The 121,896-nt window shown below is 37.4% G+C and overlaps 1 protein-coding gene across 3 annotated transcripts; it reads right to left on the reverse strand.

Moving 5' to 3' along the window:
* Positions 1 to 24,539: 24,539 nt before the first annotated feature.
* SNX13 (sorting nexin 13) lies at positions 24,540 to 116,580 on the reverse strand. Of its 3 annotated transcripts, none has more exons than XM_084897177.1 (26): positions 115,032 to 116,580; positions 97,847 to 97,959; positions 94,758 to 94,860; positions 92,011 to 92,100; positions 90,320 to 90,441; positions 75,905 to 76,026; positions 75,713 to 75,814; positions 74,440 to 74,528; positions 73,648 to 73,731; positions 71,823 to 71,961; positions 70,574 to 70,662; positions 66,443 to 66,542; positions 65,398 to 65,591; positions 61,709 to 61,813; positions 59,686 to 59,818; positions 54,258 to 54,295; positions 50,401 to 50,470; positions 45,203 to 45,342; positions 40,687 to 40,794; positions 39,739 to 39,849; positions 36,667 to 36,828; positions 35,448 to 35,519; positions 32,580 to 32,725; positions 32,265 to 32,333; positions 30,428 to 30,540; positions 24,540 to 28,017 (listed from the first exon to the last, which is right to left on the reverse strand). In XM_084897177.1, the coding sequence occupies exons 1-26, from the start codon at positions 115,683 to 115,685 to the stop codon at positions 27,770 to 27,772; spliced, it is 3,516 nt and encodes a 1,171-aa protein (XP_084753303.1). In that variant the 5' UTR covers positions 115,686 to 116,580; the 3' UTR covers positions 24,540 to 27,769. The 3 variants fall into 3 exon arrangements, with proteins under 3 accessions (XP_084753303.1, XP_084753302.1, XP_084753304.1); XM_084897176.1 differs by having other exon boundaries at positions 45,203 to 45,375; XM_084897178.1 differs by lacking the exons at positions 90,320 to 90,441; positions 92,011 to 92,100; positions 94,758 to 94,860; positions 97,847 to 97,959; positions 115,032 to 116,580 and adding an exon at positions 81,304 to 81,426.
* Between the last annotated feature and the right edge of the window lie 5,316 nt (positions 116,581 to 121,896).

Here is a 121,896-nt window from a genome sequence, read left to right on the forward strand (position 1 = left end):
CCCGGGACCTATAGAGTTAATATCCCGTGAAGAGTTAACATCCTGTGGGGTACATCTTTGACCCATGGGAAGTGGGGGTTGTCAGATAAATTCTTCTCCTTTCTCTGTCGGAAAAACTTTCCTAAAATGCAATCGTCCTTTTGGCCTCTCAGAAGATGGCTCTGGAAGGCGGAGGGGGAGATGGTCCTTCACTCTTACTACCCAATGTGGCCAGTCCTGTAATGTGCTTCCTTGTACTTGCCCTCCCTCCTCTGCTTCGTTTTCTATTTCCATCCTTCCTGCGATTGTGGATTGCAATTCCTAGTAATGTATCAGAATGCAAGCTTTTTCTACAGAATCAGGGCTAAAATACGCCCCCCCCCCCCCCGCCCCCGAAACTCCAATATTTAAAAATAGATCCCTTATTTCCAATCATCCTCTTAAATTTCAGCCTTTGGCTCCTAACTTGGAAAGAACTTTACTATTTATAAAACTTCTTTTCCAGTTATGCACACACATGTACTTTGACTAATTTATCTCAGGATTCTTGATGGCCTTCCCCTCGTCCCCCACTCCAGAGAGAGTCTCTGACCTTTGCAGTTACTGTATATTAGCCTTTGGAAACCCATCTTGACCATCTTATCTTTACTTATTATTAGTCTGAAATGAGCTGACAGTGGCAGATGTCATCACCAGAAGACACTGTGTCTGAGCTTCTTCATCTCTTCTAATAAGTCAGATAGCAAATCTGCACATAAGTGTACCAACTACCATGTCCTCTCCTAACTAACATCTATTTTTGTTGATAAATAAAGTGACTCAAAGTTGTTATTGCTTGTTTTTTGATATAGGCCCCTCCTGTCAAAGGAGAGGTAAGGTGAGAGTTAAGGTAAAAAGTTGTCTATGGTTAAAAAAAAAAAAAAAGTTTCCATACCTGAAGCATCCCAGTTAACGTGGGCAAGGCTACCCTGCCGAAACTTCTCCTACGGAAGCTCTAACAGGCCTTCTGCAGCTTCATAGTTATTTTTTTTTCTTTTAAACATATTTTTATTGATTTCAGACAGGAAAAGAGAGGGTTAGAGACACAGGAACATCAGTAATGAGAGTAAATCATTGATTGGTTGCCTCCTGCACGCCCCACACTGGGGATCAAGCTCACAACCCAGGTATGTGCCCTTACAGGGAATTGAACCGTGACCTCCTAGTTCAGGGGTCTTCAAACTACGGCCCGCGGGCCACATGCAGCCCCCAGGGGAGTCTGATCCTGCCCGCCAGGTTTTTTGGGCAGTGAGCGCAGCCAAGGTGTTACAGTAGGGATTAGTAGTTCATATAGTCCGGCCCTCCAGCTCTCTGAGGGACCGTGATCTGGCCCCCACTTTAAAAAGTTTGAGGACCCCTGTGACCTAGTTCATAGGTCATGCTCTACTCAGTGTGCCTGGCCAGGCTTCACTTGACGAAAGTGTAAATAACACTCTTTTTGCCGTATCCCACACCTTTCCTGAATCCAAATATCACCATCAATGATGCAGCAACTGATCTGAATTTAGGAGAAGAACCAACATTTCATTTCCAAATGATGGGGATTAACAAAGACATTGTTTTCCCCAACAAAGATTTGCACTAAACGGTTCATTCTATCCACTATGTTGATGCTCCAAGTTTCTGCTAGAAAACATTTATCTCTAAATAACAATTTCAGCCTATTTACAGAAATAATCGGAAACAGAGTTTAATCACTCCTATGTGTAAACAAAACTCTGGTAATCAGCCCATGAATTCAAGGACTAGTAGGACAAAATGCCAAAAAACAAAACAAAACAAAAAAAAACCCCAAGCCCAAAAACAAAACAAAAAAACATGGTTGGGCCAAAACTGGTTCGGCTCAGTGGATGGAGCATCCATCTATGGACTGGAGGGTCCCAGGTTCAATTCCGGTCAAGGGCTCGTTCCTTGGTTGCAGGCACTTCCCCGGTGGGGGGTGTGCAAGAGGCAGCTGATCGATGATTCTCTCTCATCGGTGTTTCTGGCTCTCATCCCTCTCCCTTCCTCTCTGTAAAAAAATAAAAATAAATTAAAAAAAAAACATGGTTGGCTCAAGTTAATAGCTCAATTTTGAAAATAGAGAGGGACTTTTATAAAATAGAAGCTGCACATAAAATTAAGGTCCCAGGAGACAATGGGACAGAAAAAACACCAGGATGACGTTAGCTGTGCCCTCAGTCATTCACATGATATATCCTCTGGGTCTGAGCAAAGTGGTAGCCTTCAACACCAGCCCCAGAGCCCTGTCCTCAGAGAGCCCATGGGCTTGGCCACCAGCCATCGGGCTAAGCGCACACAGCAGGCAGCTATCCTGGGAACACACCTTTCGTCTGAAGTGGGTAGCAACACCTACCCAGATTAGGAAGTTTGGAGGGTTTTAAATAAAATGTAAAGCCGTCAAACAATGATCATAGAGCTGGCACAATGCGATTCTTCAATAAATTATCATTATTTTCTTAACCTTGCTGTAGCAAAATCACATGTGCTCACAATGTGTTTAGTTCAGATAATGTCCTTATTTTAAGTACTCTCCCCTGAACCTCACTATGGAGTTTAGCCTCATGTTGCCTCGCCTTCCCTGTTTATATGGAAATCAGACATTATTGTGTCCTGCTTTTTAAAAGAGAGCAACTGAAGCTACCGTAAGTGTTTTTACTCACATCATCTGGCGGGGCCAACGCAGAAGATAAACTAGCATTTAATAAGATATGCTAATCCAGTGTCCCTCAAGGACAGTATTTCCCTTCACGGAAAATTCTGGAAACTAGTAGGCACATATTTAGTTGTGCTGATATCTGATGAATTCTATTGGTATTTAAGGTAGAGCAATAGAAGCTAGACAGTCCAGAATTCCTAAAAAAATAATAATAATAAAAAAATAACCCACATTCCTTTGAATGTTCAGATATTTCTCCGGACATTCATATGAATCATAAAAACATATGTTATACCTGCTCACAAATATCTGAGCCAAGACCCAATTGTTTCATACAGGAAGACAGAATACATATGAACACACTGCTTTAAAAACTCAGAGATCCAGAACAGAAATTACTTTCCAACTGGAATGGGAATATTTCATTATTTTAACAACTAATATATCGTTATTGGAACAAACCATCCATCAGCCCTGCAAATTGTACCTGTGTACTTTCTTTTTTAAATTGAGTCTACAATGAATCACCAAGATCCACTGAACATTCTATAAAAAGCACGTTAATGGAATTGTCGAAAAAGAATGATCATCCTTGTAGGAGTCAGAAGGGATGTGTGAAAGCTATTAATACTGCATTGGAAGATTTAAACAATCTTTTAATCAGAAAGATCATCAAATAGCACTAATGATAACAGATGGGGTAATACACCCAATTTTAGAGAAAGTGTTCTTACCAGGTGTATGAAGGGGTTTAGGGACAAGGTGGAGAAGAGGAATCTAACCAAAATAATGCATTGCCCTCCATTGAAGAGTGATACTATTTTACGAATAACCAATAAGATGGTGAAAGATGGCAAAATTCAGCTGTGTGATAATTAGCAGTCAGGTGGACATGTATTCTGCAAATAATGAGGCTTTTTACTTATGTAACAGTTTTAAGGAGAAAAAAAATTTTTTTTAAAATTACAGACAATGTATACAAAGAGTTGCCAATGTTTGATTTGTTATTTATACAAAAGGTAAAGTTGCAACTATAATTGGTTAGAATATAGTATAAAAGGTAAAATGAGGGGCAATGAGGGGGGATAAGGGCACATGTGTTATGCCTTAATAAAGAAAAAAAAAGGTAAAGTGAGGCATGTTAAAAATGTTTATTTGAGGAAAAAGTGGTCAGAATTCAATGGTAAAAGTGGTCAGAATTCAATGGAAAAAGTGGTCAGAATTCAATGGAAAAAGTGGTCAGAATTCAATGGAAAAAGTGGTCAGAATTCAATGATAAAAAGGAGCTCCAAGAAGTTGCACAAAATGAGAGATGTTTACAGGCAGAAGGGAGCAGGGACACGTTATATTGGTGGAAAAAACATACACCCTGGGTTGGTTACTGCAAGGCTGCTTTCCTCCAAGGCAGCGGGTTCCCATCAGTGTGCCCCCGAGGGCTGGTGTGCCACATGGACATTTAACACCCACAGTACCTGACTGCTTAGTCTGGGGCACTGATCTCTTTTCCCTTAGATCGCTGGTTCTCAACCCTTCTAATGCCTCGAACCAAAGGTTAAGGGTCGCCTAAGACCAGTGGAAAACACAGAAATTTACATTATGATTCATAACCCCAGCAAAATGACAGTTATGAAGTAGCAACGAAAATAATTCTATGGTTGGGGGTCACCACAACATGAGGAACTGTGTTAAAGGGCAGTGGCATTAGGAAGGTTGAGAGCCACTGCCTTAGATTGTCAAATATAAAAATGACAACAGCCAGCACAATTGCCATCCATTGTGAATGAATCAAAATTATACCTTTTTTTTTTTTTTTTTTTTGTCAGAATATATTTTTTGGTCAGAATAGAATTTTAGTAATTAGACTTTGAGCCATGAGGTGACAAAGACTGACAAACACTGCTTTAGGGGGTGGTAGGATCTGTCAAACAGATTTCTTACTGGTGTTTAGCTGGAGTCTCCTCATTGGTTGGTTTAGGATTCCATTGCTGGGAAAACCGAAAATGTAACTCCTGTTTTGGTGACATGTGACTCTATTTTGATCCCATGTCTTTTTTTTTTTTTTTTTAACAATAGATTTATAGTTTTTAAGAAATAGCACCAAATATTTTAAGAATTCATGATGTTATTTCTTGACAATTGATTACTAAGAATTGTACTGAGAGACTCAGCAAATCAATAGTTGCTACTAGCTCAATTTATAACATAAGATTAACCCCTTAGAGGATAGATTATTTTATAAAATGCTCAGTGATAGAAAGAAGAGTTTGTATATCTTATCCTACAAAAGTAAATAAATTGACCTTTCAAAGGAAATCATTTGAGTGTTTTGGTTTAATATTTGATACTATTGTTGAATACTATTATTGATTTTTATTTTACCAGATGAAAAATTAAGTAATAAAACTAAAATATTATGAAATTACATTAACCCTTTTAAAATAGATTTAAAAGCTTAAATGAAATCCTTCTTAAGCCAGAAGGAAATGAGATTAAAGAAAAAGAAAAAACACCTAATAAGAGTTAATAGACAATTTTACATAATTTTAAAGTAAGCTTGCCCCCCAGAATATCCAGAGCTTCTGTTTTTACAGTAATGAGAAAATGGTCGGCTTAAACTATTGATTTGAAAATATACTACTCCCAATTGAAAGCTGTTAAAAAGACTTGATAATGACATTTAAAGATTTATATGATCTTTACAATAGCATTTTCTGGGATTTATTCATTTTAAAAATGAAATGGAACGTGTTAGCCAGCATTTCAGAAAGACTTAACTGAGCTAAAAATTGACTTTGAGAATAAAGCATAATTTAACTAGGGCAACTACAAAAGAATTGGATCTATTACGGCTTTTATACTTCTTGGGGAAGATCTCAATGATTTATTTATAGCATTTCCAATTACATCTGTGGTTGAAAATGGCTTCACTGAAAAGTGAAGATGTTGCAAAATATCCAAGTAGCATTGCATTAGAACAGAAGAGAGAGGTTCTGTGTTTGTACAGATTTTCTACAAAATCTTATTAAATTACCAGATAGACATGAAATGCTCAGGCTTAGTTCTAAGATTGTTTTTTAATATATTTCATTGCAGTTTTACAGAGAGGAAGGGAGCGGGATAGAGAGTTAGAAACATCGATGAAAGAGAAACATCAGCTGCCTCCTGCACACCTCCTACTGGGGATGCGCCCGCAACCAACGTACATGCCCTTGACCGGAATTGAACCTGGGACCCTTCAGTTCGCAGGCCAACGCTCTACCCACAGAGCCAAACCGGTCAGGGCACTAAGACTGTTTTTAAGATATTTCATATAATGGCCAGTCTTAAAATATTTTGACTCATAATGCCAAGCAACCTCAGCGATGAAAATTCTATTTTGAAATTCTTTGTCCTCATGTTGTCTACTCAGGGGTCTTCAAACTACGGCCCGCGGGCCACATGCGGCCCGCAGAGGAGTCTGATCCTGCCCGCCAGGTTTTTTGGGCAGTGAGCGCAGCCAAGGTGTTACAGTAGGGATTAGTAGTTCATATAGTCTGGCCCTCCAGCTCTCTGAGGGACCGTGATCTGGCCCCCACTTTAAAAAGTTTGAGGACCCCTGGTCACTCTACTGTTTCCCACTCTCCCTCTAGTCCAGTGTTTCCCAACCTTCTCTCATGATGAGAATCACCTGGTGGAGTTGTTAAAACACAGATTCCTGAATCCCAACTAAGAAGTGCTAAACTAGAATTTTTGAGAACATATAGGTAAAATTGCATACCTAACTTAGTGCTCTGTATATAAAATCTGTCTTAGAGCACTAGTTAAGTATACAATTTTACCTATATGTTCCCAAAAATTCTAGTTTAGCACTTCTTAGTTGGGATTCAGGAATCTGTGTTTTAACAACTCCACCAGGTGATTCTCATCATGAGAGAAGGTTGGGAAACACTGCTCTAGTCCTTTGGCCACAAGCCCAGACCCTGCTGCCCTCCGGGGCTTGTGCTTCTATTTCTCCTCTCGTCCACCCTCTCTGCCCCGTTCCTCAGTGAAGGGTATGGTGCCGGGGGCCTTTTCCCGTTTCTACTTGTCAACCCTCGAGTGTGTTTCTCTAACCAATAAGCATATTTTAAAAATAAATAACAAATACCCCCTTATCACACCTCACACTGTGACCGTATGTTACTTGATACTTTTGTTATCCAAGTGTTCTGTGATTCGTTGGGTGTGTTTTTCTGTTCCTCCGAGTTACCCTGACTCCTGGGGAACAGCCCCTTCTGACAGCCTCCCTGAAGTTTGGGTGTTTCCAGTGCTCCTACTTTGGGGGAGCCTGAAATCCATGTGTGTATGGGGTGGGGGGAGTTTCTCTCTCCCCCTTGTGCGACAGCACCAAGCTCTCCGCAGATCCCTAGCTTCTAAGCAGCAGCTGTTGGACTTCTAAGCTTCCTGGTTCGGTGTCACTTACAACTCCACTCAGGTTTTGCTGGGGAAGGTCCACCCTTCAGGGCCCTTCTCTGCTCTTTGGGGTCGCGGTGCCTGGGTCTCTAATTGCCCTGGTGATAATCTAATTTCTTTTTTTCTTTTTTTAATATATTTTATTGATTTTTGTACAGAGAGGAAGGGAGAGGAGATAGAGAGTTAGAAACATCGATGAGAGAGAGTCATCGATCAGCTGCCTCTTGCACACCTCCTACTGGGGATATGCCCGCAACCAAGGTACATGCCCTTGACCGGAATCGAACCCAGGACCCTTCAGTCCCCAAGCCGACGCTCTAACCATTGAGCCAAACCGGTTTCAGCGATAATCTAATGTCTTAAAGCCAATGCTTGTTTCCTCTGCCCAGCCTTTCTAGATGTATTCAGTGCGCGTGTCAGACACTCATTAAGGTCTCTGTTAATCTCCAGAAGCCCAGGTCCTGCTGTGTGAGCAGGAGCAATTCAGAAGGACTCCTCCCTTCTCTCCCGTATCTACCACCACTGCCCACCAGGACCCAGGCGAGTGCTTCCTGCACAGCCCCTCCCCTCAGCCTGCTTCCCTCGCTGCACCAAAGCCGCATGTTGACCCTGGTTCTCTGGACTGGGGTTCAAGCAGCCTCGCTGGCTGGCGATGGCATGTTCCCCTTTAGGGCCTAATTCAAGATCCCATCTTGGCCTTTGATATGAAGACTTAGTAATAAATGATGCTGTTAACATCTCTCCGGAGGCCTGAAGGCTATCAAAGATTCTACTCGCCCTGGTTCACAGAGCTATCACAACTTCAAAGACAACGATTTCTCTGTAATTTGACATCGAATTGTCAGCTCTTTTTACATTGGTTTCCCGTGGGGTAAATGAGACACAAAGACATTCTATCTCCTGGTGGTTCAAGGGCTAGTTAGTAGGAGGTAGGACTGCAATCTATTTATGTTAATACGTAGGCTGTTTTCCACAACACCCACTATGTTTTTTAACTGAAATGCAATATGTGAGGTGGCACTGAAAGACCTTCCAGCGATGGGGAGCATCCCTGCATAGGGGCCTAGTGGTTCTCCAACTTCAGCCTCTGTCCCTGTGATCCCACTGCTCTGATCTTATGAACACTCCATCTCATAGAAGTGGGGTGGTGAATCCCACTCACCTCACTCATCTCTCAGCACTACCTTCCAAGGTTTTCTGATTCCCTCCGGAGTGCCCACACTTCCCTCAGCGACCCACTGCCTTTGGCCATATGTCCACATGGGGCAATCTGAACCTGCCTTTTGAGTGCAGGTCAGTGTCCTCTGCAAACACATCTGCCTCACTTTGAGGATCAGATAGCCTTAGCCTGACATTTTCCTTAAAAAAAAACAACACACATATACACAACACCCCCCCCCCTCCCCCAGAATCTCTAAATAAGTGGCAACCATAAAGACCAAACACCATGTCTGGGCTTCCAATGCAGTTATGCCAGCATTCACATCTGCCAGAGGGGCGACCTAGCTGCTCATTCTCACCCCAGGGTTGGTGTTTGCTGGCTCAGGGGTGCGCCATTCACAGGAAAAACCTCCAGATCCTTTCTGCATGTGCAGGAGTTTCCATCCCATGGGGGTGTCTACTAATACATGTGTGCCCATCTGAAAAAGCCCTCTTCGGTTTCCTCTGACACTGTTTTCTGGAAGGGAAATAGGGCAAGCCCAGCACTAGTCATGCCAATCGACACTTGTATTTTTCAAAGTTTTCTTTCTTTGCTTTCTTTGCTCTGTCACCTACTTACGAGTGATAATTGGTGGGTCAGTAAATAAGACTGCTAAAAACATACGATCAAATATATAGCTGAACTCCTTACATTAACAGTTCAAAAACTAGGAACGGCCATGAACCCCACCCTCCCCCTCTCTGCCAGCATTGCCATCGGGTTCAGGAAAAAATACTATTTTATGCTGTGAACTAGCAGACTTTGTGACGCAGCATGGTCCCCTGAGGCACATAGAAAAGGTTTTAATGGGCGATTGGCATCTTTATGTTTTTTTGAGAATTTTTCATTTTCACTTTTATCAAACTGTCAATTTACGAGGATGGAGGTGGTTACAAGCAGAGAAGTTACAGTATGTGCAAAAACCCTTGAAATTAAAAAAAAAAAAATTTGGCTTATTTATGGGTATCCCAAGACAATTTTAACATTTTCTTGAGAGAAGAATACACTTCTAAAAAAGGAATGAGGATTTATACCAACAGAGTGAAAAGGCAGTTATATGTGAAGGGGGGGAAAAGTGGCACATTTCTTTATATTTAAATGTGATATCATTTAGTGCAAGAGATTTCTGTCGGTTTGTTCCAGATGTTTCCTTAATTCCTGCTAGTAGTCCCTTTCACCATGAATAAAGAAGACTTGCTTCTTTCTCATTATTTCTGAGGATCAGGTTGAGCATTTCTCTTGAGAAACAACTAATGTCTTTAGGTCCCGTACTCGTGTCATGGAAAATAAAAAAAATAAAAAAATAATAAAAAAAAAAATGTTTCAAAACAGGATTTCTTCACCTAATCTCTTTCTTAGATTAATTTACCTCTTGCTCTCAGTCTCTAGCATTTCAGTTTCATGTAGATATTCCCTGGTGCAAAAGCAGAAAATAGTCTGTTGAACTCCCCAATTATAAGAAAAACGATTATCCAGGCGTAAAGGTGTGTTTTTTTTTTGGAAAATTCTTGAATTTCTGACAGCAAACATTGATTGGGACCTTCTCCGTGCATGTTTACTACACAATACAATGATGTTTATGAAATAGCTTGTGAGTTGATTCTTGCCCCAATAGAATTACAGAACTGCAAAGAAACTCAGAGCAACAAAAACATAATCATCTGTCCTGCATGTGAAAAATTACACATTTTTAAATAATTTATAAACTTAAAATTTATAAACTTTCAAACACCACAGTCTTGATTCTAGGTGCACATTTGTGAGCAAGCATTCATGAAATTTTTTGACAACCGTAATATTCCCGCTGCTGAAAATTGATGGTAGAAATAAACTGTTTCAATCTATTTTTTATTAGCTTTGCAATACACGAAGGAAAAAAGGGCAATGACATAAACGTAAGTGAAAATTCTGTGATCTCTTGATTTGGGATCTGTACTTTAAAATGAGGATTGTTTTTGTGCTTCATGTAAAATAGCGACCACTATGAAACCGAGAGACTAAAACACAAACTAGGTGTTTTTGTTTGTTTCATTAAAACTAAAGCATTTTCTCCCTAAAACATGGGGGTCCCAGAGAGCATGAAAGCAAGTTTACAAGATGTGTTCGCACACTTATGTGGAAGTGTAGGTCTGTCTCTGCTTGTACATGGGCTCGAGTCCTATCACATCTGGGATTGTGTTCATCAAAGTATAAAACAATGCTTTGCTCTGGTGGAAAGATGTGGAATAAATGCTAGTCAAAACTTCATTTTGTTCTTGATGGTTTGAGTCGTTTTCTAAGAAACACAAATTCCTTTTTATTAATACGGTCACAGCAAGGGCTGCATCTTCCAAAATGAAAATGTTGCTTCTTGGGCCACCATGGTGGTTCCAACTGGCAGCAAGGCCTCCGGAGGCCTCAGACACCGCCTCGGGCTCAGCGTCCTGCGGGAACAGCCCGCTGCTCCGAAGAGCACCCCCAGGGCAGGAACTGGAATAACATCCCACAGAGCTTTTTCATTCCAATGTCTATTTGCAGGAACCTGTCCGTTACCACCAGTCCCTGCCCTTATCCCATCAGCTGGTAGCACGCAGCAAGCAGCAGCGCTCCCCTTTGGATTCAGTTTACCTGGGGTGGAGCCTGGATGTTTGCATGGCGAACAAGATTTGCAGGTGATGAGACACACCCAAGTTTCAGAGCATCAGGACTCGATACATCCCCGGGAATATTCTAGGCCAGTGTTTTCCAAACTTCTCTCATGATGAGAATCACCTGGTGGAGTTGTTAAAACACAGATTCCTGAATCCCAACTAAGAAGTGCTAAACTAGAATTTTTGAGAACATATAGGTAAAATTGCATACCTAACTTAGTGCTCTGTATATAACATCTGTGTTAGAGCACTAGTTAGGTATACAATTTTACCTATATGTTCCCAAAAATTCTAGTTTAGCACTTCTTAGTTGGGATTCAGGAATCTGTGTTTTAACAACTCCACCAGGTGATTCTCATCATGAGAGAAGTTTGGGAAACACTGTTCTAGGCAATCCTGTGCCCTACCTATTAGTCTGTCTTCAACAACCAGTCAATAAATCCAGCATCCTGAGATGACTCCTCAATGAGGTGAGGAGCCAGACCATGTCAGAACTATGTGCCACAGAAACATAACTGATACTTTAAATGATAAAGAAGTTAAATAAATAAATACAATCTACAAAATAAATACATTTAATTAAATTTTAAAAAGAAACCAGGCTGGACCATAGGTTCCTGTAAAAGTTACTCCAAGCTTACACTCTACCTCAGGAAAGTCTAACAACAGTAGAACATTCTGATAAAAAAATTCAGGTTTTGGAGTTGGCATACCTGAAGAATATAATTCAGTGTTCTTTAGAATATTCAGGGTTGTGCTACCATCACCACTAATTTCAGAACATTTTCATCAGCCCCAAAAGAACTCCATACCCATGAACAGCCATTGTATTTCTCTCCGTCAGCTCCCTCTCTCTCTAGATTTCCCCATTTGGAATATCCTATATAATAAAAGGGTAATATGCAGATAGACTGAATGGCAGAACAACCAAACAACCAATCAAAGCTTAATATTCTAATGACATGCTAAGGCTGCTCAACACTCACTATGACATGCACTGACCACCAGGGGGCAGACTGTCAACTGGTCGGCCAGTTGCTATGATGTGCACTGACCACCAGGGGGAAGATACTCTGACTGGTAGGTTAGCTTGCTGCTGGGGTCCAGCCCATTGGGACTGAGATGGGCCGGACATGCCCTGGAGCCCTCCCTGGCCAGATTGTGCAATGGTGGGGTCTCTAAGCCTGGCTTATGCCATTTTGCAATCCAGGATCCCTCGGGGGATGTTGGAGACCTGGTTTCAGCCCGAACTCACAGGCCCTTGGGAGGGCACCGTATGCAGGGCTCTCCCAACTGGGACTGATTGGGTACAAGCCCATGGCAAGCATAGTGGGGCTGGGATGAGATTGAGTGGCAGGCAGGAGCTGCAGGCGGCATTGGATTTTGGGTTTCAGCCCAAACCCTGCAGGCCACCCAGAAGGACCCCACCTATGCACAAATTTGTGCCCTGGGCCTCTAGTTTTATATAAATGGAATCATGCAGTATGTGGCCCTTTGTGACTACTTCCTTTCATTTAGTTTGTTTCCAAGGTTCATACACTTACCAGTATTTACTCCTTGTTATCACCAACTGATATCACATGGTATAAATATGCCACATGTTGTTTATCCATTCATCAGCTGATGGATATTGGTGTTGTTTCCAACTTTGGGCTCTGTATTATGAGTAGTGCCACTATAAGCATTGAGTATAAGTTTTTGTGTGGATGCACATTTTCCTTAAGTTCTCTTAGGTGTACGTGTAAGAGTGGAATTGCAGATCATATAGTTGAACAGAACTACCAGACGATTTCCCAAAGCAGTTGTACCATTTTACATTCCCACCAGCAGTGTATGAGAGTTCTTACTTCTTCACATCCCCATTGTCCGAACTTTTTTTTATTTCTTATTTAAAGCTATTCTAATGAAGATGCAGTGGTATCTCCTTGTGGTTTTGATTTGCATTTCCCTAGTGATGTTGAGCATCTTTTCACATACTGTTGGCTACCTGTATGTCTTCTTTGGATGAATGTTAAGATCCTATGCCCAATTTTTAATTGAGTAATTTGCCTTTTTATTAGTGAGTTGTAAGAGTTCTTTATATATTCTGGATACAAGTCTCTTATCAGATATATGATTTGCAAATATTTTCCCTCTGTGTGTTGTCTTCTCACTATCTTGATAGTGCTTTTGGAAACAAAACACTTGTCATTTTGATAAAGCCCAACTTCTTTCTTTCTTTCTTTGGTTTCTTATGTTTTGGCTACTCCAAGATCTTGAAGATTTACTTCTATGTCCTATAGAATTGTGGTGAAAAGTAACTGAGATAATTCATGTAAATCCTGGGCATGTAAATAAGAGCAGAAAGTATGGTCATCATTATCATTAGAAAAATTCGGGGTTCTGTCTTCCACCCTTAGCTGGTTTCTCTGGTTTCTACCCCAGTGCCTCTTTCCTGGATTTTTTTTCGTGGTCGGACTGCCTATCTGGCTTTGATTCAGACTCTTCTTGATGCTCTGCCTCAGGAAACTACAGGACCTTCAGCATGAAGCATGTGAGCGGACCCTTGCTGAATCCAGGCTCTGGACTGTCCAGGAGGGGGCATCAGATAACCAGAAGAGAAGCCCCTGGAAAAATGAGCTTCAGCCAAAGATCCACCATTCACAGAGCACCCGCTGTGTGACATCCTGTCTGAATTATCTCCAGTCATTGGGATAACTGTGGGCACAAGTATTATCATCCTGATATTACAAATGAGCCAACTGAGTTCAGGGAAGTATAGTAACTTTTTCAATGTTTCTCGGTTTTGAGTCATTGAAGAACTGAGGTTTCACTGACTCTGAGGCCTGTGGTCTTTCCTTTATGGCAAGTCTCGGTCTTTCCTTTATGGCAGCAAGTCTCAGTCTTTCAGGGCAACAAGAAATCTCACAGCAGCTCCAGAGCTTTCTTCTTTCTCGAACAGCTCTGCCCAGTATTAAAATATTAACAAAGAGTGAGCTAAGAGCATGTGTACTGGACTTGGAGAACATTGACCAACCTGGAAATCCAGTGCACTGGCCACAAGGATTTGCAATAGAAATAAGGATGCAACATGCAAACAAGCAGCAGACCCCGGAAGCGGGTATGAAGTAATAATGCCTCAATCAAGTCAACCTCTTCTCGCCTGGACCGGGTTATGATATTTATTGGTAGTAAACCCTGGCTTCACTTTTAAGAAACTTGAACCTGACCAATTTCTCTAAGTCACTATGCTTGCAATTGGAACATCCAGCCAGGGCACAGTTAGCAGTGCTCTCTCAGACCGCTGTCCGGGATCACCTGCAGCAGAACCCCTGGTGTGCTTGTCACCATGCAGATTGTAGGGCTGCCCCCACACTTCCTGGCTCCAGGCCTGGGCCTGCCCTGCTGCATGTCTAAGCAGCTCTTCACTAAAAAGCAAGAAACGGCAAGTAACAGTTTTTTCCTCATCACTGGATCCCGCATTGTGCCTTTAGGACATATCACCCACTTCCTGAAGGCCCCTCTCTCTTTCTCATTGTAAGTCCTAATCATTATTTTTAAAAAGTTTATAAAGCCAGTAACATTTATATTGTTGCTCTAGCTGGTTAGGCTCAGTGGATAGAGCATCGGCCTGTGGACTTAAAGATGCTGGGTTCAACTCCAGTCAAGGGCACATGTTGTTTCTATCATCATTGATGTTTCTATCTCTCTCTCCCAGTCCCTTCCTCTCTGAAATCAATAAAAATGTTGTTTTTTTTTAAAAGATATAGATTATTTATCACCTAGTGATAATAATGACAACTAACATTCCATAGCAATTATCATGGGCCAGGTATTCTAAGCTCTTTACCAACATATTAACACATTGAAGACTCACAACAATCTCATGTTGCTGAGACTGTTGACTTCAAACCCATTACACAGATGAAGAAACAGAGGCCCGAGGTCAAGGTCATGTAGCTTGAAATTAATACTAGCCAAAATCTGAATCCACAGGCAACTGGATTTCATAAACTCTTGAACATTATAATTCTCCCCTTCAAAACATGTTTTAAAGCAAGAGGTTGAAAAAAAACAAAAACAAAAAAAACAAAACAAGCCTGTGTGTCTACCAATAGGGATCTTGGTAAGGAAATTATGTTTTTTCCCAAACAATGAAACACAGCAGTAAGAAGGCATGAAGAAGTTATCACTAAGCTGAAACGCAAGAAGCAGAATGTGTATAATAACATGCTGCCTTTATGTCTTAAAACATCTCTGTTTTCAAATTGATTTTTGTTAGGCCTTTTATGTATTGGAAGTTTAACCTTTGGCCTTACAATTTTTTGCAGTTTGTCATTTGATTTTTTTCATGCTCATGGCATAATTTGCCATGCAACAGTTATTTTTACTTATGTACTTGAATTAACCTTTCACTTCATGGCTTTCAGGGTTTGAACCATCTAAACAGGAAGACCTTCCCCACTTCAAGGAGACAAAGGAATCCTCCCCATGTTTTCTTCGGGTGCTTTTAGAGTTTCTTTTTTAAATATGGGATTTTTCAACGTACTGTAAGTTTATTATGATATGCGGGTGATGTACAAATGAGCTCACCGGTCTCAGAATACCCACTATTAAATTGCCCTTTGCCCTCCTGCTAAGAGATGCCCTCTTTATCACAAAGTGAATTCTCCAGTATATACGGGTTATAGCTGGACTTGCTGTGTCCCTTGGGGACCATGGTTTTTTGATTTACGAGGCAGCCAGAGGCCTTTGCCTTTGTACTAAAATATTACTTCAGTCCTGGAGTTAAATTTATGGCCTGTTTAATGTACCATGTTATTGCCAGCATCCCTCATTATCCTGGGGACATTCTGGGAGTAGGAACAGTGGTTTTACAGTGGTGGCTTTAGAAGCCAGCAGTTCGACAGGAGCCTGTCCCTGTTGATCAAGAGAGTGGGCCCTCACTTGAGGATATCTTTAAAGTCATATCATTCTGTCCACTCAACTCCACTGGTCCCCTTTGGAAAACCACAGCCAGGAAAATTGCTTCAATTCTCATTGTCTGCACCCAGAAGAGAAAGTGTACTACCTCCAGCCACGCACCTCCCCCTTGACATTGTGTGAAAGCACAAAATCAAAATCAAACGTTCCAACTTGCCAGACTCCCAACCGGGCCTGTTGTCTGCTGTTGGCTCCTAAGACCTGCCCATACCCCCCTGAAACCACAACAAAACAGCAGCTTCACTGGGGAGTAGGGTGAGAGGGCCACACTGTTCATACCACAAAGCTCCCACGTGGGCCCCTCTGATGCAAACTCCCCTGAGGCCCCTAGGAAGGCCTGTTGGAATGGGGTGCACTTTCTGACAGCTTTTGCACTATTCATGGACTCAAAGGTTCAATACTGAGATGTCAATTCTCATGAAGCTGACTTATAGATTAAATGCAATTTGACTGGCTTCAAATCTAAGGGTTCCCACAACTATCTCCTCAGGTTCAGTAATTCATTAAAACTACTCACAGAATTCAGAGAAGCATTATAATTATTACTAGAGGCCCGATGTATGAAATTCATGCACTGGGGGAGGGAGATCCCTCAGCCCACCCTGCCCCCTCTCACAGTCCAGGAGCTCTCAAGGGATGTCCTACAGATGGCTTAGGCCTGCTCCCTGAGGGCCCAAGCCGTCAGTAGGTCTCCCTCTGCAGGAGGCAATATGGCTGATCAGGGGAAGGTACTGCCCCCATCACCCTGCTGCTGCTGCCACTGCTAGCCACCACAGCTGCCAAGGTGTTTTCATCAACACGGACTCCAGTCCCTTCACCAGGAAAAAATGACAACTTTTTAAAGGCATTTTCAAGATGTCTCTTTCATAGGATATGACATTTCTTTCTTTTTTTTTATATCCCCATCTGAGGATATTTTTTCATTGATTTTTAGAGAGCATAGAAGAAAGATGGAAAGACAGAAACATCAATGTGAGAGGGACACTTCGATTGGTTGCCTCCTGCATGAGCCCTGACCTGGGCCCCGGCCAGGGAGTAGCCTGCAACCTAGGTACATGCCCTTGATCAGAATCAAACTTGGACCCTGCAGTCGGCAGGCCAAGGCTCTATCCACTGAGCCAAACCAGCTAGGGCAGGATATGACATTTCTTAGACCCTCCAGCAGCAGACCTTCATTTTTTTCCTTCAGGAATGAGGTGGGAAAACCCTAAATCACCTCCTTGGATTCTTGTTACCCAAGTTACCAAGAACACTGCGAGTAGCATTCGAGGAGCTTAGCCAATGAGCGGTCAGAAAAGGTGTTTCCTCTCCTCCCTCTCCCTCTGGTCCACTCTCGCTCAACCTACTGAGGTTTCATTACAGAAAGACAAGATTGACTGAATCATTGGCCATGTGCTTGACTCAATCTCCAGTTCTCCTCCCCTTCCTAGAGGTTGGCTGGCTCAAAGTCCCAAACCTTTAATCACATGGTTGATCTGCTGACCAGCTGTTACCCTAAGTCAACTCACCTCATTAACATAAAATTGGATGCTTATAAATAGTAAAGATATTCCAATTACTCAGGAAAGACAATAGATTTAGAGTTTACCTTCCAGAAACTAGAATAGAGGCCACATTCCTTATTATACAATTAAAGATTCACAATTACCCAAACCCTAACAAAACCAAAAGTCCTTCAACTGTTGAGCAGTTGGAACAATTGGATATGTCCATACAATGGAATATTATTAGCAAGAAAAAGGATGAGTTATTGATATGCAACAATATAGATGAATTTCAAAAAATATGACAATTTCTTTGCATAGGTATTATAAATGCAATAAGGAATTATATAGCATCATCTTATGATTTGTAATAGCAGAGGAATCAATCCTTTTAATAAAGCCATAATAATTTCATTAAGTCTAGGATTTTGCAACCTCGGTGCTGACATTTTGGCCAGACAGTTCCTTATTGTGGGGGCTGAAGGATGTTTAGCTGCATTCCCGGCCTCTACTTGTTTAAGATGCGTGTAGCAACCTTTCCCATCTTGGCAATCAAAAATGCCCAGTATCCCTAAATGATCCATGAGGGTTTAATTCACCCCAAGTTGAAAAATACTAATTTAGTCAAACCCAATTTTACATTTTTATAATTTTAAATGTTTTGTGGAGATAAGGATAACTTACTTGGCCCATTAAATAGTATAGGAAATGTATGGCTTCCCAGGGGGACTTTCCATAGGAAAACATATCCCTGTTTTGTTGAATAAAAACTTTAAATGTGATTCTTCCCTGGAGCCAATCGGCGCAGGTGAGCCACCTGACAGCCCAGTGGATGGAGTCGATGGGAAAGTCACCAATGTGTTGTATAAATTGGAAACTTTAATGTTACTTCTCACACTATGGCAAAGACATCTAGTGGTTTTAAACCAAAACTGTTAAAACTGCCTAATTTGTCCAAGTATTCACTTTGTTCAATCATATTATCTATTTTCTATATTTGCAAATCTAATTACATACCTAACAAGGTCTTAGCATTTTCTTCTTGTTTACTGATAACACATATATGCCTTTGTCTCTTATTTTGTAGCCTCACAATGATTGCTAATTTTTCCCACCAGCTCCCTTAATTTGTTAGTGGGAATGTAAAATGCTACAACCACTATGGAAAGTAATGTGACAGCTTCTACTAAAATTAAATATATACTTATCATCTAAGCAAGCATTTGAGTTTTCTAAAAGAGCTAGCAAATTTGCCCATTGGATTTTTTTTCCTCTCTAGAAATTATTTGATTCTTTTATTTTAAATTAGTCTATTTATTCCACCAAAATAGGAGCCCATTAAATTTGAGATTTTATAACCCAATTTATTAAAAGTTAGGAGATAATCAGAGACATAAAACATGTCTATCAACAAACACATTTATAAAACATTTAATGGTTATGCAATAAATTAACTTTGTCCAACTCCTGAGCAAGCTAGGGTACAATGGAGGAATTCAGGGCTGGATTTCTTCCTATCGTATGCGTGTATTTGGTTTTGTTTGTTTTTAACACAAAGCTCTTTTCCATATTCTCACCTGCTTCATTGTGGCATTTCATTGTTTTAAACGAAACGACTAAAACATTCAGCTGCTCAGCATCCTTCAGGTTGCACAGGGGGCCCTGAAGCGCCTCGTAAGTTGGAACCATCTTCCCCATTCGATCTGCAGCCCACACCACACATACACTTGTTGACTATAAGTTTATATGCTCAGTTAATTTCCCAAAGTTGAGGGACACGATAAAGTGAATGCCAGCCACACACACAGTATTACAGTCATAAACGGACCATTTGTAAAAGGCTAATTACTTTTCTTTTACAAGAAGAGATAGGTTCTCTGTTTTTCTATTAAAACAGAGAACTTCATCCATGAACCAAAAGTAAAGAACAAAACTCACCAGTGTGTTGCAGCAGCGCTGGGAGGAGGGAGGTCAGACACGGGATTGCAGGGAGCTGCTTTCTTTCCAGCAGGCACGAAACATTTTTTCTTTAAAATTTTTTTGAGCGTGTAGTACTGTGTAAATCAGACAGCACAGAACATTCTGCCTGTGGCAGAAGAAACACCATCCGGGTATAGGCTGCAACGTGACTGCCTTCAAAACCCCACAGGTGCAACCAATGCCGGCCTAAGCTTGTGTCTGAAATGCCAGGAGATAACAAGAGTCCTTAAGACAGGCAAACAAAAAAGACAAATGGCGGTTTGGTGGAGAATCAGAGGTTCAGAAAGCAAAAATCAGCTTCTCAACATTGCTCCACCAGTGGATTTATACAGCAGCTGTGCACTAATCAAAAGCAGAACCAGATTTGCCCAAGACCCAGAAAAAGAACCGGGAGGTGGTGGGAGTAAAGGGTCAGCGAGGATAACGGCTCTGATAGCTGGATATCAGCTCCAATGGCGCCTCATCCCTGGAGGCCATCAGCGCAGGGGAGCCACCTGGGCAGCCCAGTGGGTGGTGTCCATGGGAAACTCAGCAACAAGAGCATTTGGGAAAGGTGTTCCCTTGCGAAGAAGACTGAAAGGGAATTTTCAAGCTTTGAAAAGACTGGCTCACAAAATAACGATTTGAAAGGAAAAGATCCCATACGTATCCATGATGCCAAGTTCGTAGCATGGGCATGAGAGTAAGACAGCCATGTTTTATTTAATCATTTATCTCACATCTCCCGAGGGGGGGGGGGGGGGGGAAACACACCTGTTTGTCTTATCTCAGGTTGCACAGTCCTTCTCTTCCATCACCACTACCGCTGCCTCAGCTATGAGATGCTCACTTAACAAAGACAAGTTAAAATATTTGGTTTGGCAGCCGCTGGCTAAAGCAGACTCAGGCATCCTGCTTATATTCTCTCTACAAGGCAAGCCACAAAGCCGTCAGGTGTTTGCTCAAAAAGACACAGATGTCCATAATTAGTCTTCAGTCCCTGCTTGATCTTGCTTTTGTTTTCGCTGTTTTTTGTTTTTGATCCTCACCCAAGGATATTTTTCCATTGATTTTTAGTGTGTGGAACAGAGAAACATCGTGAGAAACACATCGATTGGTTGGCTTCCTCACAAGCCCAGACCAGGGCCCGGGTTGGGGAGAAACCTGCAACTGGTTTGATTGTAATCGAACCTCGGGACCCTTTGATCTGCAGGCCGACGCTCTACCCAGTGAGCCAAACCAGCTAGGGCTTGATTTTGCTTTTGTGACTGAGAACAGAGATCAGTGGTTCTCAACTAGTGCCAATCTTGTCCCAGACACTTGGCCATGTCTGAAAACATCACAACCGGGGGTGGGGGTGAGGGTGAGGGGTGCTACTGGCATTATCTAGTAAATAGAGCTTGGGATGCTTTCCCATCCATAAACTAAAGAGAAATGTATCTACACTCAAAAAAGTTGTGATTAATAAGTGCTATAGAACTGTTGGCTATGGGAATCTTTCTTGGAAACACAAGAATCTGTTCTTCCAGTTTTTTATGTATGCATATGAATATCACTTTATCTCTTTTCCTTTTAAAGTCTACATCTAAATTTTTTTCTGCCGTGTTTCTACTTCTAGGCATGGGGGCTTCTACACAGGGATATACCTTTTTGAGCTTCAGCAGCTCAAAGCTTTCTATCAGCCATTTCTTTGCATCGAGATATATATAATAGTTGTGCAGAAGAGTTAACACAGCAGGTGACTGCTGTTCTTTGAAAGGTTTGCTTACAAGGTTGGCCCCTTGATTTCAGAAGTATTTCTACAATTCCTCAAAATTATAAAAGTGCCTCACTATGCTTAAACTTGTTTGTACAAAATATATACATATATGGTAGTTTATGCAGAACGCATGCTTACCTTCTGAGAGTGGGGAATTTTGGTATATGCCAGGCAGAAGGTGCCTACATGAACTGCTCCCTATAAAAATCATAGATAGTCTTGTCCCAACCAGGTGGATCAGATGATTGGAGTATTGTCCTGTACACCAAAAGGCAGTGGGTTTGATTCCTGGTTAGGGCACATACAGGAGGCAACTGATTGATGTTTCTCACATCAATGTTTCTCTCCCCCTTCCTCTCTCTCTAAAACAATACAAAACAAAAAAAACCTCAGGTGAAGATTAAAATAAAATGTTGAAGTCATAGGCAGTCCTTTTTTTTTTCCCTTTATTAAGGTACTACATATTATCCTTACCCCCCATTGCCCCCGCCCCCCACTCATGCCTTCACCTCCCTGGTCTCTGTGTCCATTGGTTAGGCCAATAGTCAGCAAACTGCGCCTAGCGAGCCCCTTGAGTGTGGCTCTTACACAAATACCATGGCCTGGGAAAGTCTATTTTGAAGAAGTGGTGAGAGAAGAAGTTTAAAAACTTTGGCTCTCAAAAGAAATTTCAATCTTTGTACTGTTATTTGGCTCTGTTACTAATGAGTTTGCTGACCACTGGGTTAGGCTTATATGCATGCATACAAGTCCTTTGGTTGATCTCTCCACCTTACCCTCTCTTGCCTTCCCTCTGATGTTTGATGATATGACCCATGCTTCTCTGTCTCCGGATCTGTTTTTGTTCATCCATTCATGTTGTTCATTATATTCCATAAATGAGTGAGATCGTGTGATATTTCTCTTCTTCTGACTGGCTTATTTCACTTAGCATAATACTCTCCAGTTCCATCCATGCGGTTGCAACTGGTAACAATACCTTTTTTACTGCAGCATAGTATTCCATTGTATAGATCTGCTGATGGGCACTTAGGCTGTTTCTAAATCCTAGCTATGGTTAATTGTGCTGCTATGAACATAGGGGTGCATATATCCTTTCTGATTGCTATTTCTAGTTTCTTGGAATATATTCCTAGAAGTGGGATCACTGGGTCAAATGGAAGTTCCATTTTTAGTTTTTTGAGGAAACTACATACTGTTTTCCACAGTGGCTGCACCAGTCTGCATTCCCACCAGCAGTGCATGAGGGATCCTTTTTCTCCACATCCTCTCCAGCACTTGTCATTTGTTGATTTGTTGATGATAGCCATTCTGACAGTTGTGAGATGGTACATCATTGTTCTTTTGATTTGCGTCTCTCCGATGATTAGTGACTTTGAGCATGTTTTCATGTCCCTTGGTCTTTCTTATGTCCTCTTTTAAAAAGTATCCATTTAGGTCCATTGCCCATTTTTTGATTGGGTTATCTTCCTTTTGTTAAGTTGTATGAGTTCCCTGTAAATGTTGGAGATTAAACCCTTATTGGTAATAACATTGTTCTCCCATGCAGTGGGCTTTCTTGTTTTGTTGTTGATTTCTTTTGCTGTACAAAGTTTTTTATTTTGATATAGTCCCATTTGTTTTTCTCTTTAGTTTCCATTGTCCTAAGGAGCTGTATTGGTGAAGATACTGCTTCAGCATATGTCTGAGATTATGCTGCCTGTGGATTCCTCTAATATTTTTATGGCTTCCCATCTTATGTTTAAGTCCTTTCTCTACTTTTCTATTTTTTGTGTATGGTGTAAGTTGGTCTAGTTTCATTTTTTTTTGCATGTACGTGTTCATAGGCAGTCTTGAATGAGCTTCCTGATCGGCAACATTTCACGTCACAATTCATTGCTGGATGGGGAACTATATCCTTCAAGACTCTAGAAGAATCTTGGAAGGTCAGGCTTGGATTTTTTTACTTTGCCCCACCAACCCTTTCCCTTCGATCTTGTTCTACCTTTTTGCTGTAACAGATATTAGCTGTATGACTCTAAGTTGAATCCTATGTATGAGCCCTCTTAGTAAAGCCATAGGGGATGGTCTTAGAGACTTTCAACATATAGTAGTCCTCTATTGATTTATTCTACTCCATGATACGTACAAGGTCGTTTGCCAATTTAAAATATCACATTTCACATATATTTCAATACATGTGCCCTGGTTGATGACATGAGTTGGTTCTAATTTTCAATCTATTAATTTTTTACTTGTGAAACGCTAGGTTCGCAGCTGCTGCAATTTTTCCCAGGTCCAACACAGTGCCCACCATTACATATGGGCAACGTCTGGCACACATTTTAAAAAATGACTGGACAATTTTATATTTCTCTCTCCCTCCTGCATTTCCTAGTTACTTCTCTTTTGATCTCATTTTCAAAGTCCTTAGCAAGTATCTTTCCCACTTTATTTCCCCTCACTGAGTTCATTATTCGGATACTTAGGGCAAAATCCAATTCTAACATCTACCAATCAGCCATTAACTTTTCATCTTCTTTTTATTCCAAAAACTGAACTTTCCATTGAATGATAGGCAAAAATATAAAATCTTGTGTCCCTAATCCACTGCTTTTTCCGTTTAGAGTTAACATTCCCTAATTATAGTATTTTCCTCCTATGACTGTTTTTCAAAACATGTTCTTTAGGTTTTAATATTAGGAATGTTATCCTCAAGCTATTAATAGTTGATTATGACAAAAGATTCTATGGATAACTAAGTTTGGGAAGTTAGGTAAACAAAGTTAAACAGGTTTACTTATTACAAAACTTTGCAAAACATTTGATATAATTGCTTGAATTGTGAACATTTTAGGATTTTGGCTAGCATGTAAATCTTAGTAAGTTATATAAAAGTACAAAATTATTTTCCCAAGGACATCATAGAGGGACAAATATTTTACAGTATGTATTTTGAGAAATATTGTGCCTGTCCCTGGTAAGGTGGCAGTATTCACATATGACATCTGGGAAGTCGTGGATACAGATCCAGGGAGGCTGCAAATATGACCAACCAGATATAGCTACATTGCTGAGTAATGAAACAACTACTGTTAGAACTGAAATGTCTAAAACATTAGGCAAACTATAAATTAAAAACGAGAAAAAGTAAAAATTGTTAATAGATTATTTTAGATCTTTGGGATCATAATTCTGAATGACAGGGAAGTATGAAGTTTCTTTAACAAAGTGGTAGTTAAGTTACTTACCCATAAAAGGAAAATTAAATTCAGTTAGTTATAAGTCAATCACTCAATAGCTTATTTATTATAATAGCAACCTGTATCTTGTATTGTTTAATTTCAAAATGAAAAGGAAAAACAAATACACAGAGATACTAAAAACAAGGCCATTGAGCAAGCATTTTTTTAAAGTAATAAAAATGCATTAAATACCAAATAAATTCAACAAAAAAGTTTGTTAATACTTTATTAGTATTTTCTAATGGACAGAACAAAACACAAACCAAATAAAATTTTTACTTTTCTTTTTTAGTTCCATAAAAATAACTGACATTCTGATTGTTGTTTCTTCTTTGTTAAAGAAGGAAAGTATTGATAGAATAGTTAGGCACACAGTTGACACTTACTGTACAATGATATGCACAAGTTATCTTTTAACAATTATAATCCTAAGATGTGCTCTTTATATTTTTCCCTTGTAATACAGGAGCCATGCTCCTATAAGCAAAATTTACTATTAATAAAAGAATTTTACAAGAGTGACAAAGAGACTTTTAAAACAAGTCTTTAAATAAAAGGATGCAGCAACAACGGAATGTAAGTTGTTGGATTAAGAAGACATTAGTTTAAACTAGATCTCAAAACATTAAAAATTCATTTATTTTACAATTATTCAAATACACATGCATTAAATGAAAATATTGCACAAAATTAAAATTTTAGATTGTGAAATTTATATTGTTCTTAGTATTTTAAAAATCGGTACACTTTCTGGTAGCACTTAACTGTTTGATTTTTTCCCCCCAAACACCAGTAACACAACTTAAAATGAGCAAACTGAAATAGAAAAAAAAAAAAAAAATAATGTTTAAAAAAAATTAAGGCTAATCAAGTGCATCCATTGGTCAATGGCACAATTGTTTTCAGCAACTATTCAGTACACCCATATTATAGGAAATGCCAATCTAACTGCTATATTTAAATCATACAATCAAAATTTTTAGGTGAATAAACTATTGAAAGTTAATAATGATGCTTTCTAAAGAATCTGTTACCTGAAAAATCAGAAAACCCAAAGAATGATTAATTTTTATGTTTTTTGCCTATAGGCACCACTGACTTAATAAACATTCAAAAATCAAATATCAGAAGACATAAAGCCTCTTCATGTATATTTATATATGCAATAAATGCATTAAATGTAATAACTTCATTTAACATAGTACACTGTACTTATGGGTTAAATATTTTATACACAGCTTGGCCAAGTCATTTAAAGAATATCTCTAATTTTAGGGTGACCACGGCTCTCTCTAATGTAAAACATAGATGTGCATGGAGAAGATGCACAACCGTTTACATAGACTACCATTTGACATTCCTGCTTTTGAAATATAAACTCTCTTAACAAAAATTATTTTAAAAACCCATTTACTCAAATATTTTTTTGGTATAATGCAGTTATCTTGCAGGGCTCTGTTATGAAAAATGTGCAGTCTTACACGACATCTCTTTCCCTGGTTGATGGCCAGCACTCTTCCCATTATCTAGAAATGTTTTTTTCACATGTACACAGTAGACTCTTACATGAATTCTTCTGTTTACCCTTAGATTTATTTATGTCAAAAATATCCTTGAACTGGGCAGGGGTATATTTGAAAATCATTGCACTTGTGGCCATGCTGATGCTTTTGACAGACATGTTTCAAACGGCCTCATTTTTAAAGCCTGGGGCATGAGGAGGGACCAAGGCAGGGAGATACACTGAGAAGAAAGATTATTTCTTCCACCAGAGTTAATAAGGATCTTTTCTCTTTTGTTAAGTTGCAATGAAAGGGATTTCATTTATGTAATTCTGAAGATATGCAACACACGATGAATAGTTGCATACAAGTATGCACACCAGCATCATTAATATAAATACGATTATTATTATAAAGCTTTAAAGGAAGGCTTTACTCTGCTATTAGGCTTCACTCTTTAAGTAGGACCTCAGTGAAAACAAGACGATAATATCTCGTTCCATTCTCAAAGCTCCCAAATAACTGGGATACCAATACTCTGTCCCTCTATCTTAAGCACCCAGGTGTTCTTTTAATACCAGGATCTTGGCTCAGTGGCCCAATAAGTAGCTTCACTATTTTAAGGTTTTAGTGTTAAATATTTTTAAAACAAAAAATGCTAACACACTCAAACTCTCAGTCAGTGGAAGTGTTTAAAACTATGCAGAGATCCTGCATACAAAGGATAGAAAGACTTCCAAGATGGACACAAGAAGGCAAAACTAAGGGAAATGCAAAACAGGAAAAGGTCTTTTGTTGTTGGTATAAAATTACTGAGGGGTTTTGCCAACTTGCTTTACTTAGTAGAATTTTACATTATGCAAAATATAAATAAAAGCATATTTTAAAAAATATTATAGTTCTGTTTTTCATTATTTTCATATATGTACACTATAATAGAATTAGGGATTTGTATGTTTACATATGATTAATAAACTCATTTAATCCTTTTATTTGCTATTTTTAAAATCACCTAAGGTATGTCTAGATCACACAATTTAAAATTATCAAATGGTAACTTTCAATAGAGTGCTGTTTCCTTTCACATTTTCATTATGTCTAGAAGGACAGAATTTTTTTGGCTGTCTTTCAAAAAATTATACCCTTATTTTATTCTTAAAGGTAAAGAAAACTGCAATAATTTTGAAACTTAAGTGAGAGCCACCAGATGCTTCTTTTTTTGCACACAGATACCAAAGGAGAACGTGTACTGAGAACTGTAAGCTTAGAGGAGCGCCCTTACAGCACGTTAGAATCAGTTAACGCCGGTTTTATCCAGTGAACAAACCCAATCATCCTGTTTCTGATTGGCTTTATTTTATGTCTCAGAGCTATGAATTTGGTTATAAGGTTAATTCATACCTTAAGGGCATTCTGTCACTTTCCCCAGACCCAAAATAGATGTTCTAAAGAACATTTATCTGGATTACCTACAATATATCAAAATTCCAAGAGACTTATAAAATCATTATGCAAAACAAATCCTTCCAAATCACACATTGCACAGTCTCCCACGTTAGACAAATTAGCTCATGTATCTGTGAACCGTTGCTTTGTGCTTTCCTTGGCTCTCATACATAAACTCTGGCACTGTGTCATTGCTGCAGAACGCTGATTAGTTTAAAACCAAAGAGACAGACGTCGTTCTTGCTTGAGATGGGGGCAGTATCCTCTCAGTGTTGCAAAAATATGCACCAAATAATTTAAGACACGGCAACTCTCTTGGTAGTGATGGATTACAGACAAGGATGAAAAAAACCACAGTTTTGTAGATGTATTAATAATCTATTTGAGACATTAAGAGACTGGTGCAGGCACAACAGTATATGAATTAAGCCCCAGAAGGTCTGTTCACACTTCAGTTCTGGAAAAAAGGAACACCAGCTTCACAGATTGGAGTGTCACCTTTTCTGCAAAGAAGGCGCTTGAGATGTCTGAAGTTTCTGTTTATATTTCTGCATCTGCATTGATCGTGAATGCAGTTTGTTGAAAAGTTCACGGAATTTATACTGTGGAAATAAGGTTTCCAAAAAGCCTTCCAAGAAGACATAAACCATTCTCCTATTTAACTGGTTGTGCTGAAACATTTCAAAAACACGAAGAATACCTTTCCGTGTTGTCTCAGCCCCAATAATGTGCTTCAGTTCATCTACAAAGGGGGAAAAAGAAACACAGTTCATTACTCAAATAAAGGAAGCACTAGGCCTACTAGTAAACTATGCTCTACATTAAACCAAGTACGCAAAGAACACAGCAGAGTAACTAAAAAGTACTAGGTGTTCAGTTAATGCATTTCAGTCCTGTATTGTAACTGAGATTTAAAATTTATACATGTGCATGAATGCCTCCAATCACTAATGCAATAGATACTGGGAGACATGACAGCATATGAGAAAGAAATAGGACCCAGCTTAGGAACCCCAATGAGAATTACAGTCCTGTCCCTTAACACATATACTTATATGATACTCACCTACCCTGAGTTTGTTTCTTTATCTGTAAAATGGGGATTTATAACAACCAATATCCTTATAACTCTAAGGATTTATAAGGCTTTATTAAATAATGTGAAAAGTGACCTTTAAACTCAAAAACATATTCCTACTATGTGTAATGCACAATGAGATATACGCTATAAGGAAATTAATTATGTGTGAAAGCTGACATATGATCTCAAAAAAACCTATGAAACAGTAACTGTGCTATTAAAATATAAAAAATATAAAAATGCATATGGAGGGTAGAATTCTACATGAGAATATAAGGCAAGGTCTGTTCCAGGAAGTAACAAATGAAGTGGACGTTGCTACCTGGGCAGGAATCTGACAGATACAACCAGATGAAGGATTCGCTTTGGTGGAGAAACATCAGTGAGTGAGCCAAAAGGGCACAAAACCAGGCAGATACCAGGAGTGGGGGTGGTGCCATCGGCTGAATCTAGGGTTTCCCTTGAGAAAGTGGACAAGAGAATGGGACTGACAGTGCTGTGATGAGTAAGTTTGTAGTTTACTCACAGGCAACATGAGGCCACTAGAGATCTCGGAGTATGGGGACAACACGTACAATTATTCTTAGTTATTCATAACCAGGACCCCAATAGATAGTAGTACTAGTAAATATTACTCTGGTGCTTGTGAAAGAAACACGCAACTTCAAAAGGTATGTTTCTAACTGGCTTTCATATCATTTAAAACAAGTCAGGGATTATGCACATACATTTTTCTATCTACCTTCACTTCCTGCAAGTCTTCACACAGTGTCATCTTCTCAGGGCCTTCTATGTCTGCAACTTAGCTGACACCTCCTTTGTCCTGCACTCTCTCTCTAGTCTCAGCACTTTCCACTATGGAACATACTGGGCTATTATTTATTGTTTTGTCTGTTTTCTGTGTCCCTTCACTAGAGTGTTAGCTCCAAGTATGCAAAGGTTAGTGTAAAGAATAGTGTATGGCACTTGATATGCTCTCAAAAATCACTTACTGAATAAATGCATTAAGAATTCTTTCAGCTGCATAGTTGAGTCAGTCTATTGCAAGACCTAATGTATTCTAGTGGTTTATTACATAATATTTTAAGTTATTGTGTCTTTATTTTTCTGAAATGTTATTTCTATAATTTGCTTTTTATATCCAAATGCAACAATATAGTTTATAGGGGAGAATTAACAGCCATGTGGCAAGTTTCCAACTTAACTGACAGAAGAAAAAGTTGATTATTAAAATCTATGATGAAAATTTAGTTTTAAATTACATAAGAATAGGTATTCTATGATATTAAAGAACTTAATAAATCTATCTTTTAGATTCTCTATATCCATAATTTAAATGTGGAGAGAAGATACCTAGGTATATCAAAGATATTCATAACCAAAGAAGGGACCATATAACCATGCAGCCACACAAACTGCCTATCATATTACAAACTTCTCTAAGAGAGAAGACAAAAGGGACAAAGTGAATTTAACTTAGTGACTAGCAGTGTTGTAACTCAAATTAGACCACAGGATGTCATTATGTGTATTTTCTTTGCGATCATGTTTTAATAAAGACTAATATTGGATCAGTCAGTTGTTCCTATGTAAAGGGATTCTTTGAAAAAAGAACAAATATTCTTCCTAAAACTTCAGATTCTTTATTAGCCCTTAAGTCTGTTACATATTTTATTTATCACCAAGTTATCTCATAATATTTCAAGGCAGCAAAGTGAAGTGGTTGAAAGCACCGTTTGTTTGTTTTTTCAAGTGGTTGAAAGAACTGGCTTTCATATCATTCAGAGCTGAGTCTGAATCCCAACACGTGCTTCTTAGCTATAAACTCTGAGTACCTTACTTAATCTCTCTGAGCTTCTGTTTCCTCACATATAAAGTTGCAACATTAACAGTGCCTCACTTCATAATATTGTCATGAGGACTGGTTAAGAAAAAAATGAGGACTGCAGAACAGTGCCTCGTATATGGTAAGTAATGAAATGTAGTTGTTTTAATCAAACTAGAATGCTCAATGCCAAAAATTCAGAAGAACTACAAATTAGTGAGTTTTTTACCCAACATGTTCACTCACCTGGCATAATTGAAAGTAGTTTAGTTTTTCCTGCAATTCTTGTTCTCATTCGGATAGCTTTATCTCTGCATGGAACAGCTTCTGCTAAAATGCCATTTGGCCAAAAGGCATCTCTATTTAAAAAGATTAAATTTTATAACTATTTTATTTTCTAATAATACAAGCTGGTTCAATTATTCCAATTTTCTACAGAAAACACAAATGTAAACAGAAAGAGGAAATATTTCTGAAATTTTATAAAAGTAAGATATTCAACAAATAGAAACTAAGTACAAGGTTCAATTTTAGGTATAAAAGGATACACACAAGAAAGATACAGATGAATTCTGCCCTGATATAACTTATAAACACTAACAAATGATAAAGACAGCAAAAATGGAATACATAAACAACTATATCACAGCATTTAACTTCAAAGTAGGCCTCTCCTCTCATTGAGATTGAACATCTCATCTAAATAACAACCCACAACATCCTGAATCTGGGTAGAGTTAATCTCCCTCAGGTCCTTTATCACTAACCAACATAAAACAAACTCTGCACCCACACCTTACAGCTGGATTGAGTACAATGTCCCTTTCACACATATAATCCGTTCTCCTTCACTTTCACAGCATGTTTAATTCTTGTTCCTTATTTATGAGGCCAAAAGCAGGAATTCAAGCACAATAACTAAGCTTCCGTTAGGGAATCTGGCCCAAGGGAGAGAGAATCCCCAGAGTGGTCGTTCTTAACTTTACACATTAGAAACACCTGGGAGCTTTAAAACTCTTAATGGGCAGGCCTTCCAACAGATTAATTAAATCAGGCTCTGGAGAGAGGCCCACGCACCAGCACTTTGTAAAGCTTTCCAAGGGATTTCACTGCGCAGCCAAGGCTGAGAATCACTGCTCCCGAGGACCACCACTTACCTACCCTGAAACAGAATCAATGTGCCAGGGCAATGGTCCAACTTTTGGAAACAGTACGGTACAGAGGAAAATGTAGCTTCAGATTAGAGAAACCAAGTTCCCTGTTTCCAGCACACAAGCTTTTGGGCAACCTTCCTAACTTGTCTAATCCTCAATTTCCTCCTAACAAAATGGAGACAAAAATGCCTATCTCGTGAAACATGATAAAACCAGTAAGTGTATATAAAGTAGTTGGAATAGTACCAAGCAGATAGTGCTTAATACTGATAGCTCCCTTCTTGCTTCTATCATTTTAAAATACATGATACCATGAATATTGATGTCTTTGCTTATCTTTCACTCCTAGAAAAGAGGTCCATTTCTCTGCTACACCAGGCTTTTATTGAAGGAACTGCATCAGAGTCCCTGGTGACTGGGAAAGTGCTAGGCATAAAGGAGGGGCTCAAAATATTTTTATAGATTGAACACATAAACTGGACTATAACTGCTCTTAATGTGTATTCTTTTCAGAGGTTCAAATAGTTAAAAAATTAGACTATGGCCAGAGACATACATACTTTTTAAATTTTTCATTTAAAATCAAGGTTAGCATACAAGCGAGAAAAAGAAATCCCCAACACTAAGTATTGGATTATATGGCCATGCCTTGTCCACACTGTTATTTTAATTATTCAAAAGCCACTTTACAATGCCTAACATCTTAAGAATTTTCTTTTATGCTTTTTTCTATTCTGGTTTTAAAGAAAACAAAGATCAATATGCCCATGTAAAAAATGTTTATTACAATTCTTACAAGTCTTTTGGATCATCGGTGATAATTAAAAACAACTTTATGGCCAGGAAGAAAAGAAAAGCAATTAGTTAATTAGTGATAACAATGCTAAACTCTGTACTACCTGAAAGAAGTGACTGTGTCTTAGATATACCTGAAACGTTTCACTAAGTCCGCTACTTGCTCAGGTGAGGTCATCCAATCAACATGGTCAACTATTTTTCTGAAAGTAAAAAAATTTATATACAGTCAAAATTTAGGTGAATAAAATAAACACTACTTTCATGAAGTCATAAGCACCTTAATTTGCATATAAATAATCTCCGAGAGAAATAGACTCCTTTAGTAATGTCCTTAAAGGGCCCAGAGAAGGACATTCTCCTAAGAAGGTTGAACAATTTACTTTCAGAAGTAAAAGTTTAAAAGCTAAGTAATAAATGAAGGAAGAAGAATAAAAAAAATGTGGTACCTATTAATAGTATCACCATATGTGGCTCTAATAAGCTGTTGAAGTAGGTTTTTGATATTTCTTCGCAACCACTGATTTCTCTCTTTTAAGTCGAACACTTCATCCATGAGAAGCAGCATTACCCTAAGCGGAATATTGTCATCCACCTGACAATGTATGAGAAGAAATAAGCATGTTTAATTGAGTTACCTAACTACCATAAATGGACACTTCACAAAATTATTGCTACCATTTCACAGGTCAGAGAACAAGTTATATTATAGCTTGCATAACCTGATATTTCATTCTAACTTAGAAAAGACATTTTAAAAAGTCATTTTGACAGAATACAGAATTTTACAGCCCTTTAATGATGAGTAAATTCCATGACTATAATAATGGTCTTGGGGAAAGATTACTGGCTCTTTTACTTTTAGCAGAGTCTGTATTAGTTGGATAAGGCAAATACTAGCCCCTTTGCCTATTTCCTGGGGCATCTTTTTCAAAAGAACAAAATAGTCTCAACATTCCTCCTTATCCTATATAATAAAAGCCTAATATGCTAATGATATGCCAAAGCTGCTCAACCACTCGCTATGATATGGACTGACCAACGGGGTGGGACAGTTGACCACTCAACCAGTTGCTATGGCATGCACTGTCCACCAAGGGGCAGACGCTCTGTCAAGTAGATTAGCTTACTGCTGGGGTCTGGCTGATCAGGACTGAGCAAGATAGGTCGGACATGCCCAGGAGCCCTCCTGTGGTCCCCTCCCTGCTGGCCAATCTCCTGTGTCCCTCCCTGGCCCTGATCATGCACCGGTTGGGTCCCTCGAGTTGGCCTGCGCAATCTGGGATCCCTCCAGGGATGTTGGAGTGCTGGTTTCGGCCCAATTCTGGCCAGGCCAAGGAACCCCAGTGTGCATGAAATTCAAGCACCAGGCCTCTAGTTTAATATAACAAAACACAATCTACACAAAATGTGTTTTGCTTGGTAGTGAGTTTTATGTATTTAGGTATTTTCAGGGAAAAGAATTTAATAAAATCTAGTAAACAGCTAGCAGTACTAAGACATATTTCTTTAAACTATAAGAATTTTAACATTTAACCAGTAAAAATGTGAACACTTTGTAATGGGAATACTTGATTAACAATGTAAAAAGTAAAGGAAGACAACTAGAACACTTTGATGCAAAAAATATATATATACAAAGCCAAAACAGGAGCAGATTTAGAAATGAGACAGAATTGCATATAACTGCCAGTTAAGCTTATAACTCTTTCATCACTAAGATACTCTAATGATTTCCTCATCAGTGCTGTAATTTAAACAATGAGAAAACAGTATGAATTATACATTTTTCACTGTAAACATTTTCTTAGTGTACCTTCCCTTTCACAACATACTGAAAGCTAAGAGTTTAAGCAAGGGGAGGGAAACATGATAGTAGGGGAGGTGAGGAGAGATACATTTCTTTATAGAGGCAAAATAAAAACTGTTCTCTGATCAAGTACATTCGAATTTGGTGACACATGTCAATTCTAATAAAAGGTAATATTATAAAACCCTTAACAACAGTTATGATGTATGGATACTATACCATAATATAAATTATTCTGAAATAGTCTTAAAAACAGATTAAAATATTGTATTTTTAAAGATAGATTATCATAAAGAAGTTTAATGAGAAAATGAAGGGAAATAATAACTGTAAAATAAATTTGCCTAATACAATAGAATAAACATATACAATAATCTGATTTGTGACAAAGCAGAAGGACAAAAACTGGGTAAAAGAAGGCCTTCTCAGTAACTGGTACTTGGGTCTACTAGACCCCTACCTTATCCATACACAAAAATCAACCTTAGATGAATGCCAAATGTAAGTTTCTGCGTGGTAAAACAAACAGAAATATTAAAAGAAAACCACATATATCTGTGACCTAGCAACAGGTATGATTATATATACAGTTAACAAAAGCACACAAAGTAATACACAATCTTACAAAGAATTAATATTTAGATCATATAAAGCATTTTTACTAACCAAAAGACAAAAACAGCCAAGCCAACAGAAAAATAAGGAAAAGCACTGGACACAAAAGAAGAGACACCCAAAAGGCCGATAAACATATAAAATGGAGTTCAACATTTCAGTCATAAGAGAAATGAAAATCCACATGAGATACAAAAACCAGAACAGCTAAAGATAAAAAGACACACTGGCAGGCTTGGACCACTGGAATTCTCATGCATTGTGGGTGGCAGTGAAAGTAGAAAAAACACTTTGGGAAACTAAGGGACAGTATCCATTAAAACTGAACCTTGGCATACCCTCTAACCAAGCAATTCCACTCCTAGGCATAGCCCCAACAGAAACATGTTTATTTTTTAATCAAAAGACATGTACCAGACATTCATTGGAATACTATTCATAATATAACAAATAAATTGTACTATATTTACAAAATGGGATACTGTAAAGCCACAAGAATAAAGAAATTACAATCACACAAAACAACATGAACAAATATCACAATGTTGAGGGGGGAAAAAAACCAGACTTAAAGGAGTACGTACCTTATAGTTTCATTTACATAAAGTATAAAAGCAGGGTGGAAGTCAGGATAGTGATTACCCTTGGTGGGGGAGAGCATAGTGACAGGAGAGAGCATTAGGGGCTTTCTGGGGTACTGACAACATCTGTTTCTTCTTTAGAGTGCTGATTACATAGGCATGTTCAGCTTGTAAAAATTCATCAAACTCAACACAATAAATGTACATTAACGGTAGCTATATGTTAGGATAAGTACTATACTTCATTAAAAAGATCTGTCAAGTATGATTTGAATCATCACTGAATACTACCCAAAATAAAATTAACTCACAGTATCATCAAGTTGAGCTGAGACTCGACAATGTTCAGGATCTGAATCAGTCTTTGGAATTAAAGGAGGCATCTAACATTTAAAAAAAAAAAAAAAAAGAAAGAAAAAAGAAAAAAATAGACCCACAGTCAGTGAAAGAACAAAATGTAATAATAAAACAAAATAATCATCAAACATAATAAATGGCATTTGATTTGATATATAGTATTTAAAAACTATTCACAATCTAATATTAGAAACCAAGTGTGATTATTTCATTACTGAAAGATTTTTTTTTTTTTAATGCTTAACTTTTTAGTTGGAAGGGGAGATTACTTAGTCAAAGTCCCATACCTTTTTGAAGAATTTAAAACTAAGAAAGGTTAAATGATTCAAAGACCAAAAGTTAGAAACACAGACAGGGAATAAAACTCCAATCTTCTTTCTTTTACCACAGAGAACTTGATAGTATGTTAACAGGATAAAAAACTAACCCTGTTGGACAAATTGTGGTAAAAAAAAAAAAAAAAAAAAAAAAAGGACAGAAAGAACAGTACTAGCTGATAATCATTTATCAACACAGGAAGAACCATCAGGATCACCTATTATAACCCTTTCATGTTACTGATGTGGAAAAAGAAGCCTGGGAAAGTTCACTGACTTTGTATGAAGTCACAGAAGTGACACTGGAAATCCTCCTTTCAGTGAGTGTACTTCCCATGAATAGAAATGAAGGTGAAGCATCAGAGAAAGTATGAGAATTAATGGAGAAGTAGGACTGACACACACTATTTTAGGAATTGTCTCTTACAGTAAAAAAATTCTGTTTCTGTATATTTCCTCTTCATTCAAACTGATCTAATGAAAACTGTAATAGCTATATGTTTTCATCCACAACCTTAATTATGACAAACAACTAGATCAAAATTTGAAGGTACAAATATTAAACAACAAACTACTTGGTCCACTACCTGTACTTTACCAATTTAAAATATTTGTTTCACATAGATTTTAAAATTATACCATAGTGGAGACTGAGAAGTGACTGGATTTTATAGTATACATTTCTGGTAAGAATGTATTCTCTTTAGTTATTTTGTTTGTTTTTTAATTCTTTATGAGACTGTATATTAGAGGGCTTTGTACTTCTGAAAGAAATAGGTAAATCCAAGCAGGGACTCAATAAATTTTAGTTGACTTAAAAATAATTTGCTTTAGACATTAATGCAAATTATCTTACCTTGAAAAATGATTGCTTTATGTCTTGACCTAGTCTTTCTGACATTCTGCCCATGTTGTCTGACATTTTAGTCATTCCCTCTGCCAAGCTATCAGGAAGGGATTTAACTGCATTGGAAACATTCCTCATAGAATTTCGAAGTGGATTCACAAAAGTGTCCATCTAAAGAGGAAAAGATATTATACCAAGACTTTATTGTATTAGATCTGTTATTCAACTGAGAAGTCTAGGAAAACACAGAGTGTAACATATGAAAGATGCAATAATTTTCCAGTCTATAATAGCTCATTTCATTTAAAAAGTATGTAACTGTACCTTTGATGTGTCTTAAAATGTATTTTCACACACAAAAGTATAACTAAAAAATTTGAGTGATAATGTTATTGATAGAAAATAAATATAAACTGTGGCTGCCTTATTTAATAAATTCTGAAAATAAAATTTTTCTAAACAAAAACTGATGCAAGTGGAATTAGCTATAACATCCTTCTGCCACAATTCAAGGCAATGATGACATATTTTGAGGAGATACTGAAAAGTAAACTAGCTGATAAGAAATTGAAAGCTGAAATAACTAGCAAGTGACTATTTAAAATCAATATTTAAAAATAATTTTTAGGGTACATACATTCTATGTTGGGAATTTGAAATCCATTATGAAGGAAAAAAAAAAAAAAAGAAGTTGTAAACCAGATATGTAAATTATATTTGTATAAGGAGAACATAAAAACTATAAAAGAAAATATGATCAGAGATATAAAATGGAATAACCTCAGAGGATTTGGAGCAGTAAAATAGAAATGTGGCTGTACAAATGTTCGATAATTTCAATGAAGAAAGGAAACATCTAAAGAACCAAAGCAGCTAAATACAGAACTATCTGAGGTTAAAAAAAAAAATAGGGACACACACACACACACACACACGCACACGCACACAAAACCAGTCATACCAAACTACAAGAATATTTTCCAGAAAATGCTGAGTCTCATAAAAACTACCACAAAAACAAATTATGTGCCATGCAAAAATAAAAAAGCAAATGGTAGAAAAACTGAACCCCACTGTTTAAGGAACATGGCATAATGTTAATACATGATATAAAGAAGACAAAATTACTTTAATATGCTTTTATAGTTTCCATCAAGAAAAGTACTTTATTTTTAGAATAAGACAGCAATAACAACAACAAAAAACTGAATTTCAAAAATAACTGTAAAAGAGATAGTTTTGGTTACTCCCCAGCTTCAGTTGAGCGAATAGAGCTATAAAAACGCTTGATAGAATATACAACCTACAGGGGACATTGTCAAAGAACAACAATTTAGAAACAAAGGACAGAAATGAGCATGAAGAAAGGGTTTGAACAACACTACCACTGGTGAAAAGAAAAATGGAAATAAAAAGGATAAAAAGATGAAGCGTGTGTCTGTCTATAATTCTAATTCTATACACAGTAATTTTTGGTTAACCATGAGAGTACTCAAATCAATCAGAACATTTTTTCCAACACTGACATTATTGCCAGGAGTTTCTGTTTAACTGGAATGACATTACAAATGAACTATTATAAGAGCACAAGCAGAATTGAGAGAGATAAACATGAAACTACGACATTTAAAATGTATAGCTTGAGGGAAAATTATCACCTGTCTACTAAGTTATAATGTACACAGAAAAGGTGGAATTTCAGAAGCATAAAAAGCATGAATTTCACTTTAATCCACAACCTACATTAAAAACTATTTGATGAATCTATCTTCCCACCCCCAGAATCATCAGTCTGTTGCATACTTCCATATCTCTAGATATATTTTGTCAGTTTATTTTGCTCATCAGATTCCACAAGGAATGCAGTGAAGGCCTGGGAAGGGGGAGAAGTGAAGAGGAGAGGTAATGGAGGGGAAAAAGGGGACACCTGTAATACTTTCAACAATAAAGATTTTAAAAAATATTGTCAAGGAACAAACTGATGGTTACCAGAGGGGGACTTGGGAGGCTGTTTGGAAAAGGTGAAGGGATTAAGAAGTGCAAATTAGCCACAGCTGGTTTTGCTCTCTGGTTAGATCGTTGGCCCATGGATTTGCACTAAAGAGTTTCAGGTTCAATTCCCATCAAGGGCAAGTATCTGTTTCAGGGCAGGGCCCAGGGAGCATGCAAGAGGCAATCAATTGATGTATCTCTCTCACACTGATGTTTCTCTCTAACCCATCCTCTTCCTTTCCTCTCTCTAAAAATCAATGGGGAAAAAATATCCTCAGGTGAGGATTAACAACAACAAAAAAGTACAAATCAGCAGTTACAAAATAGTTATGGGGATGTAAAGTACAACACTGGGAATATAGTTAATAATCTATAATAATAAAAGCATAATATGCTAATTAGACCAGACAGTCAAATGACCTTCTAGATGTCTTTCCGGACAAAGCTGCTGTGGTTGGGGCCAAGGCAGAGGTGGTTAGGCAGGCAGGTGAGCAGTTAGGGGTAATCAGGCAGGCAGCCAGCAAATGGAAGAGTAGGGATTTGAACCAAGGGCTATCTGATCCCAGTTTGTATTCTCACCCACAAAGCTAATCTTGCCCAATTTTAGCACTTAATTATTTATTGTTTTAACCTAGTATCTTATTCCAAATATAGGTCTTACATCCAAAAATAAATTTTAAATAAGGCTTTTACTTAAGCATGAAAAACATATCCTATTTAACACTTTTCTTATTCTTACTCTAAGTTAAGACATTTCCTCTTAGTAAGAAAGTTCCTTCTGAAGCTAATGAAAAGCTTGTGACTTGTTTTAGGCAAACCTTCATCAATGCATCATTTCTAAGTCCCCCCCCCTCCCCCCCCTTCTGTGAAGGTACTAGTACTGGTGGATTTAATCCACATGTAAAGATAGGACTTTATGCTTATTAGGTCCACCTATTGAAGGCTTAGTAAAGCACAGAAGATAAATATGCTATGACACATTTAATAAAATTTGTTTTAAAGCATACATAAGTATAAATTTACTTCCTTATATTGAAAACAAAGTATGACAACAGATTGGTAAGAAAATCAATGCAATGGTCTGCTTACCTTGCGAGCAAAATCCCCTTTCCCTTTACTGTAGGCTTTGTTCTCAAGGAAATCATACACATAGTGAGCCAAAATTGGGGATGCTTTCATCATTTCAGGAGTTAACAGTAACTAACAGGAAAATAGAGTAAAAATTTCAATTTTACATTAAAAAAAATAATTATGCAGTTAAAGTCATCAATAATTCTATGACTTTTAACCTTAGGATATATACTATTCTCCCCATCTGTTCTTTTGACTTTCAGTGTATCCTATCTAATAAAGAGGGAATATGCTAATTGACTGCCACACCCTCAAAGATGGTGGCACTAGGTCCCCTCAGCCCCACCAGGGCAGCAGGCGCGTGGCATGGCCGGGTCCATCCCAGGAGGTCTGGCCACTCTGCATGCCTGCCTCCAGTCCCCCAATCTCCTCAATCCCCCAGTCCGTCAGGGCAGCCCGAAGATCAGGTAACCAGGGCTGGCCACGGCTTACACTGCTGGCAGTGGCAGCAGCAGCAGAGGTGTGATGGGGGTTTCGCCTTCCTGATCGCCAGGTAAACTCCCTCCCACGAAGGCTCCCAGACTGTGGGAGGGGCAGGCTGGGGTGAGGGACCCCCTCTCCAATGCATGAATTTTCATGCATTGGGCCTCTAGTTTAATATGAAAGTTGTCCAAATATATTTACTATTCCATTTTCGGATTTTACAGCTAATCCTAAAATCCACATTAGTAAATTATTGTTATTCACATACTAATGTCAAATTTAACAATAGAAAGTACATTTAAAAATCCAGGCAAACACTTTTAAATGTTGCCAAAAAAAAAATAAAAATAGTTTTCACCAAAAATATTTCATGATATAACCTAACACTAACTTAATTCCTTCAATGAAACACATTTTTGACATACTGAGTTCTTTAGCTATATTAAAATGAAAATCTATGGGAAAAAATAAACATAAACTTACCTGCAAATATGCATTAAGATCCTTTTTTCTCTTTTCTAAAAAATCCCTATCCATATTATTAAAAGTTTTTTTTCCAGGAAGCTTCAATATACTTGACAGATTTTCAAACTAGAAGATAAAATACATTCAACAATCTTAATTTTTTAATAAAAGAGAAAAGTATTTCCCTAGTTATAATCTATCTATATATTTAAACCATCTTGAAACAGATCATTTTGTAATACATTTTACTAAGTAAAAATCAGAAAATAGAAAATTATTTTCTAAATATGTCCAAATCAGTTCTTTTAAAAAAATTTTATTTTAGCCCTAACCAGTTTGGCTCAGTGGATAGAGCGTCGGCCTATTGTCTCAAGGGTCCCAGGTTCGATTCCAGTCAAGGGCATGTTACCTTGGTTGCGGGCACATACCCAGTGGGTGGTGTGCAGGAGGCAGCTGATCGATGTTTCTCTCTAATCAATGTTTCTGACTCTCTATCCCTCTCCCTTCCTCTCTGTAAAAAAAAATAAATAAATATAAAAAATATATATACTTTAAAAAATTTGTTTTCTCATTACCATTTATCTCCTCTATGCCTTCTTCCACCTTGACCTAACCCCTTCTTCCCCCACAATCATCACACTGTTGTTGTCCATGAATTCTCTTTTTTTTTCTTCTTTTTTGCTCAATCCCTCCACTCTCCCATCCCACCCCCTCAGAACTGTCTCTCTCAGAACTGTCTGCGTGGTCTCTAGTACAAGTCTGTCCCCATTTTGCTTGGAAATTTCTTAAATTCCACATATGAGTGAAATCATAGGTAGCTATCTTTCCCTGACTGGCTTATTTCACTTAGCATAAAGTTCTCTGGGTCCATCCATGCTGTTGCAAAGGCAAACCAGAGTTCTAATGTTATATGTTATAAAGTAATTTCAATAAAGAATAACAAACATGAACAGCTGATGAAGATGGATGATATTTACATGGGGTTTCATTTTAATACTTTCTCCAATTTTGAGATTGTTCAAATTTGTTATAATAAAAAGTTTTAAAAATATTGTCTATAACAATCCTTTGACTTGTAAATAAAGTATTAGCAAATAAGTTTTTTAATGATCAAAGTTATGTGTTTCTGGCTTGTTAAAAAAAATCTTATAAAGAATTATTTTTATATTGATGACTTCAAATAAATTAATTCTTGTAATGGCTAATTATTAAAAGTAGAAAAGGAAATTATTAGATATAGCTTACAACTGTATTTCAATTCTGTATATACACAGCTGGAGTACTACACTGATACTTTCCCTGCAGCCACATGAAAAATAAAGCGCTAGATTACTTAACACTTGGGTGCACCTTCAAAGCTCCAGCTAAACAGTAATCTGCTGTGCCTCACTGAAGCACAGTTTTAACCACACTAGCTACTAACAAACATTTTAAGATGAAAGTCATTTAGCTAGTGATTGTGCCTGGCCAACAGCCTTGCATCTGAAACTTCAAGCAGCCTCATTGCTTTTCCCATGATACATATTCTGAAGTGAAACAACTTTCTAAAACCATTGTATGTTTAAAAACACATTCATTCCTGGAGCAGAGATTAAAGAGAAGAGGAATGAAAAGGTCTAGAATAATTTTCATTCCAAAACTGGAAGATTCTGATAAATTAAATGGAATGGCAAATCAGACGGTTGCTTGGAGCTTTAATGTGAACAAGTTCATTGTGTTACACATGAAAGATAAAAGCTCCAGGCAGGGTAGGGGGGAAAGTAGAGAGGCAATTTATAGGAGAGAAGTTATGAAGAAGCAATATTCATAAATTTGGCGATTCACTAAACTATTAGAATATGTCCTCCTTGAATAGCAAATGTCAAATGGATTAAATTTTTTAATCACACCTAATAGACATAAATTAGTTTTCAAGGAGTCCTAAAATATTTAATTTCCTGGAATATTATAAACATTATCTTAAACTATGGACTTGATTTTACAGAACACACAGTTTACTCTGGCATTACCAATATGGTATGGACTGTAGTTTCCCAATATGAAGACCTAACCTCCCGTGTGCCAGAATGTGACTGTGTGAAGAAAGAGCCTTTAGGGAGGTGATAAAATTAAAACAAGTTTTTAGGGCAAACCAGAGTTCTAATGTTATATGTTATTATCTTCTATAATCTAATCAGGTTATTGTACTTATAAGAGGATGAAATCTGGACATACAAACACCACCAGGAATGAGAGCCCACAAAGAGGCCATGTGAGGACACAATGAGAAGGACAGTCACTAAAAGCCAAAAAGAGGCGCTCAGGGATAGTAAGCCCAAAACTGAGACCTGGACTTCCAGCCTCCAAAAAATAAATATGAGAAAATAAATGTTGTTTAAGCCACCCATTCTATAGTATTTTGTTAGGATGAAGTACACTATGGGAATATAACAGTATCCAACAAAACAATTTATTTCAGAAACTTTAAAATATTAAGCATTATTAATAAAATGAAAAAATAAATGTTACAATAAGTTATTTTCTTAAAGTCTAAATTATCAAACTCCTTTTAAAATTATCTGTCTGGAACAGAGGTATTGATGATTAATAGTTTTCTAAAGTATTGTTATTATAAAAGGAAAAAATGAGAAATGTTATACTTCATATTGACATTATAAACTTGGTATTTGAAAGATTGTTTATAAGTACAAAGTATCCATTCCTGAAAAATAATATAATTCTATGCCAATAATTCATAAAAATGTTTTTAAAGGCATGTAAAAGAAATTGGAAATTTACCTAAAGAACTCACAAGAATAAAATAAAATAAAAAGAGTATTACAATGCTCACAAAAAACTCAAATACTATATGTAAATCATAACATTCCAAAATCGAAGATTTTATTTTTCTACATCAAATATGTCAGGTTTAGATTCCAGACACAGTACTGGAAAATTTAAAAAACATTCTTGAATTTTTTTATCAGAAGGATTTAAAATGTGTTCATATCCAGGCGCAAAAATACATTTACTCAGTTTCATCAATGCATACTTAACCCTTTGCACTCCGCTGTCCCCTCTCAGGGGACATCGGAATTCTAGCATATCACTCGGATGTCCCCTCTCAGGAGACATTGCAGTTTATTAGTGATTACGGGGAATTGAGTTTCTGCCGCAAAGTAGCATCGAGTAGCTGGTAGCCAATGTCCAGAATGGTTCGGAGTGCAAAGGGTTAATATCTTTTAAATTACTACTTGTACTTATACTCAGTTACAAATCACCCAATGAAAAAGACACACACAGCATCTACTGAAATATAAACTCCTAGAGGCCTGTCTTGTTCATGATTATATTTGCAGCACTGAGAACTGCCAGGCATATGGGAAAAGCTCAATAAATATTTGTTAAATAAATGAATGGGGAGTTCAGCCCATTTCTAAAATAATATGACATTTAACATTTTAATTAGTTCCTTTTATTTTTAAATATCTTTATTCATAAAGACTTACTCAAAATGAACAGGAAAAGCAAACATGTCCAAAATTATTAATTTCCTTCTAAATATAGTTCAAAAATAGTCTTTTTAATATGGGCTTCTGGAGTCAACACTAACCTGTTTTTAATCATTCTTAAAGTTATTAGTAGTTTATCTATCATTAAACAAACATTTTAATGAGATTACCAATGCCAACCATTTTCCCTCTATTCTCTTAAATGAAAAAGGCACTTTCTGATTACTACACTAGTACAATGTCATTTCAAAGCTTTAGTCCACCCAATCAAATGTCACCATTAATTAGTATAATTTGTATTGGCTTAATACCAGTTGTATATTTATAAGCCTTGAATGAAATCAAAGACTCCTGAGTTAAAATAAATTTCACAGATCACCTACTCCATTCACCTGGTGATAATTTATTTCCTTCTAAATTAATGATAAGAAAACGTATTTAATAAAAAGTAGAACAGAAATAATTTATGTTTGTTATTTTTAAGAGTCCTTATATTTCTATAAAACAAGAGGGTTGTATTTATTACAAATTAAAAACATTTGGTTAATGTTAAATTTAATATAGGTTATGGTTCTTAAAATAATGTAATGGATCAAAGATTTAACTGTTACGCTATTAAATAAGGATGTCATCTAAAATGACTATAGCTCTGAATTATACTGCTGAAAACCAAAAAATATTCTACAGTGATCACCTTCCTTACTTTAATCCAAACCCAAATATCTCTAATAAACACGCACGCGTGAAGACACACACACACACACACACACACACACACACGACTCAAAATGAGAAATATACACTCATATTAATTTCCCAAGGTATACCATTGATATTTTGTCTAGTCCACAGTGGTTATGATTAGTTAAAGTCTGATTTATTGGTTAAATGTTCAAAATCATTCCAATGTTTATACTGATTTTACACAAATTCTTCGTTTTCTTTCATTGGCTTTGGTTAATACCTTAACATCCTCAGAACTATTAAGAATTAAACATTGAATCAGGAAACAATTTAAAGCACACACTTAAAAACCTCATTACCTGTTCAGTGATTCTCATGTGGAAGTCATGGAAGTCACTGTAACGACGATAGGTTTTCCACATCTCCTCACTGTTTAGATTGCGTCGGTGCACAGTGATGGCATACAATGCATATGTCTTGCCATGATCATTACAAACTCCTGCCACAGCATATGGGTCATAGTCAGCATATACTAGTCATTTAAAACAAAATGAAGAGGAACAAAAGACACAAAAAAAGGAGGAAGATGAAGAACAAAAACAAAAAGGACAACATGAAATGAAGAATTTGAAATGACAGACTGAGACAAAAGGATGTCACCAGGGGATAAAATAGAATCCCATCCTCTCTACTTGCACCCCTAAGGCATTATATACGACTAGAGGCCCGGTGCACAACATTCGTGCACGGGTGGGGTCCTCAGGCCTGGTTGGTGATCAGGGCCTATTAGGGCTGTCTCTCCCAGTCCAGATTGGGGCCGGGCCAGCCAGGGCCTGCTGGCTGCTGGACAGGGCCTGGGGGCCTGCCGGCTGCCAGACGGGGCCTGGAGGCCTGCTGGACAGGGCCTGCCAGACAGGACCAGCCAGATGGGGGGAGGAACCGGGGGAGGTTGACTACGGGAACACACTGACCACCAGGGGGCACCTCCTGTATTGTCTGTCTGTCCTCTGGTGGTCAGTGCATGTCAATGCAACTGGCCAACTGATCATTCTGGTCATAATGGTTGTTAGACTTTTATATATATTGATGGCTACATTGCAAAACAAGCTACAAGTTTATGATGACCAACAACCAACACATACCAACCACATAGTAATGTCTACTTTGAACAATCTTCCCAAGGACTTTTACCTATATTATAAGTTATGATACCACAATACAACTTCACAGCACAGCATTGGAGCCTGAAATTTAATAGAGGAAAAATAACAGAAACAAAGTAATAACCTTTTGTACTAGCCTTCACTATTTAGTTACATTTCAATTAAAATATCCACAGCTAAACAGAAAGAAAAAGCAATGGAATAATGTTTATCTGCTATTTTGGCAATTCATTTCTAATCAACAATTCACAAGTGTAGTTATTTTGGAGATTTTTTACAGGCATTTTCCTAATTTTCCACAAATTATCAAAATCCACTAGTCTTTAAAATCAAAACCTATTCACGTTTTGTACTATTCTTTTTTAAAAAAAAATATTATTTTATTGACTTTTTACAGAGAAGGGAGAGGGATAAAGTTAGAAACATCGATGAGAGAGAAACAATGATCAGCTGCCTCTTGCACGCCCCCTACTGGGGATGTGCCCTCAATCAAGATACATGTCCTTGACCAGAATCCAACCTGGAACCTTTCAGTCTGCAGGCTGACCCTGTATCCACTGAGCCAAACCAATTTCGGCTTCATTTTTACTACTCTTATGGAAGAGATGCCCTTTCAATCCTTCCTTTGTATTTTCTAGTTTCCGCTTTCTTATTTTTCAGCATTGTATTCTCTTCTAGATCATTTCTTCAGGTCTCCTAAAAGTTTACTGAGTCTCTACTCATCAGTATTTAGTCTTATTCCATCCACTGACCTTAATTCCAATCACTATATTTTAATTTCTGTAATTTTACTTGGTTCTTATTTCATGTTGCATTCTTTATGAATATTTTATACATACTCTCAGGCTAGGACAGTGGTCTGCAAACTCATTATTCAACAGAGCCAAATATCAACAGTACAAGTGAAATTTCTTTTGAGAGCCATTTTTTTAAAACTTAACCTATATATTATAGGTAGGTACGTTGTTATTAACTTAATTAGGGTACTCCTAAGCTGGCCTTTGCTAAAAACTCAAGGGGCCAAAGAGCTGCATGTGGCTCACGAGCCACAGTTTGCCAACCACTGGGCTAGGAGATGCTGTGTCACATAATCACTTGAGGATAGAATGAATCTAGACATACCTATGTTGGGATATCCTATACAATAAAAATGTAATATGCAAATTGATCATCACGTCCTCGCACAAGATAGCCACCACCATGTGGTCACAAGATGGCCTGCAGGGGAGGGCAGTTTTGGGTGATCATTCCAACAGAGGAAAGCAGTTAGGGGCAACCAGGTCAGCAGAGGAGAGTAGTTGGGGGCGACCAGGCCTGCAGGGGAGGGCAGTTGGGGACAACCAGGCCTGCAGGGGAGGGCAACCAAGCCGGCAGGGGAGGGCAGTTGGGATGACTGGGCCAGCAAGGGAGGGCAGTTGGGGGCAATCGGCCAGCAGGGAAGGGCAATTGGTGGCAATTAGGCTGACAGGGGAGCAGTTTGGCATCTATCAGTCTGGCAGAGGAGTGGTTAGGGGGTAATCAGGCTGGCAGGCAGAAGTGGTTAGGGCAAATCTGACAGGCAGGCAACCGAGTGGTTGGGAGTCAGCAGTCCTGGATCAGGCCTAAACCGGCAGTTGGACATCCCTCAAGGGGTTTCAGATTGGAGAGTGTGCAGGCTGAGCTGAGGGACCTCCCCCGACCCAAAGCACAAATTTCGTACACCAGGCCTCTAGTAATATATAATTTGACAAAATATAAAACTGGAGAAAGGCTGGTTATGTTGCTCTCAGGAGCTTAAACTGTAGATAATACTATATTTCACTTCTTTCCTCTTCCAATCACCCTTCTCTCAAAGACCTATGCATAACAAAGTGCAATACACTTTTTCATCATGTTAGAGAACCACCATCATTGAAGAGAGTTAGCATGTAAACAAGGGAATGGCTTTATCTGTTGTGTTTAAGATAGTTTTGGGAAAGGAAAATAGAAAACAGAAGTCAATTAGGCAGCAAACCGTAACCATTTAGGAATTAATAAAAGCAAGGAATAGAAAAAGAAAGAGAAATGTAAGAAAGCATTCTAAAAAGAAATAATCAGATTTGTCACAAATTAATAGGCACAAAGATCATGACCTAGATATGTTGCACCATAGGAAAAATAATGAGGTTATTATAAAAGAAGCACAGAAGACAAAAGGTAATTTGGTTTTAAAGAAGATAAACGAGGTTACATATACTGATTTTGAGATGATGCTGAGATATTACAGTGGAAATAGGTTTTGTTTTCATTAGGACTATGTTACTCATAGCAGGTGATGTGCAAACTATCTGTTATTAATCTATAGCCAGTTAAAAAAAAATAGGACCAGAATATAAATCAATCTCATCACTAAACATAGTGCTTAATTTAGCCAATATTTTTTAAAGCAAGACTTCTCAATGAAGGAAGCACTTGTCTATGGACCACTCTTTGAGTAGCACTACACTAGACTATCAGTTCTTCCTATAATAAAGATGTTAAGAGTGTGACGATCTAGACTCAAGAGAGAATCAGGAGACCAATCTATATATTTATATAAAAGCCCAGTGACCTGAACAGCAGAACAACCAGAAAGACCAGTGGCTATGACATGCACTGTGGCAGCTAACCAGCCTGATTCGAGCCCCTATCGGCCAATACCCCCCACCCCCCGGCTGGCCTTGCCCCCAATCTTCCCCCAACACCCCAATCAGAAGCAGGGCCAGCTGCCAACTGCCCCCAGCCCCTCCCACCAGACACCCACCCCACCCCCCACCAGCCTAACCCAATGGGCCCCTATTAGGGCAGGCCGGCCGGACCACACCCATGCACAAATCTGTGCACCAGGCCTCTAGTTGATAGAATAAACATTTATTGAACAAGCAGTAATAAAATCCCCATCATGTTATTACTATTGTAATAAGTTAACTAGTCCTACAATAACCCTATGAGGTAAGTATTACTAATTATTAGTATTATTATCCCATTTTACATATAAGGAAATTGAAGTATAGAAGTTAAAGAACTTACCCAATTTCACCCAAGTATTAAGTAGCAAAGCTCGGGTTTCAACCCAAGCAATCTGGACAAAAAGTTGTGCTCCTAACCACTATGTATGCTGCTTCTTTAGTATTTAAATGTTTGTCTGACAGAAATAACAATTTATTAAAAATGCTTAACATCGTGCTTCCTACAAGAAGTTAATAAATCTTTGCTGAATAAATGGATAACAGAGCTGGAAAATCAGAACTCTTAGAGAAGAGAAAGATCCACAAAAGAAATATGGACATGAGCATCTTCCTCTAGACATGAAAGCTTAAGGTCTTCAAGAAAGAAGTAAAAGCACAAATACTAAATGTTTGCACTTTAACAAAGCCTTTCATATTTGGAAGACAAGCCAACAAAGAAAATAGAGGTTTATAAAAGAATTTAAAATTGTAATGAAGGAAAAGGTGGGACAACTCTAGCAAAAGCTAGAAAGAAAAGCAATCTGGTTTTATTACAAGGTTTTTATCTAAGACATTTAAGAGTAGAGTAATGTGTACACCAATGACTTATAAAAGAAAAAGAAACTGAGACAGAAATTATAGATAAGTTATTACAAAAATTTAACAGAGAACAGAATGCAAAATGAGATTTCAGCTCTAGTAAGAAACAAAAGAAAACAGATTTTAAAAAATAATGCCAATTATCTTAAACTGCACTTATACTGTAAATTTTATTTCAGTATCTAAAATGTAAGCATTAAATTGAACTGAGATCTATATCTCAGTATATCTATACTTTAATATGTAATCTAACACAATACTCCTATATTCTAGGACCAGGGAGAGGCCACATAAGAAAAATGTCATTATCTACTACTTGCTGACTTTATCTAATAACCTACTGGCAAGGATGAATAGTGATTTTTTTCTCAGTTCACTAACCATATTGCTCATTGAGACACAAAATCTTAGAGGTTTCTCACCTAATCCAAGCATGTCTTGAACTTCTGTAAACTCCTATACCCAAAAGCTTCATTTATTCAGTTATCTAATTGGTTTTGCATTCATCAAAATAAATTCTGAACTAAAATCTGTCTCCCAAATGATTTAATGAGAATTATGCAGACAAATATCAGCTAGATGCAAACAAGAAGAGAGAAAGATTGGTTCAAGTTTATTAGCAATGACAAAATACTTAAGAATTTGAGCTTTTTAAAATGTTAAAACAGTGACAACCTTACAGAAAGAAAATACCTATATCCACAAGTAAATAAATATCATAGAATTTAATGAGGAACGTGCTGCAGGGGGAAAAATTAACTTAAAAATATGACTACAGAAGAATGGTTTATAAAAATAAATGTGGAAAATAATATAAGGTAATAATAATCAAATTTTTAAGGCTCTTACCTGTGTCTGAAATATAAGCATGAAGTTGTATTAAATCATCAGAAGATACACTTGAAAGGTCATCTAAAGACTTGGGGGAAAGGAGGAATGAAGAAAAAAATTTTTTGATTTTATAGGAAAAAAGTGTTAAAGAATTCCACATCAAATATGCATTACTCACCTTTGCCCCATATAATCTTTATATTATTTGTATACTCCCCCACCCTCAACAATAATCTTCACCTTTACACCAATAGGAAAAAGAAAAGCCAAGATTAAGAAACTATAAAATAAAGTAATTTAGAAATAACCTTAATCAATCAGATTATTTCTTCCTGCACTGCTTATCCATATGCTAAAATTTGCTACCTCTCAGTTATATTCCATATATGGCAAGACAAAATGTAGATAAAAATAAGTGAACATATTTTAACTTAATGTTTCAATTTTTTAAAATGTTGAGATATACTATAGCTAACTCTGTATTATTTAAATGCACTTTTGTTAATTTAAAAATAATTTTAGTTAATTTAGATTCTTTATAAAATAAAAATAAAGGTACCTACATCACAGGATTATTGAGGATTAAATGAGAAGACATGTAAAACATTTAGAAGACTGCCTAAACCCAAAATTGTCTATTATTATGATAACATATTAAGTGAGCTGAATTCATAGCCCAAGACGGATTTTAAATAATTAATTTTCAAAATTAATTTTACAAACAAAAATTATTACTAATTGTTCAAGATCTTTTGAAACTATGGCTTTTGGGTCTAAATTTAAAATTTTTGCTATACATATATTATATAGTTATATGTAATATTATATATTATATAATTAATAATTTTTGTTTGTATACACACACACACATGCACACACACACACAGTCTCCACACATACATAGAAAATAAAATAATCACATAATAAAGACAGACTGTACAGAAAAGAGTTAACAGAGCAAGCTTGAAACTGTGTGAGACTGCTTGCAATCTTGGCCCTTGGATGGCATCTGGGAATTCGATTTAGGGAAGGTTCCTGCCATTCCCTACCTGCTAAGAGTGGTTCACACTGCCTGAGTTGTTTATACAAGGATGTGGTTTATCCTGAACACCTGCTTTCCTTCTGGAAATCTGGAATTTTGGCATATGCTAGTCAGAGTGTGGTTATATGACCTGCCTCCAATATAAACCCTAGGCACTTAGTTTGGTAGCTTTCCTAGTGGCAGCATTTCACCTGTGCTGTCACATTCATTATTCATCATAGGGGAATTAAATTTGTCCCATGGGATTTCCATGGGAGAGGATACTTGGAAATTTGTGCTGGGTTTACTCTGGGCTTTACTCCATGCAACTTTTCCCTTTGCCGATTTTGCTTTATTTCCTTTCGCTATAATAAATCCTAGCCATAAGTATGACTATGTCATGGTCTGTGACACCTTTTAGTAAATCACTGATCAGAGGAGTGGTGTTGGAGACCTCTGACACACAAAAATTATATGATTCTGACATATTTTACACTTTAATAACCATATTAACTGAATGAACTTTGAAGTTCTAATGTGATATTAGCAATTATTACTAAAAGAGTCATCTAAACGATTAGAATGCAGCCATACTGATGACAAAAAACCATTTAAATTAAGGCAATTGCACTCTAAGCCAAAAAAATGTATCTACTAAAGACTGATCATTAAAAGAAGCAAATGTGATAAATCCATACAGATATCACTACACTCCTCTGGTCAAGTCAAGTGGGAGGATCATCAAATTAAATCAGCTCTAGTTCAACTTCACCACTGATACCATAAGAGACTTTAGCCATCTCTCCTGAATCTAGTTTTCTCAATAATACATTGCCAACTCTAAACTCTGTCAAGATAGAATATGAATGAAAATATTTTTTAAAGAAACAGAATTTATTTTTAAGTGCTCATATGACCTGTAATAAAATATTGCAGTAGAAATAGTACAATTTTTGCTTTAATATTACCCTTTCATGAAAGAGAGAAGATGCAGAGGAAACTAAGTATTCTACAAAATTTATATTATCTACTCTGATTTTCAAATTACAAACCAGCACAGGGAACATAAAACAACCAAGTTTTCATCCTGGCTGGAGTGGCTCAGGGAATAGAGTGTTGGCCTGCACACCTAAGGGTCCCAGTTTGATTCCTGGTCAAAGGCACATTTCTGGGTTGCAGGTTCCATCCCCAACTGGTCCTCTCATGGGCAGAGGGCAACCAATCCATGTGTCTCTCTCACATCGATGCTTCTCCCTCCCTCCCTCCCTCCCATTCCTACCTTCCACTCTCTTTAAAACCAACCAAAGGTTTTGTTACATTGGAAAGTTATTCTAATCTAGAGACCCAGTGCATGAAATTCGTGCACGGGGAGAGGGGAACAGGAGTGTCCCTCAGCACAGCCTGCACCCTCTCCAATCTGGGACCCCTAACAGGCAATCAGACATTCCTCTCACAATCCAGGACTGCTGGCTCTCAACCACTCACCTGCCTGCCTGCCTGAATGCCCCTAACTGCTTCTGCCTGCCAGCCTAATCACCCCCTAATTACTCCCCTGCCAACCTGATTGCCCCTAACTGCCCTCCCTTGCCAGACCGGTCACCCCTAACTGCCCTCCTCTACAAGCCTGGTCGCCTCTAACTGTCCTCCCTGCAGGCCTGGTCACCCCTAACTGCCCTCCCCTGCAGGCCTGGTCTCCCCCAACTTCCCTCCTCTGCTGGATTGGTCACCCACAACTGCCCTCCTCTACAGCCATCTTGTGGTGGCCATCTTGTGTCCACATGGGGACAGCCATCTTTGGCCACATGGGGGTGGCCATCTTGTGCCTTGGAGTGATGGCCAATTTGCATATTACTCTTTTATTAGAGAGGATAATGAAAATTATTCTAACATTTTCTTACTGCTCTAGGAGCTATTTCTTTTTGTTTTAAGGGTATAGAATATAACAAATAAATGATGATACTAAATGATTTAGGAAAACATTTTAAATGTTACAAAATATCTGACATAACACTAAATGATTTGCTGTAATATTTTGTTAAAGGTTATACTTTGTATGGTAATAGAGCAGTTATTCAGTGAGGTTATTTTAGAAATATGTGTATGGAATAGACAACATAAGATAATGGACCTGTAAACCACTTAGCTATTGCAAAAAGTCTGAGAGAAAGTTATGTAGATGAAAGGAAAAACCAAGCAAACAATCTCGTGGGACACCCTGCAAGCTCTGGACTAAAACTTCAGAGAACACTAATATTTTATATTAGTATTTTACGAAATAAGTTATTCAATGGAAATACTAAAAAGGAACTGAAATGTTCATTACTTCACAGCTCACCTTATATAACATGAAACATCAATGACATCTTATATGCTAAAAACCTGTCATTCTTAAACCTATAATCAGAGTAGTTGCCTAATTCACTATAAAACTCTATACAATTAAAAAAAATCACAACCACCTGAATTTGTTATAGTATAGATATTAAGAAATATCTAGAAGTTTTCAGGTATCCCAACTAGTTTTATATTTCTTTTCTAAATACAAAAGAAGAAAAACTAATTCCAATGTAAATTATTTATATGTCACAAATTTACTATCATTGTACTAAGCACAGTAATTTAAAAATACTAAATGAAAATAAGTTTTATTTTAAAATTCTAATTCACAGATATCTTATAGCCATGTTTAACATTTCTTTAAAAAGAACAACTTCTTATAACACTAACGGATGATTTGGGGCTTCTAAATATATTATTCATTTGGGGCTTCTAAATATATTATTCATTTTCATAGCTTAAAGCTCATATTATTTTCAAGCCACCTTAATAATTAAGTACCCATAACAATACATACCAAATTTATGCTTCCTGTAGGAGACCCATTAAAAGATTCTGTGGGAAAGAAAATTCAGCTTAGAATACAGTAGAAGACTTTGAAACTGTTGCTTTATCTAAGGTTCAAACACCAAGAATGAAAGTCAGCCAAGCCAAGACATAACAGAAGAAAGAAAACTGTCATACACTATTCCCCAAACACTTGTTACCTTAAGGCCCAGGATTTCCCCAGCCAGGAATTTCAGTGGGGGGGGGGGGGGAATATATATATATATACACACACACACACACACGTATACATATATATGTGTATACATATGTATACATATATATGTATATATATGTATATATGTTGGTGGGGCAATAATAGGTTTATAATTGTTCATATTGAAGATAATACAATAATAATAATGTAAAAATAAACTTTTGTTTTGTGTATTCACAACTATAAACCTACTTCTGCCCCACTCTGTATGTACCTAAGTTGCCTACACACACAAAGGCATTTATGTATAGAGAGAACAACTATTAAATTATTTATCCTCATAGTGTATCAAGTTGTCTAATACAATATAAACATGAGGAAAATACAGCAGACAGTGTTCAATATGTGAGAAGTATTTTGTTATTTCTGTTTCTTAATCTGTTTCACTGGAGTAAGAAATGTTACAAATAAAATTATTCTTTAGTGTGAAAAACAGATTGATTTTTAACATATCTTTAACTATACTTTTTCTTGGTAGATTTGGTTCAAAAACATTGTAAGTCTAGATTTTTAAATCACTGTAAGTAATAAAACAAATATATGTAAAATGCCATATGCAATGCTACTTATTTAAAAAGCAACTAAAATTACTTTTTAAAATGTTAGAAAATAAGTCAGTTACCGTATACTCTATGAAAATTAACCCTTTGCACACCATAAGCGTCATCTATACTCATAAGCAGCAAACCTTCCCCCAACTCACCACGCTCACTTATAGCTACAAACCTCACGTAACAACTCTGGTCGCCCAATTTTAAAACCAGACTTGTTAGTGACATCTCTAGGTTTGTAAAGAAAATTATGGTAACTTAAATCTGTAAACATTCCAGCGCATATGGAAGAAATTCCAATATTGATATATACAGTATATGTATACTCAGACACATGAGAGATAAATACTGTGACACTTGCGATTTCTTTTGTTCATTTTAACACTTGAAATTTGTGCTATCATGAATTTCACCCTAAAATGGTAAACAGGGTGTGCATTCTTCATTATTATTATTATTATTATTATTATTTTATTTTTTTTTTTTTTACAGATTTCAACTTTGGAGCATCAACAAAATTTAGTGTTTTTGAGGCTTTTTGTGTCGATTTATTTTTATTTTGTTGATATTTCCATAGAACTGAAAATTATTATTTTGTTATTGACTTTATCACTGTAATATATCATATTGTGCAAGTAAAATTCAATCCCCATAAATGGCATCAGATAAAGAAATAATCGTACCAAGCACCTCGCAAGAAGAAAATGCCATCCTTTATTCAACTCCAGAGTCAGATGGTGTTTTTTAATTAAATTCAAAATATTGTGGTGTGTGGGGATGGTTTCCGTTTTGGATGTGTGGCAGCTAACTAGTTAATGTCTTTTGCCTCAGGCTTTATCTACATCGTAGCAAATTAAGTCACCAAATAAACATATGGTAAAAAAATATTCATTTGCAGTTTAAAGTTAATATGTATGGCTTCTAGCACTTAAAGAGATTATGAATTTGGATCTCTAAAGAGATCTTAAAAGCAAATTTCTATTAATTTGAGAACAGTAGCTAAAAATTCAGAATGTATAATATACACCAAGTGTGAGTACACTTGAATTTAAAAATCAGGAAATAAATTTGAAACAAAAAATTTGGGGAAGGCCTATTTTTTATTAAATAATCTTATAAAGACAATAAAATATAAGCATTATTATTAGAAAAAGTTGTAATTGCCTAAAATCTAAACACTGACAAGGACAATACACCTAACAGCTAACTATTATTTTATTTTATTTTATTCATTCATTCATTTATTCTTTTCTTTTCTTTTTTTAAATATATTTTTTATTGATTTTTGTACAGAGAGGAAGGGAGAGAGACAGAGAGCTAGAAACATCAATGAGAGAGAGTCATCGATCAGCTGCCTCTTGCACACCCCCTACTGGGGATATGCCTGCAATGATCAGCTGCCTCTTGCACACCCCCTACTGGGGATATGCCTGCAATCAAGGTACATGCCCTTGACCGAAATCGAACCTGGGACCCTTCAGTCCCCAAGCGGACGCTCTATCCATTGAGCCAAACTGGTCCCGGCTCACTTATTCTTTTAAATCCCCACCCCAGGATATGTTTATTTTAGAGAGGATGAAAGGAGAAAGAAAAGAAACATTAAAATGAGAAACATCAATCAGTTATCCCACTGTGTACAAGTCTAGACCAGGATGGAACCCAAAATCTGGGTATGTGTCCTAACCGGGAATTGAACCTGCAACCAACTGAGCCACACCAGCCAGGGTCTGACAGCTATTTTTAATAATATTTTATATTATACACACTATTTCACACGCTTTTTTCAAATGATTTCAAAAGAAAAGGGAGTGTGAATTTCTTTGTGATAAAATATATAAAAACTCATTAATTAGGGCACAGAATGTTAAAAGCAATGTCTAGAAAAACAAAAGATACATATGTATACAATTCCAACTACAATCAATGATTCCAATGCAAGGGATTACTCAATAACTGATGTATAAGAGAAGTACACTTACTTCAGATCAAAACCAGTTGCAGAAAACTTTTTAAAAATATACTTTATGTCTTAAGTAAATATAAGGTTTGAAAAAGTTTGAAATGGCTTATAAATATTTTGTTTCTGTTAGCTGCATAAAAGAAGATACACTGGCTTAAAAAAAAAAAAAAAAAAAAAAAGACCTATATGGAAGAGTTCTATGGAAGAGTCCAAGATGACTTTGGAAGAGTTCTTACACTACAGCACTGAAAACTACTCCCATAGGATACTATCATCACTTTAAATGATAGAATTATGAGACAAGTGATCTCCCTTTATTCTGAGTAATATAACAAATGCATGTCACAATGGTAAGAAATTTCTAAAGCACATAAAATACTTATAGAAATCCTCTCTGGAAGCAGAGTTGTTACTGCACATTTCACAGTGGCTCTATAAAAGATTTTCCCAACATACACTAAATACAAATATATCCCCTAATAAACCTGAGGTAAACTGAATTTTACTATTCAGCTCCCATCGAAGTACTCCTTAAAAAAATAAAATAAAGTAAAAAAGCCTTTCTGGCTGGGGCCAGCGCAGTTCCGTGGTTAGAGTGGCAGCTGCTCTGGGAGGGTCGTGGGTTTGATTCCTGGTCAAGGGTGCATACCTGGGTTGTAGGTTTGATACTCGTCCCCGGTCAGAGAATGTGTGGGAGGCAACCAATCGATGTGTCTCTCTCATATCAATGTTTCTCTCTCTCTTCCCCCTAAACCCCATTTACTCTGTCTAGTTAAAAAAAATAAAAAATAATAATTAAAAAAAATCAAAGAAAATATCCTCATTCCTTGGGTGAGGATTCAAAAAAAAAAAAAAAGAAAACTTCCTTAACTATGCAATCAAATTCAGTTAAATATTATTCTAATTTTACAAATAAGACAAGAGTAGCAAATTAAAAACCCCAGATATCAGATCAATAATTAAGACAAAAGATATTAAAACTCAAATGCAAACATCTATAAATAGATTTCTTAGATTACTTGAAAAGTAAAATCTCACTAATATAGGACATCATATGGTCCTATTCATAAACCTATTATTAAGTAAAGGGTTATAATTAAAGTACTCACTTAAACTATTACTTAGTCAAATCTTTCCCATTTACTTTTTATTTACATTATTTATTTGCTTAGAACATACCAGAAAGTTTATCAAACCCTCGATATTTAACCATAGTTTAGCAAGAACTTCTGAATTGGATCACAGTGAAATAGACACTGCAGCCTAAGAATCTGGAACCTTGTGCTCTAAGGGCTGCCTCTCCCACTATTAGTAAATAACTGACTGTTTACTACCAATAAAAATTGACATGTATTTTAATTTATAAATAATTTTATATGCATAATTCCATTTAAATCTGATGATGTCAGATGTAAGGTAATTATTTTGAGAAGACTATTAATCCAGACTCACAATTGAGAAAAATTAGGCTTAAAGAAATTGTTTAGCCAAGATCACACAGATAATAAGTAGCAGTACAGGATTAAATATAAATACTCTGACTCTTAAAATCTGCTTTTCTAATGGTACCAAGCTGATAGTAACCTAATTTGAAAAAACTATAAGAACACAATAAATGACTGCTATAGCTTTTCTAGCTTGTACTATACACAATTTGGAAAAACAGTATAATTAAAGAGAAAAAAACTATTTTTTAAAATAAAGTTTTATAGTTTATGGTATACTCTAGAATCATTACTTCTATTTCTCATTTAATCTTCTCACTAATCCTGTTACATCTTAGTCATAAATATTATTTATCATAAAAGTATTTGCATGAAAGAACTAAAAAAAAAAAAAATTATTTAAGAATTCAAGGCTAGCCCTAACCAGTTTGGCTCAGTGGATAGAGCATCAGCCTGAGAGCTCAAGGGTCCCAGGTTCCATTCCGGTCAAGGGCATGTACCTTGGTTGCGGGCACATACCCAATAGGGAGTGTGCAAGAGACAGCTGATCAATATTTCTCTCTCATCAATGTTTCTAACTCTCTATCCCTTTCCCTTCAAAATAAATATATATATTTATATGTAAATATATATATTATATATATATATTATATATTAAAATGTGTACCTAGAAGCCTTGAATTCTTTTATATATAATATATATATTATAAATATATATATATATATTATATATAAAAGAATTCAAGGCTTCTAGGTACACATTTTAATCTTTTGTTATATTTTCAACAATTTAATTTAGTATGGTAACTAAACATTGTCACTCATTTGTAGTTTTTTAAATATATTACAATTTATATTGGGACTTAAAGAAAATTTATATTGTCTGAAAGGTCATTTATAATATTTAGTAGAATATATAGGAATACAATCCTAACCAGTTTGGCTCAGTGGATAGAGCATCAGCTAGTGAACTGAAGGGTCCAGGTTTTGGTTCCAGTCAAGAGCATGTACCCCAGTTGCATGCTCGATCACTGGTCCTGGTCGGGGAGCATGCAGGAGGCAATCAATGTGTCGCTCTCACATCAATGTTTCCCTCTCTATATCACTCCCCATCCCTCCCATTATCTCTAAAAGTCAATGGAAACGTATCCTCGGGTAAAGATTAACAACAACAACGAATATATAGAAATACATACACATATAAATGTACAATGTGTGCCACATACCTCCATCACCATCATCTGATCCTCTGAAACTAGGATCTTTTAACATGTCCAGTTCAGCTAACATGCGCACATAAAGTGCATTCTGTCTGAAGGAAGGATAAAATCTTTCATCTCGTAGCATCAGTTCATACACCTATTGAATAAATGAAGATATTCAATCATTAACAAAGAAGATGGTCTTGCTGTAATGAATCATAGGCTCCATATTTATAAGAAGTTGTCACAACTAATGATTCATCTGTTCTATCAGGACTGAAATTGCATTGAAAAGGGTCTCACTATAACATATGTCATATGACAGATTATACATAACTAGAGGTCCAATGCTCAAAATTTGTGCAAGGGGCTCTACCCTTGCAGCCCCAGCTTTATCCGGAAGGCTGTCTGGAGAGATATCTGGTCTAATTAGCATATTACACATTTATGATTATAGAAGACTAGAGGCCAGGTGCACGAAAATTTGTGCACTCAGGGGGGTCCCTCAGCCCAGCCTGTACCCTCTCACAATCTGGGACCTCTCAGGTAGGGTCCCTAGGCCTACCCTAAGATCAGGGCCTATCAGGGCTTTCCTTCCCTGGGCTGCAGGCAGCTGGCTCCAATCCCACCACTGCAACTGCTAGCCTTCTGTGAAGCAATGTCCCCATCCCCAGCCACCAGTAGCCTCCATCTGCAGGTGACAGGCTGGGATGCAATGGGCTTGGCTATCTTGGACCTCCCTTTTTCTTTGATGGGATGCAGGGCCAGCCCTGCAAGTGGCCATCTGCCTACCTGATTTCGCCTAACCACTCTGCCTGCCTGCCTTATTACTTATTATCCCTAACTGCTTGCTTGGGGGCAGGGCCAGCCCAGCGAGGGGCAATCTGCCTACCTGATCACCCCTGACCGCTGGCCTGCCTACCTGATCTCCCCTAACCACTCTGCCTGCCTGCCTGCCTGATTGCCCCTAATTGCTTTCTTGGGGAGGGGAACAGGGGGAACCATCCCAGTGAGGGGCCGTCTGCCTATCTGATCTTCCCTAACAGCTTGACTGCCTACCTGATCACCCCTGACCGTTGGTCTGCCTGCCTGATCACCCCTAACCCCTCTACCTGCCTGCCTGATTGCCCCTTACCGCTTGCTTGGGGGAGAGGCCAGCGCTGCCTTCCAGTTGGTCAGCCTCCGTTAGTTACGACCCAAGGTTTTTATATATTAGGACTAGAGGCCCAGTGCATGAAAACTCATGCATTGGATGGAGCTGGGGGGCTGAAAGGACTGGGGGACTCTGGAAGCAGGCCCCTAGTGGGGCTGAGGGGACTGCGCGCTGCCATCTTGTGGCTGCGGGTGCCGCCATCTTTGAGGAAGTGACAGTCAATTAGCCTATTCCCTCCTTATTGGCTGTGGGCTCTGCCATCTTTGTGAGGGTGTGACAGTCAATTAGCACATTCCCTCTTTATTAGATAGTATGTTCTCGGAAGTGGTATTCTCTAAGAAATAAGTCCACCCTAAGACTCAAACACATTCAAATCAATTTGAGTGATGTTATTTATTTATATCATCAATTCATGAAATTCTAAGATTGTATATCTGGCTCTACAGTCAGACTGATATAAAACAGCCTAAAATAAGCATTTCCCTCACTTGTTAAATATATAAACTAGCAAAGTGGCTCACCTTTTTTGTAATTGAGAAATATTATTACTGTAACTCATTAGTTTCCTTTCTCTTTTTTTTTTTTAAATCCTGAGGACACACTTAGAGAGAGGAAGGGAGAGACAGAAAGAGAAACATTGATGTGAAAAAGAAAACATGGGTTGACTGCCTTCAGTGAATGCCCTGACCCCAGACTGAACCTACAAGTCAGGTACATGCCCAGACCAGGACCAAACAGGCAACTTAGGAACCTGGGATGATGCTCCAATCAACTGAGCCACTCCAGCCAAGCAATTTTTTACAATTTTCAAACGTTTTTTAAAAACAAATTATATGCATGTGGAAATATACATATTTTTCAAAAAGATCTAATAATGAATGTTGTATGTAATACCTTTCTTTGAATGTCATCAAAGATTTCAGGAGTTGGATCTTCATGATTCAAAGTATCTGCTAATTTTGCTACCAAATAATCATCAACAGTAACCCGTGGAGATGCCTAACAAACAGAAAAATTACAGTAATAATTATCTTTGGAATTCTTAAATACAATTTAAACCTTAATATTATTGAAAGTAACTGCAGAAAATGCTTAGTTTATAAATGATACCTTGATGTTTAAGAAGTCTGATATAAGAGCTAGAATTTCCTTGTCATCATGTAATATAGTAGCCTGGTAGACAAACATTTACTCAGTCTGCAAAATGGAAATACTACTACATTAAGTTGTTATAAGGATTAAAAGAAATTTATGTAAACTATACAAATACAATACTGGCACATAGGAAATACTTTCATTAGGAGTTGGTTTTGAACATTCAGTAGTCCTGGGTGTGTATTTATTACAACTGCCAAAACAATAATTTGTTACCACTTAACAATAGAAACAATCCTTTTGAATGCCCTTTAAAAGAGACTACCTTTATCCTAAAGTTGGTTTTTTAACACTGCAGCAAAATTCCACTGTGATATGAGAGAAAATTTAGCTGAAAAGTTAATGTTCCAACAACTTCCAAAATCTGATGTTCAATGTGAAAAATTACTTTACTGAAAGAAACAAATTCTGAAATCTAGGAATATGGTCATTTTTATTATGTCAACTTTGAAGTTTTAGTTCTGAAGGCTCCTGAAATCAAGTGATCAGGATGTTAACTCTTAGAAAACTAGCAAAATAATACATTGGTTAAATAATTTCTCCATGCTATCCAATAAAGTATCCAAGGCATAGAATGAATAAATCAAGAAAAGGGATAAAAGAAAAAGTATACAGCAGGATATAAATGTGTAGAAAAAGGATTTATAAAAGGACTTATAGAACTTAAAATGCTCCCTTGTTGATTCAAAATTATGTTAGTAAATCCAAGCAGGTTATATGGTGGTTTTCATTTTTTGGGGGGAGAAAGGTGCTAATCTGTTGTTTGTGTATAGGAGGGTGTGGTGTAGTGTGTGTGTATATGTTTTCCCCTGAAACAGGAATAGGAGAGCTAAACAACTTGGAGTATGTGACAAAGATTAGAGAAGAACATGTTAGTTGGTTCTGTCCTTTCATTTATCCTCTAAGCTCACTAAACTCAGTTTCTAGAAAATAGAGGCAAATTTAAAAATAACATTTTATATTTATTTAATTTTTCCTATCAATTCTGGTACACAGTAAGGCTCCCTGGTATAGGGTGACCAACACTTCTGGAGAGCTATCATAGGTCACAACTTACCAGACTGCCCGACTCAGAAAAGTAATACAAAAGAAATAAGTTTACACATTTATTATTGCCTTAATAATACAAAAGTGATTGTTTTCCAAAATTATCTATTAATCTGTATTCTTTACTTTTTTATTACACAAATGTGGTTATTTAAACAAAATAAAGGGATTAGTAAACAATGGCAATTAGTAACTAATAGGACTAATACAAATATTATTAAAAATATATAATAATGTATTTGTTTCTGTCCTCTGATACAGCAATCAATTTTAACTTTTTAAGCATTAGATATTTAAATATTACAGGCTCATTATTGTATAGTCTTAATATACATAAATGTGATTTTAAAAGATTATACGTATAATAGGCTATTATCTATATTTAATTTAAAAAGTTATTTTTCATGGGGGCTGAGGACAAATATGTGATACCTTAATCAATAAAGAAATTTTTTTTAAAAAGTTACTTTTCTTTTTATTCCATGAACCCATAGGATATTTTTACTTTGTGTGTTTCTCTTTTTAGTAAGACTTCTCTGATTTGCCTGCAGCCTTTAAAAAATCCTTTTCTTTTACATAGTGGTAAAAAAGCACAGCACAATCAAAGGTAAAATTCATTTTGACTTTCAGCTCTAATCTTAAGCATACATCACACTTATTTTTCTTACCAATTTAACAATTCTATCCTATTGTTCTATCAATTAATGAGACTGGATACTGAAGTCTTAAACTATTATTGCTAAATTATCTATTTCTCTCTTCAATTCTGTTAGGTTTGTTTTGTGGTGGTTTTTTTTTTTTTTTCCATGAATGTGGGGGTTTTTATGTTTCTGATTGTTTTATCACCCTGATCAATTAACCCTTTTATTATAAAACTAGTGATCCAGGGCACAATGAAAGGAAATTAATTAAAAGGTGGCAGAAGGGCAGGACTGAGCTAGACAGGCCAGACACACCCTGGAGCCAACCTTCCTCAATCCCTCCCCAGCCAGCCACACCTGGGGTGGTGCTGTGGCTGGAAGGGCGTCTGTGGAGTGAGCGAGTTCCCTCCGGCAGATGGGGTCCCTCAGCCTGACCTGTGAGGACTGGGCCGAAACTGACGCTCCAACATCCCCCCCCAAGAGGTCCCAGAGTGCAAGAGGGCATTCTACAAAGTTGCTGTTTGCAAATTCAAGTGTGCAGTAAACCAGATTTGGGACCCACAGCCAAAGGTAGAACTGCACAACCCTGCGAGGAACTGGGCTCCCTCCTCTCACCCAAGAACCGCTGCTGCCAAGTCACTGCAGCTCAGCAGCTCCTGCGTTGAGAGTCTGCCCTCTGATGTGCAGTGCACATCATAGCTACCAGTCAGACAGACACTTTTTATATTAGCCTTTAATATTTACACACACACATACACACACACACACACACACACACACACACATATTAGAGGCCCTGGGGTCCTTGGCCTGGCCTGTGAGAAGAGGCTGAAACTGGCTCTCTGACATCCCCCACGATGGGTTCAGGATTGAGAGTGGGAGCAGGCCAGGCTGAGGGACCCCAGCAATGCACTATTGGGGCCAGGGAGGAACCAAAGGAGGGCTCCAGGGCATGTCTGGCCTGTTTTACCCAGTCCCAATCAGCCAGACGCCAGCAGCAAGCTAACCTACCAGTCAAGCGTCTCCCCCGTGATGGTCAGTGTGCATTACAGTGACTTGTCGAACCAATTGTAGGACACTTAACATACTCAGCTTTTATTATATAGGATGTCCCTCTTTTCTCATTAACAACTTTTGTCAAAAAAGTCTATTGTACACACTAAAATCTATTAGCATAGTCATTCCTGCTCTGTTTTAGTTACTGTTTGCATAATTTACCTTTTTCATTCTTTACTTTCAACTATTGTCTTTGAATCTAAAGTGTGTGAAGCTTTATCATTTGTATTTTCATGACATTAGCCAAATTAATTCAATTTCCTAAACATTAGTTTCTTCCCTTCAAAATGATGATAATATACACAATAAGACTGTGATCAGGATTAAATGAGACAATATTAGTGAAAAAGTTGTGCCTAGTATAAGTAATGGATATTTATAAGTACTATAAAAATTACTATTATTATTTTTAAATATTTTTTTATTGATTTCAGGGAGGAAGGGAAGAGGGAGATAAAACATCAATGATGACAGGGAATCATTGATTGGTTGCCTCTTGCACGTCTCCCACTAGGGATTAAGCACAAACCCGGGCATGTGCCTTTAACCAGAATTAAACCCGGGACCCTTCAGTCTGCAGGCCAACGCTCCATCTACTGAGCCAACCCAGCTAAGGCTATAAAAATTATTATTAATGATACTGCCAAAGAAGATAAGAACACATTAACCAAAATACATCCTCACCTTTTCTGATAAATACTGTTCATAAATTCCAACAGCAGCTGCTCTTAAAAGACCTTTGGTTTGGTTGGTTTGATGTTTTCCATCTTTCTGACGGCTTAATAAAACTTCTAGTTGTTGTTGGGCTGTAACCCGGTACCCTTCCACTGTCATCCAGAAGAAGAGATGTGCTTGACCTCCAGTTTGCTGCATGTAATCTGCCAAATAAAATCCATACATAGATATTAGTGTCACACATTTCTGGGTGCATGTAGCTGTATCATAAGATAAGAAGAATTAAAGTTTCAAATACTTAAAACTGGGCATTTTAAAAGGTATAAAAAGTGTTTGAGGTGAAAATATAGTTATATCATGAATTAGTTAAGCTAAAAAAGACCAGTTATGTAGGAAACATAAATAAAAGCACATTTTTTAAAAAAATCTATTTTTCATAATAAAATCTCTAGTGGATAAAATAGCTACACAAAGTTTCATCAGAAATAAACCATTTTGCTAGCATTCAGCTTTTGTTCTCAATAAACATTATTATCATAATATGTATTAATGTTTATGTAAATATTAAAGGTAAAAATTAAACTTTTCAACAAATCATGTATCTATAATTTTTATCATGAAAATTAAGAATCAGGAAGTTGTGCTAAAAATGTTCTCCAAATAAAAGGAATTATGATATAATTGTAATAAAATTCCCACCCCATTCACACACAAAAATGATACAAACAAGTTATATACGCCATGTATGTATATACTCCTCATAAAATACTCTTCTTCAAATAATTTAAATTCATAGTAGACTTTTCCAAGGTTTATTTTAAAAGCATTTTAGCAAATGCACATCAGAATTATAATAAGCATTTGTTTCTTCAAAACAAAATAAATCTCTGCCTCTATATTTTCCAGTGGAAAAAAAAATGAACATTTCAGAGAATAAGAGGAAGAGGTGAGACAGATTTGGCATGCTTAATACTGAGTACTTAAAATTTAATAATAGTTACAATTATTAAAAATGTCAAGGGTTATATTATTTTCATAAAATAGATTTACCTACCCATAAAAAATTGTAGTGCAACATTGTCTACAAGGATGCTGGCCAGAGGGACTGTGCAAAGTTTCCCAAAGTTTGCTGCCAGTTTCACAGTATTTATTTCCTACAGATAAAAGGGGATGCAGGTTAATATTTCATTTATTCATTCAATGGGTTAAAGATCTTTATATAAGAGTAAAAAATCGAATTATAAATTAAAATGGAATAAAAATAAAGTTTTTCCCTTCTCATACACATGAGTTCCCAATAAAATAGCCTTGGCTCAGTGAATATTATTTTCAGAGTTGCTTAGTAAATATATATTAAATATGATAAGCATTCACTTCTCCCAACACAAATTCTAAATTACTGTGTTTTCATTTCTCCCCTCCCCCCCCCCCATACTCCAAATGAAAATGGGTATTTTAGAGGCTCAAGGCGATGTTTAGAATGCTTAATATGTCCAAGAATAAACAAATCCCAACATTTTTAAATATAGATTGAAGTCTATCTACTGGGAAAACAGAAAATGTTCCTAAAACAATAATTTTGCTCCCAAGAGAGTAAAATCTCTATAAAGAATTTTATAGAAATATAAATGCAGAAAATGTATTTCTCCTCAGACTATGTAAACAATAAATTATGTATGCTTTTCAGTTATAAAAGCATGATAACTACATACATGTAAAACACAAGAAAAAAAAGGGTTCAAAATCTACATATCAAGCACTATGCTAGGTACATTACACATGTTACTTCATTTAATTTCCACAATAATTCTATTGGATTAAGTACCACCAAAGCCATCCTATATAATAAAAGTCTAATATGCAAAATGACCCCTCAACCTAGAGTTCCACTGGGAGTTCAATTGGGAGTTCGACCAGGGGGCGGGGTGGCCAGCCAACTGCATGGGGCCCCTCCCCCTGGCTGACTGCATCTGTTCCCTTCCCCCAACTGGCCTGATTGGGTCCCACCCATCCACAAATTTGTGTACAGGGCCTTTAGTTTAAGATATAAGAAAGCTGAAGACCAAAAAGTTTACCTATGACCACAAAGCTGGTAAGAATAAGTTTGTTTTTAAAGCCCGCTGTCCTTTCTTCTAAAACCCACGATATTTCTGTGAACTATTTTAATCAGCTTCCCTGTACATATTTCCAAATCCGTATCTCACAACACTTGATTTTAAAAGATAGGCATGTTCTCTGGAAGTTAAATAGACTCTATTATTCAGAGCAGATACTAAATTAGGCATAAGTGATGCATAAAAAAGAAGGAAGATAATTTGAAGGAGGAAAATAACTTCTTGTGTAATTAGTATCCCTTCATATAAGTACTGAAAGTAAGAGGTAACTGACTTAAAATATTTGGCATAAAACAACCCAGTGCCAGCACATGATTTCTCTCCTATATTTCTTCTGCCCTTGCAGCAGCTCCACAAAAAATGTGATGGGGGAGAGCGTTCACTATAACTTTATTTGTAATGAAAAGGTATGATAAAAGATCAAGATGAGTAGCATGGTTAAAAAAAACATCTTTAGGGGGTGCTGGGGTTACTTCCAAACGAAAATGCATGACCAGAGCTATTAAAGAGATAAAGTTTAATATTCAAAACAGAACTGACAGGTTTCCAAACAAGGCACTGAAATTTTAAAAGGATTCAATATCAAAAAGCATCTGGGCAAGAAACTTTAAATAATGATGATGAAAGACCACTAACTCTAAGATCTAGATAATGTAACTACTTAAAAGAAACAATAAGCACAAGTGAAACCATATCATTTTTCTATTCTGAATTTGCATGGGTGGGTATATTAAACTAATTTTAACACAGCTAAAACAAAGACAGGCATACACACAAGTACACACGCGTAAATGAAATGTGGGCCTCAAGTACTGTAAGCTAAAATTAATCTAGCAACTAAACTTATTTAAAAATGTCTTGTATTCCTAAGAAAAATTGCAAAATTATATGATCAGAGTCACAAATAAATTTCCAAAATAGAAAACCAGCCCAAAAAGTGACTACACTAAAAACTAAACTTAATTAAAAATGTATTTTCCTAACAGCCCCAAACCTCTGCTCTATTTTATAGTAAAACTCTTTCAAACAACTAACAATAATCACTATTTCTAATTCATCTCTTCCCATTTCCTCCTGGACTGACTCCCCTCATTAAGGTTTCTCTCCACTATTCCACCAAAGTTGTTTATCATCAGATCCAATGGGCAATTCTAAGTTTCATCTTACTCAACTTATTAGTAGCCTTTGGCATACCTGATCTCTCACTTCTTTAAACACTTTTTACACATGGCTTCTAGGATATCACACTCTCAGGTTTTCCTTCCATCTCACCAGCCACTTACTCTGTATCTTTGATTTTCTACTTTGTCTTAAATTCTAGTAACTGAAGTGCCTTAGGACTGGGTTCTTGGTATCTTCTTACACTCACTCTTTTAGGTAACCTCATCCAGTCTCTTAACTTTAAGTAAACATCTGATAACCCTTAGAATTCTCAAAGTTATTTCCACCACTAAACTTTCCCTTGAACTTGAGTTTACTAATTAGCATGTCTACTTCAATATTGAACAGGGAACTCAAACTAAAACATCCAAAGTTAGATGCACTCCTCCAAATCTTCTCCTCCCTCAGTTTCAAAAAGTGACTCTATTCATACCATTGCTAAAAAGCCTGCATACCATCCAAGTCCCTTTTTAGTTTATCATCCCAAACTTAATCCACTAGTAAATCCTATTAGCACTATATGCAATCTCTACTTCTGACAACCTTAAGACATCTATTACTGGAATGCAATAGTCTTGTAAATGATCTCTTAGTTTCCATTCTTGCCCCCAGCACTTTACAATTTATTCATCACAAAGAATCAAAGTAAACATTTTAATTCACAAATCAGATCACATCACTCACCAAGAAAAACATCCAATGGGTTCACAATACAATTAGAATCTTAAAAAAAAAAAAAAACAACACAAAAAAACAAAAACAATACTATGGCAGGTAAAACCATATATAATCTAGCCCCAAGGTTCCTCTCCAATTTCATTCCTATTAACAATTCCTCTCATTCATTCCATAGCAGCCACACTGACCTCCAGGAACTCACCAACCATTTTCCTATCTCAGGACCTTTGCCTTTGCTTTCACCTTGCCTGTAAAACTCTTTACACCTTCCTATGCTTAAATGTCACCAGATCTCTCAGCACCTATAGAAAATACTGGACATTCTCTATTCCTCTATTTTGCTTTACTTTTCTACGTTTTTTTCTTTACATTATATATCAATTTATTTATTGGCTTATTTTCTGACTGCAACTAAAATGTAAAGCTCCATGAAAGTAGAAATTTTGTCTATTAGGTCAATCTATCATGGTGTCCATGAATAAAATTTAATAAATACTGATTTTTAAAATAAGTGGATAGATGAATAAGTAAATTAAGGAATAAAAAGTCTTTAATTACTTTAGCATTTTTAAGCAGTATTTCAATCTCTTTAGCTTGGTTTCACAAATATTTATACCACATTATATCAGAGAAATTTTTGAAAAGTCCTTTTGTAGTGTAGTACACTGGTTAATGTACTTTTCGTTATTTGCTAGACATTTTAAAAGTTTACTTTTATATTAAACATACAGTATTAGTTTCAAATGTACAATTATAGTGACTAGACATTTATATCCCTTATGATATGATCACCAAAGTATAGTAATTATCTGCCCCCATACATAGTTATTACAATATTATTAACTATATTTCTTAGACTGTACATTACTTCACCACCACATAATTTATAACTGGCAGTATGTACTTTTTATTGATTTTTATTGACTTTAGAGAGGAAGGGAAGAGAGATAAATAGAAACATCAACAATGAGAAAGAATCATTGATCAGCTGCCTTCTGCTCCCCCCACACTGGGGATTGAGCCTGCAATTTGGGCATACAGCCTAACTGGGAATCAAACTGTGACCTCCTGATTCATAGGTCAATGCTTAACTACTGAGTCAGGCTGTCTGGGCCGCAGATTGTACTTCTTAATCCCCTTCACCTTTTTCACCTATGCTCCCACCCTGCTAAACATTTTAATAAATAAAAAGTATTCGTAACTAAATGTTAACTCAAAAGTATTTTACTTACTTTGCCTGACTGCAACCGTTGTATTCTTGAGTCACATACTTTCTTTACAAATAATAAGCTATTAATTTGATTTTTGATAGTGTTGATATCTAAAAACAAACAAATTGATTATGAACTAGAAAGTGGTAGTTATATGTGAAATACTTTAAACATGCATTTATTGTCATCCTATACAATAAAAGGCTAATATTCAAATAGATCAAAAGGTGGAACCACCAAATAACCAGTTGCTGTGATGTGCACTGACCACCAGGGGGCGCGTGTGGACCATGGTGGGCATTGGTCACAGCGGGATGGTGGAGCAGATGAGCAGAGGCACCAGACCAAGTGGGGCGCTGGTCACTGTCATCGGGGCAAGCCTTTGGTGGTTATTGAAAATTCTTTGCTCCAAAGCACTGAGGTCCCGCACAGCACTCACACCTGCTGCTGGCACTAGATTCACTTGCACCCACTGTTGGTGCTGGCCCCAATAGCTTTATGCAATCAGCAGGTGCAAGCACGACCAGCACTATCAGCACATGGGAGCATTGGTGGCAGGAGTGGTGAACTGCTGGCACATAAGGGGCTGGGGGCCATGTTGGAAGGGGCTGGGCAGGGGCGCAGAGGATGGGCCAAGACCTACCCCTGTGCCCACCCCAGCTTTGTGGCCCACAGTTCCTTTCAAGGTGCACAAATTCGCGCACTGAGCCCCTAGTTTAATATAAAAGCCAATGCATAGAGCAATTAATATATTTAATAATAAAATAACCTAAAATTATATACTACAATTATTTAGTTAATATTAAACCATACCAATTCTCTTTACTTTAGAGGTAACTGCAATAGTCTCACATTCAACATTATAATACCTTATTCTTTGTTTTTTGTTTGTTTTTGTGTTTTTTTTTATCCTCACCAGAGGTTATTTTTTCCACTGATTTCTAGGAAGATGTGAGGGAGGACGGAAGTGAGAGAGACACATCGATTGGTTGCCACCCACAAAGCTCCCACCAGGGCTGGGGAACTTGCAAATGAGATATGAGCTCTTTCCTGTGACTCTTGGGCCTGCAGGCTGACACTCTAGCCACTGAGCAAATGGCCACACCTATAATACTGTATTCTTAATACATGTTGTGACACAATAAACTAGATTTCAATTTAGTTAAGGCTAAAACAACTAATAGCATAAAATGACGTTTAGGTAAATTCCAGTTTTGTTTGAGATACAGTAATAAATAAAGTAAAACATTCTTTCACTTAAATCACTTACCATCACCAGCTGTATCTAGAGATCGAAGATACTGTAATTCTTCTATTGCCTTATCTCTGACTGCTTCTAGCTCTCCAATATTGTCACTCAATTTAATAATGTTCATAAAGGCCTCATAGTTGCAATTAGACTCACGGATCTAAAACATAAAGTTTAAAAAACAGATGGGAGGGAGACTCACTTATTAAGAGAAAACAGAATCTTGAGTGACTACCATATGATAGGCACAACTTGCCATATTCCTAATGCTTATAATGAAACAAATGAAAATCCCTATACTCGGAGTATGTAAATGTTCATGGCTCACAAACTAAACAATGTAAATAAAAAGTACAGTAGACTAGAAAGTAGAAAAGCATGCTCAGAATATTTGAAGATAACAAGGAAGCCATGATGGTTGAGGAAATATTAAAGAAAGGTAGTAAGATCAGTGGTGATGGAGAACAAACCAATAGATTATAGTAAATTTTTGACTTTCATTCTATGTGGAATGAAAGTTACTAGAGGATTTTAAACAGAAGTGTGGGATTCTCTGACCTAAATTTAACAGAATCACTGATTATTTGAATACTATTATTTTGTCTTTTTCTCCAGTCACTTGCTGTTTAAGAACAGAAATAGAGTAGATGGATGGTTAAGTTGAATTTGAGCAGTGTCATTTCACCAAGCAAGTATAGTGAAAGAGAGAGAAAGGTAAGTGAAGATGTTGTGAAGGAACTAATCATTATGAATGTCAATTAAATTTAAACCAACTAAAGCAGCAAAGGGAGCTATGAAAAGGTAGCAGACATAGGATATACCACCATCATTTTTAATGGCTGCATAGTATTCTACTGTATTAATATGCATAATTTATTAAACTAATCCTCTGTGTGAGACTCTTAAATTGCTTTCAGTTTTTTAGTATTATATGCAATGTTTCCACTAGTGGCCTTAAATGTTGTTGCAAATCTGCTTATCACGATCCTATATAAGAAAGAATAATGCAAATGGTCATCATGCCCTCACCCCGTTAATGGCTCAGACCCTTAACACTGGGGAGGAATGGGGACCAGCCAGACACTAACGAGCTTGTGAGAGAGGAATGGGGATCAGCCAGCACAAATCAGCTTGTGAGAGAGGAATGGAGACGAGCCAGGCTGAGGCCCAGGAGAGAGACAAGCCGCCCACCATGGGATCCTGGGTGCCAGTGGTTGTGCCTGTACCTGTGGCCCAGGAGAGGGACAAACCACCCACCCCACCATCCCAGGGGCCTATGGCTGCGGCCCAGGCAAAGCCACCGCCCACAGTCCCCTGCAGCTGTGGCCAGAGGGAGGGAAGCCTGAGTCCCGGTGCGGGGTGAGGCAGAGGCAGTTGTGGGCAATCAGGCCAGAAGAGGAGGGCAGTGTGGGTGATGGGCCAGCAGAGGAGCAGTTAGGTGTCAATCAGGCCAGCAGGGAGTGGTTAGGTGGCGATCAGATTGGCATGCAGAAGTGGTTAGGGGCAATTAGTCAGGCAGGCAGGTTAGCGACTGGGAGCCAGAGGTCCCAGATTGTGAAAGGGATATCTGACTGCAGGTTTAGATCCGATCCCATAACTAAACAGGCAGTCAGACATCCCCCGAGGGGTCCCAGATTGGAGAAGGACACCCCCCCACACACCCCCACCCCCACCCCACCCCACCCCCCCCGCACGATTTTGTGCACCGGCCACTAGTTGAAAATATAAAGATTATCTCTAGATACATCTTTATTTAATAAATTGTTGCTAATCATCCTAAACTCCAAGTACTATTTCTACATTTAAAAAAACTTTTTGAAAGAGCTGTAATTTAGAAAGTACATACCATCCATATGATATATTGATTAATATAATCAGGATCACTGAGTTGATTTATTAATGGAAGAAGAATTCCTTGTGCAAGGATTTCCTGAACAAAATTTTAAAAAACACAAATTTAATACACTGTTCAAATCAATAGCATCATATAAATTCCCTAACACAACCTGTTACTTAAGAAAAGTACAATACACGTAAAACTAAAACTTGATAACCAACATAAGCTTATATAAACAGATGAGCTAGTTTACCACAGTTAAAATAAATTAAATTGAGATGCAGCTACCTAGATCTACATGGATACATGTCCACAATGACATCTAGAGTTCAATGGAGAAAAGCAAAAAGACAGCTCTAGTATAAATTTTTGTTAATTTTTAAATGGCAAAACACTGCAGTACAAGTATTTATGGATTCCTATATCTATACTTAAAAGAATAATAACAAAGAAGAAAAGGAAAAGATACACACCAATTTCAGAATAGTGATTATCTTCAAGGGAGGAACAGATTAATTATAGTAAAATATTAACACTGTTGACTGAGTAGTTGGTACATAAATGTCTATTCTATTATTCACTATACTAATGGAATGGGGGTTTGTATATTCTTCTGTTTCTAAATTTTAGTTTTAATTTATAATACAGTAAATATTGATACATAAAACCCACATAAAAACAAAGCTCTTTGAGATCTTCAAAATTTTTTTTAAATGTCACAGGGACCTGAGACCAAAACTTCTGGAAACTACTACTCCAAGTTTCTTTACAGCCATTTATTTGATATGAGTTTAAGCTTACCCTGACAAAGTATCGCATGGTCTTGTTCTGGAAATCTCCAGGAGGTAGCAGTAAGTATAATAAGACCTCACACAAATCCCTTAGGAACCCTAGAAAAAAAAGGTAGCTATAATAACATTAGAAAATACTTTATATAAAACACATAAAGGTAAAAATAAGCAGTTTTCTGATTATACTGGCTTATTATTTTAGTAATTAGTACATATCAGTATTCATTAAAAACTTTTCATTCTTCTCAAAATAGTAACTACCCAATAATCAAAATGGTATTTTTAAGTCAGTTACATCCCACTCTGAATCACTGAAAAACTTCAGTTACAAAAAGTGCTTCCCAAACAACTTTTACTCTACCGCACTAATTATGTTTGTATGCTTAAAAATTATTTGCACATTTAAAAATTACCTGTAATTATTTTTTCCAAAAAGAACTTCCACTATTTGGGCAGAAAAAAGAGTATGCTCTTCTAATTTACAGATTTGAGGGCTCATTTACATAAAAGTTCTGCACATCATTATATCTATTTCTTACATTTAACTATTTCATATCAGTGCTAATATAATAGCAATTAAAAACTGAATTGCACAATATATAAAAAGAAAAAAGAGGAAAGGAAAACAAAGTAAAGAAATAAAAATGTTAAGCATTATAAAAATCGAAGAAAACAATTTCCACAACTGGAAATGCTTTTCTGTAGTTGTTACATTCTGACACTTCATAGGAATTTATTATACACTTGATACTATTAATAAAAAAAAGTGCCAACTAGGAAAGACTTCATCATTGCAAATCTAGGGGAAAAAACAACATCCTCAACTAAAGCTTATCTGATCTAACCTTCCAAAAAGAAGACAAGTTCGTTCAACTCTAAAAATTGTATTTAAAATTATTATAAGCATTACCTTAGAAAATATTTTAGGGTACCAGATATATTCTTGAATTAGAAATAATAAATTCAAGGTGAAGATATAATTACTATAGATCAAAAAAGTAAGTTTCAATTACAAAATGTTAATGCTTGTTATATTTTCCAAGAAGACAAGAGAGGTAATCTCGAATTACCATCTTTAACTTTTAAAAGTAAACTTCAAAACAGAAAAAAATTTTGAAATTACTTTTAAGAATTAAAAAAATAAAACAAAGTGAACAGTAACAGTATCTTCACTATGCTACCTGTCCTAAAAAAAATAATTTCGCCCTTCTATTTGTTAACTGGTCTTACTAATTCATCTCTGACAGTAACTGAAAACAAAAGTGTGAAACTGAAAACAAAACCTTCTTCATCTTTGGGAGAAGTGCACACTAGATCACGGCAAACGTCCTTCTCCATTTCAACTTCAACTTCAAAGAAGGTATCCACAAGATCTTCTGCTGTGCCTGCAGAAAGAAAAGAACAACACAAGCTATACTGAATGATAAAAACAAAACAGATTTTAAAATCATAATTTTCAGGAATAAAGATATTACCTGTTACTTGGTCATCTTTCTCTGTTATCTTCTGTTGAGCCTTTCTAAATACTCGTAGGTGTGTGCCAAAATCATCTACAATGCGTGTTGTAAAATAAGGTTGCCAGTCTATTTCTTTTGACCTTATAAAAAACATATTACATAGAAGCATTATGTAAATGCTTTTTAATCAAGAAATATAAATTCATTACAATGACTACTAAAAGACATCATTATCAGAGACTGAATTTATTTATACTGAGGTTTTGTTCATTTAATTACTATTACATCTTAACACTATATCTTTCACTCATAAGACCAAAGGTGTATCAAATCTATTTGACTAAGACATAAGTATTTCATGTGCCAACGCTTAAATATTATAAAATAATCTGTTAATATTTTTTAATAAAATATTTTTTCCAGTTAAATTTGAAATGAATTATATAGATTATATAAAAAGAACTTTTACCATGAATATTTGTACAAAATTATACACACTGAAAATTTTATGAAAATAGAATTTACATGGTATAAGCCATTATATTAGTTCATTTAATCCACAAAAGGATCCTTCTAGCAATCTTAGAAGAAAGTAATCTTTTAAGTTAGAGCTGTAATCTTTCAAAGTTAGAGCTGTTCCCATTTCATGGTACAATATATATAAAACAGTGACATTTTTAAACAAAATAAAATTTACAAAGGTATTTTAAATCCAATTCAATTCTATAACCCATCGCTACAGAGGGGGTATTGACATTTAAAATTATTGAAAAAAAAAAATAGTGAAAATCAAAGAGCAATGCAACTAGCCTACATAATAAAAGAGTAATGTGCAAATTAACCATCACTCCACCACACCCACCAGCCAATCAGAGTGAGTATGCAAATATACCCAACCAAGATGGCTACAGCCACAGAGAGCAGGAGGGAGCCTAGGGTTTTCCAGACAGCAGCAGAAGCCAAGCTTTCTGCCGGCCCTGGCCAGCCTAGGCCTCCACTCAAGGATACAAAATTTCAATAATTGAAGGTAAACAAATCCAAACAGAAATGGCGGCAGCCACAGAGCGAGCAGGAGGCTTGGCTCCGCTCCAGGCTACAAAGTTTCAATTATAGAAGATAAATAAATCCCAGATACCAGGGCCTCTGCTTGGGTCGCCAGGGTGCGTGGCCAGCTTGCAAACCACCACAGGCCCCTCGCTCAGGTTGCTCCATGCCTCAAAGGAACCCCGACCCTGATCCGTGACACCCCTCAGGGCAAACCAGCTGGCCCCCACCCGTGCACCAGGCCTCTATCCTAATAAAAGAGTTATATGCAGACTGACCATCACTCCAACACACAAAATGACTGCCCCCATGTGGTCAAAGACACTGCCCCCATGTGGACAGAAGATGACCATCATAAGATGGCCAGCAGGAGAGGGCAGTTGGGAGGGACCAGGACTGCAAGGGAGAGCAGTTGGAGGCGATCAACCCTGCGAGGGAGGGCAGTTAGGGGTGACCAGGCCGGAGAGGAAGGAAGTTGGGGCAAACAGGCTGGCAGGGGAGCAGTTAGACATCAATCAGGCTGGCATGGGAGTGGTTAGGGGGTGATCAGGCTGGCAGGCAGAAGTGATTATGAGCAATCAGGAAGGCAGGCAGGCAAGCAGTTGGAACCAGTAGTCCTGGATTATGAGAGGGATGTCCAACTGCCCGTTTAGGCCTGATCCCTAAATGGGCAGTTGGACATCCCTCCAGACTGGAGAGGGTGCAGGCTGGGCTGAGGGACACCCCTCCCCCCTACACCCCCCCCTCCCGTCTCCATGCAAAAATTCCGTGCACCGCGCCTCTAGTATAAAAATAATTTTAAATATACATTTTTTACTTTCAATATACAAATATGAGTAGGGTGGAGAGAACAGGAACACAGTATTCTGCATCTCTATCCAAGGTCATTAGTTTCCCTCTTCTTGACATGTTTCCACTGAATACATGAAACCCTAATGTAAATCTCAACTGAAAGGGACTTTCTGGGTTAGAAAGATAAAAACAACAGTAATACATTGCTTTCCACGTACAAATTAGTAAAAATCTACTATCAATTTCTAGTAGTATTTTTAATAATAAAATTTGAAACTATTTTGATGACAGTACTTTCTAAATTTATGGTATATGATAAATATGTAATAAATTTTAAAAATCATCAATTGATGTACTTCTTTGTGTTGATCCACATGTAACTATTAAAAGTTCTTAATATCCATTACTTTTAAGTTATGCCTAAATTCAAAGCTCTTTTCACTTTGTTTAAAATATTTCCCCACATGCTTCCTATTATAATAAAAACAAAAGAATTGTTACACAATGAATCCCATTACCTACACTTCCATTTTATTATTACTTACATGTGAATCTATAATAATAAAAGCATAATATGCTAATTAGATTGGACAAAGCCTGGACTGGGAGGAAAGCCGGTGCCAGCAGCCAGGGGAAGGCCTATTCTTGCAGAAATTTTGTGCATCGGGCCTCTAGTGTAAAAATAAGAGCATATTTTCCATATGTTCAAAAGGATAAGTGAAGTATTCAACCCTACCCTGAAAATATAAAATTTATAGTAGGGTCCTGAAGCTTATATATCTGATAGTATGGGTGCAAAAATTACTCAGATTACTAAGGAATGCAAAGATCAATAAAGTTATAATTTAAGCACACAAACAAAAGCCAAACTATAATGTTTACCACTCTGACCATATATTTTGCATGTCTGTATCTCCATCTCTAACACCAGGATCATCTCCTTGCTTTTAATCGGTCTCCCATGTCCACTCTTGTCTCCCCTCCATTCTATTTTCCATAGAGCAGCCAGTGATCTTTTTAAAATACAAATGTGATAGTATGAAATAAAAGCTTTAAAAACCTTTCAATAGCTCTCCATTGACCTTAGGCCTGAGCACAATACCTTCTCTAAAAATCTTACATACCTGAATACTGCTTACTTCCTTATCATCATCTGCTCCACCCTCTTTCTTCCCTTTTATTCTGCACACAGGCTTTTTTTCTATTTCTCAAACTTAAATATGCCTTTTCTTATATCAGTGCCTCTGGACAAACTACTCCTCTGACAGGTTTGCTCAACCCTGCCCACTCTCCACAAATTCCCCTTCTTTCTCACACATTCAATTGAGAATTCTCACTTATACTTAGCATGTCAAACTCACGGCCCACGAGCTGAATGTGGCCGAGCCAATACAACAGTACGTAAGAAAATTTCATAACTTAATTTTTACAATACCCTATTATACATAATTATTAATAACAAGCTACAAAGTTCGCTAATGACTTGATTACTAAAATCCTGTTGCATTCATTTCCCTATGTGACTATCCGCAGGTTCACAATTTCTCTCCACTAATACTAGCAACCAATATTTTAGCAGCCGATTGCCACGCCATTAGTCTTGGACTGACTTGTTTGGTGCGTGCCACAGGAAATATTTTGCTTTTGGAGAACAAGAAAAATAGGTTTATTTGTGTTACACTTATTAACTTGTGCAGTTATTCAGTGTCTGGTAAGTTAAATGTTGACGAAAAATATTAATTTTTATTAAAATGTTCTATTATTTTATGTTAACGATCATTCATTTATTTCAGCCCTTTGTATTCAGCATATCTCTATCGAAATAAACCCATTAAAATTGAAACCTATTAAAATTGAAGCTTTTGGGTTGTTGTTCTTTGCACCCCACATAGACTTAAACCCTGTGTTAGCCTTTGAGTTTGGCATGCTTGGGTTACAAGCTGCAGTTAAATAACTCAACTGCTAGAAATAAATTCAATTACTGAGATAAAAATCTAGGAAAGTCAGGAACTTTGTTTTATTCTGTGTTCATTTTATTCACAATGGTATCCCTGATGGCTAAGTAATGAGTTGAACATTGGGAGGTACTCAATACATATTGATTTATTGATCCCTCTTTCAGGGTCAGATTCCTCTTTTCAGGGTCAGGTACTTGAAAAATAGCACAAGACACATACAACAGTTGCTTCTTTATTCCTCACAGTTCTGAAATAGAACATCAACTGAGCTTTTTTTGCCTCTCTAAATCCCTAAGCTACTTCATGCTAATGCCTAAAAAGGACAATGAATGTCCCAAATATGTAGGCTGCGACTAAGCTGATATAAATTACTTCACTGATTCTATTTTAAGCAGTGTACAGCTTAATATCCACAAACACACACACACACACACACACACACACACAAAAAAAAAAAAAAAAAAAAAAAAAAACAAAACCTCCAAACCCAACCAATTTATGTAAAAAGCACTGGACATGTACACACACATATATGTATACACACACACACACACACACACACACACACACACACACACAGTAAAGGGAAAACTGGTAACTGGTATATACTTGTAAATCAAAATACTTGATCAAGAGAGGGAGTTATGAATACATTTCATTTAACTTCAATCATTAAAACTTTCAACATTAGGCTAAGACCTTTTATCTGAATAATGTTTTGCTTAGTGATATAAATGTAGTCTTTGACATGGATAAATCATTCCCACACTACAAAAGTTATGCTTTTCTTTTAAGTGGCATGAGAACTAAAGACATTTGTGAACAAATCTGAATCCTTCAAAAGAGTCCTTCAAAACTCGTAACCAATAATTCATAGTTGTCTTTTGCACACCTAATTCAACTGCAATCTATCTAGCAACTAACTATGAGTAAAATTCCAAAACGAGTGACTAGTTTTCATATGGATTACCTTGCCATACTCCTATGCCTTCCATCTGGGCAGGAGTAAATTATATGATTATAATATAGGTTCAGAAGCAAATACAACTTTCTTTTTTTAATACGCTTATCTTTCGCCTCTAAGTCATGAATGTGCAGCTTGCACCACAGATCAATTGTATCAAATTTTCCTTCTTTCTCCGACATTTACTTGACAATTCTCACTTATACTTAATCTAAAGCATTAATCCCGCCCGTCAGCCTTTGTTGACCCTCTCCCTAAAATACATAAACCAGGCATCACATAACTGACTTTGATAAGCTTAAAACTCAAAAGATGGGAACAGAAGTGGACAGAAGTACTAGAAAGTGGTCTATTAGCCTAGCTTTATTGCTAGGGATATAAGTCAGTATATCCTACAAAGAGAATGAAGAATATTGGCTAACTAAATGTAAGTTAAAAGAATGATAGTAGTATATATAGAATTGGTACTATTCCAAAAATAGATTAAAAGTTCATTGACTATAATCATACACAGAAATAAGAGGTTAACCAAGTAATATGTTGTAATTTAAATAGGATTAAATAATATGCAGTATTTAATCGGAGAAAGAAACAGTATAGGAATGAGGAAAAGAGATGGAATGAACATGGTATATGGAAGAGTCATTGTGTAGACTTGCCTGACTAGAGAAGTGGGTGACCGTTTGGCAGTAAAGGCAATCTTCACATTCTTGGCACAATACTTTCCTGGAAAAGGCCCTTTTGTCAAAATGATAAAAGTAAATACTGATTTTCCCATAGAAACAATCCTATTTTAAACCATGTTCCTAATGCCACATATTTTTTCACAGAAATGACTATTATGACCTAATTTTATTTAGTTAAGAATGTCACAGTACACTATTTGCTGAACAGTGTGTGTGTATGTGTGAGTGTGACAGACTACATATATATATATATATATATATATATATATATATATATATATACATACATATAGATACACACACATATAAAGATTTATTTAAAGTTACATCAATCAATAAAGGACAATATAATAACCAATCACATAAAATTAAAATAGTATGTACTAATTTCCCATATAAAGTTTTCTTATGTAGAAAAATCAGATTATTTTTTTAAAATATCATTAATGTAGGCAAATTCAGTTTTTTGACAAGTATTTTTGAGGAAATGTTGATAAAAGTTTAATTCCACTAAAGGATTTTTGAATCAACTGACCTAAAGGCATGCTTCATGGAAAGCAGTGGCCTATCTATGAAAGAAGAAATTTCTTCCTCTTTGAGCCATGGAATCAGGCAGTAACTTCCCCTCATAATAATTCTCTATAAGAAAGTATATACATAAACCTAAAAAATAAGTAAAATACATAAACTTTTGTTTCCATCCTTCTAGAGTACTTGAGAAACTACTTTGTTACAATGTCAAAAGCGCAACCTGAAACTGAATAAGTCAAATTTAAAGGCACAGAATTATAAGCTTGCTGCTAAATTAAAAGAATATCCTTTCTTCCAGCCTCAATTCACTCATAAATACTACCATAAATACTAGAGTACCTTTGTTTTCCTTTTAAAATCTGTAAGGATTTAGCTATGAAATAAACTGATTTTTTCACAACACTGTAAAGTATATGATAGTCTAACCACTGTGCTGTATACCTGAAACTAATACAAAATAACAGTGAATAGAAAATAGAGCTGAAGACTATTTTTATTTAATTTTTTATTGTTTTAAAATATATTTTTATTGATTTCAGAGAGGAGGGAAGAGGGAGAGATAGAAACATCAATTGGCTGCCTTCTGAATGAGCCATACTGGGAATTGAGCTCATAACCCTGGCATGTGCCCTTACCTAGAATCGAACCATGACCTCCTGGTCCATAGGTGAATGCTCAACCACCGACCCATATTGGTTGGGCTATATTTTTGTTTTCTAGATGAAAGTACCAAAGCCATGTTCCCACAAAATAAGTATACAGGAGTAGAAGTTTTGTTGTATCACTGACAATGAGTTTTTGAACTACTTTCAACTTATGCAACCAAATCACATAGTAGTTATATGTCATCAAAATTTAGTTGTTCGATTCAAGTCAAGGCCATGTATCTTGGTTGCAGGCACAGCCCCAGTAGGGAGTGTACAGGAGGCAGCTGATCGGTGTTTTTCTCTCATCAATGTTTCTAAGTCTCTATCCCTCTCCCTTCCTCTCTGTAAAAAAATCAAAATATATTTTTAAAATATTAGATTAATGCTGTTAAGAAGTTTAATAAAGATTTTTTAGTAAATTTTTCTTGATAAATGAAACATTTCCAGGCCTAACAGTGAAATATATTAAATTAACATGGAAGTCATAAATGGGAATTTAATCAACAAAAATTTATTATATATTCATTATTCCATCACAATCAAAACACTATATTAAGCATTAGTTTCAAGATCATTTCCTAAAGAAATGGATAGAGGCTTCCTAGTCCAAACATGTCATCTAGAGCTGAAAAATAATTATTCTCATGTTTATATCTTCATAGAACATAAAAATCAGAGAAACAGGAACATCATTTTTTTTAAAGTCATCTTAAGATATATTTATATTTATTGCTAATTTCCAAATGTTTCTAATAAAAGCCCATTTTACAGAATGTAATTTTCTTTAGGTTTTCTACATCAGTTATAATAAATCATAAATACACAATCCGAGATTACTGTTAATATTTTAGTGTACTTACTTTTAGTCTCTTTGCCATGCATACAGTTATAACTTTTTAGAGCTGAAATCATATAGTATACACTATTTTGTATTATTTTCATTCTAATATACTTCCTATTTGTTTAATAATGCTTCTTGAGTGTTTTAATGGCTGCAAAATTATCTAGTCCAAAGGTCAGCAAACTTTTTCTCTAAAGAGCCAAAGAGCAACTATTTTAGGTTTTGCAAGCCACATCATCTCAGCAACAAGAGTCAACTCTGCCATTTATAATAACAAAAGCGTGCTATGTTAATTAAACTGGTCATCCTTCTGGATGATCTTCCAGACGAAGCCAGGGCTGCGAGGGAAGCGAGGGTCCCGGGTGCCAGAGGGAAGCCGGTGCAGGCAGCTGGGGGAAGGAAGGCCTGCTCTTGCACAAATTTTGGGCACCAGGCCTCTAGATATTGTATAAAACAGCTATGGACAAAGAGCAAACATAGAGTATGAGTGTTCAATAAAACTACTTACAAAAAAAGGCAGCAGTATACTCAATAATAAAATAATTTGAAAATGGAGAAAAGTCATGACTGATAGTGGATATAGGTCCTATGAATAGGCATTCTCTAAAGAAGATATACAGGTGACTAATAAGCACAAGATAAAATGCTCAAAACCATTTGCTGTCATGGAAATACAAATAAAAACTATAATGAATTACACGCAGTAGGAGGGCTAAAATAAAAGAGACAGAAAATAGCAAGTGTAGATGAAGATAAAGAGAAATTATTGTTGGTGGGAATGTAACACACTTTGAAGAACAGTTTGTAGTTTCTCAAAAGGTTAAACAGAGTTACCAAATGACCCAGAAACTCCACTCATAGGTATACTACCAAGAAAAATGTAAACATATGGCCATACAAAAACTTGTGCACAAATGCTCATAGTACTAGCATATCTCATAATGTTCCCAAAAGGTGGGGGGAAAAAACTGAAAAGCCCACCAAGTGATGAACAGATAAACAAAATACGATATATCCATGCAATAAACTGTTGTTCTTAAGAATGGCTACTAAAATATGCTACAACATGGATAAAGCTTGAAAGCACTATGTTAAGTGAAAGAAGACAATTCATATAAAAAGTCCAAAATAGGCAAAGCCACAGACATAAGATGTAGATCAGTGGTTGCCTAGAACCAGAAGCTTTGGAGAAATGGGGAAGGGTCTGGTAGTGGATAAAGGTCATTGAAATGCTCTCAAATGTGATGAAGGTTGCACAACTTTGTGAATACACGGATTTTTTCAATAAATACATAGTTGACCCTCCATATCCTTGGGTTTCTCATCGATGATTCCAAGGGCCAAATATATGCACTGTTCCAGGCAAAAGGCAGTGAGAAAAATGGCAAAACTCTCAGAACACGCCCCCGTCACCCCAGAAACAATGCTACAATCACTGCCATGGCCATGGATCTCGGGAGCGCCATCACCTCCACTCTTCTCCCCCAGGGAAAAACCCTTCAGGATGGAACACAGCGGCATGAGAATATATCTTCTTTCTGCTAATCTTAGGTTAAGGGGAATAAAAATGGATGGAGTTATTGTAGTGGCCACTTTTCACTTTTAACATGTTTAACACCCTGCCTGTTTTATCTTCAGGACAGAAAGTATAGTGTCAGTCACCGGTGACTGACTGGGCACTTAACGTGTTAAGAGCAATAAAGTTCCTTATTCATTTGTAGCTCCTTACCATTTCTACTACCTAATCGTATGCCCCTTCACAGAACTTTGCTCATACTATGTCTCTTTTCTAACATTTCCTTTATCCCTCTCTGTCTCAATATATTCATTCTTGAAGACCAGTTTTGACTTCAGTCCACATGAGGTCTTCATCAGTTACTCTGGTCCACTCTCTCTCTAGATGAAAATTTGCTCTCAGTACCATACAAATGATGACTTTATTTTTCTCCATTACATGTACCTTAATTTTGTCTCCCCACAAAAACAAACAAACAAAAAATAATGCAAGCTAAGATAAAGTTAAATAATCTTTATATATATAACCTTTGAGCATAAAATAGTAACCAAGATAGCCCTGGCTGAGTGGTTAAATTGGTTGGAGTATTGAACCATACACCAAAAAAGGTTGCAGGTTCAATTCCCAGTCAGGTCAGGGCACATACCTAGGTTGAAGTTTGATTCTCTCATCAGGGCACATTTGGGAGGCAACCAATTGCTGTCTCTCTCTTTCTCCCCCTTCCTTCCTCTCTCTCTAAAAGGCAAAGGTGAAATATCCTTAGATAAGGATTAGCAACAACAAAAAAGTGCTCTAGCCCTGGCCAGTTTGGTTCAGTGGATAGAGCATCAGCCTGTGGACTGAAAAGTCCCAGGTTCGATTTTAGTCGAGGGTATGTACCTTGGTTGCAGGCACATCACCAGTGGGGAGCGTGTAGAAGGCATCTGATAGATGTTTCTCTCTCATTGATGTTTCTAACTCTCTATCCTTCTCCCTTCTTCTCTGTAAAAAATCAATAAAGTATATATATATTTTAAAAGTATTCTAGAATTGTCTTCTTCCTCAAACTGCTACTAGAATAACAGGTGCTGTATTAATGCTAGCTTAAAATATCATCATTCCAAAGTACTATTTCAAATGTGATGTCATTTAGTCCTAACAATTTGATAAATATTTATGGGTGATCATCAGATTCAAATAATTTATGTGTTTTGCCTATTCAAAGCTATTGAGCTTAAAAAATAATAGAGCTAAATCTCACAATCAAGACTTTAAACTTTAAGTATGTCTTCTTCCTGTTATGTCTCAAAATTAGCATTTCAATTTATGATGATATTCTATAATTGTTTCTCCAAGGTGATGAATAAATATAAACACTAGGTTCTAAATTTTTTCTAAGTATAAGCCCTTTTTAAAAATGAAATCTATGGAAGTACTCAATAGGGGGGGTAAAAGTTTTGCATATATTTTCAGGCCTTCCTGAGTCCCTGGTTAATAACCCTATACAAGATTATTACGTGAAGGATAGGGGTGATAATTTATGCTCTTGTCATATGCTTCACAATGCATAGCAGAAAGCACAGAACAAAATTAATAAATATTGGAATGATTGTAAAAAGTCTATTTTCTTGATATTGACATTCACAACAGTCAAGAGTTTCTATTAAGATGTACATATTAGCAGTAATAATAATAAAAAAATGATGAAAAGACAAATGATAGACAAAAATAAAGTAATTCGGCCCAATCGGTGTGGCTCAGTGGCTGAGCGGTACCTATGAACCAGCAGGTCACAGTTCAATTCCTGGTCAGAGCACATGCCTGTGTTTCAGTCTCATTTCCCAGTAGGGGGCGTGCAGGAAGCAGCTAAACAATGATTCTCACTCATCACTGATGTTTCTCTCTCTCTTCCTCCCTTCCTCTCTGAAATAAAAATATATTACAAAAAATAAAATCATTCAGAGAGAAGGCACAAACACCTGCTGAGCCTTAGTGTATGCTAGGAGCTTTACTTCATATTATTTTTAGCCTGAAAATAGCCTCTAAAGTAGTTATTATCAGTCTTTAGAAGACAAAACCAAGAATTAAAAGAAGCTGATTAATTTGCCCAAAGCTTAAGGACAATGAAAAAGCAAAGAGATAAATCAGATCAATCTAGGATGGAAAAAATCTGGCTCATAGCCTGTCATCACCCCAATATTTAACTTAATAGCATAGACTGCTATAGAAGGGGGGAAGAGTTCAAAGTTCTTTCCATGAATAATTTGCTATATTTTAATATATTCTTAGGCAGTCAGTCACAAGAATAATGAACTCTTCTTGTTTCCACCCTTTCCAAGAAAAATCATTAGGATGCTGTTACTACAGAAAGCAGTAACATTTTCTAGTGTTACATATCCTATCTAATAAAAGAGTAATATGCAAAGTAACCATCACTCCACTACACCCACAAGCCACGCCCACCAGTCATTCAGGATCAACTATGCAAATTAACCCAACCAAGATGGCTATGGCCAAGGAGCTAGCAGAAGGCATGGGATTCCTAGGCAATGGAGGAAGCCAAGTTTTCCACACACCCTGGCGGGCCCAGGCCTCCATTCAAGGATACAGAATTTCAATTAAATAAATCCCAACAAAAATGGCGGCAGCCACAGAGTTGGAAAAAGCAGGTGGCTTGAGTTGCCCTCAGCAATGGAGGAAGCCAAGCTCCCACAGCCTGGCCTGCATTGGCCTCCACTACAAAGTTTCAACTATAGAAGATAAAAAAATCCCAACAAAAATGGCTGTGGCCAAGGAGCAAGCAGGAGGGTTGGCTCTGCTTAGGGCTACAAAGTTTCAATTATAGAAGATAAATAAATCCCAGATACCAGAACCTCCGCTTGAGTTGCCAGGGGGCATGGATGGCCTGCAAGGCCCCTCACTCAGGCTGCCCCACACCCCAAGGGAACCCCCACCCTGATCCAGGACACCCTACAGGGCAAACCAGCTGGCCCCCAACCCCACATATGCACTAGGCCTCTATCCGATCGAATAAAAGAGTAATATGCAAATTGACCATCACTCCAACACACAACATGGCTGCCCCCAAGTGGACACAATATGGCTGCCACAAGATGGCCAGCATGGGAAGGCAGTTGGGAGAGACCAGGCCTGCAAAGGAGGGCAGTTGGGGGTGATCAAGCCTGCAGGGGAGGGCAGTTGGGGGGAACCAGGCCAACAAAGGAGGGAAGTTGGGGGCAACCAGGCCTGCATGGGAGGGCAATTAGGGGTGACCAGGTTTGCAGAGGAGGGCAGTTAGGGGCAAAACAGGTTGGCAGGGGAGCAGTTTGGCATCAATCAGTTTGTCAGGGAAGTATTTAGGGGGTGATCAGGCTGGCAGGCAGAAGCAGTTAGGGGCAATCAGGAAGGCAGGCAGGCAAGCAGTTGGGAGTCAGCAGTCCTGGATTGTGAGAGGGATGTCCCAGATTGGAGAGGGTCCAGGCTGGACTGAGGGACAGCCCCCCCCCTTCGCCCCCATGCAAGAATTTTGTGCACTGGGCCTCTAGTCTGTAATAATAAAAGCATAATATGGTAATTAGACCGGACGTCCTTCTGGATAACCTTCCGGATGAAGCCAGGGCTGTGAGGGAAGCCTGGGTCCCGGGTGCCTGAGGAAGCTGATAACCACAGCCTGGGGAAGGAAGGCCTACTCTTACACAAATTTCATGCATTGGGCCTCTAGTATAAAATAAAGGAGATCAAACCAAATTTCTGACCTTCTTTGATTATTTTTTTCTGTGTTCCACAATGAGTCTACACTCATATTTACAGCTGGCTACTTTGCAAATGTTTGTTGTTAAATATGAGAGACATTCAAACCTATCTCAACAAGTAAGTTTATTGTTCAAGCCATAAATCTTATAGCAGGCCTCCCCAAATGACCTAAAATTGAGGAATTAACCTCCCATTCTCAGCCTCAGAATCAACTGAGTTACAGAGGAAAAGTCTTAAGAGAGCAGATGAGCTAGAAATATCTCTATATGCAGAGTGTGTTTTAGAGCAAATGAGGCCTGACACGTTACTGGAGGCAAAAATGACAATACTGAAGCTGTCCTACTTTGGGCACATCATGAGAAGACAGAGTTCTTTGGAAAAGATAATAATGCTAGGAAAAAGAGAAGGCAATAGGAAAAAGGAAGACCAAATATGAGATGGTTTGACTGCATAAAAGAAGGTATGAGTCTACAGGAGCTGAGCTGGGCTGTTGAGGACAGGACATTGTGGATTTCACTCATTAACAGCGTTCCCAAAAGTCAGAGCCCACTCAAAGGTAAGGCAGCTTATATACAATTAACAGAGGTAAAAATACAGTAAGAGTTCTAGGGGAAAAAAATATCCAAGATTCTCAAAAGTACAAGAATGTATTTCAAGAATCTAAGTGAGAAAAAAGAGGGATTGGCTAGAAAATAACACTTTCAGACTTGAGTGTACTCATGGCCATGATATGCTGCCTAAGGCCTGATGATCTAGGTTAGTAAGAAAATCTTTATCTGTACTGATAAGCAAAAGCTTTGATTAAAAAAAAAAAAAAAAAAAAAAAGACTGTAAACTCAGAAAAACAAATACTTTTTTCAAAAATAAATAATTTCTGGGTATTAAATGGGCCCTCAAAAAAATAAAGTATAAGAATATAAACCAAAATATTCTGTTATATGAATATACAAGTGGCTGTTTCTTAAAGCAAAATCACCAAAATACACTTCTCTCCTATAAACAAATAATAAACTGAATAGTCTCCACTAGCTTATTCTCTTTTGGTTTCTTCTTTCTCTAAGAGTACCTCTATTAGGTATATGCCAAAAGTAAGAGAAATTAATTTTCTCAGCACTCAAATAAAACAGAGTATCTGGGTAAGGAGGAATAAATTATCAATAAAGGGGTTTGAAACATTATTGGACCCCAAGGAAGAAATAAACCTAGAGACTAAGAGAATAGGGCTTAATCAAAATAAACATTCTGTAAATATAAAGATTAAATTTAAAGGTTTTCAGGGTTCTAATTCTATAATCCAAGTTATCTATAACCTACTGTTCTACTTACCTTTTAATACAGTGGACCCTTAAACAACATGGGTTTGAATTGCACAAGCCTACTTATATGCAGATTTTTAAAAAAATCTGTACAGTACTAATAATATATTTTCTCTGTATTATTTTCTTAATTACATTTCTCTTCTATAGTTTTATTGTAAAAATATAGTATATAATATATGTAAAAAACAAAATATGTGTGAACTGACAGCTTGTTATTGGTAAGGCTTACAGGTTGGTGTAGTCAAGTTACATGTGAATTTTCAACTGTGCAGGTGTCAGCATGCCTAATCCCCAAGTTATTCAAGGGTCAACTATAATTAATTTTCCCATCCCACTTAAGTTATTTCGCTATTGGTACGAACAATATAAAAATTTCAGCAAAAATACAATGCAGTGACCTTACCTAGTAGCAAACTGAATGAGTGCATTTTGAAGAGTCTGTCTAATTTCAAGAAGAAAAGATTCATCATCACTTAGTGTATAATACCAATATTGGACATAATCCCTCAAGGAAAACTGGATAACCTAAAACAAGAATATTGGGGGGAAAATACAACTATTTAGGATTTTAAAAATAACACTGGCAAACTAAAGGATTATCTGCCGATTGGTAATTATTCTCTATATATAATACTAAATTGTGGTGGTGAATAACTGCTTTTATTTTAAAAGCATCAATATGCAAAAAACCATTTCAAAAAATTTTAAATTATTTTAGTATCCCAATTCATAAGCTGCCCAAGTTTTTTTTTTTTTTTTTTAATTACCTATCTATGGCCAAGCCCACTCTAAATCCACAAAGTCAGTGCCTGCAAAAAAAGTAAACTTTCAATGTTATAATGAAGAGTTTTAATCAGTTTGATTTAATAAGATGCAAAGTAATACCAATGGACCCTAATTCTCTAAAATAGCTCCACAATTTTCCCAAGATTATATCTTCAGATTCCTTTCAGTCAAATTCTAAAAAAATGACATAGTTCACTTAATTCTAATACCTTCTACACTGCCAGCAGTATTAAGTTAGTCACTAAATAGCACATAATACAACTTAATGTATAATGTTTTTGTAATTCAGATAAACTAAACATGGGTTTATCTATAAAATCTTAGAATTTTAAAGTACTCATTACTTATAATAATCATATAATTTAAAAAATCAATGAAAAATATTTGGGGGAAGAATATTTTTAATTCTAATTTATTTAAACATTTAATCACTTTTATTTATTTGTTTCTTTTTGTTAATCCTCACCTGAAGATATTTTCCCATTGGTTTTTAGAGAGAAGGGAAGAGAGAGAGGGAAAGACAAAGAGAAACATCTATGGGAAACACATCGATTGGTTGCCTCCTGCAAGGGCCAGGGCTGGGGAGGAGCCTGCAACCAAGGTACATGCTCTTGTCCAGAATCGAACCTGGGACCCTTTGGTCTACAGGCTGATGCTCTAACCACTGAGCCAAACTAACTTAGTCTTTTTTTTTTGTTAATCCTCATCTGAGGACATTATCCCATTGATTTTTAGAGAAAGTGGAAGGGAGAGAGAGAAACGTCAATGTGAGAGAGACACATCAATTGGTTGCCTCCCACATGGACCCAACCAGGGCTGGGGACTGAGCCTGCAACAGAGGCACATGCCCTTGACCGGAATCGAACCTGGGACCCTTCAGTCGCAGGCCAATGCTCTATCCACTGAGCCAAACCTGTCGATGCTTAATTCTAACTTTTGAATGTTGTTGAATCAAAGTAAGTATATTAACTTTACAAAGTAATAAAACTAGTAGGGAATTATGTCTGATTTACCAAAACACTAAGTTTGTTCATTAGCTAAAAATTACACTTTAACTATAAAATAACTAAAAACATTATCAAATATGTCAGTAAAAACTTTTTTCTAAATGCAAATTCAATCAAAAGGCTTACTATTAAGTAAAGCACCTCATTATAAATTAGTTCATAAATAAGGCAGCATCTTTAAATTTAGAACCAAGGGTAGAATTATATTTCTAGCATGTTAAATAAATAGCAAAATTATTTCCAAAAGAAATATACCTAGCACACAATATATGGAATTCAAATACCACATACTGAAACTCACTTGCTGGAGAGGTTCATCAATTATATTGGCACCAGTTAATCTTCTATCGATCTTTATAGTCCCGGCTTCACGTTTCATTTCTTCTAAACACTTAAAGGAAACCATCACATCTTACTGCATAGTTTCTTGATATAAAATCTCTGTGGTTTATTTCTAACTGAATATTCATTGTAACTTTCCTGTCATTATCTTTAAGTACATAAATAGTCTTATTTCTTGATACTCTAGTAAAAACCAAAACTACTTCTCAAGTTAGCAAAACTACACATCCAAAAATAAAAATTTATTCTTAACTTCAAAAATGTAACAAAATCTGCAAACATTATTTAGAATGTGAGAAAATTGAAAATATACAATGTTGACATAATTCAATGAAACTTTAAGCCACAAGTTAGTTTAAGTGAGTTAAATTATTATTTTTCTTCTTCCTCCCTCCCCGCCAGCCCAAAACAGTTGGCAAAAAAAATATCCTTCAAATTGATTTTGCTTAGGGATGATATGCAACAACTAATGAAAATTAATTTGTCTATTTCTCTGTAGTCTTCAGAAAGATCAGTGGTCTGGAAACAAGATGAAAAGTAGTGGTTCACTCTTCAATTAAAAATACAAACCAAAGCCTACTTATATTTTATATATATTTACTAGAGGTCTGGTGCACAAGTTCATGCATGGGTGGGGTCCTTTGGCCTGAACAAAGATCGGGGCAGGTCGACCAGGGGAAGGGACCATGGGATGATGGCCAGCTGCAGGAGGTTGGCTGTGGGAGAACACTGACAACCAGGGGGCAGATCCTGCATTGAGTGTCTGCCACCTGGTGGTCAGTGTGTGTCACTGCAACTGGTTGACTGGTCATTCTTTGCTTAGGCTTTTATATAGAGAGATGTATATATTTATACATATAAAACATGATTCATATTTATAAAACCACTAAGAATTTTTCATAAAGCATGCTTATACAGCATTTTAGAAAAAGCAAATCAAAATCATTATTTTTTATACCATCTACTAAAATATATAATAAATACAAATCTTGACTATGATATATTACTGTTTGGGATCTTACTTTTTTTAAAATAGATTTTGAGAGAGATATAAAGGAAAGGGAGGGAGAAAAACATTAATGTATTAATGTAAGAAGAAAACATCAACTGGCTGCCTCCACCCTCCACCCGCCCCCCCCCCCCCCCTTCAGAGGTAATGGAGCCTGCAACCTGGGCATGTGACATGACAGGGGATTGAATCAACCTTTCAGTGCTTGGAATGATGCCCTATCACAAGGGCCAACGTTGGGATCTTAACTATAAAATATTTCCATCTTCTATAATATATGTATCACTCAAATGAATGGAAACTATGAATGGCTAAGAATTGATTCAAAAAAAGAAAAGATTCATTTCCACAGAAATATTTGTGAGCAAACTCAAAGAATACATTAATAGGAGTCATAAAGGTGAACAAGAAAGTTTCAGATTATTTTAAAAGTTACAGTATTAGAAAAAAAATTATTAATATGAAAATCAGTGGGATTGGGTTATTTCAGTAATGTAAAATAATACTTTAAATCTTACTTTCTCTGCATCTCCTACATCTTAGCACAAACTGAACAAAATAATAATTGTAAAGTTAAATTCCTAGCAACAGCTCCAGACCACTGTCTCTCTTTATAAAAGATGAAACCATCCCAATCCTACAAAAAGAATTGAGGCAATGCAAAACTGAAGCCTAGCTATCTTACTCAATTTCAATTTTAAGTTATATGAGACTGGAGGCCCAGTGCACGAATTTGTGCACCAGTGGGGTCCCTTGGCCTAGCCTGTGAGATTGGGCCAAAACTGGCTCTCTGACATCCCCTGAGGTGTCCTGACTGCAAGAGGGCGCAGGCCAGGCCAAGGACCCCACCGGTACACAATCAGAGCCAGGGAGAGACGCGGGAGGTTGGCCAGCCAGGGACTGCAAAAGGGCTCCAGAGCATGTCTGGCCTGTCTTGCTCAGTTCCAATCAGCCGGATCCCAGAAGCAAGCTAACCTACTGGTCAGAGTGTCTGCACCCTGGTGGTCAGTGCACGTCATAGCAACTGGTTGACTATCTGCCCCCCTGCTGATCAGTGCATGTTATAGCAACTGGTTGACCGGTAAACTGTCTGCCCCCTGGTGGTCAGTGTACGTCATAGCAAGCAGTTGAATGGACCTAGCATATCATTAGCATATTACGCTTTGATTGGTTGAATGGATGACCAGACTACTAGACACTTAGCATATTAGATTTTTATTATAAGATTGAAAAAAAATTTTAAAAAGCAACATTCAAGATGAAATCAAATGGCCCTAACTTATTAAAATTATAAATAATGGATAGCCTAACTGCAAGCTATAGTTTTCAAGTGAGTTAAATAAAAAGTATTCCTTTTCTCCCTCTGGTTCCTTTGTTATTTATTTCATTCAAAACATTATATTCATTGACACAAATCATAAATGTGATACTTTCAAAGTCTAATTTAAGGATAGTAGGAAACACTCCAATTTTCTGTCTTTTCCTCAAATTTGTATTTGCACTTTTAATATCTGAGAAAGTTTAAAAGGTAACTTGTAAAATGCATTTTTCTAGGCATGATCAGAAAGTCTCCCATAAGTTTATAATGAACATGAATGAATTATAGAAAAATCTGCCAAGCCATAAATGGATGGTCACTTTGTAGATATCATTGTGTAGAAGAGAAATGAGATTTCACATTCCTTTACACTATTTACCTTAGGAATTCCAGCTGAAGTTGGAGGAAGAAATGAGTGTTCACACTGCTCTAGGTACTTCTCTGAGTTTGTTTTTCCAAATAAAAGAGTAACCACAAAACCCCTGAAAAAAAATTTAATTATAGATATGAAACAAAATTTTACTATAATCTAATTCTAATACATTATTACCAAATATTTTTTCAGATTTAATAGGTGGCTTATCATTCACTAAAATATCTATTTTTGACTTTGACAAGGCAAGGAATTGACAGATTTTGTTATTCTCTGAAACTTAAATTAACTATCAACACTTGTAAACTTACACAATAATGCCTTCAAAGTTTTAATCCAAAATAGTTCATAAAAAAATCTCAGGCAACATTTTCAAAATTTAAGAAAATTAGCCCTCATTAAATAAGTAGGCTAGCTAATAACCAAAGCCAAGAAGAAATGAGATCTAAGTCTATAGTTAAAACACTTGTTCTATTGCTAATTAACATGAGATATTATAACTTGCCACTACAACTAAAAAACAAAGGTTACATGTAAAAAAAGTGACCCAATTTATTACTTATTTAAACAAGCCTGGAATTTATAAAGGAAAATTAAACTCAAGGTAAGATAAACACTGGTGTAGAATAACTTTACTATAACTATTGACTAAATGCTATCAATATTTTCTATATTTAAAATTTACCAATTAATTATAAGCCCTACTAAGTAGATAGAAATTCCATCAGGAAGAAAACTAAATTTTAATTTTGTAATAAAGAAGTTTTAGTGGCTCTCCCACACTTTCCAATGCCCTATCTTATCTATAAATGTTTACATACTTAACAAGTATCCAAAAATGTTTTTGAAAATTATTCTTTAAAAAATTAGCAGATGTAAAGAGGAAACAGCAGAGGCTCCCATGACTTTGAAATGAATGCACTCATCACCCGTCTCTCTTTCCCAAATTTTATATACAACTAGTAGCCCTGAGCACAAATTCATGGACCAGTAGCTCTCTGTGGGGCCTGGCCACTCCGCACCCACTGCCCAGAGGCTCTCCGTGGCCCAGAGGCCCATTCATGGCCAGGTACAGAATGCTTGTCTCATCGCCAGGGTGATGATGCAAGTGTTCCCACACACACACACACACACACACACACACACACACACACACACCCCAGTCGCTCCATGCCCCTGCCCAGAGGCCCCCTGCAGCTGGAGCTGGGGTGGAAGGCTTGCCTCGTTGCTGCAGTGATGAAGCAAGCGTTCCACCAGGCTGCTCACGCTGCCCATTCTCAGCGGCCGCCCCCCTGGGACTGGGGGACTCCGGCGGGGCTGAGAGGACTGGGCACTGCCATCTTGTGGCTATGGGAACCACCATCTTTGTGATGGAGTGATGGTTAATTTGCATATTGCCCTTTCATTAGATAGGATAGTTTAGTCCACATGTGTCAAACACAAGGCCCGCGGGCCAAATCCAGCCCGCCAGGCCTTGCAATGTGGCCCGCACAGCGCTGTCATCACTGCACTCCGCTGTCAGTTTATGACATTGTCAGTTTATGACTGTTCAGTAAACCATTCGGCCAGCGATTTAGGCTGGATTTTAGATTTTGGCCCCTTCTCTGATTGAGTTCGACACCCCTAGAGTCAAAAAGAAGTAATTCTCCATCTTCCAAGGGATCCTAGGGATCCTACCTTCCTCTGTAATCCTAAAATTTCCTTCTTCTCTGAAGTATTGGGAAATCCTTCTCCTTCACTTTTGCCAAGCACTTATTCAATTAGTGAAATAGAAGAAATCTCTTCTTTCAAAGAAACACCTCAAGACAATCTCCTTTCCAAAAAGTAAAAGCAGTTATGACCCTACACGGGAAAGGTGCAACCATGCAGCTATGCAACCCTGCTGCTCTGGCTTAGACTTAGGACTAAGGAATGTAATTAAGAAGCCAAATGGCTACAGATCTATAGTATTCAATCATCTTTATAATCAATAAAGATATTCAGGACTCTATTTATCTGATTCCTATCACTTATTTCTTAATTGTTCAATACACAGTTGCCATATCTAATCAATTCTAATAAAAATACTAAAATTAAAATAGAAAGTAATTTTATGAATAGCCATTTAATTAATTCTCACTTGTTCAACAGTCAGGGGTGCACTCCCTATAAAAATGTCTATGCATTACTTTCAAACCCATATCCTGAAAGAGGTAATAGGTAGTTGATATATTCAGAAGCCACCCCTTTAGTATCTTATACATTCAGGCCACAGTTTATAAATGCTATTCAATTCAGCGAAGTCCTTTAAACCTATAGATCAAATAACTCCTCCAAATTTGGGGAATCTCAAAATATATTTTTAAAAGAATTCATAGGTATTTATTTCACAAATGATTGCAGAAATGTATCATCTATATATGTGTGTACACACACACACATATATATATATATATGCACACACATATATAAACAAAATGCACTTTTCAGCTAAGCTGGTTAGAATACCTAAAACAAGAATTTTTCGTCTATACATTCTCTTAAATGTCTGATATCAAATATTCTGCATGGGAAGCTATACAAAATCATGACTGAAACCTCTCTTTAAAGGTTTATCAAGGTAAGGTAAAAAGTATAAACTGCAAACCAATTAACCATAAAGAAAAAACTGAAAATTCAGGTGTTTGAATTTTTTTAAACAAAAGAAAAGCAATTAACATTATTGTCTGAAGTCTAATCAATAACACCAAGTAGTATCTCCAAGTAAAAGTTGATGTGTTATCTCAATATAACTTATCTTGTTACTGTTATAATAAAGTAATTTCAACCTTAAAGGAGTAATACCAAAAGGAATTTTAAAAAATCATAAAAATTTATCACAAAAAAGTTTGTATCGTTAACAATTTTATTTTACTTTTGAAGATGACTAACCATATTTCTGGCACAAATAATTTTATTTCTATAAGTGTCTCAACTTTACTTTTAAACTTTAGAAAAAACAATTTATAAAAACAGCATTCATAATAAAACATATTTCCATTTCTCTTGGGGTTTTTTTTCAATTTTGAAAAACAGAACATGACATGAATTGCAAAATTATCACTGATTATACTTACCCACCAACAAAGCAGAGGATATAAAATGCCAAATAAAATATTACAAAGGGTCCAAAGGTTATTAGAGAAAGGACAACGCCAAGGCTTCCCCATCCCCATATGGACAGACTTGTCTGAAATAAAGCAAAAAAAAAAAAAAAAGTTTTAAAAAATAAATAGGAATTATAAAAGAACCAAGAAAACTTATACACAGTTTTAAATTTCTCCTTTTGTACATTTATAGTACTGTTTTAATTACTGTTAAAATATTTACTTTTGAAAGTGTTAAGTACACTTTTGGAAATTTCCCTCCAAGAAATGATATACAAAACCTGAATGCAGGAAGAGATTTATTCATAGAACATCAGGAATGATTTTTTTAAAATCTAGTGACAATATAAAGGTACAAGATTAAATAGTTACACACATTGTTAAATAATATGAGAAATGATAATGTATTTATAAAAACATTTGTATATTTATATATGCAAAAGCATATGTAAAATGTAGACTAAATTTGTGCTTATTTTGAATGCTTCACTTCAAAACTAAGTTAAAATATAACTATAGTATAACTTTTTAAATTAAAATTTCCATGTAAGAAATCCATATCTCACTGAAAGCTGTATATAGAAATTTGTAAAATTATAATCACTAAACTTCCAACTTCCACTTAGCAAAATTTATCATGAGCGCAACAAAACATCTCCAAAAATTATCCACAATTAAAAAAACAACAAAAACCCTTATTTCATTTAGATTCCAATAAAAATACTTTTGTTGAAGGCAAACTGGATTTTAGCAATTTAAGTCATTATGAATAAATAAATAAATGTATTCAATTCAACAAGTTATATCCATCTGTCTTGCACTGTGAGGTATACAGGGAAGCACTTGTCTCTCTCCATCAAGGAGCACAAAGACGACTGTCTTATAGGAATGAAACAATTAGACACTGAACCAAAAGAAAATAATACAAAGCATTATAAGATGCTAAGCTGAACAAAATTAATGAGCAAAAACTATGCAATAGACAGTAAATGCTATGAATTAGGAGAGAAAGGACAGTTGTATTCATTCATTCATTCATTCATTCATTCATTCACAATCATTGAATGCTTCCTATGTGCTGTAAGTTCTAGATGCTGGGGAAACCAGTGAATAAAACATATCCTTATAAGTCTACATTCAATAAGGGGAGAAAGATGAGCATGCCCTCATTTGTTGTTTTTTTGTTTTTGTTTTTGTTTTTTTAAAGCACAAGGTTTGACTGCTTTCATGCTCCTACTCTATATCCTACAGTAATCTCCATGAAAATCTGGATGTAATTTCTTGCTACTGCGAACTACTTTGCAGTGATTACTTGATTGCAGTCCAAGAACTGCCATTTGGTCTGAGCCTGGAAATGTCATAGACCTGCTTCTCCCACCTCTGGGGTTAGATGGGAAAAATGTGAAATTTCCCATTCAGAGGATTATAAGGAACAATCACATCATTCATTGCCATTAAGAAATTTTGTAGCTGGAATTGGGCTCTTATTGTGGACTTGCAATTATTAGTCCATATGCAGCCAAAATGCCTAATCCAGAAGTCTGGTCTGTTAGAAAGGGAAACAGAAAGTGACCTCCTTTGTGCTACAGGAGATCCCCTTGATGGTGTTTCTCTCCCACTTGTAGTACAAACTTTTCTTACCAGTATTTCTAAACATGCGGCACTTTCTTCATAGGCATATCATTTTGACCTGTTTCCCCCTCCCTGATCTTCTGAAAAGGGAATGGAAGCAGAAGTGGGCTGGGACAGTTAGGGCTCTGCCATCCTCCACTCTGGGTGTAGGATATACACATATCTTTTTAAGTTTACATTCAGAAAGGGGAAAAAGACAAATAAATAAGTAACTATATAGTTCTTGTAAGATGGGGATAAGCATCATGGTAAAAAAATAAAGCAACTTTATCCAGTTATCTAAGAAGCTTTCAAATATTAGATGATATATGAACAGAAATCTTGGACAAGATTTAAAGAGAATTATAATATTGATTCTTCTATTTTTCCCTTTATTTTTATCTTCTTTTATGTCACTCAATGTTTTTGGTTTTCTGGGTTTTGGGTTTTTTTTACTTCTTCTATATAGGACTGGTACCACAGTAGCGCCAGGTGTCCAACTATGGGAAACAGATACTATTTTCCAGGATTCACTCAAAGTCTTATCCATGGACTTCCCTAAAAAGAGTTCTTGTTAACTCTCAGGAAAGTAGAAAGACTATTCAACCTACCTCCTTCAGTGAGACTTGATCTAATAGTAGCAATATTACTCTTTCTTTACACAGTTAAGATTTATGCTTGCAAGTCCATTTTCCAAAGTTAAAAAACTAATTAAGGATAAATTCTGATATATTCGAAGGTTTAAAAAAAAAACCAAGCAAAGTGGCTATCTCTGAGGATAAAGGAAGAGAGCTTGCAATAGGACAACTTGGGGCCTTCTCAAATACTCAGTAATATTCTGCTTCTTAAGGAGGTGTTTGCTTTTTAACCAGTTAACTGCCAGGGTATTTTGAATTTAATTATATTAAAAAAGGTCTGCCCCTTTGTCTATAGACGCTTATGGCAGTTAACTTGTTAAACTTCATAAATGATTTATTTGTTCTTTTACTTGAATCATACCTTCCACAATTAAAAAACTTATCAAAACAAAAAAAAAACACACAATTAAGTTAATATGGGGAAGATTATTTAATGCAACAATTAGTTAATATGGGGGAGATGCTCAACTGTCTAAAAAATCCTTTCAGAATCTTGTAATTATATTATGCACTTGAAAACAGTGGCAAATTCACCAAAAACAAAATTTTATTCATTAATTGAACAAATATTTGTAAACGCCTACCATGGTAGTGATTTAACTGTGAACAGACAGTCAGTACTGTCACTTTTTTTTTTTTTTTAATCTTGAGACAACCCTTTCCTAAATTAAGTTTGAGAGAAATTTTCATATTCTAGAAATTAATAAAATTAACCAATTCCAATCAAGCAAGTTTGGTGCTCATTTGCTCAGGTAATCTGCTCATTGAAATATTAGAATAGGGAACTGTTCAAAAATAAGAAAGCTTTGTGTTGTTCTTAGTGTTCCCATCTATATATATAAAAGCCTAAGCAACTATTATGATAAATTACCATAAAATCCTAAATGATGGTTGCTATGACAACACACTGACCACCAGGGGACAGATGCTCAATGCAGGAGCTGTTCCCTGGTGGTCAGTGTGCCCTCACAGCCAACCTCCCAGGGTCCCTCCCCCTGCCCAACCAACCTCCTTTGGTCCCTTCCCCCAGCCGGACAATCTCTATTGGCCCTGATCGGCCCCAATTGTCCGCCAGGCCAAGAGACCCCACCCGTGCACAAATTTGTGCACCATGCCTCTACTGTGTGTGTGTGTGTGTGTGTGTGTGTGTGTGTGTGTGTATTTGCCTGAAATTATAATCTTACTTGGAGAGATTAAGAAAACATTTGCTTTGCCCCCAAGCATGTCAAACTCAAGGCCAGCAGGCCACATGCCTCATTTATTTAAATGCTTGCCTGGTTTGGCTCAGTAGATAAGCATGTTGGTCTATAGACTAAAGGGTCCTGGGTTCAATTCCGATCAAGGGCATATGCCCAGGTTGCAGGCTCAATCCCCAGTAGGGGGCATGCAGGAGGCCGCAGATCAATTATTCTCTCTAATCATTGATGTTTCTATTTCTCTCTCCCTCTCCCTTCCTCTCTGAAATCATTAAAAATATATTTTTAAAAAATAATTTGCCTTAATACCATTTAAAAGCTTAAGTTATCATTATTTCCTCAGATAATACAGGATAAAATTTAGGACAATTTAGTGCTATGTCAGAAATCTTTTACAAATCCAAACAGGTATTACTTCAGCAGCTGACTTAAAATGAAAGCCAAAACAAAACCAAGAATAAATCTACATTACAATGATTTACAGCAAAGTAATTCTTGATAGATTACCACTTTCCTCTCTAAATATAATAAACACTGAAATATCCACACTGGCTAGTGTTCTAGAATCACTGACTAACCAACTGTGATTTGGCAGAAACCTTCAACATCATCTAAGGCAGACATTCTCAAACTTTTAGGTTTTTAAATGCCGATTTTGCTTCAGGATGTCTAGGGTGGGGCCTGTGATTCTTCCAATCTAACATGCTACCAATATCGTTTAGAACAGTGGTCAGCAAACTGCGGCTCTCGAGCCACATGCGGCACTTTGGCCCCTTGAGTTTTTAGCAAAGGCCAGCTTAGGAGTACCCTAATTAAGTTAGTAACAATGTACCTACCTATATAGTTTTAAGTTTAAAAAATTTGTCTCTCAAGAGAAATTTCAATCGTTGTACTGTTGATATTTGGCTCTGTTGACTGAGTTTGCCAACCAATGGTTTAGAACTAAGAAAAATGACATACTTAAAACTCTCCCCAAATTAACCTCTAGGTCCACAAAACTGTATTCACAATACTATACCACAAAAAGTTGTAAAAGCTAAAATTGTACCAAGCATTCTACGTATCCTATTCTCACTTCTCAAAACTTAAGAAGAAATATACATGGTAGTATAGCATAGTGCTGAAAAAGTATGAACTCTGCAGTCAGAGAAGTCAGAGTGCAAATCTCACCTTTCATTTTTACTTATTAGTTGTATAATCACCTTTATTTGCTCACCTCTATCATGTGGTTGTTGTGGGGAGTAAATGAGTCCATGATGCAATGATCAATGTTAGGCTAATTACTGTTACTACTCCTAGCTTAAAAGAAATTAAGATACATATAAAAATGCAGGACTTAACCCAGCTGTTAAAAAGTACCCTGGCGCCAACCAGGGAAACCAGTTGATTTGAGTGTCCTCTGAATGCGCCAAGATTTCGGGTTTGATATATATATTTATCTCTCTCTCTCTCTTTCTCTGGATGCGCCAAGATTTCAAGTTTGATCTCTCTCTCTCTCTCTCTCTCTCTCTCTCTCTCTCTCTCTCTCTCTCTTTCTCTCTTCTCTCTTCTCTCTCTCCCCCCTTTCCTTCCTCCGTCTCCTAAACACTATTTCTGTTTCCCTCTCTTCCTTACTCTCTTTCTCTCAAATAAATAATTAATTTTTAAAGCATCCTTCTGATATAGCCTAAACCCCCATGATCCATCTACTTGGTGTCAGAGCCTAGAAAAGTTACCTTTTGTTGTGTAATTCAAACACATGAAATAAGGCCACTGTATACAAAATCACCAAATTTTTAAAAGTTTAAGAGCTTTGCCCTGGATGGTTTGGCTCAGTGGAAAGAGCATAGGTCTGCAGACTGAAGGGTCCCAGGTTCGATTCTGGTCAAGGGCACATGCCTGGGATGCAGGCTCCATCACTAGTGGCAGAGGGAGGGGAGGAGAGTGCAGGAGGCAGTTGACTGATGATTATCTCTCATCATTGATGTTTCTCTCTTTCCCTTTCCCTTCCTCTCTGAAATCAATAAAAAAATATTTGAAAAGTAAGTATGAGAGCTTTAATCATGGCATATATTTGCTTAGTAAGAACAGTGGGTTTTAACTACTAGTTAACAAGATATACTATAATCATGTAAAAGTCTTATTTTTTACTTAGTGTATAATTTTCTTATTTCTACATCAACCTGTTACCAAATTTACTACTTTACTACTTATCTTATCCTGACCAAAGTTATATTAAAAATTTTTTACTAATAATTCTCCATTCAAAGGTGATTTTAAAGCTTATTTGCAAAACTAAGGTAGCACTTGAAGACTGTATTATACTTTAAAAAGCTCACTTTAATTTTAAAAGAAAATTAAATCTGTTGTACTTTGGTGAGTGATGACTGCTGTTCTTCTCATTTTCCAAGTTTACAAGTTCAAAAAAATTGAGTTATACATCAAATTAATGAGTTAATTTATTCTTAAAACAAATCTGAATCAGTTTAACAATTGTAAATTTCTAGGCTCAGATACAGTTATACTCTAATCTAGGCTGAGCAGTTTCATTGTGAAACTCATTTTGATTCTCTATGCATGAATTTCTAATGTATAAATAAATAAATAAATAAATAAATAAGAGAAGTTTGCTTAGGTAATATATAAGGTCCCTTTTCACTTTTCTAAATTTAATATAATTATTATACATGTAAAAAATGACACCTATCAGTCGTCATTTAGAAATCTGAAACTGGACAATTAAAATTGTTCCTAAAAAGCATAGTGTAAAAAGTAAAGAAACAGTAAAGGCTTTGTTAGGTACAGCAGTGTCAAACTCTCACAAGCAGCATGTCAGAGTGAGCAGAGAGCTATCCTATGCAAAACTGACCAAGCCTTGACACTCCAGTCTCAGCCTGCTGGTGTCAAAACAGAGGGGCGTCTATCCACTTCAGCCTGGAACTATAGGCTTCTCCATGGGTCTTGAAGATCCAACCACTTTCACAATCAATCCAAATCCCTTAACAAAGAGAAGGGTACAAGGCTAGGACTTTCAATGAAGTTTAGGACTTTCAACGAAGTTCATCCCATTAAGATCTATCAAACACTATGGGATGACTGAAACTATTTTCCAGACCAATATGCCCTGTTATCTTTGGTCACCCCCAAGAGCTAAATTTATTAGTCTTCTTCTGTACTCTAACCACTCTACTGTTCTTGCTTTTTCCTCCTCTAACTTCCCACTGTTTCCCTCCCTACCAAGGCTTCCCTCTAAGTTTACTCTGTTCCAAAAAAACAAATGCATTAGTATTCTCAAATTTTTCAGTTTGCTTTAAGTAAAAGCTGCTTCTCCTGCAATCCTCTCAACTTCATGATGTAGGATCACAGTCCCAACCATAGCTCCCATTCAGTTTCCTGTAAAAAGCCCTCCCTGTGCAATTCCTACACATTAGAAGTGTGCCTGGGGACATTTTTAAAATCCCACTGCCCAGGTTACACTCCATACAAAGTAAATCAGAATAGCTAGGGATGGGAGCTAGCCATTAGAATTTCCACTGTGCAGCAAAGCTAGAATGGAGCATTAGTAGTGTGTGAAGTTCTCCAGGTAATTACAATATGCAATCATAATGAAAACCACTGATCTCCAAAGTCAAAACTCTTGACATGTGATACACAACATTCTTCTCTATCCCAAGTTCCTTGAATTATTTCAACATATGTAAGGGTAATACATCCAACAGTCCATTTTTAATATCATAAGCATTTCATCTCCACCATCTTTCATGTAATTCCACTTTAGGCACTATAGACCACACTCTAACTTCATCATATCTTTTCTCTGAATGAGAAATTGGAAAATTAAAATCTTCCAGTTCTACATTAGTTACATCATCTGCCTCTATTTTTCATTTACAACTCATAGTTGTAGACACTAGATTCTTCTACTTTCTCCTTATCTTACCCACTTCTTCTAGTATATTCACTTCCCTATTGAGACTAGACTACATGGTTCCTCATTGCCAATATCCTCATTTATTACATTATACTGTAATTGCCTGTTTATTTTCCTGCATATACTATATGCCATAAGTCACATGAGGACATAAATTGTATATGCTTTGTTCAATGGTGTATTCTTAGTACCAAGTATAACATATGACACATATAGTCAGTAAGTATTATTGAATGCACAGATCTTCGGATTCGTCATCAAAATCAATGTTATATAAACCGAGATTCCTTTTCCAGTGATAATCTTCACCAGTTTATCTTCCTTTCTGATCATTAATTAATTGGCATCTTAACACTTAAGTTCCACATGCTCTTGGTCTGTATCAAATCAACTCATTGAGCAAATACTATTCACAGGACAGAGGGACGGGGAGAAGAGTATAAAATATAATAAATAAATACTACTGGAAAAGTTAAGTAAACAATTGAGAAACTTATCAAAGTAGGAAAAGATAATTCATATCACTATCTTTAAGAGTAATTTTTAAAATTGAATGAAAATTCTCTCATATGTGTTTAAAAAAGAACAGTATGGAAGTACCCAGACTGTTAAAAAATGGAGAAAGCCAATCTTTACTTTTTACTAAATACACTTCTGCACTGATTTACTTTTCAAGAAGCTTGTAATGTTTTTAACAAAAACTGTATTATATCGCCAAAACCGGTTTGGCTCAGTGAATAGAGCGTCGGTCTGCGGACTGAAGGATCCCGGGTTCGATTCCAGTCAAGGGCATGTACCTTGGTTGCGGGCACATCCCCAGTAGGGGGTGTGCAGGAGGCAGCTGATCGATGTTTCTCTCTCATCGATGTTTCTAGCTCTCTATCCCTCTCCCTTCCTCTCTGTGGAAAATCAATAAAATATATTTTTTAAAAACCAAAACTGTATTATAAATACTTTATTATTTTTGTGTATTTATTTATTTTTAAATATATTTTTATTGATTTCAGAGAGGAATGGAGAGGGAGAAATAAAAACATCAATGATGAGAGAGAATTATAGGTCATCTGCCTCCTGCATTTCCCACATTGGGGTCAAGCCCACAATCCAGGCATGTGCCCTAACCATTAATAACCATGACCTCCTGGCTTATGGGTTGATGCTCAACCACTGAGCCACACCAGCTGGACTTTTTTTTTTTAAAGATATATTTTTATTGATTTCAGAGGAAGAGAAAGGGGGGGAGAGAGAGAGAGAGAGAGAGAGAGAGAGAGAGAGAGAGAGGGGGGGGGGGGAGGGAGAGAGAGAGAGAAAGATGGATGAAAAGAAAAGCATTGATGGGTTGACTACTTCATGCCCACCCCCCCCCCCCCCACACACACACACACACCTCCAGTGAGGATCTAGCCTACAACCCTGGCATGTACCTTGACCAGTTACAAAATGGGGTTGCTAGATGAATCCCAGTAGGGGAAGTGAAGGAGGCAGCCAATAATGATTCTCTCTCATCATTGATGTTTCTCTCTCTCCTAGGGACAGAAGTCATCAGAGTGAAAAGCCCCAGGTGCCTAGCAATGGACAATCAATTATAGAGTGGGACCTTGCCTCCTGGGTGACTTTTACTGCCCCAGTATAGTCCTGGTCCTGATGTTTGGACCCCTTGATCTTTCCTCCCCAGAGATAACATCTATGCCTCAGTTGTATTTCAGCTCCACTCCCAGAGAAGCAACAATACCAATCATGTTGACATCAGGACCAGCTCCACTGAAAAATGTCCCCTCTGCCCTGTTGCCTGCCAATCAATCAGACCACAACCCTGAATGGACACCCCTGGGAAACTGCTGAATATTCTATTGAGAACTTCCCCTGGGACCTCCCTAAAATCTCTGTTCTTAAAATCCTTAGGATGGAGGACCCAGTGCATTCTCTCTAGCCCTGGAGTATGCCCTTGCTTCCCCCCCCCCCCCCCCCCCCCCCGGCACATTAACATTAGCTTCCTCACTCCCTAGCTCCAAGGGTCCTTCCTTTACCTCTAGCCCATTCTACCTCTGTAATTCACCAAATAAATGTTCTCTTACAGTTTGGGTCTGGACGAATTCTTTCCTAGCCAGCACCCAAATACCTGTTGTGCCATTCCCACCACCTACAACACTCTTACTCTGCTAACTTTTACCAGGACTAGAATATTGCAACGGTTTTAACTGTTGAGCACTTAGGTACTATTAGTCAAAAAAAAACATCAAATGTTAGTAAGTAAAATAACATTGGATATAAAAATAGTTGCTTTTATTAATAGTTGCAAACTGATCAAACATGCTGAGAAAAATTCTGAGAACAAAATGTCATCTCAAACTCAGGAAGAGAAATCAAGAATTCTAAACTACAATATTATTATTTAAAGAAATACTGAAGAGCAAATAAGACTTTACAATCAGACCATTATTTCCAAAAATTTATGTGATAACTAAAATGAGATGAAATTTTACTTCATACTTAACTCTTTCATTAAAATTGTACAAGTTAAATCAGTTTTATAATTTCCAGGCCTGAAATGATGGTGAATCTAAAAGCCATTCTCCACACATGCATGTTGTCATACAACTCTAGCCCGAAAATAAAAGTCACAATACAAAGAATCACATACTCATGTGCCAAAGCACAGCCAGGCTAAAAATAGCCCCAGGGATCCAGGAGCAAAAGGAATTCAGGTTTAAATAGAGTAACATCCAAGGAGTCTTTCAACAATGCAGGGCTAAGGTCAAAAGCAAAGCAAAATTCACTTTAGGGATCTCACAGAGGCATCAGAATAAAAAGGTCCCTCGGGAAACTGGAGAAAACAGTGCAATAAGCCCACAATTATGAATTACTCCACTTGATATATATGAGTCTCTGGGACTAATTTAAAGATCATTAGAACAATTTAATTTTCACAGTTAAACACAGAAATTACTATTGAACTTTTCCGGCTCACATTATTTCTAAACATGCAGTGGAATTGCAGATGGGTGAAATTACCTAATAATGCAACACCGAGAGGCACTTGAGTGGGGAGACTGTGGTAGCAGCTGCACTCCTCGAAAATGTGCCTCCAACTTGTTGAAATCCATGACCAAATTTTTACTCATACTTGCAACTTTCAAAATAACATTAAAGGCTACAAACTGAAACATTCAATAGAGTGCCACAAAAATCAGCCATATTATTATAAACAAAGCTTTCAGTTTATCTAGTTTAGGAATACATTATTAAGTGGTACACATGAAATCATAATAAAATTTAAACAGCACAAGATACAAGATAAAATCCAAGTTGTTCCTGCATTTATAACTGATTATATAATAACAACAATCTAATCAGATTTTTTCCTATAGAAAAATTTGAGGCTTCCATTCTAACTAAAAGTTTAATATTCATTTTTTCTGTCAATTTTGTGTTTTGTGATCCCAAACACATTATTAAACCACAGCGCACTAGTAAAAAATGTCTAATGGACACTGATAATAAATAATCCCTGAAGGATAATTAATGTGATAGTTTAAATTTACTGTAGACAGTGTAAATTTTTTTATCTTAATTTTACTACAGAAAATACTCAACCTTCATCCAACAGATACTGAGTGAGGACTACTAAGCATCCAAATCTGTTCCAGGGACTGGAAATACAACTTTTAAGCTCCATCTTCAGGAGTTAACATTCAAGTTGGGAAGAAGTGAAAAAAAAACAAATAAATGAAAGGTGGGTGGGGACCAAGTATAACTTTCACCAGGAAAATGGAATTCAGCTGGGGGTTTTCAGTAAAATGATAAATTCACAGATTTTCTTCTCCAGTCTCACTTTTTCTTTCATGCCACACTGTGAATTAGCTTGGTGCAAATACAGAAACAGAGATAAGCTGACTCCAGTTTTAAGAAGCTGCCATCTCATCCAAACTGGTAGGTTTACCTGGAATTATATAACTAATATAAGCAATTACCTTTTAATTACATTCTCCTACCTTTTCTTCTTCATTTTCACCTTTTAATTATTTGTTTTATTCTGACAAAAGACATCAACTCTTCAGTAGAATGATAGCCAAGCTGGCACAATTTAATTGATAGTTAATTTACCTGAGAACAGGTTTTAGGTCTGACCCACCACTTCAGCAGCAGAACTTAGCATGTGCCTACTACACTGTGTGTTAGTGTTTGGTGAACAAATTAATTCACACAAATTAATGTCCAGTACAAATCATAACTAAAGCCTTATAAAAATCATCCTGAACAACAGCTTCTCCTTTTAAGAATGGTACTGGGATTTTTAGAATTACCAGGGCTGGTTAAAAATAAATTATTTCCTATAAATATTTATTAATATATACACACAAATCATTGCTAACACTCAATTTCTCTTTCAGAAATTCTTTGGCATCAGTTTACCAGCCACACAACAAACCACCCTCATTATTAGTTTGCAGGACATACTCTCAGTCTGTTTTTTTCCTTTCACTTCTTTTTGAAGTCTACTCCCTGCCTCCTGAGGTAGGCAGTTAAGACAGACAAGAGCAGAGCAAGGACGAATGGGCTAGGTATAGAAAGTCACTAGGGTGGAAAGCCCCAGGAGCCTAACTAGGACTATCAATTGTAGGGTGGGACCACACCTCCAGGTGACTCTTCCTCCCCTAGCATATCATTGGACTTGTGGTTTGGATCCTCTGACCTTCCCTTCCTAGAGCTGATATCTATGCCTCCCTTGTATTTCTGGTCCAGCCAAGGCTGACCTCAGCACCCTGGTGCCCGCCAATCAATGATTGGAGACCACCACTGTAAAAGCACACACCTGGAAAACTGCTGAATATTCTATTAGGATCTTCCCCTGGGACCAACCCTAAAATTTCCACCCTTAAAACCTTTAGGACAAGGACCCTGTGCGCTCTCCTCCCCTGGAATACACCAGTGCCTTTTTCTTTCCCTCTCCCTTTCCCCTTATCACCCCCCCACCTGCTTCCTGCTCCAGATAAGTTACCATTAGGTTCCTCACTCCCAAGCTCCATACTTTACCTCTATAACTTGTTTCCTAAGCTCATTTCTTTTAGGAATTACTTCTTCTACTTCTGTGATTTACCAAATAAATGTTCTCTTACAGTTTGGATCTCCACTCTGAATTCTTTCCTAGCCAGAACCCAAGTACTTAAGTTGCTACACCCAGGTCAGGTCTGACCCCACCACTCAGCCACCTATTGCCATTCCTGAGGCCTACAACACCTCCCCTGTAATTACACCAATGATCAAGGCACACCTTTCTCCTGGGATCCACCCACAACTGAGAAACTAGCAAACCATAAAGCTAGACAGAACCTAGGCCTTGAATTGACATTAGAACAAGGCATATAGAGAAAAACCTGATGTACTAACCACTGATATGTGTATAATTATTAATACCAATATAAATAATTATATACCTTATTTCATTTTATTTGATCTTCACAACAATGAGAGAGCAGCTTAGAAAGGTGCTATTATTAAAGCAATTTTACACAGAAGGAAACTGAGGCTCAAAGTTCAAACATCTTCCCTAATGTCACATCATAAATAAGTTGGGACTCATCCTTATAATGTCTAAGATATAGATCGTTTGTGTGTTACCTCACTACTGTGGTAGGTATCATACGTTGACAGAAATAAGTATGCATTACCTTGAGTCCAGCTTATTCACTCAATTTCAACCACTTTTATAAAAAATGGTATGTTAAGAGAGGTCCACTGCCTTATTCAAAGTTCTCTCTCCTCACAACATTTTCTAGCTCTTAACATCCTTTGAATGCCAATGGACCTAAGGTGCTTTTCCTTGTTAGTTTGTGTGTGTGTGTATGTGTGTGTGTGTGTGTGTGTGTGTGTAAAAGATCCCTGCAAGTCCAGAACCCTTTCTTGATGAACAACTCATCAGGATTTCCTAAAATAAAATACAAGAAATTCTATAACTCTTCATATTAGTCAGAGTTTGTCAAAACCAATTAAGTTAAACAACTTTGCAATGTAATGCAAATTCTATTACCTTCTTTGAAAGTAAATCACCTATCAAAAGCTATGAGCTTTTCCAGAAAAGACATCCATTTAACTTCCTTTAGGCAAATATATTCCAAATTTATTTGAGCCACAAAATTTTACTCCCTTAACAACTATTAACCTGGGACTTCTAAAAGTGCTGCAGTTTAACCCTCCTACTACAAGGGCTTGCCTATGGTTCCCTGTCTTAGGACACATAAGAAAAATAAAATACGTAAATAAAAGTGCTGCAGTTTATATCTTTTCCCATCTGTATCATATTTGTTAATCACAAAATCAAGAATTAGCATTAACTAATGCCTCACATTTGCACACAACCCAAACTATCGTGTTTCCCCGAAAATAAGACATCCTCCAAAAATAAGACCTAGCGCATGGAACAATAAGACATCCCCTGAAAATAAGATCTAGTGCATCTTTGGGAGCAAATATTAATATAAGACACTGTCTTATTTTGGGGGAAACAAGGTATTAAGTTTAAATAACTACAATTTTTATTCACTATTTTCAAAAGCACAAGACAAGTGTCAATAGGCTGGTAATTGGTTTTTATGTAAAAACAACCTCCAGAGCATTAATACAAATTTAGCATGTTTTCCTACATCTTCCTACAAATAGCTTTCCTATATTTTCCTACAAATAGCTTTCAAGTCTACTATGACAAATTTTTTGTCAAATATCATAGGAGTAACATTAAGAGTAAGAATTCCTAACAGGACCAAAGACAGTAGGAGAGGAAATTTTAATAGACATTAAAAAAAAAAAAAAAAAAAAAGGCAATACGACCTTTTGGAGCTGTATTTTCAATTCACACTAACCTATCATATTTTCAAGTTTCAAAGTTCATTGTGCATATTTGCTCAATTGACTAATTTTCTCTTTTAACTTAATATAGCCCTTAGTCAATCACTTGCATGGTTTCTCATTTCTGAAAAGGTTTCAAAGATTTACTTTGACAAAAAGCAAAACTGAAGTTTCATATAAATGTTTATCACTATGTTATTATTTGTCTACATACTTGGAATCCCCACCTTGGTTAAAAAGAAAAACAACTAAAAATAGTATACTGCTGATTATCAGCCACAAAAATTTATAATACATTCCATACTGAGCGCAAAAACAGCACACAATTTCGAATAAGAGGACTTAGGTGTGACTGCTGGCTCCACCACTTACAACAAGCAATCCACTTTAAACTCTCAATCTTGGTATTCTCATGGGGCTAATGGAGATAATATCACCTACTTCAATGTCAAAATATAGAAGAACCAAGCAGATGGTACAATCTGAGCACAGTATATGCTTGTTGAACATAAGAATCTTTCAAAATACAGTTTTTCATTATACATTTTAATACCTAACACAAATTAAATCACATCTCCTAAAATTTTCTTATCTAAAGTTAGCACTAAAAGATAGCAGTAAAAAGAGGTCCCACACTACTAATTTTTTAGCAATTAACAATGAGAAAATTTGTATATCTAAAATATTTCAAAATAGGACTATTCCTGAGCCTTGTTCAAACAAACAAAAAAGCTAGAAGTAAAGCAAAAAGTTTTTCTCAAGTAATGATAACTTTCCCAGTTTATCTACTGACCATAATCAAACAAGAAAGTAGCCCTCTTTTAAAAACTATCAAAAGAGCTGAAAACTACTCATTGAGAAATCAGAGTTCTGTACTGAGCTGGAAATGGGGTTCTAATTTCACCTTTGCCACTAGAAATTGCTTGACCTTGAACAAGTCTCTGGACTTCAGTTTTATAATCTATAAGATGACTACTAAAACCACAGATGAGATCCAAGTACCATTTAACCTAGACCTTACTCTAAAGAGGCACTCCAGTGTAGTGGTTAGCAGACTTTATCTAGACTGCCAACGCTGGGACCTGGCACTGCCTCTTATAAGCGATGCCCCTGATAGTACACAGAGAGCACTATATATAGTGGCATCTTACTACTATCACTGATATGTCGCCGAAACAAAATTATTTTAAAATACAAAAGCTTAGAAAGTTCAATCTTTCCAAATCAAGACACTAATCTATTTATTTTATTAGCAAACACAATGAGTTCACGTGCTAACCCAAGCCAAATTTAATCAAAAGATTATCTCCTAAAAGATTATACATTAGAGACAACAGTGGAAACTTATAAGGCTAATTATTCCCACCAAAACATCACACTGTAGGTAAAAATAGAACTTCTGCTACTTCTAAGGTTTTTTTTTGTGGTGTGTGTGTTTTTTTAACCTGATACTGCTAATGACAACAGAAGCTTACGATATACCACAATTTTCGGGAATGAAATAAATAGACTCCAGGAATGAAAAGATCGGTGGGATTTAGAAATACAGAGTGAACTAGCAAAGACCAGAAATAAATAGTTCATGAATTAAAAATCAAAAGTACTTGGTAAACAAATCATAGGCCAGGCTCTGTGCATAGATTATTAAGAACACATAATCACCCAAGTAGGAAGTTCCTCAGAGGTAGCCCAGTTGGAAAGAAGGCAAGGAAGTCTTTTATTTTCAAATTCCCACACTCCTCTACCCATATATATATATATATATATATATATATATATATATATATATATATATTTTTACTTCCCCTTTTTGGCCCAGATAAAAATACACCCCATGGCCTCTTTAAATGGCTTCCTACCCTTAGTCCATAGTTCAGCCCCAAAGATGCCCAAGCTGGTGCCTGACAGCTGACCCCGGAATCCCCACGGGACTTCAGCTGAGGAGCTTTGAAGTAATTTCCTTAAACCCACAAGCATTGGCATGTGCACCTTCAGTGATGCCTACACCAGCAGCATACACCAACCACCCCCCACCACTGGCTTCACGGTGTCCAGGGCCTGGCTCCGTCCGTTTCGTCCTTCAGCACTGCTAGCTAGTAAAACTCAACTTCTCAAAAAAAAAAAAAAGTCTGTGTTTTTTTTGCCCTGGACACTGGGCCCTACGAAGGGAAACTGACTGGCTGGTGACAGCTAGCTGCCCCAGTTCCAGTTCAGGTCCCAGGAAAAGGTGAGAGAGAGAGAGAGAGAGAGAGAGAGAGAGAGAGAGAGAGAGAGAGAGAGAGGGGGGGGGGGGGGAGACCCAGGGAACCCCAAGCAATCAGGAGGGAGGAAGGATGTCCAGCACAACTTTCTCATTTATTCCCACGGTGTCGGCTGGAGGTGGCCGGGGTGGGAGGGGGGGGGCTGCCCTACTTCCTCTCGCTGGGGGAACGGGCAGGTCCCCTCCACCACGAAGCGGCCAGGGGCGCGGCGGGCCACCAGCTGGCCCGGCGAGTGACCAGCCCGGGATGCTGACCGCGCATGGAGGGAGGCGGCGGAGGGCGGGCCGCGGAGGCCGGGCCCGGGGGAGGGAAGGGGAAGAGAAGAGACCTCGAGCAAACCGTGGGCAACGCGGAGACCCCGCGATGCCACCGAGCAGCGTGGAAGGGGGAGGCCACGAAGGAAGCGGCCGGTGGGGAGGTCGCGACCGCAGGAAGGGGAGACCTGAGCCGCCGGGCGGCGGGCAAGGCAGGGGCCACTGCGAAGGGAGAGCGCGCCGGCGGCCGGCGGCGGCGGGACTCTTGTTGAGTCAGCACGGCGCCCCGCGGGGGGCACTTGTAGGATCCCCGCCGCGCCGCCGCCTCCGAGGACCGGCCCGCCCGCCGGCGCGCGCACTGCCGTCCTCTGCCCGGCCGGCCGGCCGGCTGGCCCCTTCCCCATTCCCCAGGTAAACACCGGCCGCCGCCGCCGCCGCTTACCTCTGTTAACATTATTACACCCCGGGGGAGTGAGCTCCTCCCTAGCCTCGCCGCATGGCAGCAGCCGTAGCAGCAGCGGAAACTGCCCGCGCCGCCGCCAACGGCGGCAACAGCCCCTTCAGTCCTTCCCCGGGCGGCGGCTGGACTCGGCTTCGCTGGCTTCCCCCCGGCCCGGCTGCTCGCGACGGACGCGCCGCCATCTTGGAAGAGCGACGTCTGCGTCTCCCCGCGACGTGCTCTCCCATTGGCCGGCGCGGCAGCCGCCGGCGTCTCGTGACGGTCTCCATGGCGCCGGCGCGCGGGGGAGCGGACACTGGCGTCCGGAGGCCCGCGGGGCGGCACCGGTTGTGGTAGTGGCGGCGGCGGCGGCGACGCTGGCGACGCTGGCGACGACGGGGGCCCCGGAGCTGGGCGCCCCGGCCGATGAGCGGCCGCGGGGAGTGGAGAGAGGGCCCCGCGCCAGGCCGGCCGGGGAGCCGGCGCGCCGCACGCCTGCGGGAACCGCTCGTCCTCCGCCGCTCGCCGGGGGCGGCCGGCCCTGGGGGGCAGCGAGGCCGGCGGAGGAGGCCGGGCCCTGGGCGGACGGCGCTGCGGAGCTCGCGGGTCTCGGGGAGCGGGCTGCAGGTGTCCTGTTGGAAAGCTGTCCTTTCGCATGGCCCTGGGCGGCGGCCGGAGAGTTCGGCTCCCTCCACGGTCCGAGACTTCAATGTGGACCCGCAACTTGTCCCGGCTCCGCCACGCGCTCCCCTAAACTTGGACGGAAACTTCCCTGCGTCCTTCCCGATCCTCGGCGCGCTCGCTACTGGGGTGCGCGGCAGGTCGTGGAAGTGATATGGGCGTATCATCTTCACCCAGGTCCCCACCGGCGGGACTGGCGCCGATCCCTTGATTGGCCAGCACCTGCATAACAGCGGGGGCTTGGGGACCTCGGGGGCGGGGGGGGGGGGGGGGGGGGCGTAAATAAAAGCTATTTCTGCTTGCTAACAGCCATCTCTACAGCTTCCCTGGCTTCTTGACCGGATGTTTTTGAGTTTTCGGGGTGAGCAGACTTCAGCAGGTGTCATTGCAAACATTCCCAACTTCCTCGGGACTGAACCGGGGGTTCGGGACTAAACCCTGGAACAAACGCTGTGAGCCTAGAAGCCCCTCCATCTGAACATGCCTCTGGCTCCAATGTGTTAGTTGACCTGGACCTGCTGCCAAAGTGTGTTGCCCAATTGTAGAAACCATTTTTCCAGGGAGCTGAGACGTGGATTTCCAGAGTTGACATAAAGACACCTTTCCATGCCATATTTCCAGAGTTAATATAAAGACACCTTTCCATGCCATATTTGCAAGGGATACACAAGGCATTTTGCAAAACTAAGGCCGGCTTGTCCCTTCCCCTTTGCCAGCGTCTCCCCACCTCAATCCCCCTTCCTGGATGCTGGTACTCCTGGGAAAGTGAAATTGACTCAATATGACGTGACTCATTCTATGCTGTTGTGTCTTCACCAAGGAAACAAAATGGTTCCTTTCCATAGTGAGCCAGGAATTAAAGAAAAATCCTGATTTTACTTGATTCTACTAATTGAGGACAAGTAGGGTTTGTTGTTTTACTCTACCTCCGACGCACAATTTCCATACTTCTGGGCCAGTTAAATTCTGGCCCCTGCATCACAATAAAATGTGTTGCCGGTAAAATGTGACAGTAAACCGTGAATAGGAAATAAGATTGGAAAATACTGCCTGGACTGAGATATTAAGGGAAACCAAGAGATAACTAGAGACAACAGGAACCTGGAAAAAGATACTCTTCCAACCTGTAAATAAAACAGAGAAGAAGACTCATTAATATTTAAGATCCTAGCTAGTGAATTAAAACTGTAATTTAGGTGCCTGACCTAATATTTAATTTTCTACATATTTTTCCAATTCCACAAGCAAGGCATTTTCACTTTATTCTAAGGGTGATATAGACACAGCTTGAGATATCCACCTGTAACATGACATGGATATGCTTTTGACATTGAGAAGTGTGCCTGTGGTCCTTAGATCAAGCCAAAATCATCGGCTCCCAGCTTTTTCAGCCAGCGAACTTTCTGTGACCTGGAAAACATTCCTACCAAGTTCCTACAGTCACCTCTCTGACCTCATTCCTTGCTGCTGGAACAACAGGGAATCCTCTTGCCCTGGGGTCTTTGCACTGACTATATTCTCTTTGTCTGGAAAGCTCTTTCCACTAGATACCCTCCTGACTAGCTCCCTCATTTCTGTCCCATCTTCACTCAAATATCACCTTTTTCAAGGAAGCCTACTTTGACCATCTCATTTAAAATGCTGCCCTTCCCCAGCATAGTCCCTTGAGTTTTTGGGTTTTTTTTCTTCTTAGAACGTATACCTTCTAACATAAATACTGCTTTTCTTATTGTCTGTTTTCCTTCCATTGGAATGTAAGTTCCATGAGGTCAGGATTTTTCTGTTTTGTTCTAAGGTATTTCCTCAGCACCTATTCTAGAATTCAAGAATAGTGCAGTAGCACATAGTAGACAATAAATATTTCTTAAATGAATGGGTAAATCACTTCCTAAAAGACCCCAAAAGGAAAAGGCCTAATTAACATTTATTCTTTTTTTAAAAAAAAAATCCTAATGTTGAAAGGTTAATGTAAAAAAAAAAAAAAATCGTCATTGCATGTTCTGTTCTTGCAATTACGGGGGAATTACTCTTATTGTCATTAAGACTGATGGAGAAAAGTGTATGTCATGTGCTACTTATACCTTTCCCTTCACCTTACACACTGCATATATTTTCAGTGGTGGTAATAGGAGTGGGAGATAATAAAGATAAAATATGTTAAAAGCAAACCTATTTTAAGCACGCATCACAGTTATTTGCTACCAAGGGAAGCAACAAAGTAAATACGGAATGTAGTTTCAGAGAGTTATGGAGATTTAGGAGTTACATAGTTGGGAAAGAATGCTCACAGAAACAGCTAGCTTTTTTAAAAACAAAGTAAGCACCTAATTTGGTACAGTTTGCAGTTTTAGTCTATGTGGTCTTAAAAACATCTTATCAGTTATTATAGCAGAAACCTGAGACACGATGATCTGAGATGCTGGATTCTTTGGCTGTCAATCAGAAATTTATTTATTTATATATTTTTTAAAAATATGTTTTATTGATTTTGTACGAAGAGGAAGGGAGAGAGATAGAAACATTGATGAGAGAGAGTCATCGATCAGCTGCCTCTTGCACACCCCCTACTGGGGATATGCCTGCAACCAAGGTACATGCCCTTGACTGGAATCAGACCCGGACCCTTCAGTCCCCAAGCCGACTCTCTATCCATTGAGCCAAACCGGTTTCGGCAATCAATCAGAAATTTAAAACAAAACAGAACAATCCATCTTAAAGAAATACATGATAAGGATACATCTGTGTCTATCATTGCAAAAGGTTTGATTCTCCAACAGAGTGTCCAATCCAATTAACAGAGGAAAGGATGACAAAAGAGGTCAGGGGCAGTGGACAAAGCATGGGCCTATGGACTGAAGGGTCCCAGGTTCGATTCTGGTCAAAGGCACATACCTCAGCTGCAGGCTCAATCCAGAACCCTGGTCAGGGTCTTTCAGGAGGCAACCAATGGATGTGTCGCTCTCAATTGATGTTTCTCCCCCTACCCCTCCTCCTACCCCTCCCTCTCCCTCTCATCCTTTCCCTCCCTCCCTTTCACTCTCTCAGGAAAAATATCCTTGGGTGAGGATTAACAAAAAGAGGTCAAGGGCCAAAGATCAAGTGTCTGATGCTCTCCAATAGGTCACTGCCAGTGATTTCTAAACCTCCAAAGAACAATTTACAATGTCCAGTTTGCTTATTTTTTTAGTTTTAAAACAAAAGAATTCTAAAGAGTGTCACAAATTTGCTATAACTTATTTTGAGAAACTGGAAGAGTGTAGAACCAACCTCCCAAGCAAATTGCATCTATCAAACAATTGTCACATTTAGTATTTGATTTATTAAGCCATATTATTAATCCAGTTTCCCATAATGCAGACTCATTTACCACCTCTATTGAACACTGAGCATTACATTGTAGGATGCATTCAATAACAAGGTCCAGAGTCAAAGCCAGTGAATCAGCATTGAAGTAATGCATTGCCAACAGAGGAGACACTGTCTAAGAACAGACGACAGCAGGATATCCCGATTCTTTGTTATTGCTTTAGTAGGGCAACAGTAAGCAGAAATCTGAGGGCATTTATGTGTGATCTGATATCTAGCTTCAAATAGCCCAGCATGCACTTTTTTCTTTTTTTCTTTTTTTGAGGAAATACTGAGGCAAGTTAAGCCTAAAAGACTCAGACAAATGATACGAACCTTTGCTAACAGTAGACGCAGCCATAATAATGATCACAAGTGTCTTCAATAAAAGCTCCACAATGATACCAAGATCAAAAGCAAAAGGACCATGTTGTTTATACATATACGTATACATATACATATACATATACATATACATATACATATACATATACATATACAGAGGTCTGTAGCATGCTTCAAAAGTGTTACTAAATCACTGGCAACCTCAGTCAATAGTTTATAAAAGATGATTACATCACAAAAATTAGACCCTGATCACTTTTCAAATGTTTATTTCTCAATTATTAATATTATTTTTAATTATGCTCCAGATGGTGTGGGAGGTATTTTATATATATTTAACAATTGAAGAAGACCATCACAGTAGATGCTACTCTCAAAGGCCATAAGAGGTTTAGTAACTTGCCCCAGGTTACCTATCAAGGATACATACTGTCAACATGATTTATCACTCTTGATATTGCCTCTTAGACCACCTGGCTGAGGTAGTGTTTGCCAGGTTTCTCCACTGCAAATTTATTCTTTTTTTCTTCCTTTCCATACTATACTCCTTGGAAGGAATTCACTTTGTGCAGCCCGTGCTTAATGATCAGGGATTTATCCTCCTCCTCCTTGAGGATTACTACATTAATTATTTGGAATTATTTTGCATAGGAAATTTTTCTCTTTTCCATTTTATGGATTCAATAATTTGTTTATTTGAGTGTGGACTTATAGATATTTATTTTATACTAGAGACCCGGTGCATGAAATTCATGCACTAAGGGGGGTACTTCAGCCCGGACTGTGCCCTCTCACACAGTCTGGGAACCTTCAGAGGATGTCCAACTGCTGCAGAGGTGGAAGAGGCCCCTGCTACCACTTTTGCCCTCATCAGCTGTGAGCCTGGCTCAGGGCTTCTGGCTGAGCAGTGCACCCCCTAGGGGAACACACTGACCACCAGGGGCAACTCCTGCATTGAGCTTTTGCCCTCTGGTGGTCAGTTCGTGTCATAGTGACCGCACCATTTGGTGGATTTGCATATTAGCCTTTTATTATATAGGAATTTAAGTTAAATCCAGTACTATTTTATTTTGTTACTCTAATTGTCCCAGCTATGGTCATTGGGAGCTCTTTCAGAGTTCTGTATTTTTAAAATATCCATCAATGTGAGATGTTTTTTTGTTTCTGAGCATTTCTTTACTTTCTGGTACTACATCATACCTCAATCCTAGAATCAGCCATTTCTCTAGGGAACTTTGGTTGTTTTATTGGAGGACTAGTGGCCCGGTGCACAGATTCATGCACATTGAAAGGAAATTAATTAGAAGAAATATTTTAATATCGCTATTTGCCACTTCTCTATAAAAGAAGTCTCAGAGATGAAAGAAAATTAGTAAAATGAATATGAAAATAATATATAAATTTATTAAGAAATAAACAATAAACATGATATAACAACAACAAAAGACATTATATAAAAACAACAAAAACATGGTATAAAAACAACATTGATAAAAACAATGACTAATAAATTGATTAAACTTATTCTAATATCTCCCTGTATACCACATTAAGAGTGAAAACAGTTTCAGAGTGCTTGACTGATTTCCCTTGTGTTGAAGTATTTACAACTTTAATTTTAACATCACGCACCCTTCGAACTCAAGAGAAAACAACATATAACTGACCATGTCCAAAAACAGGTTCCGGTAGGAATATTCCTACTCTGTCTAGAGTTTGTTCTTGTGATTTATTAATAGTGATCACAAATGCTGGCATCATGGGAAACTGTCTTGGAATTAATTTAAATGGGAGGCCAGTGTCAGACAGAGACAAATCAATTCTTGGAATCAGAACAACCTCTCCTTCCACAGATCCTCAGCATTGATTACGTTAGGTCACAATCTTTTGTGCCAATAGTTGGTCTTTAGACATAGTACTCTGTCGACAACAACACTTTCTTTCAGCTTCAGAATGTCAACAAAAACAACCAAATTCACGATCAACAATGACAAATCAAAACACGCACATGTGATTGGCACCAGTGAGAGCTTTATATGTATCGTTCATGTGCGATTCAACATTTATTTTTAAACTAAAGGCCCAGTGCATGGATTTATGCACATATGGGGCCCCTTGACCTGGCCTTGGGGGGTCAGGCCAAAATCAGCTCTCTGACACCCTTGAGGAGTCCCAGATTATGAGAGGGCAGTTCTCAGGTGACATACCCCGGAATCAGGCTCCCTGCTCTCTGGTTCTGGGTGCATCACCCAAGAACCACAGCTGACAAGTCACTGTAGCTGGGCAGCTTCTGTGTTGAGCATCTGCCCCCTGGTGGTCATTGCATGTCATAGCTACCAGTTAGACGGTTGAATGGTTGAATGGTTGGACAATTGCTTAGGCTTTTATATATATAGCCAGCCAGCATGCATCATATGTACCAGTCAGTCAGTCAGACAGGCAGACTGATGGACTGTCGGTGACTTAGCCTTTTATATATAAAGGTGGTATTAGAAAT

Source organism: Pipistrellus hanaki (assembly GCF_964339955.1).
Source record: "Pipistrellus hanaki genome assembly, chromosome: 10".
Lineage (NCBI taxonomy): Eukaryota > Metazoa > Chordata > Mammalia > Chiroptera > Vespertilionidae > Pipistrellus > Pipistrellus hanaki.

Coding starts and splice junctions, on each gene's coding strand:
- SNX13 (XM_084897176.1), bottom strand. CDS start 115,685: ATGCGAAAGGACAGCTTTCCAACAGGACACCTGCAGCCCGCTCCCCGA. Junction 32,334..32,579: donor TATGGTGATACTATTAATAG/GTACCACATTTT, acceptor TTTTACTTTCAG/AAAAATAGTTGACCATGTTG. Junction 28,018..30,427: donor ACTACTTTCAATTATGCCAG/GTGAGTGAACAT, acceptor CCCCCTTTGTAG/ATGAACTGAAGCACATTATT.